Source organism: Sturnira hondurensis, unplaced genomic scaffold, assembly GCF_014824575.4.
Source record: "Sturnira hondurensis isolate 20B ecotype Veracruz unplaced genomic scaffold, ASM1482457v3 Scaffold0025406, whole genome shotgun sequence".
In the NCBI taxonomy this organism is placed as follows: Eukaryota; Metazoa; Chordata; class Mammalia; order Chiroptera; family Phyllostomidae; genus Sturnira; species Sturnira hondurensis.
This window is the reverse complement of record NW_028098037.1, coordinates 621,184-765,362: the sequence shown is the minus strand read 5'-3', so window position 1 is coordinate 765,362 and position 144,179 is coordinate 621,184. Positions and strand designations below refer to the sequence as shown.

At 39.7% G+C, this 144,179-nt stretch overlaps 3 protein-coding genes, 1 long non-coding RNA gene, 1 other non-coding gene and 1 pseudogene across 5 annotated transcripts; 4 read left to right on the top strand and 2 right to left on the bottom strand.

Moving 5' to 3' along the window:
• Positions 1 to 84,554: 84,554 nt before the first annotated feature.
• LY96 (lymphocyte antigen 96) lies at positions 84,555 to 105,489 on the bottom strand. Its single transcript, XM_037039719.1, has 5 exons — positions 104,890 to 105,489; positions 94,309 to 94,398; positions 89,714 to 89,842; positions 85,602 to 85,654; positions 84,555 to 84,683 (listed from the first exon to the last, which is right to left on the bottom strand). Exons 1-5 carry the CDS (start codon positions 104,999 to 105,001, stop codon positions 84,585 to 84,587), a joined length of 483 nt encoding a protein of 160 aa, XP_036895614.1. The 5' UTR covers positions 105,002 to 105,489; the 3' UTR covers positions 84,555 to 84,584.
• Positions 104,989 to 105,674, top strand: LOC118982586 (uncharacterized). Its single transcript, XR_005065571.1, has 2 exons — positions 104,989 to 105,071; positions 105,483 to 105,674. It is a non-coding gene; the product is annotated as an uncharacterized LOC118982586 (long non-coding RNA).
• A 1,169-nt stretch (positions 105,675 to 106,843) lies between these two features.
• Positions 106,844 to 106,977, top strand: LOC118982599 (small nucleolar RNA SNORA76). Its single transcript, XR_005065574.1, has one exon. It is a non-coding gene; the product is annotated as a small nucleolar RNA SNORA76 (small nucleolar RNA).
• Positions 106,978 to 109,772: 2,795 nt separating this feature from the next.
• On the bottom strand, positions 109,773 to 117,196 carry TMEM70 (transmembrane protein 70). The gene is made up of 3 exons (XM_037039720.1): positions 116,807 to 117,196; positions 115,460 to 115,565; positions 109,773 to 110,342 (listed from the first exon to the last, which is right to left on the bottom strand). The coding sequence occupies exons 1-3, from the start codon at positions 117,014 to 117,016 to the stop codon at positions 109,885 to 109,887; spliced, it is 774 nt and encodes a 257-aa protein (XP_036895615.1). The 5' UTR covers positions 117,017 to 117,196; the 3' UTR covers positions 109,773 to 109,884.
• A 5,420-nt stretch (positions 117,197 to 122,616) lies between these two features.
• On the top strand, positions 122,617 to 143,782 carry ELOC (elongin C). Its single transcript, XM_037039712.1, has 4 exons — positions 122,617 to 122,722; positions 134,855 to 134,908; positions 135,904 to 136,047; positions 141,964 to 143,782. The coding sequence occupies exons 2-4, from the start codon at positions 134,905 to 134,907 to the stop codon at positions 142,152 to 142,154; spliced, it is 339 nt and encodes a 112-aa protein (XP_036895607.1). The 5' UTR covers positions 122,617 to 122,722; positions 134,855 to 134,904; the 3' UTR covers positions 142,155 to 143,782.
• LOC118982598 (uncharacterized) lies at positions 141,727 to 141,819 on the top strand (annotated as a pseudogene).
• Positions 143,783 to 144,179: the final 397 nt, after the last annotated feature.

Sequence of the window (144,179 nt, the reverse complement as noted above, 5' to 3'; positions counted from 1 at the left end):
TTCTACTTCTTCTTCATTGAGTTTTGGAAGATTATATTTTTCTAGAAATTTGTCCATTTCACCTAGGTTTTCAAATTTCTTGGCATACAGTTCTTCATAGTAATTCCTTACAATCCCTTCTATTTCTGTGGTATCAGTTGTAATCTCTCCTCTTTCATTTCTGATTGTGTTTATTTGTGTCCTCTCTCTTCTTTTCTTAATGAGCCTACTTAAAGGCTTGTCTATTTTGTTTATCTTTTCAAAAAACCAACTCTTGGATTCATTGATCCTTATAATTGTGCTTTTGGTCTCTATGTCATTTAATTCTGCTCTGATCTTGGTTATTTCCTTCCTTGTACTTGCTCTGGGCTGTCTTTGTTGTTGTTCTTCGAGTTCTTGCAGGCGTCGGGTTAGGTTGTTTGTTTGAAATGTTTCTATTTTCTTTAGGTAAGCCTGTATTGCTATGAACTTCCCTCTCAGGACTGCCTTGGCCGTGTCCCATAAGTTTTGGGTTGTTGTGAGTTCATTTTCATTTGTTTCCAGAAACTTTTTGATTTCTTCCCTAATTTCAATCTTGACCCATTCGTTGTTTAATAGCATACCATTCAGTCTCCATGATTTTGGGTGTTTTGGGTTTTTTCCTTTGGGGTTGGTTTCTAATTTCAGTCCCTTGTGGTCAGAGAAAATGCTTGGTATGATTTCAATTTTCTTGAATTTGTTGAGGCTCATTTTGTGTCCTATCATGTGGTCTATCTTTGAAAATGTTCCATGTGCATTTGAAAAGAATGTGTATTTAGCTTCTTTGGGATGAAGCGCTCTATATATATCAGTCAAGTCCATTTCTTCTAGAGTGTCGTTTAATGCTGCTATATCTTTGTTGATATTTTGTTTGGAAGATCTGTCCATTTTTGACAGTGGGGTGTTAAAATCCCCTACTATAATTGTGTTGCTGTCAATATCTTTCTTGAAGTCTTCTAGGATTTTTCTTATATATTTGGGTGCTCCTATGTTGGGTGCATATATATTTATGATGTTAATGTCTTCGTGCTGGATTCTTCCCTTGAGCAATATGAAGTGACCTTCTGGGTCTCTCTTTATGGCCCTTTTTTTGAAGTCTATTTTGTCTGATATTAGAATTGCTACCCCGGCTTTTTTTTCTTGTCCATTTGCTTGGAAAATTTGTTTCCAGCCTTTCACTTTTAGTCTGTGATGGTCTTTTGTCCTGAGGTGGGTCTCCTGTAGGCAGCATATGTGTGGGTCATGCTTTCTTATCCATTCAGCTATTCTATGTCTTTTGATTGGAGCATTTAATCCATTTACATTTAAGGTTATTATTGATAGGGACTTATTCATTGCCATTTTTGTACCACAGTTCCTCTCTGTCTCTCTCTTTTCCTTCCTTTCCTTAAAGCAGCCCTTTTAGTATTTCTTGTAGAGCTGGTTTGGTGGAGGCATATTCTTTTAGACTTCTTTTGTCTTGGAAGCTCTTTATTTGGCCTTCTATCTTGATTGAGAGCCTTGCTGGGTAAAGTAGCCTTGGTTGTAGGCCTCTGGTTCTCATTACTTGAAATATTTCTTGCCATTCTCTTCTTGCTTGGAGTGTTTCCATTGAGAAGTCAGTAGCTAACCTTATTGGGGCTCCCTTGTATGTTACTTCCTTTTTCTCCCTTGCTGCCTTTAGGATTCTCTCTTTGTCTTGAAATTTTGCCATTTTAATGATGATGTGTCTTGAAGTGGGCCTCTTTGGGTTCCTCTTGAATGGGACTCTCTGTGATTCCTGGATTCGTGTAACTTTTTCTCTCATCAAATTAGGAAAATTTTCCATCATTACTCTTTCAAATAGGTTTTCTATCCCTTGTTCTTCTTCTTCTCCTTCTGGTATTCCTATTATTCGGATATTATTACGTTTCATATTATCTTGCATTTCTCTTAGTCCATCTTCATTCTTTTTGAGCCTCTTTTCCCTTTCTTGCTCTTTCTGGGAGATTCTTTCTACTGTGTCCTCCAACTCACTGATCCGATCTTCTGCCTCATCGATCCTGCTTTTCATTCCTTCTACTGTGTTCTTCAGTTCCGAAATTGTATTCTTCATATCCTCTTGTCCTTTGGTGATAGTTTCTATTTCCTTTTTCATGTTGATATAGTTTGTGGAGAGCTCATTGTAGCTCCCCTCTAGTTTCTGGTAGCTCCCCTCTAGTTTCTGGTAGCTCATTGTGAGCTCTTTGAATTTCCTGATAACTAATGCTTTGAATTCAATATCTGATAGCTGACTTGCCTCTCTTTCCTCTGACATTATTTCTGAGACTTCCACCTTTTCTTTCATTTGGGCATTGTTTCTTTGTCTTCCCATTGCTTATGAGACTCTTCTTGTTAGCTTCAGCTTCTTAAATTGATCTGTTCTGACTCCCTAAGTTTATGGTGTGAACTTTTGTGGTAGAATACTTGTGAAATTCAGTGTTGCAGTCTCCTACAGGTATCTTAATGTTCTCCGCTTCCACCTACTCCTTTCTTTGTGTGTGTGTGATCAGCTGGAGGGGGAGGCAAAATGGTTTATGACAGCAGGAGAATAGTTTATGATATTTACAGTCACAGCTGATAGAGAAGAGATAGAAGATCTTTAGGCTCTATGCAGTGTTAACTGTAATCTTCAACCCAATTTGCCACTTTTAAGAAAGGATAGACCAAAGATAAGTCTCTTATTGGGGAGGGAAGGCTTGTGAGTTGTATCTAGAAAGTAGTGAGGTTGAGGGTGGTCAGATTTTGAGGTAAGGTGAGAGTAAAGAATAGTAAATAGGTGTATCATGTGAGCCAGTAGAGTTAATCACTACAGTAATAGAATTCAGGAACCTGTAAAGTGGGCTAAGACCCGAGAGATGTGTTGTGAAGTATTTACAGTTGTATAGGAAGCAACAAGCAAACAAACAAACACACAAAAAAGAGCAAGAGAAGTGAGGAAAAAGCAGTAAGTTTGGGGTGAAAGGAAGAAGGACTAAAACAGGAAAAAAGAAAGGAGAGGAACAGAGTACTGAAAGATACAGCAACCATAAAATTTAAAAAAATATACGATTACTGAAAAAAGTTTTTAAAAAAGTTAAAAAAAAAAACCTCCTTCCTTGTTGGTTTCAAACTGTCCAATCCAGTTTTTCTGGTTTCAGCAGGACCCCTCTGTGGGCTCGGCTGTAGGCTGAGGCACACACCGGCCCACCAGCCAGGCTACCAGACGGGGGTGCGGGCACCTGCCCACCCGACAGGCTGCCTGGGTCCCACGGGATCTGGTACTGGTCCTTCCCAGTCCTGTGGCTGGGTGAGAAGCAAGTCAAGCTGCCTTCACAGGAGAACACCTCAGTCCACTTTCCAGTAAAAACTTCTCCAGAAAGCGTGCCTCTCAGCCCAGCCCAATCCCCAACCTGATTGGTTAGGACAATGCTTCTCTCAAATTTCCTGGGCTGGCAGGCTGGTGGGCTGGCGACCACAGAGATCGCAACTGAACATGGCCCCCTGTCCTTGCCACCCTCCCTGCACACCTAGGCAGACAGATCTCTGCCACCCAGCCCCTCCTAGATGGTGAGGGAGGGAGCCAGCTCTTCCAAGGACCCTGTAGCTGGCCCAATGCTCCTCTGGGTGCTGGGCTCCCTATGAGTCCTCCATGGCACTGGCCGCAGACAGAAGCCTCTACACCCCTAACAGGGTGGCAGAAGCGGCTCCGAGGCATTTTGGGCTGGCCGAGGGCAGCCAGCCCTGCCACTGCCACTTTTGTCTTTACTCACAGGTGCCGGGGTCCGATGAGTCCTCTGTGGCAGATGCCTCTGTCGCTGGGCGCAGGCGGAAGCCTCTGGGCCCCCATCGCTGCGGCAGCCATGGCTCTGAGGTCTTTATGAGCTGGCCAATGGCTGTTGGTCCCACCGCTGCTGCTTTTGACTTTACTCTGGGGTGCCTGGCTCCCGAGGGCAGCCGGTCCTGCCGCTGCCACTTTTGTCTTTACTCACAGGTGCTGGGCTCCCGGTGAGGCCTCTGTGGCAGACGCCAGTTGCTGGCCGTAGACCAGTCATGATGTTTTCAAACAAATGTGGGTGTGAACACGTATTAACACACATGCCTCTATCCTGGTTTCAAAACTTTTATGACAAAAACTAAGGGGGGTGGAAATGGGAGGGAGGTGAGGAGCACTGGGGGGGGGGGTGGGCTGGGATAGAAGTAAAAGATGGAAAACTGTACTTGAACAATTAAATAAATTTTAAAAAAACTTATGAACCCATTGAGAGATCGGAACATAAGAGACTCTGATAGAATGTTTATACCAAACAAAGAAACAAAAACAAATCAGACACCCCACTCCTACCCTGTTAGATCCAACAGCAAGGACTCTTCTGGCATAACCTGGCAGCAGCTTTTGCATAGGTAAGTCCCAAAGTGTAGTGCATAAGGCTTTCTCTGAGGAGCCATGACCATAAGCTCCCAAGTATGTGTTAAGTAAGTGATTAGCCTACCAAAGAATGTTTTCAGATAACAGACTGGTGACTTCACAATTTCAGTATCATTCACCAGACCCCTTAGCTTGCCCACATTGTCTAAAGAGGGATATGGGCATTTCCCTTTCCAAAAGAACAGGAATCAGTGCCCAGCTGAAAATCTGGGGTCCTAGTGCAGCCCAGCAAGTGGGAAAGTGTTTTCTCCTTCTAGAGCATTTGTTTTTTTCCTGGTAAACAAGCCAGGTGCAGAAACTTTACCCACCTAGGGAGTGAGAGAAAGGAAGCAGAATAATGAGGGGGACTAAAGAAGGAAATAGAATCATTAGAAAAAGTGAAAGATGGTGTCAAAATGGTTACAACTTGAAACAATCTCAGAAAAATTACAGTTTTCAAAGCACTGAAAGCCTCTCAAAGCTCTGAAAAGGCATAAACCTGGAGAAAAACAGAAAAGGCTCCTCCGCCCAGAAGTCAGAGAAGTGTGCATGTTCGTGTGAGCTCCATTGCTGGTTGAGTTTTATTTCTCTGACTGAACAGAAGCAGTTCTCCCAAGTTCCCATCAACCCCAGGAACTTCCTGCCAACATGCCTCCCAGGCTATCAGGTTGGGCTTTCCTCACACTTGCTTCTTTCTATTTGTCCCACATTCCTTTCCCTTTCACCTGAACAATGGATACACCTTCCCCAAGTTCCTGAATTGAATCTCATTTAATCTTTCAACTATGGAGAAAAAAACAAAGTCAATTAGGATCATCTCTTCAAGGTTGAGAAGCCTGAGCCACCCACCTGCTCCTGCTCATCAAAATTAAACCTGCCAAGTGCTGAGTTTCTTGAAAACGTCCCATTAAGTCATTTAGAGATGTAGCTCCTCGTATACCTAGCAAAGCATAGCCTTAATTTGAGACATAAACCTTGCCGCACTCACAGATCTTCTCCACAAATTTGTTTTCTTTATTAGAAAATAAAATAAGCTCCCTTCTGAAAAATGTTATTTTTCCATATTTTATATCATATTCCACATCTCCTTAACAAAAAGAACATTTTTAACATAACTAGCCACGTAATCTTGCTCACAGTAAAAGATTTTTTTCTTTTGAGGAATAATTGACCTAACATTATTATTTTTTTTTTAGATTTTATTTATTTATCTTTAGAGGGGAAGGGAAGGAGAGAGGGACAGAAATATCAATGTATGGTTGCCTCTCGTGTGTCCCCTGCTGGGAACTGGCCTACAATCCAGGCATGTGCCCTGACTGGGAATCAAACCACAGTTGTTTGGTTCTCAGGGGTTGCAGCTCAGGATTGAGTGTCACACGTTCAGTCCACTGAGCTACACCAGCCAGGGCTGACCTAACATTATTTTCGTTTGAGGTGTATGGACATCCATCACCATATATAGTTACAAATCTTTTTTTCTTGTGATGAGAACTTTCAAGATCCACTCTCCTACCTACTTTCAAATATGCAACATAGTAGCATTAACTATAGTCACTATGCTGTACATTACATCCTCATGATATTCATTTTATAACTGGAAATTTATAACTTTTGACCCTCTTCACAGATTTTGTACCCCTCTTTGCCTCAGGCAACCACCAATCTGTTCTCTGGGTTATTTTTTGTTTGTTTGTTTCTTACATCCCAAATATAAGTGAGATTGTATTGTTATATGTATGTGTGTGTGCGCATATGTATACATCACAATTTATTCATGCGTTCATTCATTGATGGACATTTAGGTTGCCTCCATGTCTTGGCTATTATAAATAATGCTGCATTAAACATTGGGGTGCATTTATATTTTTGAGTTGGTGGTTATATTTTCTTCAGATAAATATCCAGAATGGAATTGCTAGATTATATGGTGGTTTTCTGAGGAACCTACAGTGTTTTCCATAGAGACTATACCAATTTACACTCCCACCAAAAGTACACAAAGGTTCCCTTTTCTCCACATCCTTGCCAACACTATTTCTTTTCTTTTTGATAAAAGTCATTCTAGCAGGTGTGAGGTGACTCTCATTGTGCTTTTGATGTGCATTTCCCTAATAATTAGTGTTGAACATCTTTTCATCTGCTTGTTGACCATCTGCATGTTTTCCTTAGAAAAATTTCTGCTCAAGCAAAATATAACCAAAGACACTGAAACAGAGAACAGTGGAACAGTGACCAGAGAGGAGACGGGTGGGAATTTCAGGAGAAATAGGGGAGGGATTTAGAGGAACAAATATAAAGGATACATGGACAACAACTAAGAAGGGTGGAAATGGGAGGGAGGGGGGAGCACAGGGAGTGGGATGGGATGGGAGTAAAAGAAAGAAAACTGTACTTGAAAAATAATTAAATAAAATTTTTTAAATAAATAAATAAATAAATAAATAAAAATCTGTTCCTAACCAAAAAACAAAAAAGAAAAAGAAAAAATTCTGCTCAGATCCTCTGCCCATCTTTTATTTGGATGTTTTTTTGCTATTGAGTTGAATGGGTTCTTTATATATTTTGAATATTAACTTCTTACCAAAGAGATGATTTGCAAATATTTCTTCCCAATCAACGGGTTGCCTTTTTATTTTGTTGATGGTTTCCTTTGCTGGGCAGAAGCTTTATAGTTCCACTTGCTTATTTTTGCTTTTGTTGTTTTTGCTTTTGCTGATAAATCCAAAAATCACCAAGACTGGTGCCAAGGACCTTACCACCAGTGTTTTCTTCTTGGACTTTTATGGTTTCAAGACTTACATTCAAGTCTTCAATCCATTTTTAGTTATTTTGTGGATGGTGTAAGATGGTGTCCAGTTCCATTCCTTGCATGTGGTTGTTTGGTTTGACTTGCACCACTTATTGAAGCGAGTGTCTTTTCCCTATTTTATATTCTTGGCTTCTTTATTGTAAGTTAACTGACCATATATACTTGTGTTTGTTTCTGAACTCTCTTCTGTTCTATTGATCTATGTTCTGTTTTTATACCAATGCCACACTATTTTGATTACCATATCTCTGTAGTATAGTTGGAAATCAGAGCACAGAATGCCTCCAGCTTTGTTCTTCTTTATCAAAATTTTTTGGCTACTCAGGGTATTTTGTGGTTCCATATAAATTCTTCATACCAGTAGGATTGTTTGTTCTATTTCTGTGAAAAATGCCATTAAAATTTTAAAAATATTTTATTTATTCATTTTTAGAGAGGAGAAGGGAGGGAGAAAGAAAGGGGGAGAAACACCAATGTGTGGTTTCCTCTCACAAACCCCCAGCTGGAGACCTGGCCTGCAACCCAGGCATGTGCCCTGATGGGGAATCAAACCAGTTACCCCTTGGGTCAAAGGTCGGCACTCAATCCACTGACCCACACCAGCCAGAGCTCCATTGGAACTTTGATAGGGATTGCACTGAATCTGTAGATTGCTTTGGGTAGTATGGACATTTTAACAAAATTAATTCTTCCAATCCATGATCATGAAATATCTTTCCATTTACTTGTGTCTTCAATATATTTCACTAATATCTTATAGTTTTCAGTGTACAGATATTTTATCTCTTTGGTGATGTTTATTGCTAGGTATTTTATTCTTTTGATGCAATTGTAAGTGAAATTGTTTTCTTAATTTCTCTGATAGTTTGTTATTAGTGTATAGAAACATAACAGATTTTTCTATATTGATTTGTATCTTGCAACTTTACTGAATTTATTAGTTCTAACAGTACTTTGATGGTGTCTTTAAAGTTTTCTATATGTATTTGGTTAGTTGAAAAGATAATTTAGCTTTTTCCACAAAATAAAAGACATATTTTTCATTTTCACCAGTAACTTTCTTGATTTGGATATTTTGAGTATGTCAACAATTTCCTGCCTATTATAATGTTGATTGTTCTCAGTTAATGTTTTTTTTTAGGGGGTAGGATTTTTTTTTTAGACAGAGGGGAAGGAAAGGAGAAAGAGAGAAAGAGAGAAACATCAGTGTATGGTTGCCTCTCATGCATCCCCTAGACTGGGGACCCAGTCTAGGCACAAACCCAGGTGTGTGCCCTAGACTGGGAATCAAAATGCCAACCATTGATTCACAGGCCAGCACTCAACCACTGAGCCACACCAGCCACACCAGCCAGGGCTCAGTTAATGTTGTGATTTGATCTCTATCAACTTCAACTGTTCCACCTGACCATGGAGCATTGTCCAGCTAGAAATCTTCAGCATGAAACTTCACAAACCACTTTTAACATCTTCTCAGTCATAGCACCTTCACCATACACTGCACAAATCTTTTTTTGCATTTAAGTTGTGTTCTCACCTTTCTTGAAATAATAAAGTATAACATAACATGCCAAAAATGTTGTGTATTTTTTCATCTTCAATATTAAAATGGCTATACAAAATTTACCAGTTTTGATACTTTTTTCCATGCATTGACAGCTGATATGACAGCTGTCACAATACAATCTAGCAAAATAGTTTTGAGTAAAGTTAAAGACTACTAAGCACTACTAGAGCCATCTCATGGGGAAAAAAAGCAAACTTTTTGGCTACCCCAATAATACCATTTCATCTAAAAATAGTTACAGTTTTACTTCTTTCTTTCCAATTTGGATGCCTTTTATTTCTTCCTGTTGCCTAATTGCTTTGGGTAGGTTACACATACTATGTTTTAAAAAGAAGGGGGTATCCTTCTCTTATTCCTAATTCTAAAGAAAATATTTTTATTTTTCTCAACTGAGTATGATGTTAGCTGTGGGTTTGTGGCCTTATACGGCCTTTATTATGTTGAGGCCCATTCTCTCAATATTCACTATGTTGAAAGTTTTTATCATAAATGGATGTTGATTTTTTTTAAAGATTTTATTTATTTATCTTTTAGAGGGGAAGGGAAAGAGAGAAGGAGAGAAGTATCAATGTATGGTTGCCTCTCGTGAGTCCCCTGCTAGCAACTGGCCTGCAGCCCAGGCATGTGCCCTGACTGGAAGTTTAACCGAGATCATGTGGTTCGCAGGCCCGCATTCAATCCACTGAGCTATACCAGCCAGGGCTGGGTGTTGAATTTTTTCAAATGCTTTTCTGAATCTATTGAGATGATCATATAATTTTTAACCATCGTTTTGTTAATGTATCACATTGACTGATTTGCAGATGTTGAAGCATCTTTGTATCCCTGGAGTAAATCCTATTTATCATGGTGTATAATCCTTTTAATGTATTGTTAAATTTGGGTTGCTATTATTTTATTAGGGGTTTTGCATCTATGTTTATTAGGGATATTAGCCTGCAACTATCTTTTCTTGTGGCATCATTCCCTGGATTGGTATCAAGGTACTAGTTGGCTCATAAAGTGAGTATAGAAGTGTTCCCTCCTGTTCCATTTTTTTTAAAGACTTCGAGAAGGATTGGTATTAATTGTTCTTTGAGTGTTTGGTAAAATTTTCCAGTAAAGCCTTCTGGTCCTGAATTTTTGTTTGTTGGGAGGTTTTTGATTACTGATTCACTCTCCTTACTAACAATCAGTCTGTTCAGATTTTCTCTTTCTTCATAATTCAATCTTGGTAGGTTATATATTTCTGAGAATGTATCCCCTTCTCCTAGGCTGTCAAGTTTGTTGGCATATAAATGTTCATGGCTGTCTTTTGTGATTCATTGTATTTCAGTGGTATAAGTTGTATTGTCTCCTCTTTCATTTCTCATCTTGTGTCTTCTCTCTTTTTTTCTTGGTGAGTCTAGCTAAAGTTTTGCCAATTTTGTATATGTTTCCAAAGAACCAGCTATTCGTTTCATTAATCTTATCTATTGCCTTTTTAGTGTTTATTTTATTTATTTCTGTTTTGATCTTTGTGTGATTTTTTAAAATTCTCACCCAAGGATATATTCATTGATGTTTTTTAAAGAGAAGGGAGAGGGAGAGAGAAACATCAATGTGAGGGAGAAACATCAATCAGTTGCCTCCCGTACATACCACCCCTGAGGATCAAAACTGCAACTGAGTGGGGATTGAACCTACAACTTTTTAGTGTATGGGACAGTGCGCCAACCAACTGAGCCACCCAGCAAAGGCCTTTATGCAATCTTTTATAAGGGATGTTTTTAAGTTACTTTTAAAGATTTTAAAGGTCACTAGCATTTACAGTGCCTTAAAACAGTGCCTTTCTATCCTTCCTTCCTCAGCAAGCAGCTAGGGTTACCAGAATTAGCATTTTAATTATTTCAGGTCAAAGAGCTAGACTGTCAGCCTCTACATTACATAATTAACAGAATCGTTCATTTTACTCTTTCACTAAGAACTGCTGACTTAACAATGTCTTCTCTGGACATCTCTGTGTAATCATTTGTCTTAAAAATCCAAATCCCTGTCTGTCAATTAATCTGGAGCATAATATTAGTCTACAACCTAAGTCCTGAATAAATGCCATTATAAATTGTCCCTTACCCTGAATAAATGCCAGTATAAATTGTGCCCTTCCCAGACTGTGATTGCTAGAGTTTTTTTAAAACGCATTCTTCAAAATAAATTCCAAGTAATCATTTTGTGAAATGANACATAATTAACAGAATCGTTCATTTTACTCTTTCACTAAGAACTGCTGACTTAACAATGTCTTCTCTGGACATCTCTGTGTAATCATTTGTCTTAAAAATCCAAATCCCTGTCTGTCAATTAATCTGGAGCATAATATTAGTCTACAACCTAAGTCCTGAATAAATGCCAGTATAAATTGTGCCCTTCCCAGACTGTGATTGCTAGAGTTTTTTTAAATCGCATTCTTCAAAATAAATTCCAAGTAATCATTTTGTGAAATGAGTTCAACATTATTTATAAAGTTCTTACCGTGATTCTGAGAATTGTCATGCACTTTTCTACCTATCCATCCCATCAGGTGAGTTCAGCTTGGTTAGTTTCTCCAAAGGCAGAAACTTTGCAAGCTTCCTGCTCACTGTGGCCCTTGGCTATATGCACACATCTCAGCCCATTAAAGAAGGTACAGCCTCGCCCTGGTTGGTGTAGCTCAGTGGATTGAGCGCGGGCCTGTGAACCAGAGGATCACGGTTCGATTCCCAGTCAGGGCACATACCTGGGTTGCAGGCCGGTTCCCTGCAGGCCAACTCCCAGCAGGCGACGCACAAAAGGCAGCCATACATTGATGTTTCTCTCCCTCTCTCCTTCCCCTCTAAAGATAAATAAATAAATAAAATATTTTTTAAAAAAAAAGAAGGCACAGCCTCCCAATGTGGGTACCTTAATTCAAATTAGATGGATAAATCACAGTTTCTTTTGGTGTCACCTTCCTCATGATAAGTTAGGGATTTACTACATGAGCCCTTATTTCCATAGAGTTTAAATCTTGTATCTCTGTGACTATAACCAGGACTCCAAAGGCCATCTTGGTGATGATCAACCCAGCCTGCATTCTTAGAGGCTTGGCAGCTTCTGGAGCCCTCTATCATAACCTGCCTCATGGAGGTTTCATAACACCTGCCAGGAGCCAGAAGGAGACAGGCAACATTAGCAGTTTTACCTTCACTTTGCTAATACTGACCCTGAGCCCCAGAGAGTGACTAGCCCAAGGTATCACAGCCAGGAATAAACATGACCTTGACTCAAACTCCAACCTAGAGTTTTAAATTCCCAGTCTAGTGCCCTTCCTATTACATAATAATGTTCCTCACTGAGTTTTGCTAAACAAACATGAAATCAATAATACAGGCAGTTCTCATTCTCTACTACATGCTTCCTTGTCAATTAATCTGGATTTTATCACATGTACCTGCCATCACTGTGAGAGTTTTGACCTGGAGAGTTCATATTATTCCTCTTAAGAAATGTGACAGCCCAGCACATTGGCGTGAAGCACACACACTGCAATACCTGAGGCCCTGTGGTAAGCACTTGGTGTGCTTAAAGACTCTCCCCTCCAGGAGCCTTGGTGAGACAATGGAATGCACTTATACAAGCCATATCAGAAGGTAGAAAGCCTAGGGGAGAGGTACAGGATCCCTGACGGCTTACCTCTGGAAGGATCACAAAAAAGGTGCTACCTCCCTGAGGCTGCCATATTAAATTGCCACAACAACTGAGGCTTAAAACAGCAGGAATTTATTCTCTTGCAGTTCTGTAGGCCAAAAAGCCAAATTGGTGTCAGCAGGGCCATGCTTCTTCTTAATATCTGGAGAAGAATCCTTCATTTCCTTTTCTAGCTCCTAAGGGCTCCTGGCGTGCCCTGCTTTGTGACATCGTAACTCTAATCTCTGCCTCTGACTTCATATGGCCTTTTCCCTCATCTCTGTGTCCTCTTCTTTTCTTACAAGGACATTAGTTGTTGCATTTAGGGACCACCCTAAATCCAGGGTGATTTAACTTCAATATCATTAGCTAATTACATCTGCAAAGACCCTACTGAGATTTTTACATCAGCAACAGAGAAGAAATCTTCCAAAGAAGATTGAGGAGCAAGACATGGAAGCAGGCAAATCCTGGGCACCACAGAGGAGAGAGGCACCCAAGAGGAGCTACAAGAAACTTGGAAGGCCAATGTGTTGCTCTGCTTAGGCTGCCATGAGAAAATGCCACGCTCTAGTGGCTTAAACAATAGCCATTTATTTTCTCATAGTTCTGGAGGCTAGAAATCCAAGGATTGGTTTCCGATGAGATCTCTCTTCCTGGCCTGTGTGCACACACACAAAGAAGGCAACTCTATAGTGTCCTTTCCTCCTCTCATAAAGACACAGTCCCACAAGATTAAGATCCCACCCGTAATATATCATTTAACCTTAATTACTTCCCTAAAGGCCCTATCTCTACATACAGTTGCACTGAGTGTTAGGGCTTTAATATTTGAATTTGGAGAGACACAGTTCAGTTTGTAATAGATGATTTGGGAGCAAATCAGGATGGGTTAAGACTACCCACAAAGCCAAATAGTTTGACCTTTGTTCTGTCAGTGGTAGGAAGATGTCAGAAATCTTGAAAGTGGTTATGAAATATTTTCAAGAGAAGCACCTTTCTTTTTATTTTTCTGGTCTATAAAATAACAGTTGTTTTCTAGGAGCCCTTCCAGGCTAATAAACTGTGATCACTGGCTGCATTTTAGAAAAATAATTTCTCAGAACTTCTTGCTCTCTATAATATATAGACCATGAAGCAATTATGTCACTGAAAGACAAATAATTCTTAAGGGCCATTGTTTTTCTTCTAAAAGTGTTCATGATTAAGTACAACAGTTTTCCCACCAAAAGCACCAGGACCCTGCTAGTTTTTAGAGAATATTGTCAAACAGATATAAGATGGAATAAGATGTACCTGTGAGATAAGAGCATGAATTCTGGTGCAGCTACCTGGCACTGCAAGGAATATTTGTGACCATTTTTCCAAGCCCTTACTCCTACCCAGTTTGCAAAAAAATCTTGAACTTTTTAAATTCCCCGCTCAGTAAAATGTGAAAAGATATATAGCCCTAAATCCCTGAGGGCCAGGGTTGGCAGGCTCCTACCGCAATCCTTCATTTCCAACTTTTTTACATTGCAAATGAAGGAGTGAAGCCCAGAGATGTGCAGTGATTGCCGAGAGACCCTGCAGCAACTTATTAGAAAAGCTTGCTGGCACAGACAAGAAATAAGTTTCAGACGTCTGACTGGTGAAACATCAGAATGACTCTGACATGTAACTAACATTATTCGGTACTTGCTATGTCCCAGCCACCATCTGCAGTCAGCATTTCTCAGACACTGCTGTGCATGGGAAGCACCTGGGGAGCTTGTCAGAGTGCAGCTTCTGACTCAGGGACCTGATAGTCTGCATTTCTAACCAGCCCCCCAAGAACTGCTGATGCTGGTCTGAAGTCCACACTTTGAGTAGCAGTGTTCCAAGTTCTTTATAAATACTAACTGTTTTATTCTCCAGAATAACCCTGGTACTATTACAGAGACAGGTACTACCGTACAGGTGCTGTTAACTGCTGATGCAATGTTGCAGAGGAGGAAAGGAAAGCACAGTCAAGGGAACTGACTATGCTTACATATCTGGGGTGGGCCAGAGCCAGGATTTGTGCCCAGACAGCCAAGCTCTAGCCTGTGCTCTTCACTACAGGTGTCCCCCGCTATCTGAAAGGTGAGCGTTCACTTCTGTGAGAATTTTGGAAGCCAAAATGGAGTAAGAGAAGGAGCAATTACCATTAATTCAGATGTAACAATTCTTTAGTGTTCCCAGAAAACAACCTACCAAATCACTCGGAGTAAGACGTAAAACCTAAAGTAATGCTAACATGTAGTAAAAGTAGTGCCACTCACTACTTGGGGTGCGTGCTGCCCCTAACAGCTCACTGCAGAGCACTGAACACTGTTTTCACTTTGCACCTCTCCTCATAGTCGCAAAAATTCTCTGAGGATTTTTCCCAGTTAGTGAAAACAGGTCCTAATAAACATGTTTTGTGGCAGCAAACTGGCATAACTTGAAGTTTCAAAAGCAGAGAACACCTCTACTGTCCTTATCTTTAGTTTCTTAAAAACAACCCAAAATAATCTGCATACCTCACCTCAGCTTTTAAGGCTGAGTCCTTTGAATTGTATTTTAAGTATGTGGGTATCAGAATAATCATCATAAAAAGTAGGAAACAAAGTAGAGGAAGTGCTTGTAATATAACCTTAAATAAAAACACCGGTACACAGGACCCAGCTGAGCAACCCAGGCCCTGTGATTGCCCAGCTCCATCACTCAGGCAGGTACCACCCAACTCATGACCACAAAGCAGGAAAGGCTTTCCCTTCTCTCTTTTTGTTCCCTCCCCCAGAAACCATCTCACAGAGAACTTAACTCTTGCATCTATCCCCAGAACAAATACTTTAGAAACTGGGGATTTGATGGAACAAGTCACTGTATGTGGGAGGAAGCCAGCCTGCAGCCGCAGTGACCACAACTTTTTTCATTCGTTCAGGATGTGTTTAGTGAGAACTTGTGCCACACACCATACCAGAGGCTGGGGTTTAAAACAGACAAAAGCTCCTGCCCTCATAAGGTTACATTCTTGTTTAAAAATAAGCATGGTAAATAAGCAAGTTATGTAGTGTCTTACTAGATGATTAGGGTTATAAAAAACTACTAGAGCAGGGCAACCAGGAGTGCTGAGGTGGCAGAGCAGATTGCAATGGTGATTAGGGTCATCAGGAAGCTGATGGCATGGGGAAAAGGACTTGAAAAGAGGGAGTTAAGCACACATGTCTGGGGAAGAATATTCCAAGCAGATTGAACACCAGGTGCAAAAGCCCTAAAATAGAATAGAAACACACCTGGAATGTTTAAGGATCAGACAGGCCACCAAACTGCAGTGAATGAGACATAGAAGTGAGAGAGTAATGGGTGGCAGAAAGGGCAGACCCTGCAGGGCTGACGGGCCTTGAGAAGGGCTTTGGCTGTTCCTCTGAAGGAAATAGGGAGTCACTAAGGGTTTGGAACAGAAAAGTAACATGATCTGACTGATGTATTCAACAGCCTACTAGCCACTGTATGGAGAGTTGACTAAGGTGGGTAGAAACTTGGAGACCAGTTAAAAGGCAAATGCAATCACCCATTCAAGGGGTGTGAGTGGATCAGACTGACATGGGGACAGTGAGAGGGTGGGAAGTCCAGATACCATGATTTCTTGAAGGGTTAGATGTAGAACTGAGGGAAAGAGTGGAGTCAGGGATGCTGCCTGCACCTGGAGGAATGAGGTTGTCCTTCACTGATATGCAGAAGACTCCAAGGGAAATGGCCTTGAAAGAAAGACCTTGAGTTTACCTTCAGACATGTGAAGGTGCAAATGCAGAGACAGACACGGAATAGATGGTTGGCGATGAGTCTGGAATTCAGGGACAGATTTGGCCTGGAGGTGTATACATGGGAGGTGTGAGCACATGAAGCCATGAGACCAGGTAAGGTTGCCAAGGGAATGAGTCAAGTGGAGAAAACCACAAGATCTGAGGTCTGAACCCTGGATGGCGAATGGAAACAAAAGGAAGCAGCAAGCCTCTGAAAAGAAGTGGCCTGTAAGGTAGGAAGAAAACCAGAAAACTGTGATGTCTTAAAAGTCAAGAGAGAAAGTGTTTGCCAGAAGAGGGAGGGATTGACTCTGTCAACTCCACTCAAAGGTCACGTCAAACAAGACTGAGCACTCCGCTTTGGATTTAGCAAGGTGGAGGCCATGTATGACTTCCAGGAGTTTCAGGGGAGTAAGAAGAGGAATTTTTATCTACAGAAAGGATAGGAAAACCTCAATGACAGAAAAAAAAAATGTTTAGTGCCTGGCACAAACTTTTAGGGAGAGGAGGAGAAAGAAATGACAGGTCTTTGGCATTTAGGGGACAGATGTGTGTAAGCCAGGCAGAGATATTCTGTGCATGTGTAAGCCTTTTTCTCATGACTCAATAGGTCGTGCTGCTAACTTACTGACTTTTCATTCTCACTTCACCTCTGTCCTCCATAAAGCTTAATCTTTTAAGGGGAGAAAACAAAAATGAAAGGTCACCACCAGTGATTAAGCCATCACTCCTGTGAAACCTGCACCTAATTCATTACATGACAGAGATGCTGGCAACACTCCTTTTCAACTTGAAAGTGTTACTCTAACCATGGGTCTTTGCTTTTGACATTGTCACCACACCTTTGGAACAACAATATTGAGAAATGCACACTGTCCTTTCCCATTGTTCATTCCAAAGAGTCCAGACTTCTATGGGCAAGGCCAAGCTTGCTGTTTCTATCATCACACACTCCGTCTCCTGTAAAATCATCTCCTATCACCAGAATTCCTGCCAAGTTACCCATTTAGAACTGTCTCTTCTTTTTCACACACAGTCAGATGCAGAATGTAGAAGAGAGAATATATTTAAACCCTTCAGAAAATTTTCTTTATTTCAAAAACAGAAGATCTGCCTCGAAAATTCCTGAACAGAGCTTTCTAACTCATTAGCAATTACCAATTGCTTATCTCTCCAATTAAAACAGAAAATAAACTTATCCCTAGGAGAGGACCTACAACATTATATTTATACTGCTTATCATCTGCTTTCTTTCAACTTGATGGTAAGAACTATCTTTACTATGGCTAAAAAAGAGGAAAATTATAGTAAAGCCTCATTATTTCAGATTCTAGTATTATGAAAATAACAGTAATTCAAATTTGATTGAAGATCACTTTTGTAACCTGTTTGAGAAAAGGGGATTGCAAAAAAAATGAATAACATTAATAGTGTTCAGGAGAGATTTTTACCCACTTAAAACATAAAATACTTCAAGCATCTGTTTGTTAAAGGAGAACTATCTGCACACACTATTAGTACAGAAAAGTAGTACTTATGTGTATGAGAAATACATGTTCATGGGATCGTTCCCACTGCTTTTGTAAACTTCACAGACTTTGTTGTAATTACTGATCTACACACACACACACACACGCCCCTACAGTAAGCAGGTACATGCAAATAACTTACCAACCCAGTTTTATTTGCCAATGCTCACACCCCACCAGCAAGTAGGTTTCCCAGTTTAAAAAAGAAAATTAAATCACTGATCCTCTTTTTATAAATCACGGCCCCCTCTGTACTTTATTCTTAAATGGACTAGCCCCCAAACTGCTTTTTCATAATTACATAATTGCAATTTTAGCAGTGTAAAATTAAAATTAAAATGTCATTTCTTCTTTTATTAAGAAATCACCTACAAAAGAGGTGTGCATCTTCTTCATGCCTGCAGATTTCATCACAGAGCAGAAATGATCAGAGACCATGCCCACTAAACACAAAACACCAAGATTCGCTTACTAAACTTGAAATAAAAATCATGCTTTCTTAAAATACTATTCTTAGAGGGGCTGTATAAGCAACCTGCAGAAGATGAATGTTGAAGGCAGCTCCTCACATGGTGTACATTTAAGAAGCACATATTAAGGACCTACCAGCCCCAGACGAGCAGATGATGAAATCTGACAGATTGGCTGCCATTATCTTCTTCATCCTGGGTGTTTATCTCATGCAATCTGCTCCCACGGGGCTGAGCCATTGCCTTGTTCTAAAAACACCAACCACACACACACACACACACACACCACCTCCAATCCTGAAACTGAAGATCTCTACCCTGCAGTAAACGTTTGTTCTCTGAAGTTTCCTTAACTGAACTTTTAGGATTCATATTTACCACATGTTAAGAATGTACCAAAAGCACAAGATTCAGAAAAATTTCCTCCTTTGCTATTTACAATAGCTCAAAAACATTTGTTCAACAAATAAGTACCGAGCCCCTGCTATGTGCCAACCACTGCAGCAACCACTGAATGTATAAAGCCAACTCAGAGGCTGGTTCTCTCCTAAAGGTTGTAGATATGTATGTGAATAACAGTGTCACCAACACAAGACTAGCAGTACAGTAAGAGAAAAGAAGGCAACGTGACTCGTTCTGCCTGGGAGGCTGAGGGACACCGTGCTGCAGAGGCTATACTGAGCTGGCTTCTTAAGGATGAGGAGGAGTCACAGGAAAAGAAGGGCAGAAAGAGTGCTCCAGACACCACAAAACCCCGACATCTCTTGGGGAATCTAAAAACCAGGAGTGACCTGGATGCTGATATGTTGTGGCAACTTGTAGAGCAGAGAGCAATCCAGCAGAAAAGAATGGACCTTAAGGGTGATGTTTCCCATTCAGTGACTCAATCAAAATCCCCTCCTGGCTGGTGTAGCTCAGTGGATTGAGCACCGTCCTGTGAACCACACGATTGCGGTTTGATTCCCAGTCAGGGCACATGCCTGGGTTGCAGGCCAGTTCCCAGCAGGGAACTCACGAGAAGCAACCATACATTGACAGTTCTCTCCTTCTCTCCTTCCCTTCCCGTCTAAAGATAAATGAATAAAATCTTTTTTAAAAAATTCCCAAACGTCTTTTTTCTAAAGGCAGACTCTCATTTTCCCAGTATTTTAGTGAAAGGCAGCTATGCAGTGAGCTAGACTTTCACTTTTATGATAAAAGGAACAGACTTACTTGGTCTGCCCTGAATGAGGAAATGATGCCTAGAGGTTGTTGGAGCCACTGTGTCACCCATGAGGTGACAAAAAGTCAAAACATTAATGATGATAAAGAAGAGAAAGCTCCAGTGCCCAGCGGGCTATAGGAAACTTTCAGGAAAGGACTAAAGAAAAGCAATATCCTCAGAGGAAAACTGGGCTCCAAATGAGTCAAAGAGAAGGGAAATGCATGCTAAGGAGATGCTGAGGGCAGAAATTGTATACTGCTGCTTCCCCAGCACACAGCCTGGTGTGTAGTAGGCACACACCTCACATTTGCAAATCAATAGTGAGTGGATGGCAGATCGGAAGTCTTAAAGGAAGCCAGCAGAGAGGGGTGGCCTCTGTAAAAGCAAAGAGCCTAGCAGGATTGGGACATGGTAGGACAGCTACCTAGTCTGTCGCTTGGATAGAGTTCTCTGATCACAGCAACAAGGAAAGAAGGAAGTGTTGGCTGAAGGGAAGGGGGAAAGGCAACCTAACTGTGTGTGGTGTGTGCAGTTTCAGGCCCCAGAACCCTGAGAAAGACAGAAGTATTACTAGGAGGGAAAATCATCTGAGTTACTATATTGATCCCGGCTCTTCTGACAGGTCTGCTGGCAAAAGCAGTTCCTAAGGCCTTATAGTTTGGGAGCTCTATGTTCTTTGTGTGTGTGTGTGTGTGTGTGTGTATGAGTAAAAATAATGTTTATTTTGTTAAAGTTTTTAAATATATTTTATTGATTATGCCATTACAGTTGTCCCATTCCCCCCCTTCATTCCCCTCCACCCTGCGCACCCCTCCCCCACCATTCCCCCGCCTTTCATTCATGTCCATGTGTCACAAGTTCTTTAGATTCTGTATTTCCCATAGTATTCCTGTCTATTTTCTCCCCACCATCTATGCTACTTATTCTCTGTACCTTCTCCCCCCTTCTCCTCCTCCCACTCCCCTGTTCCTAACCCTCCATGTGATCTCCATTTCTATGGTTCTGCTCCTGATCTAGCTGTCCTCTTAGTTTGCTTTTGTTTTAGGTGTGGTTGTTAACAGCTGTGTGTTTGCTGTCCTTTCACTGTTCATATTTTTAACTCCTTCTTCTTAGATGAGTCCCTTTAACATTTTATATAATAAAGGCTTGGTGATAATGGACTCCTTGAACTTGACCTTATCTGAGAAGCATTTTATCTTCCCTTCCATTCTAAATGAAAGCTTTGCTGGAGAGAGCAATCTTGGATGTAGGTCTTTGGATTTCATGAGTTGGAATACTTCTTTCCAGCCCCTTCTTGCCTGTAAGGTCTCTTTTGAGAAATCCGCTGACAGTCTGATGGATACTCCTTTGTAAGTGACTGTCCCCTTATCTCTTGCTGCTTCTAGGATTCTCTCCTTCATTTTGGTCTTGGCTAATGTAATTATGATGTGCCTTAGTGTGATCCTCTTTGGATCCACCTTCTTTCAGACTCTTGAGCTTCCCGGACTTCCTGGAAGTCTATTTCCTTTGCCAGATTGGAGAAGTTCTCTATTATTTATTCAAATAAGTTTTCCACTTGTTGCTTTTCCTCTTCTCCTTCTGGTACCCCTACAATTTGGATGTTGTAACATTGAAAGATGTCCTGGAGGTTCCTCAGCCTCTCCTCATTTTTTTGAATTCTTGTTTCATCATTCTTTTCTGGTTGGTCGTTTTTTTCTTCCTTCTGGTCCACTCGCTTGATTTGAGTCCCAGTTTCCATCCTGTAACTATTGGTTACCTGTGCATTTTTCTTTATTTCAGTTAGTGTAGCCTTCATTCTTCATCTAATTTGTAACTAAAATCAACCAATTCTGTGAGCATCCTGATCACCAGTATTTTGAACTGTGCATCTGATACGTTGGCTATCTCTTGGTCGCTTAGAAGTATTGTCTCTGGGGCTTTGAGTTGTTCTTCTTCTTGAGCCATAATGTTTTAGTCTGTTCATGCTTGTTAAGTATGAGGGGCAAAAGCTTAGGTGTTCACTAGGGTGGGTCAACCCAGTTGCTGGGTTGTGACTGGGGGTGGGGCCAGAGAGGGAGAAATGGCATTTTTTTCAGCTCTCTCTCAGATTTTGGTCCCCTCTGCAACTTCCCACAAGCAAACCAGGCCCTTCTGGCACTGGTTCCCAGGTGGATGGGCTTGTGTACGTTCTAGGACCCTGTGGGTCTCTCCAACAAACTCTCCTGTGAGGTTGGGAGCCTCTGCTAGCACCTCAACCCCCGAAAGTTTTTCAGTAGGTGCTTTTAGGCTTTATTTCCCATTGCTAGGGCCCTGCATTGTGCAGTCTGTCTCACTGTTTGTTTTTTCACCTGGTTGATCTGTGCGTGAATGTGTGACCACGGTCAGCCAGCTGCCTTACGCCCTCACTGGGTCTGCCTGTTGCCGCCCCATACCTGGGGTCTGCCAACCACCACCTGCATGCCTGGGTTGGTCCGGCAGCCACTGCTTTTCCCTGCTGCTACCCCTCTCCACCGACCACCGATTCCACCCCTCTTACCGGTCTGGATGAATGGTCTGTTGTTGTCAGACTTTGGTACAGTTCAATTTTCTGCCCGTTTTGGTAGTGTTTTTGTTTCTAAATCTCTGTTGTCCTTAAATTTGGTTGTTCTAGGAGGTACAGTATTTCTGCCTACGCCTCCATCTTGGCCAGAATGGGAGCTCTATGTTCTTAGAGCTGTGAAAGAACACAGTCTCACCCTCAGGAGCCCATAGCTCTAATCTACGCAGGTATTCTTTAGGGGACACAGCTCATCTTATAAGGTGATGTTTATTCAGCCTGGCTCACAGAAAAGCTGAGAATGCGCCAGAATCTTTGATCATCTGATTCTTCAGGCCTGACAATACCAGAGTCTCAGAATAACCTGACTATGGCTAGATTTCATCTGTGAGGACCAATTCCAAAAGCAGGAAGGTGGGCATTGGACAAGAACTAGGCAATTTCAGGCTTCCAGGGGAAGTATTCTTGTGTGGTGCTTCCACCTCAGCAAGCTTTCTGGGTGCGGAACGATGGCCCAGCAGCTGGAGAAGGCCTCAGTTGGAGGAAACTTGCCATCTGAAAAACAGAATTCCCCTCAGAATCTCACAACCTTATCAATTTTACTGTGGCCTCAATTTCCCCATGGATAAACCCCTTCCAACACAATTTCTTCCTTTATTCCTACCTCCTTGAACGAGTTCAATAAGGAAAGTAAATCTAAGGATACCTTACATGGTCTTCCTACAAATAGAAGTGTATATAACAGAATATAAATAATATAAAATACACACACGTGTCAGAATCACACAGAGAAGGAAATAAAATTCAATCATCATTACGCTCTGAAGCCATCAGCAAGCATGTGGGCCCTGCACTGCTTCCAATATTGAGATACATTTTATAATCATTTAAATGATATTCCTAAGTTCCACTTAAGGAAGAATGACATTCTCAAATGTTAAATTTTACACATATAATTCCAAGAGTGTCTTACCAAATTAGTGGAGAGCTAATCTAATTTTCAATAGACCAAGTATATTTCCCAGTTGAAATGGCATTTAACACCTGGATCTGTATTACATACAGGCTTCCGCACACATGACCTGGTGGAAATGAAGCCCTTACAAGATATGGCACCACCTATTGACCACACACTAAAACTACGGTCTCATGGCCCATTTTAGCATGTTCAGGCTGACAGGCTCTCTGGCTGTGAGACACACCGTTTATTTCATATGAACTGATCTTTACATTTGCAGATTTAATAGAAGGAAAGTAGGGATGAAACTATAAACACAGGCAAAGTATTCTGCCTTACTCAATTCTTTTAATGTTACTTTTTACAACTCTATTACAGGAAATCTTGTTAAATACTTTTCACTCACTGACTCATTCAGTACACACTTATTGGGCACGTATATGTGCCACACTGTGCATCTGCTACAGAATTAAAATTAACAAGCCCAGCCTTGTAGGGGGACTGGGTTAAAAAGGTGGAGGGGTTAAGAAGTACAAATTAGCAGTTACAAAATAGTCGTGGGGATGTAAAGTACAGCATAGGGAACATAGCCAATTATATTGTAATAACTCTGTGTGGTGTCAGATGGGCACTACATTTAGCAAGGGGATCACTTTGTAAGCTATATAAATTTCTAATCACTAGGCTGTATATTTGAAGCTAATATAATATTGAATGTCAACTATAATTTTTTACTTTGTTTACGAAAAGACTGGCCTAGCCCCATGACCTTTTGAAGATTACAGTATTTCTTGAATCTGACTATCTCTCATCACCTCCACTGTTAACAGCTTGGTCAGAGCCACCTGGATTGTTCCAAGAGCCTCCTCACTGGTCATCCTGCTTTCATTCTTCTGCCTCCACAATCTCTTCTCAACAGAATATAGAGGGAGCCCTTTGCAACCTAAGTCAGATGACAAATCTGCTCTGCTCTAACCCCACAAAGCTTTCATCTCATCCAAAGTCAAATCCAAAGGTTTTCCTGTCTAAGAACTAGCCTTTCTTCTCTACCTCTGTCCCTCCCAACCCCCATCATCCAGCCACCCATACTGTCCTCCATGCTCCTTCTCAAACTTGAGAAGTCTCAGGGCCTTTGCACTTGCTAAGTCCCTCTGCGCGAATGCTCATCCCTCAGAGACCTGCAGACTCACTCCCTCCAGGTTTTCACTCAAACAGCCCCTCTTTACCATCTCACAAAATCACAACACCCCACCTTCCATGCTGGTTCCTTATCCTCTTCGCCTGGCTTTACTTTTCTCCACAGTACTTGTCACCTTGGGTATACTTATTTGTTTGTTCTTGTCTTCCTCAACTAGATTTTGAGCCAGGACTTTGTTTTGTTTACTGCAGAATCCCCAGAGCCTAAAATAGTATACCTTGTTTATTCATTGAATAAAATTTCACTCACTTCCCTGAGTATCTCTCTCACTGTCCAGGCTCCTGGTCCCTGAGTGCAGGGAAGGAGTCTGGTATGGGAAGCCCCACACACCTCCCTGGTCCAGGACAAATTGCTGCTCCTCTATGTGTTTAGGGCAGGTGCACTTCACTGGTGTACACGTTGCACAGTCACAAAGGGCTCCATGCTCAGAGGGTCTGCACTAGGCCTAATGCTCCATAGTCACTGACCAGGAATTCTTAATAGTTTTTTTAATATGGGGACTTGAATTTTCATCTCACACTAGACCCTATATATCATGTAGCTGGTCCTGTTTTGAGGATTTGGGGTAAGAGGTGTGTGAGTAAAATAGCTCACTGAGAACCACCAAAGGATAAAGAGTTCTCACAGGGCATGAACCTTTAGGCCAGTCATAGCCACCGGTGAGTTCGCCATGAATAAGCTAGGAAGGGGAGCTCAGCCCCTGAGGCAGATGGAGTTTTTGCTCTCAGGCTAGGACAGCCAAAGCCTCTGTGAGCAGAGGAATTGTTCCCCAGCAACTTCCTCCTCTGCGCCTTCCTCATTCCCATTGCCCCCTCCCACCAGGTCACAGCCAGGGTCATTGTCAACGAATGGCAAAAGAGAGTCACATTAACATGATAAAACTGTAAAATTAACTACTATAGAGCTTCAATTTAAAATAGTCAGGAGAGCTCCATTTCAGTGAGGAAAAGAGATGGTTTGTGGTTTTAGCCGAGGTGTTGGTGGGAGAGAAGGAAGGGTACTGAGCTCAGGAAAGAGTGAATGCAAAGTGGGGAGCAAAAAGGTAGGGAGGGAACAGAAACATCTCTGAAGATTTAGCAACTGGTTTGGCCCAGTTCAGGGAACCAAGAAATGGCTCCTTGTGCAGCCCTGGTGTCCGTGAGAGAAGACTCAGGGGACTAGCCAGAGCAGAGCGTGTTCCGCTGACCCCTGCTGGCTTGCACAGGAAATGTCCATGCTCAGTGCTGGCAAGGCCTCACAAGGCTTTTCCAGAATGATGAATATACACAATGTGAGCAAGATTCCAGGGAGTGGGGGAAGTGGTAAGATGTGGGTATGGAATATTTTCAAACCTATTTTTTAACAGAATAAATACTTCATGATCCATGTGGAAACAAAGAACAGGGCAGGTCACTTGTCCGGAGAGGGGCTAGAGTGATTTCAGGCAGCATCAACTCTTGAGACCCTGAGTACAGACTAGAGAGAAGGTTACAGTCATGGCACAGAAAAACATGAAACTCGTCTGATGTTTATATTGTTTCTCAGTTTCCTTTCCTCACCCTTCCCTGAGTGTAGGCAGTGAACGGACAAAATGACACTTTTCACATTCAAAGTAAATTCTGTAGTCATCCCTCAGCTACATTAAACATAAGGTGAAAAATAGATTTCATTTCAATGATATTCAAAGTAAATTCTCTGGACAGAATTTTGCAGACCACTGTTTAAAAACGTTTTAAGGTGGAACAGGAAAACTGATATATATAACCTTGTCTATGACACAGGAATCCATTGTCATTTCCTTCCTAAAGTTTTCTAAGAAGTTTAGAAGAATGTTATCCTTTAGTGTCTAAAAAACAGTTCCATAAATACAGATTGGTATCACCTCACTACAAAACTCAAGAAAAAAAGGCAAAAGTTTTATGCTGCTAGGACAATTTATGTTTGTTTTTGAATATTGGTGGACTAAAGAGCTACAGTTGCCAAAAATCCACCCTCTGTATCGACAGTAGAAATAGATTTTGGAAACTCTGTAACTAACACTCTTTTGAACTTCCTTTCTTGGTAAGTTGTAGTGATTATAATCACCTGGGTCCATCCCAATTCTTCTGCAGGGGCTTACCTAACAATCACACCAGTAACCAATCATTTGAACTTGTCAAGTACCCACCAGATACTCAGCAAAAGTATCAGTCAGGCTCTTTGTTATGAAAATTATACCACAGTGAGAACACAAGTACTAAACAATATGGGAATTCGGGGAGGAAAAAAGCCTGAGTTTGTTGGGTGTTTAGTGAATGAAGACAATCTTGGATTTGCTCTTGAATGATAGAGTGGATTGGGGGTGGTGGGGGTTGGTGGTAGAAAAGAGAGGAATCTGCAGTGGGGAAAATGCTCTCAGAGAAAACCCCCATAAAGACAAGAACACAGAAGACAGACGTTTGAGGCCAACTAGCGCTTTAAATATTAAACACCGTTTAACACACCAAGGTGAAGATAAACCCTGCCTTCCCATGTTTAAAAATTAAAGGCAACATCTAAAAGAGCAAAGGCAGTTCTTGTGACAGCAGAGGCCTACGGAAAGTTTGGAGTCTCACTTTTCACCAGGGTTCCCCAACCTCTGGGCCACAGACCAGTACCAGTGGGTCCTGTTAGGAACCAGACCACACGGTAGGAGGCGATCTGGAATGTAATGCACTTGAATCATCCTGAAACCATCCCCGATGCCCTGGTTCACAAAAAAATTATCTGGTGCCAAAAAGGTTGGAGACCACTGCTTTTCATACCCCTGTGAAATGGAAAGTAAGCAGGCCAGATGCAAAAATCCTGCGTGAAATGGTGATGTGATTAGCATCCTTTTAAGCAATTGTTAACCTTGGCCACTCGCATGTCTGTAAAACTCCCTGTCCAGACCACACCAGAATCATGTCAGAGTCTCCAAGGTGAGACCCAGAGGATTCCAAAGCAGACAGCTTTGTTTGTGTAACTTAGCTCAGACTCCTTGGGATAAGTAGGTTGTGATAAAGTACAATCTGGTTTCTTAATAATGATGGTTCTCAAACTTTAGGGAACATAAGATACACCTGGGTGCTTATCAAAAATGTGGATGAGCAAGGCCCATCTTCAGTATGTTGATTTAGCAGGTCTGAGTGTTGTTTAATAATCTGCATTTTAGAAAGCCCCACCCCCAGGTGATTCTCCTATGGATGAGTCTATAGTTTGTGCTGCCCTATAAATTGTCTACCAGCCACTGGTTAACTCTAATACAAGTCCATAAACTTCCATTTCAGTTTTCTAAACCATCAGTTATTGCCATCCACTTTGGAAGAACATCTGAGATGCCTCCATTTCTGTCATAATGTTCTTTCACCCCAAACTCACATGTTAAAGCCCTCATCCTCCCAATATGAAGGTGTTTAGAAGTGATTAGGTTGTGAGGCGGTCACGAGGGTGGGTCTACATGATGCACTTACCTTAGACAAGAAGACAAGTAGGTGGGGTCCTGAGGTGAGCCATGGGGCAGTGGAAGGAACAGGACCCAGGCACTCCCTCCCAACTCGTTGAGCCACAGGAGTCCCAGTCAGCTGCGCAGTGAGAAGAGATATTTTTTTCCTCTCCAATATTTTGTCATGACAATTTTATTTCAGACCAAAAGCTGAGAAAACAATGCAATGAAAACCTTTGTACCTTCCACCAATATTAAACAATTCTTGGTGTTTTGCCATTTCTGTTCATTCTTTCTTCATATGTGTGCAGATAAGAGCAATATCCTATAAAACTACAAAATTGTTATCACCTAGACTTCTGGTCAAGCTGATGGTGTAGGCAAACAGGGCACACTTCCTCACAAAACTGTCACAGGTGGGCACAGGTAACTGTTGAGGGCAAAGGGGAACTAGCCAGAACATAGCTGTAAGGAAGCAAAAGGTGTTTTACTAACTAATGCAAAGAGGCTCCGGGACACACCCGAAGAGCAGGGTGTGTTCCAGGATGTGGTGTAAGAGCAACAAGGTTAGTCAAGCAGATAGCCATCTGGACAGTTACTAGGGAGGGAAATTTTCCCCCTGTGCACAAGCTCAACTGACCAATCAAGTAAAGGAGCACGAGCCAGCCACGAGTTAACTCACCAATAATCAGTAACCCTATTGTGCCCCTGAGCCAACTGCTAACCGCCACATCTGCTTCTGTATCCAGCTTGCTTGCGCACCTCCTTAAAACCCTAAGCCTGTAAGCGTTTGGCACGACTCTCATTTGCAGCCCTTGTGGGCACCGTATCTCCGGACACTTTGGAGAGTTCACCCCTGCGCAAGTTAAACTTGGCCAATAAAGTAACATCTTTGGAACCCTGAAAGTCTCCGACATTTGTTCTCGCGGTTAGTGAATGCAACATAACCAGGTTCTTAGTGATCAGGGAAAAAACTTGAACTGAACGCCCAGAGTTTATAGCAGAGAACATGGGAGCAGGCCAACTCCAAGCAGAGATTGACCTCATGGGCTGGAGGGACTCTATTCTTATAGGGTGCATCCTTCCTGGCTAGTTTTGGCAGGCTTTTACTGTGACAAGTAGTTGTAAAGCTACTGCACATGGGGTCTCCCATGGTTTTCCCCAATTGGTCACCAGGGAAGGGGTTCCACAACATTACCTAGTTGACCCCCTGTTCTCCTGGGGTCCCCTGTACTAGGTTGGCCTTTCCCTTCACCAGAGAATTATAGGTCTCCATGTTAGAGACTGGTGAAAACAAATTATTTATTCAAGTTATACAGACTTAAGAGTCAAAATCCCAAAGTTCCTTAAAACACCCACAAACATACACAGTCCTTCTTTCTTTCTTTGCCCAGTCCAAGGTATCGTATCTCAGGAAAAGAAATAGAAAACCATGTGGTGATTCTCTGTTAAAGCTGCATGATGATTCTTCTCATGGCTGTGGGTGGGGGGCAGGTCCTCCCACTCTGGCCAAAGCCACGTGGTTCTCTCTGCTAAAGCTACATGGTGATTCTCTGTCACATGGCTGTGGGAGTCCCTATCCTGGCCAAAAGCACCTGGTTCTCTCCTCAATGGCTGCTGCATCTGCCTTTAAATCCCCGAGCTAATCTTCCTCTGCCACCCCATTTCCGACTCCTCCCATAATGGGCTACACCTGCCAGGCCTCGCATATCCTCTCAGCTTTACTGGGCTGCCACAGTGAATCTGGGCAGGTGTGGGCCCATGGCATGGAGCCAATTGTCTCCAAGCTTTCACACAGGGCTGGGGAGTTGTCTCCCAGTTACATCCTGAGTGGAAGTCACTCTCTTCTCCCTGGCTCAAAGCCTGGCCACAGTTATTTAACATATCTATGAAACCAGTTAAAGGTTATAGATATGTTAAATGACCATTCCAAAGGTTATCTGAGAAACTGTTTCTATGCAAAACAACTCAATGGCCCTGCTCTGTCTATCCCATCCCCCCAGCTGAGACTTGTGGGGTGAGGACATCCCATATTTTTTAATATTTCCTGGACATCCTGAGTTCTGGACCCCATTGCAAATTCTTCTTCGGCGGAGGGGGGGGGCCGTAGCTGCACCCTCCTACACAACCACATCAAAATAACAACTAAGCTATAGAAAACCATCCTTCAGAACCATCAGAAGTTGAGTTGAATGGAAGTCCTGCAACTGCGGAATTAAAGACTTGTAGGAGGGCAGAGATGTTGATCGGACTACCCCACACCCCTATGTGGCAAATAAAAACCATGAGTGATCTCTAAGAAGTGAAGTGTCCCAGCCCCATACCAAGTTCCCCGACCAGGGTTCTAGTGCCAGGAAGAGAAGCCACCATAAATTCTGGCTATAAAAACCAGCAGGGACTGAGGCTGTGGAAGCCAGAAACTGCTGGACCCCTGGTAGTTCCTTTTAAAGGGCCCATGCAGAGACATTCCTAGATTCACTCCCTCTGAGCTCCAGCTCGGGGGCAACAGATTGAAAGGTACCAAAGACATATGAGAGAGAACTGATTTGTCTGGCATCGGGACAAGAGGTGGGAGTGGGCAGGTAGCACTGTCCCAACAGAAATGATGACAGAAGCCACTGTCCCTTGTCTGAGCTCTCCCTACACAGAGCCACAGAGCTGGAAGGCAGGTACCATATCTGAGGCTCCATCAATCTGGCTCACACAGTTTGCCCCACCCTGATGATTTCCTGAGGCCCTGCCCCACCCAACTTTTGGGCCCACCCAAGCTGTTTCCAATGGCTTTTCCATACAAACGGTTTGTCTTGGCCCATGCTTCAGATGTTCCTAAATACTCCCAAACAAGCAGCATCTGGCTTCAGTGAGCGTGGTAACAAGCAACTTCTCATAAGTTGCCACAGGCCCAGCACTAGCAACAGCCAGCTTTAATTCACAGCTTGGCATAGCATGGGCACCTCCAAGCCCAGCACAAGTAACAGTCATCTGCAGAACACTCTGTAGCTTATGCTGTGCGACCCTGGACAGAACACAGATAGTGACTGGCCTTGGATGTGCCAATAGCAACCAAGGCTCGACAATAAGAGGAGGGTGTACACAGCCCACAAAGTGAATGCATCTCGAATACCCAGCCACTAGACTACACAGGACACCTTCTTCAGTAGGTCACTCTACAAAGTCTAGGAGATGTACCAGCTCTACCTAATCCATAGAAATGAACACAGGGAAGCTGCCAAAATGAGGAGACAAAGAAACACAGCCCAGGTGAAAGAACAGAACAGAACTCCAAAAAAAAGAATTAAATAAAATGGAGTCAAGCAAGCTACTAGATGCAGAGTTCAAAATATTGGCTTTAAAGGTGCTCAAAGAACTTAGGAGAAGAATAGACAAACTCAGAAAGAATTTCAACAGCATAAAAAGGGATATGGGAACCATAAAAAAGAACCAGTCAGAAATGAAGGATACACTAACTGAAATGAAAAACAGCTTACAGGGAATCAACAGTAGAATGGATGAAACTGAGATTCAAATCAGCGATTTGGAATATAAGGAAGCAAAAAACACCCAATCAGAACAGCAAGTAGAAAAAGAAATCCAAAAAGTGAGGACAGTGTAAGGAGCCTCTGGGACAATTTCAAGCATGCCAACATTTACATCATGGGGATGCTAGAAGGATAACAGAGAGATCAAGAAATTGAAAACCTATTTGAAAAATAATGACAGAAAACTTCCTTAACTTGGTGAAGGAAATAGATACAAGTCCAAGAAGCACAGAGAGTCCCAAACAAGATGAACCCAAAGAACCCACACCAAGACACATCATAATTAAAATGCCAAAGGTTAAAGACAAAGAAAGGAACCTAAAAGCAGCAGGATAAAAGTAGTTACCTACAAGGGAGCTACTGTAAGACTCTCAGCTGATTTCTCAAAAGAAACTTTGCAGGCTAAAAGGGATTGGCAAGAAATATTCAAAGTGATGAAAAGCAAGGGCTTACAACCAAAATTACTCTGTCCAGCAAAGGTATCATTTAGAATGGAAGGGCAGAGAAAGAGCTTCCCAGACAAAAAAAAAAGTTAGAGGAGTTGATCACTACCAAACCAGCATTATATGAACTATAAAGGGTCTCCTTTAAGAAGAAGAAGAAAAATATGAACAATAAAATGGCACTAAATATATATCTACCAACAATTGAATCTAAAAAGCAAAATAAACAAACAGAACAGAAACAGAACCATAGATACAGAGAACATTTTGATGGTTGCCTGATTGGAGGGATGGTCAGGGGGATGGGCAAAAAAAGTGAAGAGATTAAGAAGTACAAATTGATTGTTACAGAACAGTCACGGTGATGTAAGTACAGCACAAGAAATAGAGTAATCAAAGAACGTATGTGCTTGAAACATGCACATGGGCAATGGGATTTGGGAGGCATCTGGTGGAGGGAGAGCGAGAAGGAAAAACTGAGACAACTGTAATAACATAATCAATAAAATACAATTTAAATAATAATAATAAAATAACCCTGGATGTTGTGGCTCAGTGGACCGAGTGCCAGCCTGCAAACCAAAAGGTTGCTGGTTCAATTCCCAGTCAGGGCACATGCCTGAGGTTCAGGCCAAGTCCCCAGTAGGGAACATGCAAGAGGCAACCACACATTGGTGTTTCTCTCCCTCCCTTCCCCTCTCTCTAAAATAATAAAACCTTTAAAAATAATAAAAAATAAATAAGGACAGTCCAGAGCTCTTTCTCTATCTGCAAGATGGTCTCACATGAGGAACCGAATCTGCCAGCACCTTGATCTTGGACTTCTTAGTCTACCGAACAGTAATAAGTAAATGTCTGTTATTCAAGCTACCCATCTATGGTATTTTCTTACAGCAGCCCGTGATGACCAAGACAGGTGTTGCAGTTTGAAACTGAGGCCATAGGAGATCCAAGGTGGTGGGGAGTAAGTGGAAGCTATACTCACCTCCTCCCAGGACCAATCTAAAATTCGAACTAAATTGTAGAGAAATCATCAAGAATAACACTAGTTGGACAGAAGCAATATAACCATGGACAGACAAAAAAAATCACTTCACCACAATGTGAGTGCTAAGAAATGTGGAGGAGTTGCAAGAGGGCTGGCTGGGCTCCCACAGGTGGTACCTGAAGTTCTGGAGGGATATTTTATTGGCCAGGGTGTTCCCATTGAGAAGTGTGAGGTCTAAATCCCAACTTTGGCTATCCAGCTTTCAGCACAAAAGCCATAAAGAAACTGAGAAAATATCCAGCTGTGAAAAGCAGTAGGGTTTATGTCCCCCAGGGAGAGATAGCTGGAGACACAGAGAAGCTCTTAAAGGGCCAATGCACAAAATTTTGTTTGCAGCCACTTACCCTGGGCTTCAGCAGAGGGAGGACAGAGGGGACCAGAGATGCTTGAGGAGAGTCTGGGGCAGGTGACTCTGGGGAGAGAACTGAAGGAACAGCTACCAGGATCCCGGTGCTGAGTCATGCCCCATACTGCAGAAGCCATACTTCCTAGGAAAAGCAATCCTCTCCAAGTGGCATCAGCCTAATGGGGAAACAATAGTCCTACCCACAGGAATTACTCCACTCCACTCTGTGGTGCTTCTTACTGCTGATTACAGATTGATTCAATTAATGGCTGATCAGTTTAATAGCTGATTAGTTAAACATCTAAGGAGGCAAATACAAAGAAGCAGCCAAAATGAGAAAATAAAGAAACAGACTCCAAATGAAAGAAAAAGAGAATTCTCCAGAAAAATAATTCATAAAATGGAGTCAAGAAATTTTTCAGATAGTGAGTTTAGACTAATAATTTTAAAAATACTCAACAGCATGAAAAAAAGACATATAAACAATAAAAAAATGACCAGCCAGAAATATAGAGTACAATATCTGAGATAACTAATACACTGAAAGAAATAAACAGTAGGTTATATGAGGCAGAGAATAGAATTAGCATTTTGGAAGACAATATAAAAAAATACCCAGGTAGAGCTGCAAAAGAAAAAAGGAATTTTTTTTAAATGAGGAAAGCTTAAGAAACATTTTGAACAACATGAAACTTACCAACACTAGCATCATAGGAATACCAGAAGAAGAAGACAGTGAGCAAAGGATTGAGATCTTATTTGAAAAAATAATGACCCAAAACTTCCCTAATTTTGGTGAAGAAAAAAATCACACAAGTAAGTCTAGAAAGCTGAGAGTCCCAAACAAGTGGGACCCAAAGAGATCTACATGGAGACACATCATAATTAAAATGAGAAGGCTCAAAGACAAGGAGAGAATCCTAAAAACCGTAAGAGAAATGCAGGTAGCTACCTACAAGGGAGCACAAATTATCCTGGCATCTAATTTCTTAACAGAAATATTTCAGGCCAGAAGGAAATGGCATGAAATATTCAAGGTGATGAAAAGCAAGGACCTACAACCAAGGCTACTCCACCCAGCAAGGCAATCATTTAAAATTGAAGGAGAAATAAAGACCTTCCCAGACAAGAACAAGCTAATGGAGTCTGTTAACACCAAACCAGTACTGCAACAAATATCAAAGGGCTTGCCTTAAGAAGAAGAAGAAAAAGAGAAAGGAAAAAAAAAAGAGGAAAACAGTCTAACAATAAAATGGCATTGCATATCTATCTATCAATAATCACCTGAAATGTAAATGGCTTAAATGCTCCAATCAAAAGGCATAGTGTAGCTGAATGGATATGAAAACAAGACCCATATATATATTGTCTCAATCAAGACACCCATCTCAAATCAAAAGATACACACACATTAAAAATAAAGAAATGGAAAAAGATATTTCAGGCAAATGGAAAGGAAAAGAAAAACTGGAATAGCAGTACTTAACCAACAAAATAGACTTTAAAATCAAGGCTAGAGGGGCTTGTTGTTTTTATAGTGCTTGTTTCCTTTTTTGTCTGTCCTTCACTAATGTCCTACTCCTCACAGCAGTGGCCTTGATAGCAGCAAAGGCCCCCATGACTGTTCACCTCCTGCACCCCATGCTTCACCCAAATGATATAGGACGCCGCTGGTCTCACAGGCCTCACCTCCCAGGTGAACCATGAAAAACACATCTGTAAGAAGCAGCAACTCAGCGGCACAAAGCCGACAGAAGAACTTTTGATTGGGAGAAGATTCAGATTCCTACTACTTATTTTTAGGCCTGTTCTGAAGAGATGAAAACAAAGATATAAAATACGTAATCCTATCTATCTCTGACAAAATCAGTTCAGATCCTGGTGTTGGCATTCACTGGCATTCACTTTGAGCAATTGCTCAATACAGGAATTGGAAATTTCTTGGATCACAAAAATAAACATAATCAACATACCCACTGACTATTAGAACTTATATTCTACTAGAGGTGAGAAACAAACAAAAGAAAAGCAAGGCATTATTCCAAGAAATCCAGAGTGAAAGAAAAAGCAAAGTGAGACAAAAATGAAGGATGGCGAACAAAACCAAGGCGGTGTGTTGCCAGGCTGACCATGGTGCCTCGAACAGCAGAGCTTACTGCATTTTCAGATGCGGTACCTGAGAGACCATATACTGCACCTCAGAACAGTGCACTACAGGCAGAGAAGCAACTATAAAGCCTTCAAGCAGTCTTGTAACAAAGTGGCTCCTGAGATCTCACATACAAGGTGATCTCCTCTGAAGGGCAGGAGAGAGTTGACAAAACTCCAGAACGGACATCAAACAACACCTTGATCCCAGTTCTAATTCAAATTTACCTTTTATGTTGCATGAGAGTAGGTGGAAGCTGTGAACACCAGGATACCTGCTGGAAGAGGAAACTCGCCAACCAAGGAACCATCAACAGATAACAACAGAAGAAGGTGAAGGAGGGAGCAGAAGCCACACCAACTCAACCCAGGCCCTCTCTGGAAATACAACTAAATAGTGGACAAATTACCCAGAACAAACAACGGAACAAGAGCAAGAGAGAGTCCTCAAAACCTTGTACACAATGAAGAACCAGCTTCAACACAACCTGCCCACACCTGTACAACAGAATACAAGAGGTGGTAGACAGAGTGACCCTCAGTTAACCAGCTGGTGGGAAGGACCCACCAAAGAAAGATCCAACAATAATCAAAACCCAAAGACATACACAGAGCCAAAATAAACAACAGCCTAAGACCAGTGAGCTCAGGAGATCAAGGAGATAGCACCACTGAATCTCACAGGTCTCCTACCATAGAAGTTCACACCTTAATCCAGGGAGTCAGAACACAACAATTTAAGAAGAGGCTAACAAGAAGAGTATCACAAACAATGGGAAAACAAAGAAACATCCCCAAATAAAAGGAAAGGAGAAAGTATCAGACAAAATGCTAGATAAAATGGAGGTAAATCAACTATCAGATATTGAATTCAAAGCAATGGTTATCAGGATGGTCAATGAACTCACAATTACCAAAAACTACAGGGAAACTGCAATGAACTCACTGCAAACTATATCAACATGAAAAAGGAAATGGAAACTATCAACAAGGGCCAAGAGGAAATGAAGAATACAATTTCCGAAATGAAGAACACAGTAGAAAGAATCAAAAGCAGGCTAGATGAAGCAAAATATTGGATCAGCGAGTTAGAGGACAATGTAGGAAAAAACACCCAGAAAGATCAAGAAAAGGAAAACAGGCTCAGAAAGGATGAAAACAGGTTAAGGGAAAAGCAGGAAAACATGAAATGAAATACTAGCCATATAATAGGAATACCAGAAGGAGAAGAACAAGAGCAAGAGATTGAAAACCTGTTTGAAAAAGTAATGATGAAAAATTTCCCTAATTTGATGAGAGAAAAAGTCACACAAATCCAGGAAACACAGAAAGTCCCTATCAAGAGGAACCCAAAGAGGCCCCCTTCAAGACACATCATCATTAAAATGGTAAAATTCCATAACAAAGAGAGAATCTTAAAGGCAGAAAAAAAGAAATAGGAAGTAACATACAAGGGAGCCCCAATAAGGTTAGCAGCTGGCTTCTCAAAGGAAATGCTCCAAGCCAGAAGGGAATGGCAAGAAATATTCCAAGTAATCAAAACCAGAGACCTGCAATCAACACTACTTTACCCAGCAAGGCTCTCAATCAAGATGGAAGGCCAAATAAGGAGCTTCCCAGACAAAAGAAGCCTCAAAGAATATACCTCCTTCAAACCATCTCTGCAGGAAATGCTAAAGGGTTTACTTTAAGAATAGTAAGAAAAACATCAAAAGAGAGAGGAACACAGATATTAAAAAATGGCAATGAATAAGTACATATTAATAATAACCTTAAATGTAAATGGATTTAATTCCCCCATCAAAAGATGAAAAATAGCAAAATGGATAAGAAAACATAACCCACACATATGCTGCCTACAAGAGACCCACCTCAGGACAAAAGACATACACAGACTAAAAGTAAAGGGCTTGAAACAAATTTTTGAAGCAAACAGACAGAAAAATAAAGCCAGGTAGCAATACGCATATCAGACAAAATAGACTTCAAAAAGAGAACCATAAAAAGAGACCCAGAAGGTCACTTCATAATACTCAAGAAAAGAATCCATTAACAAGACATATATGTTGTAAATATATATGAATCCAACATAGGAGTACCCAAATACACAAAGAAAATCTTAGAAGACTTCAAGAAAGATATTGACAGCAACACAATTATAGTAGGGGATTTTAACACCCCGCTGTCAAAAATGGATAGGTCTTCCAAAGAAAACGTTAACAAGGATATGGAGGCATTGAACAACGTCCTAGTTCAGATGGACTTAACTGATACTTATAGAACCGATCATCCCAAAGAAGCTAAAAACACATTCTATTCAAATGCACATGGAACATTTTCAAACACAGACCACATGATAGGACACAAAAGAAGCCTCAACAAATTTTAAAAAATTGAAATCATATCAAACATTTTCTCTGATCACAAGGGACTGAAACTAGAAACCAACCTCAAGGGGGAAAAAACCCAAAACACTCATTCATGGAGATTGAATAGCATGCTACCAAACAATGAATGGGTCAAGAATGAGATTAGAGAAGAAATCAAAAAGTTTCTGGAAACATGAAAATGAACTCACAACAATCCAAAACTTATGGGACACAGTGAAGGCAGTCCTGAGAGGAAAGTTCATAGCAATACAGGCCTATCTAAAAAAAATACAAACATGCAAATAATCAACCTAACCCTATGCCTACAAGAACTCGAGGAACAACAACAAAGACAGCCCAGAGCAAGGAGAAGGAAGGAAATAACCAAGATCAGGGGAGAATTAAATGACATAGAGACTAAAGCACAATTTTAAGGATCAATTAATCCAGGAGCTGGTTTTTTGAAAAGATAAACAAAATCGACAAGCCTTTAAGCAAACTCATCAAGAAAAGAGAGGGAGGACCCAAATGAACAAAATCAGAAATGAAAGAGGAGAGATTATGAGTCATACCGCAGAAATACAAAGGATTGTGAGAAATTAACATGAAGAACTGTACACCAAAAAATTTTAAAACCAGGTGAAATGGACAAATTTCTACAAATATATAATCTTCCAAAACTCAATGAAAAAGAAGTAGAAAGCCTGAACAGACCAATAACAGTAGGTGAAATTGAAACAGTAATCAAAAAACTCCCAACACAGAAAAGCCTTGGACCAGATGGTTTCACAGGAGAATTCTACAAAGCATTTAAGGAGTAGCTAACCCCTAATCTTCACAGACTATTCCCAAACATGCAAAATAATGGAAGACTCCCAAACTCTTTATGAAGCCAACATTATCCTAATCCCAAAACTAGGTAAAGACACAACAAAGAAAGAAAACTTAAGGCCAATATTGCTGATGAACATAGACACTAAAAACCTCAAAAAATGTTGGTGAATTATATCCAACAATACATTAAAAAGATCATACACCATGGCCAAGTGAGATTCATCCCAGGGATGCAAGGATGGTTCAGTATTTGCAAATCAGTAAATGTAATATATCACATAAACAAAACCAAAGACAAAAATTACATGATCATACCAATAGATGCGGAAAAAGCATTTGATATGGTATAATACCCATTTATGATTTAAAAAACTCAGCAAAGTGGGAATACAGGGACCATTCATCAGCATAATAAAGGCCATATATGAGACACCTACAGCCAACATCATACTCAATGGGCAAAAACTAAAAGCTTTTCTACTAAGATTGGGAACAAGACAAGGTTGTCCACTTTCACCACTTCTATTCAATATAGTATTGGAAGTTTTAGCCACAGCAATCAGACAAGAAAAGGAAATAAAAGGCATCCAAATAGGAAACGAGGAAACAAAACTGTCATTGTTTGCAAATGACATGGTAGTGTACACAAAAAATCCTACAGACTCCACCAAAAACCTACTTGACCTAATAAATGAATTCAGCAAAACAGCAGGATACAAAGTCATTATCTAGAAATCAAAGGCATTTTGAATACCAACAATAAAACAGCAGAAGCAGAAATCAAGAAAAAAATCCCATTCAATATAGCAAAAATAAAAATAAAATACCTAGGAATAAACCTAACCAAGGAGGTAAAAACCTATATGCAGAAAACCACACAACACTGAAGAAAGAAATCAAGGAAGACACAAACAAATGGAAACAAATACCGTGTTCATGGATTGGCAGAATTAATACCATCAAAATGTCCATACTACCCAAAGCAATTTACAGATTCAATGCAATACCTATTAAAGGACCAATGGCATGTTTCACAGACATAGAACAAACACTTCAAATTTTTTTATGCAACCCTAAACAACCCCAAATATGAGCTGCAATTTTGAGACACAAGAGCAAAGTATGAGGGATCACAATACCTGATACCAAACTGTATTACAAGGCCACTGTAATCAAAACAGCCTGGTACTGGCATAAAAACAGGCACATAGACCAATGGAACAGAACAGAGGGCCTATAAATAAACCCAAGTCTCTACAGTCAATTAATATTTGACAAAGGGGGCAGCAATATAGAATGGAGTAATGATAGCCTCTTCAACAAATGGTGTTGGGAGAACTGGACTGCTATGTGCAAAAAAATGAAATTTGAGCACCAACTTACACCATATACCAAAATTAATTCAAGGTGGATAAAAGATTTAAGTATAAGCTGTGACACCATTAAAGTCCTAGAAGAGAACATTGGCAGGAAAATCTCAGATATTTCACACAGCAACATTTTTACTGACATGTGCCCTAGAGCAAGGGACATAAAGGAAAGAATAAACAAATGGGATCTCATCAAAATTAAAAGCTTCTGCATGGCTAAGGAAAACAGTATTAAAATAAAAAGAGAACCAACAGTATGGGAAAACATACTTGCCAATGATACCTCAGACAAGGGTTTAATCTCCAAAATATACAAAACACTTACACGACTCCCCTCCAAGAAGACAAGCAACCCAATTAAAAAGTGGGCCAAGGACTTGAACAGACATTTCTCTGGTAAAGACATTCAGAGGATGCAGAGACACATGAAAAGATGCTTAATATTGCTAACTATCAGAGAGATGCAAATTAAAACCACAATGAGATACCACTTTACACCAGTCAGAATGGCCATCATAAACAAAGCAACAACAAGTGCTGGAGAGGTTGTGGAGAAAAGGGGACCCTAGTTCACTGTTGGTGGGATGGCAGACTGGCACAACCACTATGGAAAACAGAATGGAATTTTCTGAGAAAACTGAAAATGGATCTGCCTTTTGACCCAGCAATTCCACTGCTAGGATTGTATCCTAAGAACCCTGAAACAGCAATCCAAAAGAACCTATGCACTCCAATGTTCATAGCAGCACAATTTATAATAGCCAAGTGCCGGAAGCAACCTAGATGCCCATCAGTAAATGAATGGACCCAAAAACTATGGTACATTTACACAATGGAATTCTATGCAGCAGAAAGAAAGAAGGAGCTCCTACCCTTTGCAACAACATGGATGGAACTGGAAAGCATTATGCTGAGTGAAATAAGCCAGGCAGTGAAAGAGAAATACCATATGATCCCACCTTTAACAGGAAGCTAAACAACAAAACAAACAAGCAAGCAAAATATAACCAAAGACACTGAAATAGGGAACAGACTGACAGTGTTTAGAGGGGAGAGGGGAGAGAATTTCAAGGGCAAAGGGGAAGGGTTTACAGGAACAAATATAAAGGACACATGGACAAAGACTGAGGCAGTTGGAAATGGAAGGGAGGTAGGGAGCACTGGGGTGGTGGGATTGAATGGGAGTAAAAGGCCATTTTCTCCCATTGAATGGGAGAAAACTGTATTTGAACAACAAAATTAATATGCTTTAAAATTCGAATAAATAAATAAAATACCCATGACATATTTCACAGTTATAGAACTAACATTTCAAAAATTTATATAGAACCATGAATGACCCAGAATAGCTGCAACAACTTTGAAAAAGAAGAGCAAAGCAGGAGGGATCACAATACCTGATATTAAATTGTATTACAAAGCCACTATAATCAAAACAGCCTGATACTGGCATAAAAACAGGCACATAGAGCAGTGGAACAGAACAGAGAGCCCAGAAATAAATCCAAGTCTCTACAGTCGATTAATATTTGACAAAGGGAGATTAATCATAAAATGGAGTAAAAATAGCTTCTTCAGCAAATGGTGTTGGGATATCTGGACAGCTAAACTTGATCACCAACTTACACCATACACAAAGATAAATTCAAAGTGGATAAAATTTAAATATACGTCATGACACCTTAAAAGGCCTAGAAGAAAACACTGACAGGAATGTCTCAGACATTCCACACAGCAACATCTTCATAGATATGTCCCCTAAGGCAAAGAACATAAAGGAAAGAATAAACAAATGAGACCTCAAATTAAAAAGCTTCTGCATAGCTAAAGAAAACAGCATTAAAATGAAAAGAGAGTCAACTGTATGGGAAAATATATTTGCCAATGACACCTCAGAAAAGGGCTTGATCTCCAAAATATATAAAGAACTCACACAACTGAACTCCAGGAAGACAAAAACCCAATGACAAAATGAGCAAAAGACTTGAATAGATACTTCTCCAAGAAGGACATACAGAGGGCTCAGAGACACATGAAAAGATGCTCAGCATTACTAGCCATAAGAGAGATGCAAATTAAAACCACAATGAGATACCACTTCAAACCCATCAGAATGGCCAACATAAACAAATCAACAAACAAGTATTGGAGAGGATGCAGAGAAAAGGGAACCCTAGTGCACTGTTGGTGGGAATGCAGACTGGTGCAGCCCCTGTGGAAAACAGTATGAACTTTCCTCAGAAAACTAAAAATGCAACTGCCTTTTGACCCAGCAACTCCACTGCTAGGATTACATCCTAAGAACCTTGAAACACCAATCCAAAAGAACCTACACACCCCAATGTTCATAGCAGCACAATTTACAATAGCCATGTGCCAGAAGCAACCTAAGTGCCAATCAACAAATGAGTGGATAAAAAAACTATGGTACATTTGCACAATGGAATCCCATGACTCAGCAGAAAGAGCTTATACCCTTTGCAACAACATGGATGGAACTGGAGAGCATTATGCTAAGTGAAGTAAGCCAGGCAGTGAGGGACAAGTACCATATGATCTCACCTTTAACTGGAACATAATCAACAAAAGAAAAAAGCAAATGAAATGTAACCAGAGTCATTGAAAATAAGAATAATCTAACAATAGCCAGAGGGGAAGGGGGAGGGTACAGAGGGGAGAAGGGTTTTCAGGAACTACTATAAAGGACACATAGACAAAACCAGTGAGGAGGGTGGAAACAGGGGATGGAGGTGGGTTTGGAGGGGGTGGGTGGAGGGGTGGGGAGAAAATACAGACAGTGTAATTGAACAACAATAAAATATTTTTTTAAAAAACACCAAGGCTAAAGTAAGAGACAAAGAGGGGTACTACATAATGATAAAAGGAACAATCCAACAAGAGGATATAACCCTAGTAAACATTTACACACCAAACATAGGAGCACGTAAATACATTAAACAAATCTTGATGGACATAAAATAATAAACTGAAAGAAATACAGTAATAGTAGGGGCTTTTAAGACCTCATTGACTTGAATAGATAGATCTTCCAGGCAGAAAATCAACAAGGACACAGCAGCCTTAAATGACACACTACAACAAATGAATTTCATTGATATCTTCAGAGCATTTCACCCCAAACAGCAGAATATACACAGTTTTCAAGGGCACATGGAATGTTTTCTAGAATAGACCACATGTTGTGACACAAAACAACTGTAAATAAATTTAACAAGATTGAAATCATATCGAGCATCTTCTCTGACCAGAATGGTCTGAAATAGAAATCAATCAAAGAAACACTGAAAAACACACAAAGACATGGAATCTAAGTAACATGTTATTAAACAGTGAGTGGGTCAACAACGAGATCAAGAAGAAATAAAAAGACACCTTGAAGACCCAGTCAGAAACAAAGCCTACATTAAATCAAAAAAAGAACAATATACAGTGAAACAATAGTAGAATGGATGAAGCCAAGAATCAAATAAATGACTTGGAACATAAGGAAGCAAAAAGCAACCAGGCAGAACAAGAAGAAGAAAAAAGAATCCAAAAAATGGTATAGTAGAAACAGCTTCTGGGACAACTTTAAGAGGTCCAACTTTCACTTCATAGGGGTGCTGAAGGAAAAAGAGAAAGAGCAAGAAATTGAAAATCTATCTGAAAAAAAACTGTGAAAGAAAACTTCCTTGATTTGGTGAAGGAAAGAGACATGCAAGTCCAGGAAGCACAGAGAGTCCCAATTATGATGGATGGCAAGAGGCCCACTCCACTAAGACACAGCATTTTTAAAAGCCAAAGGTTAAAGATAAAGATACACTCTTAAAAGGAAGAGAAAAGTAGTTGATTGCCAGAATGTTACCAGATGGGAGGAGAGAAGGGAAGAATGGATCAAGAGGTGAGGAGATTAAGAAGCACAAATAGGTGGTTACAGAATAGCTATGAGAATGTAAAGTACAGTATATACATGGAGTAGCAAAAGAACTTATACACATGACCCATGGACATCAACAATGGTGTGGGGACTGTCTAAGGGAGTAGGGGGCACTTGGTGGAGGGGGACCAAGAAAGAAAAATCAGGACAATTATAATAGCAAAATCAATAAAATATAATTTAAAAAAGAAAATACTTTGAGCTGTGGCTGGCATAGCTCAGTGGATTGAGCACAGGCCTGTGAACCAGAGGATTGCGGTGTGATTGCCAGTCAGGGCACATGCCTGGGTTGCAGGCCAGTTCCCAGCAGGGGACTCATGAGAGGCAACCATACATTGATATTTCTCTCCCTCTTTCCTTCCCTTCCCCTCTAAAGATAAATAAATAAAATATTTTTTAAAAAAGAAAATACTTTGAAAGAAATAAAAATGAGAATAAAAAAATCCAAAATCTGTGGGACACTGGAAAGAAATTCAGAGCATTATAGGCCTATAAAAATAATCTTTAAAAAAAAAAAAAACAAGGAAAGCTCAAATAAACAATCAAACTTCACACTTGAAGAAACTTGAAAGCCCAAGGTGAGTAAAAGGAAGAAAATAATAAAGATTAGAGCAGAAATAAATGAAATAGAGTCTAAAAAAGGATACAAAAGATTAATGAATCTAAAAGCTGGTTTTTGAAGAGATTTTAAAAAAATGGCAAACCTGTAGCCATACTGATCAAGAAAAAAAGAGAAAGGACCCAAACAAATAAAATCAGATATGAAAGAGGAGAAATAGCAACTGACACCAAAGAAACACAAAATATTGTAAGGAAATATTATGAACAATATATGCCAAGAAACCAGATGACCAGGACAAAATGGATAAATACCTAGAAACATATAGTCTTCCAAAAATAAATCAGGAAGAATAGAGAATATGAATAGACAGACTACACCTCATGAAACTGAAGCAATAATAAAAAAAAATAACTACCAACAAACAAATGCCCTGGACCAGATGGCTTCACAGATGAATTTTACCAAACATTCTGAGAAGAAATAACACCTCTTCTTCTGAAGCTATTACATAAAATTCAGATGAGACAAGGCTCCCAAACTCATTTTACAAGGCCAGCATTATACTAATTCCAAAACCAGATAAAGGTACTACAAAGAATGTAGACCAATATCCCTCATGAATATAGATGCTAAAATCTCCAACAAAACATCTTCAAACCAAGAACAACAATGCAACAAAAAGATCATACACAATAATCAAGTGGGATTTATTCTAGGAATGCAAGATTGATACAACATTTGCAAGTCAATAATTTGATTCACCACATTAACTGAATGAAGGATGAAAACATGATCATGTCAATAGATACAGAAAAAGCATTTGAAAAATCCAGCACCATTTATTATCAATACTCTCTGCAATGAGAGAATAGAGGGAACATACCTAAACATAATAAAGGCCATCTATGAGAAGCCTACTGCCAGCATCACACTCAATGACCAAAAACTACAAGTGTTCCTCTTAAGGTTGGGATCAAGACAGGGATGTCTGCTTTTACTCTTATTCAACATAGTACTGGAAGTCCTAGCCAATCAGACAAGAAGAAGAGATAAAAGGCATCCAAAATGGAAAGAAAGAAGTAAAACTGTCATCATTTACTAATAACATGATACTGTACATGGAGAACCCTAAAGTTTCTACTTAGAAACTACTGGAACTGATAAATGAATTCAGCAAAGTAGCAGGATACAAGTTAATATCCAGAAATCAGTGGCATTTTTATATACCAAAGACAAACTAACAGAAATGGAACTGCAGGAAATAATCTTATTCACAATTGCTTTAAAAAGAATTAAATACCTAGGAAAAAGACTAACCAAGGATGTAAATGACCTGAACACAGAAAATTATAGGACACTGAAGAAAGAAATTGAAGAAGATACAAATAAATGGAAGCACATACTGTGTTCCTGTATAGGAAGAATAACATTGTTAAAATGCCCGTACTACCCAAAGCAATCAATTGATTCAATGCAATTTCTATCAAGATTCCAATGATGTATTTCACAGAACTCAAACAAATATTTCAAAAATTTATATGGAATCACAAAAGGCCTGCCTAGCAACAGCAATCCTGAGAAAGAAGAACAAGGTTGGAGTAGTCAGGCTACCTAATATCAAACTACACTACAAGGCCATATTAATAAAAAAATCTGGTATTGGTATAAAAAGACACATAGATCAATAGAACAAAATGGAAAGCCCAGAAATAAATGTGCACACTTATAGTCAATTAATATTTAACATACGAAGTAAACACAGACAGTGGCTAATGATAGCTTATTTAATAAATGTTGATGGGAAAATTGGACAGATACACGTAAAAAAATGAAACTAGACCACCTTCTTACACCACACACAAGTATAAATTCAAATTGGATCAAATACTTAAATGTTAGACCAGAAACCATAAAAATCCTAGAAGAAAACAAAGGCAGCAAAATCTTGGATAATGCTCATGGAAATATTTTATTGGATATATCTCCCCAGGCACGGGAAACAAAAGAAAAAAAAGCAAATGGGACTATATCAAACTAAAGAACTTCACACAGCAAAGGAAAACATCAAAGAAATAAAAATAGAACACACAGAATGGGAGAACATATTCACCAATATATCTGATAAGGGGTTAATATCCAAAATGTACAAAGTACTTACAAAACTCAACACTAAAAAACAAATAACCCAATTAAAAGATGGGCAAAGGACTTCAACAGACACTTCTCCAAAGAGGACATATGAAAAGATGCTCAACATCACTAATTATCTGGAGTTCCAGCCAAGATGGAGGCATAGGTAGAAACCCTTTGCTTCCTTGCACAACCAAAGGGAAGATAACAACCAATCTAAAATCAATAAACAACCAGAACTGCCAGAAAATCAAACTGCATGGAACTCCAACAGCCAAGGAATTAAACAGTCTACCAGACCAACCAGACTGATGCGCCAAGACAAAGAAATATGGCCCAAATGAAAGAACAGAGCAAAACGCCAGGAAGAGAGCTAAGCCATAAGGAGATAGCCAACCTATCTGATGGAGAATTCAAAGCCCTGGTAATCAAAATGCTCACAGAACTAATTGAACTGGGCCACAAAATGAAAGAGCAAATGAAGGATACCTGAAGTGAAATAAAGCAAAATATTCAGGGAACCAACAGTGACAGGAAGGAAACCTGGGCTCAGATCAACGATTTGGAACAAAAGAAAGAAATAATCATCCCATTGGAACAAAACGAAGAAACAAGAACTCAAAAAAATGAAAAGAAGCTTAGGAAACTCTGGGACAACTTTAAACATTTCAATATCCAAATAATAGGGTTGCCAGAGCAAGAGCAAGAAATTAAAAACTTATTTGAAGAAATAATAAAGAAAAATTTCTAAATCTAGTGAAGGAAATATACTTGCAGGAAGTCCAGGAAGCCCCAGGAGTCCCAAAGAAGTTGAACTCAAAGAAGAACACACCAAGGCATATCATAATTACATTAGCCAAGATTAAAATGAAGGAGAGAATTCTAGAAGCAGCAAGAGATAAGGGGACAGTCACCTACAAAGGAGTTCCCATCAGACTGTCAGCTGATTCCTCAAAAGAGACTTTATAGGCAAGAAGGGGCTAGAAAGAAGAATTCCAAGTCATGAAATCCAAAGACCTACATCCAAGAGTGCTCTATCCAGCAGAGATTTCATTTAGAATGGAAGGGAAGATAAAATGCTTCTCAGATAAGGTCAAGTTCAAGGAGTTCATCATCACCAAGCCCTTATTATATGAAATGTCAAAGGGACTTATCTAAGAAAAAGAAGATAAAAAATATGAACGGCGAAAGGACAGCAAACTCACAGTTATTAACAACTGCACTTAAAACAAAAGCAAACTAAGAGGACAGCTAGATCTGGAGCAGAACCATAGAAATGGAGATCACATGGAGGGTTAGCAACAGGGAAGCAGGAGGAAGAGAAGAGGGGAGAAGGTACAGAGAATAAGTAGCGTAGATGGTAGGTAGAAAAAAGGGGGGAAGGCAGGAATACTATTGGAAATACAGAATCTAAAGAATTTGTGACACATGGACATGAACGAAATGGGGGGTGGTGGTGGGCGTGGGCTAAAAGCAGCAAGAGGAAGGGAGAGAGCTATCTACAGAGGAGTGCCCACAAGGTTATCGACTGATTTCTCAAAAGAAAACTTGCAGGCAACAAGGGGCTGGAAAGAAGTATTCAAAGTCATGAAAGGCAAGGACCTACATCCAAGAATACTCTACCCAACAAAGCTATCATTTAGAATGGAAGTGCAGATAAAGTACTTCCCAGATAAGGTCAAGTTAAAGGAGTTCATCATCACCATGCCCTTATTATAGGAAATGCTAAACAGACCTATCTAAGAAATTTAAGATCAAAAACTATGAATGGTAAAATGACAACAAACTCACAACTATTAACAAATGAACCTAAAAAAAAAGAACAACAATTGTGGGGGCAACTTTGCCTGCAAAGTCCCCCCGTACACCATGGATGAAAGCGAAACTAAGACATGATCTGCTTGGGGAGGAGAGGTGGCCAATCTCTCAGAGGAGAAAAGCTAAGAGCCCGTTCCTCAACGGCTTTTATTGGGTTGTAATACACAGGAATACAGGCAGTAAGGATCAAGCAGTAGATAACATTTCAAAGAAATCTGAGGGCTTAGTCTCAGTCAGTATCTGTCAGGTAAAGGGGTTGCAAAAACTTTGGGAGATATACTCATTTCCTGCTCAAATCCTTATCATATGAATGAAAGCACTCTTAGCAAAGCAGGCCTCACAGGACTTTAGGAACTCTTTCTTATGCCCGATCACCCGGATCCCGCTCTAGCCAGCAAAGGGCTGCACTGCCTCCCCCATCATTGGTTTTCAGGCTTAAGTGGATTAGAGCCAGGAAGTGCTTCTCCCAGAGGACATGGGGACTTGGGCTATGTCAGAATAGTCGAGGGACAAGGGTCCATCACTCCCTCTTTGTTGCAGCCCCCCCAGTCCTTCCATGATGGCCTCCCAAGTGATCGTGTCTGGCTTAGGTTGCCCCCCTCTGAAGGGTCATACCCATCTTAGACTAACCAACCAAGCTTTGGGGACAGGGGATGAAGCAGAGACAAGCTTTGTCTCCTTAGTGGCTCACAGCCGGAGGTCGCTCACTCAGCCTTAGCCATGGGGGGCTGTTACAACTCCTGAAACCAGGCAGAGTGGTTCCCAACAAACAATGAAGATAAAAACTAAGCAAGCAACTAGAACAGGAACAGGATCAGAGAAATGGACATCACATGGAGGGTTCTAAGTGGGGAGGGGAAGGAATAGGGAGGAAAAGTTACAGGGAATAAGAAGCATAATTGGTAGGCATAAAGTACACAGAGAGAGGTAAAAAATGCTTTAGGAAACAGAGAATTCAAAGAACTTATATGTATAACCCATGGACTTGAACTAACCAGGGAGAATGCTGGAGAGTTGGGGGGTGCAGCGTGGAGGGGAGATAGAGGAAGAAAAATTGAAAAAACTGTAAGAGCACAATCAATAAATTATACTTTAAAAACACCAATAATCAACAGAGAAATGCACATTAAATCAGCAATGAGATACCATTTCACACCTGTCAAAATGGCTATCATCAATAAATCAGCAAATAACAAATGCTGGTGAGGATATGGAGAAAGGGGAATCCTTTTTCACTGTTGGTGAGAATGCAGATTATTGGTGCAGCTACTGTGTTAAGCAGTATGGAGACACCTCAAAAAATTAAAAATAGATCTGCCTTTTGATCCAATGATCCCACTTCTGGGGATATATCCAAAGGAACCCAAGGCACTCATTTGAAGGAACATGAACACACCCACTGTGTCCAGTGCTGCATGATTTACAATCACCAAGATATGGAAGCAGCCCAAATGTCCATCAGTAGTTGAGTGGCTAAAACAACTATGGGACATTTACACAATGGAATTCTACTAGGTTATAAAAAAGAAGAAAATTTTACCGGTTGTGACAGTATGGATGGACCTGGAGAACATTATGCTAAGTGAAATAAGCCAGTCAGAGAAAGACAAATACCATACTATTTCTCTCATATGTGGAATCTAATGAATGGACTGAACTAACTAGCAAAACAGAGACAGACTCATAGACAGAGAACAGATGATAGCTATGTTGGGGGTTGGTTAGGGGGCAGAGGGATTGAGCAAAAAGGAAAAAGGACTCACCGACATGGTAACAGTGTGGTGATTGCTGGGGGCAAGATGGTATAAGGGGACTAAATGGTAATGGGGGAAAATACAATGAAGATTAAATTAAAAAAAAAAACAACTGAGTCCATTGGAGCTTCTATGAAAACAGCCTGAACACATTTGTTCCCCTGTGTCTTTCCTTTCCCATCACAATAAATCTTACAGCAGAGGAAACTCACTGAGCCTGAGCAAACAGGTTTTAGTTAAAATGTGAATCACCTTGGCTCTCAGCCTCATTCGTAACTGGAACTAAATCTGGCCATTTTTGTTCAACTTTGCTTTGTAAATACAACAGGTGGGAACCCTAGATTTTAACAGATGGGAGAGCAGATTACATCCAACTGTGGTAGGTGCCGTGGTTCATTGGAAGCAGCAGTGATGGATCTGGGGTGGAGACAGGCCTTTGTGTAGGGTGCAGTGAGCAAAAGACGCCTGTACTGTCACATTCTTCCAACAAAGACCCCATTCAGCTACCTCATGTCAGGCTCCAGAGACACAGCACTGAGCAGCACCAGCCATGTTTTCTCTGCATTCCAGCAGGGAGAGATGGCAGGTACCTCAGAAAGGCAATAAGAGCTGGAAAAGAATAATAGGAAGGTAGGGAATGGCTACTTTAGGTGGCCAAGTGAAATCTCACTGTGAGAGTGACATTTAAGCAGAGACTTTCACGTCAACAGGGACCCGGGCATTTAGAGATCCAGGAGAAGAGCGAGAGATGCAAATCTCTGAAATGGAAATAGCTTGTCTTGTCTGAGGAACCGTCCAGAGTGCCTAAAACCGCTGAACAATAGGGAGGAGGCGTTGCCAAAGTGAACTTGATCCTGAGCAGCAGAGGCGTAACTATTGCTACAATGGCAGAAAACCACTCAACAATTAGCACTCTAGATAACAAAGCCCGGTTTTGACACCACCAGGCTCCTCCTTCCCCACTGACACAGTGGGAGGCTGGCGGATCCTCTGCACAATCCCTCCCCTTCAGTTCTAGAAGCCTGAAATAAGAGCAAAGAGGTGGACTCAATATTCTAGCTTTGAAGACAGACAACCAAGATTTTAGTTTCTCTTCCACGCTTTAGCTGGCCAGTTATTTAAACAACCTGAACCCTGTTTTCAACAGCTGGTAAATGGGGATAATGTGAATACGTTACTCGTAGGGTTGTTATGGGCATTATATGAGGATATATTAAATTATTTACTATAGCTGCTGGCACATATAAATGTTATTCTAATCTAAGAAGCTTCTTTTCACTTCTCTTAAGGCATTGATACAAGTTAAATAGGAAATCTCTCTGGAGTAGTCACACTGTAAGTTATTAGCCATTTATTCTCTAGTGCGAATGAGTCTGTGATTGTGTTCTCCAAAGCCCCACAAAGGTGAATTTGAGAGACAGAGGAAGTCTAGATTTCAGAGGAACCAAACGGAAGAGGAGCAACTGGATAGGGGAAGGGGAATATAGCCTCTAAAATCTTCTTAGGGTTCAATTCTTTGAAAATTAATAAATGGAAAGAATCTAGCCTTTATTCTGTTTTTCCTGTACAAACTGCATTTGAGGATAGCCAAATGCTGATGGGAAATATTTATTTTTATAAGAAGTATTCTAGCTAAGCCACAAAAAGCAATGATATAATTGAAATATAACCACTCAGCAACGTCTAACGAGCTGACGGGTTGAGGTGAGATCAAGGGATGTCCACTGAGAACAGAGCATTCTGTGTCTCCTGATGAAGTGCACACAGCACCACCAATGAGGCATTTCCACTCTAAACTCAAGCCCACATCTTCAGAGCTAACAGTTTTATGGAACAGAGGAACATAGTAAATGTCACAGGGAAGCACTCAACAAAATCCAGACTATGAGAAACTCTTCAATAAATCATCCAATTTCTTGCACAAATTGCAAGGAAAAATAAAGAACATAATGGGAAATCTGTAGATTAAAAAAAGAATTTGAGAGGGACCCCAAACAATTGTAACATATGGACCTATCCAAAGATATTGATTCAAACAAACCAGATATAAAATGAAAAGCTTATGATAAAAATCAGTGATACTTGACTGGAAATTTGATAATGTAAAGGAAATGCTGCTAAATTTTCAGGCGTAATAATGGTATTCTGGTTACTTATTAAAGACTCCTTATCTTTAATAAATAAATGAGGTCTGTCCAGAAGGTATCCAGCCATCTAATATGAAAAAGAAACATTTAGTAAAGAAGGTACAAGAAAAGTGTATCCTATGTATGATGATGCCTCAGTCCCCTTCAGAGGAGGCACGTTGGCACCTCACACAGTTCTCCCAATCCCCACCGGCTGGCCTGTCATATTTTCCTGAATCTCATCAATGGTCTACAATTTTCTCCCTTTCAAGGATGATTTTAGTTTGGGGAAAAGCCAGAAGCCCCAGAATGCCAAATCTGGGCTGTAGGGGGACTGACTCACTCGGGTAATTTGCTGTTGCATCAAAAAATTCTGCGTGAGATGCGCTGCATGAGAAAGTGCATGGTCATGATGAAACTGCCAATCACCAGTTGCCCATAGTTGTGGTCTTCTGAATCATCCAAATAGTTTCCACTGAGGAATGTTCAAACTTAACATAAAATTTGATTCAGGTTCATTGCTCTACTCACTCAGTCATTCTGAATGCAACAGGTACATGGTACATGTGCTCATTCACGGGTGTCTACCACTGCCACGAACTAGTAGAGTGAAGTTGCCATTGTTCACACATGTGCATTCCAGTCCACTCTCCTTGTTACATCAATGCTGGGAAAACCATTCTTGTTATATTAACAATTGCTGGATTTTTCCAGTCAGACCTCATTGTATAAAATAAAACTTACCATGTTAACTACTATTAAGTGCACAGTTCAGGGATATTAATTACATTCAGAATGTTGTCCAACCACCACCACTATCTATTTCTAAAATTTTTTTATCACCACAAACAGAAACTCTTTTTAAAATATATTTTATTGATTATGCTATTACAGTTTTCCCAAATTTTTCCCCTTTATTGTCCCTCCACCCTGCACCCCCAGACCTTCAGCATTCCCCCCTTAGTTTGTGTCTGTGGGTTGTACATATAAGTTCTTTCCTTCTGTTTTTTATGCCTACCTTAACCTCTCCCCGTCTGTTTTATGCCTACAAATTATGCTTCTTATTCCATGTATCTTTCTCCCATTCTTCCCCTCCCCCCCCAACTGAAAACCCTCCATATGATCTCTATTTCTGTGATTTTTTAAAATATTTTATTTATTTATCTTTCGAGGGGAAGGGAAGGAGAGAGGGAGAGAAACATCAATGTATGGTTGCCTTTCATGCATCCCCTGCTGGGAGTTGGCCTGCAGGGAACTGGCCTGCAACCCAGGCATGTGCCCTGACTGGGAATCAAACCGCCATCGTCTGGTTCGCAGGTCCGCGCTCAATCCACTGAGCTACACCAGCCAGGGGTCTATTTCTGTGATTTTTTTCCTGTTTTAGTTGTTTAGTTTGTTTTCATTTTTTTAGGTTCATTTGTTTATACTTGTGAGTTTGTTGTCATTTTACTGTTCATAGTTTTTTAAATATATATTTTATTGATTATGCTATTATAGTTGTTCTATTTTCCCCCATTCATTCCCCTCTGCCCAGCATACCCCCTCCCATCCACATTCCCCCTTTTTAGTACATGTCTTTCTGTCCTACATATGAGTTCTCTGGCTTCTACATTTCCCATACTATTCTTGCCTTCCCCCTGTCTATTTTCTGCCCACCATTTATGCTACTTATTCTCTGTACCTTTCACCCCTCTCTCCTCCTCCCACTCCCCTGTTGCTAACCCTCCATGTGATCTCTATTTCTGTGGTTCTATTTCTATTCTAGTTGCTTGCTTAGTTTGTTTTTGCTTTAGGTGTGGTTGTTAATAATCGTGAGTTTGCTGTCATTTTACTGTTCATATTTTTTACCTTCGTTTTCTTAGATAAGTCCCTTTAACATTTCATAAAATAAGGGCTTGGTGATGATGAACTCCTTTAACTTGACCTTATCTGAGAAGAACTGTATCTGCCCTTCCATTTTAAATGAAAGCTTTGCTGGATAGAGCAATCTTGGTTGTAGGTCTTTGGATTTCATGACTTCAAATACTTCTTTACAGCCCCTCATTGCCTGCAAGGTCTCTTTTGAGAAATCAGCTGATGGTCTTATGGGAACTCTTTGTAGGTAACTCTCTCCTTTCTCTTGCTGCTTCTAGAATTCTCTCTTTATCTTAATCTTGAGTAACTCAATGATGATGTGCCTTGGTGTGTTCCTCCTTGGGTCCCATTTCTTTGGGACTCTGAGCTTCCTGGACTTCCTGGAAGTCTGTTTCCTTCAGCAGACTGGGGAAGTTTTCCTTCATTATTTGTTCAAATAAATTTTCAACTTCTTGCTCTTCCTCTTCTCCTTCTCACACCCCAATGATTCTGATGTTAGAGCATTTAAACTTGTCCCAGAGTTTCCTAAGCCTCTCCTCATTATTTTTGAATTCTTGTTTCTTCATTATGTTCCAGTTGGATGTTAATTTTTTTCCGTCTGCTCCAGATCATTGATTTGAGCCCTGGTTTACTTGGCTTCACTGTTGGTTCCCTGTTGTAGAGTAAGTGGAAGCAGTCTGGCTTCTTCACCCAGGTAGCTAAGGGAAGCAATGTTCTCATAGCCTTGAGACTGGGTCCGATAAATTGTTCCCATAACATGAGGTGAGTTCGAATGCACAGAATTATGTTATGTTACGTAATGTTCTGGCAGTTTTCCGGCTTTCTTCCCCTCTAGTACTCAAACAGGTAGGGACTCCCTGATGGGAGTGATGATGATGAGAGATGCACAGGGGGACATGAGACACACAGAAGGACATGACATAGCTTGCAGCATGCATGGTTTGCCCACCTGTGAATAAAGACATGCCAGATATCCCAATGGATCTGTGAATATTTTTCCATCTGCATGAATACTGTGAACCTGCCTGAGCTTGAAGGGTGGTAACACACTTGTATATTTTCCTTTATTTCACTTCATGTAGCCTTCATTTCTTCCTTCATTTTGGAACCCAGCTCAATAATTCTGTGAACATTCTGATTAGCAGCGTTTTGAACTCTGCATCAGATTGGCTGTCTATGTCTTCATGGCTTAGCTTTTCTCTGGCATTTTAATCTGTTCTTTCATTGGGGCCATATTTCTTTATCTCAGAGCACCTATTAAGTTGTAAGGGGCCTTAGATATTCACCATGAAAGTGTGACCTTCTTTGCTGAATTGTGGTGCTGTCTGTAGGAGAGGGGTCAGAGATGGAATAATGCAGCTTGCTTGCTCTGCTCTGACCCACTAGCTAGCCCCACTTTCCAATGAACTGGAGAGTTCATTGTGAGATTGGGAGGTTTTCCCATCTTGGCAGCACCCCCACAGTAGTTTACAGCTGGCTTTGAGACTTTTTAAAAAATATATTTTATTGATTATGCTATTATAGTTGTCCCATTTCCTCCCCCTTCATTCCCCTCTACCCTGAACACCCAGTTTCCCCACATTCCCCCACTTTAGTTCATGTCCATGTGTCTTAAGTTCTTTGGCTTCTACATTTCCCATACTATTCTTGCCTCCCCCCTATCTACTTTCTACCTACTGTCTATGCTACTTATTCTCTGTACCTTCTTCCCCTTTCTCCTCCTCCCACTCCCCTGTTGCTAACCTCCATGTGGTCTCCATTTCTGTGGTTCTGTTCCTGGTCTAGTTGTTTGTTAGTTTGTTTCTGTTTTTGTTTTAGGTGTGGTTATTTTTTAATCTATTTTAATGATTATGCAATTACAGTTGTCCCATTCCCCTCTTCACTCCCCTCCACCCTGCACACCCCTCCCCCACCATTCCCCCCCTTTTGTTCATGTCCATGTGTCACAAGTTCTTTAGATTCTATATTTCCCCTACTATTCTTGCCCTCCCCCTATCTATTTTCTACCTACCGTCTATGCTACTTATTCTCTGTACCTTCTCCCCTCTTCTCCTCCTCCAACTCCCCTGTTGCTAACCCTCCATGTGGTCCCCATTTCTATGGTTCTGCTCCCAATCTAGCTGAGCTCTTAGTTTGCTTTTGTTTTAAGTGCAGTTGTTAATAACTGGGAGTTTGCTGTCCTTTCACTGTTCATATTTTTTATCTTCTTTTTCTTAGATAAGTCCCTTTAACATTTCATATAATAAGGGCTTGGTGATGATGAACTCCTTGAATTTCATCTTATCCGAGAAGCACTTTATCTGCCCTTCCATTCTAAATGAAAGCTTTGCTGGATAGAGCAATCTTGGTTGTAGGTCTTTGGATTTCATGACTTGGAATACTTCTTTCCAGCCCCTTCTTAGCTATAAAGTCTCTTTTGAGAAATCTGCTGATAGTCTGATGGGCACTCCTTTGTAGGTGTCAGTCCCCTTATCTCTGGCTGCTTCTAGGATTCTCTCCTTCATTTTCATCTTGGCTAATGTAATTATGATGTGCCTTGGTGTGTTCCTTCTTGGGTCCACCTTCTTTGGGACTCTCTGAGCTTCCTGGACTTCCTGGAAGTCTATTTCCTTTGCCAGACTGGGGAAATTCTTCTTTATTATTTGTTCAAATAAGTTTTCCACTCGTGACTGTTCCTCTTCCCCTTCCGGTACCCCTATAATTTGGATGTTGGAATGTTTGAAGATGTCCTGGAGGTTCCTAAGCCTCTCCTCATTGTTTTGAATTCTTGTTTCTTCCTTCTTTTCTGTCTGATTGTTTCTTTCTTCCTTCTGGTTTACTGCCTTGATGTGAGTCCCAGTTTCCCTTCCATCACTATTGGTTTCCTGTGCATTTCCCTTCATTTTAATCAGTTTAGCCTTCATATGTTCCTCTAATTTGTGGCTAAAATCAACCAATTCTGTGAGCATCCTGATCACCAGTATTTTGAACTGTGCATTTAAAAGGTTGGCTATTTCTTGGTCACTTAGAATTATAGGCTCTAGGGCTTTGAGCTGTTCTTGAGTCATAATGTTTTGGTCTGTTCGCACTTGTTATGTATGAGGAGCAGAGCCTTAGGTGTTCACCAGGGCCAGGCAACTCAGGCGCTGGGTTGTGACGCTGTATGTGGGGGCGGGGTCAGAGAGGGAAGAAAAGTGGCGCTTTGCTCCACTCCACTCTCTCTGATTTCTGTCCCCTCTCTGGCATCCCACAAGCAAATTGGGCCCCTCTGGTGCTGTTTCCTGGGTGTGTGGGCCCGTGTACTCTCCAGGGGTGTCTCCAAGGAACTCTCTGTGAGCCTGGGAGTCTCTCCCGGCCCCTCGACCCCAAGAAAGTCTTTCCAGTTGGTGCTTTTAGGCTCTAATTCCCATCACTGGGGCCCTAGCCTAAGTGGTCTGTCTCACTGTTTGCTCCTTTGCTTGGTTTATCTGTGCTGGAATGTGTGACTGCAGTCAGCCAGCTGCCCTGTGCCCTCACTGGGTCTGCCCATTGCCACCCCACGCCTGGGATCCACCAACCGCCTCCACCTTCGCTCATGGGTTGGTCGAATCAAATGATCTTTCCAGCCTGACCCTACTCTGCAGCTGACTCCACCCCTCTTACCGGTCTGGCTGAATGGTTCATTGTTGTCGGACTTCCTTACAGTGCAGTTTTCACTGCTTTGGCTGCATTTTTGTTTCTAAAACTTTGCTGTCTTTAAATTTAGTTGTGGGAGGGGGCACAGTGTTTCCACCTATGCCTCCATCTTGGCCAGAAGTATAGGTGTGGTTATTAATAGCTGTGAATTTACTGTCCTTTCAGTGTTCATATTTTTTAACTCCTTTTTCTTAGATAAGTCCCTTTAACATTTCATATAATAAGGGCTTGGTGATGATGAACTCCTTGAATTTCATCTTATCTGAGAAGCACTTTATCTGCCCTTCCATTCTAAATGAAAGCTTTGCTGGATAGAGCAATCTTGGCTGTAGGTCTTTGGATTTCATGAATTGGAATATTTCTTTCCAGCCCCTTCTTGCCTGTAATGTCTCTTTTGAGAAATCTGCTGACAGTCTGATGGGAACTCTTTGTAGGAGACTGTCCCCATATCTCTTGCTGCTTCTAGAATTCTCTCCTTCATTTTAATCTTGGCTAATGTAATTATGATGTGCCTTGGTGTGCATTCCTCCTTGGGTCCACCTTCTTTGGAACTCTCTGAGCTTCCTGGATTTCCTGGAAGTCTATTTCCTTTGCCAGACTGGGGAAGTTCTCCTTTATTATTTGTTCAAATAAGTTTTCCAGTTGTTGGGTACCATTTCTCATACCTCTCTAATTCAGATATTGGAACGTTTAAAGATGTCCTAGAGGTTCCTAAGCCTCTCCTCATTTTTTTTTTTTTTTGAATTCTTGTTTCTTCATTTTTTTCTGTTTTCTTCATTCTTTTCTTTGGTTCTTTCTTTCTTCCTTCTGGTCCACTGATTTGAGTTCTAGTTTCCTTTCCATCACTATTGGTTCCCTGTGCACTTTGCTTCATTTCACTAAGTGTAGCCTTCATTTTTGTCANTCTTTGGGACTCTCTGAGCTTCCTGGACTTCCTGGAAGTCTATTTCCTTTGCCAGACTGGGGAAATTCTTCTTTATTATTTGTTCAAATAAGTTTTCCACTCGTGACTGTTCCTCTTCCCCTTCTGGTACCCCTATAATTTGGATGTTGGAATGTTTGAAGATGTCCTGGAGGTTCCTAAGCCTCTCCTCATTGTTTTGAATTCTTGTTTCTTCCTTCTTTTCTGTCTGATTGTTTCTTTCTTCCTTCTGGTTTACTGCCTTGATGTGAGTCCCAGTTTCCCTTCCATTACTATTGGTTTCCTGTGCATTTCCCTTCATTTTAATCAGTTTAGCCTTCATATGTTCCTCTAATTTGTGGCTAAAATCAACCAATTCTGTGAGCATCCTGATCACCAGTATTTTGAACTGTGCATTTAAAAGGTTGGCTATTTCTTGGTCACTTAGAATTATAGGCTCTGGGGCTTTGAACTGTTCTTGAGTCATAATGTTTTGGTCTGTTCGCACTTGTTATGTATGAGGAGCAGAGCCTTAGGTGTTCACCAGGGCAGGGCAACCCAGTCTCTGGGCTGTGACACTATATGTGAGTGTGGGGTCAGAGAGGGAGCAGTGGCGTTTGTTCTGCTCTCAGATTTTGGTCCCCTCTGCTGCTTCCCACAAGCAATTTGGGCCCTTCTCGTGCTGGTTCCCAGGTGGGTGGGCTTGTGTACATTCTAGGACCCTGTGGGTCTCTCCGATGAATTCTCCTGTAAGGCTAAGAGCCTCTCCTGGCACCTCAACCCCTGAAAGTTCTTCTAATTGGTGCTTTTAGGCTTTATTCCAGGTTCTGGGGCCCTGGGTTGTGCTGTCTGTCTCACTGCCCGTTTTCACCTGGTTTATCAGCATGCGAAAGTGGAACTGTGGTCAACCAGCCATGTTGCACACCTCACTGGATCTGCTTGTTGCCACTCCATGTCTGGGCTCTGCTAGCCACTGCCTGGGCACCTGGGGTCTGCCAACCACCGCCTGTGTGCCCTGGTTGCCAGCCACCACTTTGTCCTGCCATGACCCCTCTCTGCCAGTCACCGACTCTGCCCCTATTACTGGTCTGGATGAATGGTTGTTGGACTTCCGTACAGTTTGATTTTCTGTCAGTTCTGGTTGTTTTTTGTTTCTAAATTTTTGTTGTCCTTAATTTTGATTTTGTGGTGAGGCACAGTGTGTCTACCTACACCTCCATCTTGGCCAGAAGTCTGGCTTTGAGTCTTTAGTTTCCAGTTCAGTCAGCCCTACCTTTGCCTGCCCAGTCTGCTTAGTCAATGCAAGTCCTCTTGGCCAGCCCCATCTCACCCAGGCAATCTGCCACCTTGCCACACGTCCTCTCCACTCAGCTGCCTGTCTCCATCCTTCCACCGATCTGGATAAATGTTTCTTTAACCCCTTGGTTGTCAGAGTTCCATGCAGTTTGATTTTCTGGCAGTTATGGTTGTTTATTGTTTTTAGATTGGTTGTTATCCTTCTTTTGGTTGGGTGAAGAAGTGAAGCATTTCTGCCTATGCCCACATCCTGGCCAGAACTGCCACAAACAGAAACTCTTAAACAATAAACATTAAACAATGGTTCTCTCTCATCACTCCCCCAGTCTCTAGTAACTTCTGTCCTACTTTCTGTCTCTATAAATTTGACAACTTTTGGTACCTCATGTAAGTGAAATACTAAACCTGGCCAGTGGCGGGGGTGGGGGGGTGGGGGCGGCGGTGGAGGGAGTGGTTCCTACCACTCGCTGCCTACCAGGCAACTTTTTAAAGACAAAGTTTGGTGGAAAAGAAAGGAATCTTTTATTTAGTGGCAAGTTTCTGCCTAAAATATCTGGGTAAAAAAAGTGAGGGGAAATGAAAAGTCAGCAAAAATAGCCACTTAAATATTTGTCATTACAACTACTATGTATGTTCAAGAACTGAAAATAACACAATAATAAAAATCTGTTCATAGTGCTAACTTATCACCAAGGTCTTTGTAAAAGTGGCAAATGTCTGACTCAAAGCCCTTTTCCTCTAAGACACCCATAGAAAAATTACCCCATCATCCTCTGCCAGCTCAATTCAAGTTGCACCAGGAACCTCTTTTCCCACCCAAAAGTGGCATAAACATAGGTGGCTTAGTTTGTCTCTAGTCACTCTCCAGCTTCAGGCATCTTTTGGAGTCTGTGCCCCCAGGCTTCTGTTTACTAGCCACTGTTAACATGCCCTCCTCCCAGAGGAGAGGAAAGAAACAACTGACTTTCTGCTTTCCAGTGCACTCCGTTTCAAAAGTCCTCTCCCAGAATCACATGTGCATCAGAAGGCTGTGAGAATGCCCAGTTTTCCAACCAATGAGGGCCAGCATCGGCCATGTTTGCCTTTTCCTCTTTTCAGCCACCATATTCAAAGGGGGGCAAAGTCTCCAGTCACACATGTGCAGCTCAGTCCCCTTCCCCATTTCATAGGGGTGTGTCCCCTCATCACAAAAGCATGCAATATTTATCCCTTTGTGTCTACCTTATTTCACTTAGCATAATATCTTAAGGCTCACTTACATTATATAATGTATTAGAACTTAATTCCTCTTCATAGTTAAGTAATATTTTATTGTGTGTGTATACCACATTTTGTTGATCCACTATTCTGTTGTAACTTTTACTATCTATTAAAAATTTATTTAAAAATCAAAAAAAACTTAATTGCTCTGGCTGGTGTGGCTCAGTGACTTGATGCCAGCCGGCCAACCAAAAAGTTGCTGGTTCAATTCCTGGTCAGGGCACTTGCCTGGGTTGGGGGCCAGGTCCCCACTTGGGGGTGAGTGAGAGGCAACTGTTCAATGTTTCTCTCCCTCTCTTTCTTCCTCCCTTCCTCCCTCTCTAAAATTAAATGAAATCTTTTTTAAAAAGAAACAAAAGCCTTGATTGACGTGTGTGAGTACACATCTGCTAAGTGGCAAAAACAATTAAAGGCATGTCTATGCTCCTTCCTCTAACTTATACTGATTCTCAGAATTATTGTTTTTAATACTGCTATTAACTTTTATTAGCTATTATCAGTGAATATTTCTAGATCACATGATTTTTCATTTTGTGCAAGCCCAAATATATGAAAATCTGGGTTTTACCAAAAAATAAATAATAAAGCATTCAGGCCAAGATTCTTTTCCTGCCGTAACCAAAAGGATAACTAACAACCAATTAAAAAAAAAAAACAGAACCGCCAGAAAATCAAACTGCATGGAACTCCAACAACCAAGGAGTTAAAGAAATATTCATCTAGACTGGTAGGAGGGGTGAAAATGGGCAGCTGGGCACAAGGACAGCTCAGGCAAGGAGGGGCTGGCTGACTAGGAAACTACAGATTCAAAATCTCTAGCTGTAAAACCCTGCAGGGTTTGCAAAAGCTGGAGAAACTCTTAATCTCACAGGAGAGTTCATTATAAAGTAGGGCTAAAGCAGCGCAAGCAAGCCCCATTGTTCCCTCTCTGACCCCTTTCTCACAACACAGAAGAGAGGGTTGCCCAGCCCTAGTGAATAATACATAAGATTCCTCCTCCTTACAACATAACAGGTGCACCAAGACAAAGAAATATGGCCCAAATGAAGGAGCAGGTCGAAAACTCCAGAAATAGAGCTAAGCCACGAAGAGATAGCCAAACTGGCACAGAGTTCAAAACACTGGTAATCAGGATGGTCACAGAATTGATTGAGCTGGGTTGAAAAATGAAGGAAGAAATGAAGGCTACATAAAGTGAAATAAAGAAAAATATACAGGGAACCAACAGTGAAGGGAAAGAAACTGGGGCTCAAATCAACAATTTCAAACAAAAGAAAGAAATAAACATTCCGCTGGAACATAAAGAAGGAACAAGAATTTAAAAAATGAGAGAAGAAGCTCAGGAAAGTCTGAGACAACTTCAAGCACTCTATCATCTGAATCATGGGGATTCCAGAGGAGAAGAGGAAGAGCATGAAGTTGAAAACTTACTTGAACAAATAATGAAGGAAAACTTCCCCAATCTGCTGAAGGAAACAGACTTCCAGGAAGTCCAGGAAGCTCAGAGAGTCCCAAAGAAGTTGGACCCAAAGAATACACCAAGGTACATCATCATTAAGTTACTCAAGATTAAAGATAAAGAGAGAATCCTAAAAGCAACAAGAGAAAGGAGACAGTTACCTACAAAGGAGTTCCCATCAGACTATCAGTTGATTTCTCAAAAGAAACCTTGCAGGCAAGAAGGGGCTGTAAAGAAGTATTTGAAGTCATAAAAGGCAAGGACCTACATCCAAGATTACTCTATCCAGCAAAGCTATTGTTTAGAATGGAAAGACAGATACAGTGCTTCTCAGATAAGGTCAAGTTAAAGGAGTTCATCATCACCAAGCCCTTATTATATGAAATGCTAAATGGACTTATCTAAGAAATTGAAGATCAAAAACTATGAACAGTAAAATGACAACAAACTCACAACTATCAACAAATGAGCCTCAAAAACAAAAACTAAGCAAACAACTAGAACAGGAACAGAGATCACATGGACTGTTATCAGCAGGTAGGGGGAGAGTGGGGGGGGGAAGGTAAAGGGAATAAGAAGCATAATTGGTAGGCATAAAATAGACAAGGAGAGGTTAAGAACAGTATAGGAAATAGAGAAGCCAAAGAACTTGTATGAACAACCCCCATGGACATGAACTAAGGAGGGGGGAAATGCTAGAGGTGGGGTAATGCTGGAGGATGGGGGGTGCAGGGCGAAGGGGAGATAAAGAGAGAAAAAATGGGGTAAGTGTAATAGCACAATCAATAAAATATACTTAAAAATAAATGGTAAGGCAAGATTTTGAGATTCTTTATTTTGTAAAAGGTCTGACAAGATTTGATTTCTTTCAAAAACAAACTCTTTAAGTTCTCTTAAAATATGATTTAACTTATGAAAAATTAGAATACAGAGGATATGAGCAAGGACAAAGAAGTGAGAGGATTGGGTGTTGGAAGAAGAATGAGTGATTTAATTTGGCAGGAATGTACAGTATATGCTAGGAAGTGCTGGAGGTAAACCTGGAAAGTTAATTTTATTATAATTATTTATACCTAAAACTCACATATGTCTGTGCCTTACTAGGCTGCATCTGCTTAGTCTCGGAAGCACCTAATCAAGATAAATCCAATATAGTACACACACAAATTCAATAAAGAATGTATCAAAGAATAACATAAAAGTTTTTAAAGTGCTTTATTATTATCACTTAGGTATTATAAAGGGCACATATCTTCATTAAAAAGCTCAAAAGATTTTAAAATGTTTACCCCTTTATAGCCACTACACAGATCAAAATACAGAGCATAGCCAGCACCCCAAAAGGCTACTTGAGACCTTCAAAAGGCTTCTTAATGGCCTCCCTATAAACCACACTATTCTGACATCCACACAGATTAGATTTCCCCTTTGTTCTGGAACTTCATATAAATGGAATCATATGGTTGCACTGTTCTGTGTCTTACTTCTTTCACTCACTTGTGTGACTGTGAGAACTGTCTATGCTGTTGTTATCAACAGTTTCTTTCTATTGCCATGTAGTACTCCATTGCGTAAATATGTATATGGAAGCAGACTAAATCATATACATGCACCATAGGGTATTCCTTTATTCAGCTACTGAGGAGTGTTTGGATTATTTACAGATTGGGACTATTATAAAGTTGGAATGAACATTCTTTGGCATGTAGTTTGGTGAACTAAACATTGATTCCTCTTAGGCATATACCCAGTACAACTTCTGGGTTATAAATTACACATGGTGGTTAGCTTGAACCTCTCCTAACAATTTACACTACCACCAGAAGCATAGGAGAGGGCCAAGTGCTCCACACCTGCTCCCAACATTAGTCATTGTCAGTCTTTTTCATTTTAACCACTGTGGGGGTAGAATCGGTAAGGGAGATATAGTGATTTCTCATCCTGGTTTAATTTTGCATTTTCCTGAAGATGCAGATCAGGTTTTTATGTTCTTTTTTTGCCATTGAGTTGATTCCTTTTGTGAAGTGCCTGCTCATGGAATGTAGATTTTACCCATGATTTTCTAAAGAAACTAAGGCTATACTAAATAACATAAAGTAAACCCTTACCTCTGTATATCCCCCCTGAAATGTCTTTTCTTTCTTCTCAGAGTGGTAGCTTCATTTTTTTCCTCTCTCCCATCTTCTCATAAAAAATAAAAGGAAACGTGAAATCTTCTCAATTTCTCCTTCTTACACTCTCACTAAAAAGTCCTTCAGTCCTCCTCTGGAAGGTAATGGCTAATCAAACCTTATTCAGCAAAACAAAAACTTGGTCCATACCCATTGAGTCATAAACTTGCTGGCTAGGGAACCCCAGCACCTGTCACTCAGCCAGGTCCTTAATCTACTAGACTATAAATTTCTCCCTTCAAACTCAAATTATCTTGATTATCAGTTAACTCACTTGTTTAATTTCTATCTATTCTCAGTGGGAAAAAGTTCTCAGTCAGTTTTGTTCACTGTTGACTTTCGGGTGCCTAGAAAGAGTGCCTGGCACATAATAGGTACTCAACAAACATTTGTTGAACAAATGAAAGAAAGATTGAAAAGAAAGTATGGAGTACACTGTAATAGCCTACTCAACATCAAAAGCCCTCTATTGGAAGTCACCCCAATTTCCGACTGAGTATCCACATCTGCCCAGTGGGGCCCATGTCCTTCCTGCCAGAAAACCCAGCTCTACCCTGACACTCACAGTCACTCTGGTGGCACACACTCCCTAATCTAAACTTCATAATCCTATTTTCCAGCCATAGTTACTGTAACCCAATCTCTGCCAGTGAGACTGAGGGCAACACTTAACTGAGGAATTCTAGAGAAGAGATTTTCTTACTCTTCTGAGAGACTTTCTGGAAAACATCTCCTCTCCCCACTGCATACTACCACCTCAGATGTAGACAAGGAGGCAGGTAGCCCAGGGTTTGTCAGCCGCTATCTTGTAATGTCATCCTTACAATGAAGATGACACAATAGCAGGTAGAAAAAGAGGAATCTGGGTCTTTGGTGACATCACTGAGCCAGTGTATCAGATCAACCCTGAAGCCTGCCCTGCTAGTAATATTTACATAAATCAATAAATCCACTCTATTATTTAAGCCAATCTGAGTAGGATTTTGCATTACTTAGAAATGAACACTTTCTGATACAGCAAGGCAAGGTCATTCATTCTAGGTAAGAGGAGCTGTGAGAGCAAAGGTAGAGAGGACAGAAACAGTGTGAGCCTTTAGGAACTGCAGGGAGCTCAGTGTCTGCTCGTAGACTAGGAGGAGGGCACAGAAGCACTGAGGCTGAAGATGCAGTCAGGAGTCAGGATATGAAATTACCTTATTTTTAGGACTTTAAGACACACCAGACCATAAGACACACCCAGGTTTTAGAGGAGGAAAATAGAAAAAGAATTTTTGAAGCAAAAAATCTGGCAAAATATTTAATAAACTGTGACACCACTCCACCACTGCTCCCCCCCCCACAACAGCGAGCCAGGTAAGCTACATTCAGACTATAAGACACGCCCCCATTTTCCTCCCAAATTTGAGAGGGAATGGTGTGTCTTATAGTCTGAAAAAAATATGGTAAATGTGTGCATATAGTCAACAATATTGTACTAAATCTGCACAGTCACAGATGGTTATTAGACTCAGTGTGGTGACTGTAGTGTATGTTTTTTTAAATTAAGGGACTAAATGTTTTTTTAAAATTTTATTCATTTATTTATTTTGTTTTAAAGAGGGGGGAGGGAGGGAGAAAGAGAGGAAGGGAAACACCAATGTATGAGAGATGCATCAACATACTTCAGTCAGTTGACTCTCACATGCCCCCAATGAGGGACCCAGCTACAACCCAGACATCTGCCCCTGACCCAGAATCCAACCAATGACCTTTTAATTCTCAGTCCAGTGCTCAGTCTACTGAGCCAGATCAGCCAGGGCCATGTTGTGAGGTTTAAAAATGGTGAATCACCATATTAACACCTGAAACTAATATAATATTGCATTCCAACTATACTTTAGAAAACATATTGGTAATGGAACTGGGGGGGCAAAGCAATTGTTATTTTAGACAGGTTGCTAGAGGATTACACACAGGTGAGACTAAAGACTGCGAAATTTGTTAAATCAGGGAAGAAACTGCAAACCTGAATAAAGAGAGTGAGAAATGGGATGTAGATTAGATACCAAACATTAAGAAACAGAGATTTCAGAAGACTGGATCCACATGGTTAAGTCACCTATTAGATGTAAGGAAGAAAGGAGAGGGAGGAGTTGAGGCTGATGCTTTGAGTTCCTGACAGTCAGTAGCATCTTTGGCTAAAATAAGGAATGCAGATTGAATTCCATTTGAACTCAACACAGATCGATGTGTTGAGTTTCAGGGGCTGTAGAATAAATGTACAAGTGTTGTTTGGCAAGTACAATCATGTCCCGCGTGGTGCTTTTACATTTTTTAAAATCAGTTGCCAACACTTTGTAATTAATTTTTTGTGGGTGAAAATCCAAATTTACCTCTTCTCTTGAAAAATCAGAAGATCTGAACTCATAGGCCAAGTATTCCCATATGGTAAATTTAAATTTGCATATGCCTTCTTAGTCACCATAAACTCATGCCTCCCTATTACTTTATACCCAGCCTGCTCTGGCCCCTGAGGAACCTGAATTTGCAATCCCTTAAATTGATTTAGTTGATGCCCTGGAAGTAAGTACCACCCCACAAATCAAGTTCCCATCACTCCCACGCACCTGCACTTCTAGTAATTTCTAGAGCCCCTGCCACCACCAAACTCTCTGATCACCATGCTCCACTGCCTACTGCACCACTCTCCCCTTTTTCTGTAGTTGGGCTTTCTGCTGTAACCCTCTCCCAGAAGGAGTGCCTAGTTTCCAGATAAAGATATGTTCTATAAGCTCTGAGCTCCCATCCACCACTTTCCCTTCCTTTGTCTTTTTAGCCCTCCTTCCTTCCACTACCAGAGTGGGAGGTTTCTATCACAATAAAAAAGGGTCAGAAACAGGTCAGCCTGGTCAGAGCAAGTAGGGATAAATTCTAGGGTACAGCATAGGGGTACATCCGTTTACTCAGGGCTACCACCAGCTTTTTAACTGCAATTGTAATGAAGTAGTTTTGTCATGCTTCTACTTTATTTTCCTGGCCCCTGTTATCTGCCACCTCCACCACACCCATCCCTGAAGCTCACATACACAGATACACACACTCAAATGGTATCCTCCTACTAGACAAAATTACCCATCCACCAAAATCTTCTCCTCCAAAACAACTTCATCTCACCAACCATATTACCAAATATTTCCTTTTTTCTTTTTCTTTTCTTTCATCACTTTTGCACACTCAACCTCTCTAAATAGCTATATAAATAAACTTTAATCAGCCCTGGCTGGTGTAGCTCAGTGGACTGAGCACAGGCCTGTGAACCAGAGGATCGCGGTTCGATTCCCAGTCAGGGCACGTACCTGGGTTGCGGGCCAGTTCTCAGCAGGGGATGCAGTTCCCAGCAGGGGGCACACGAGAGGCAACCATACATTGGTATTTCTCTCCCTCTCTCCTTCCCTTCCCCTCTAAAGATAAATAAAACAAAAAATCTTTAAAAAAATAAATAAACTTTAATCAGATAGTACTTGAACTTGAAAACTCAGTAACTTGAATTGAGAAGTGAGTAAAATTGATCCCCACTAAGGATTTTGGCAATGTGAGAGAGAAGCTTTTTACACTAGATGATTAATAGGAAATATTTCTGCATTGGAATATCTACAGTCAAATGCATTTGTGAGAAGCCACTGAACAATGCATCAGCAGGCTGCTCTCTGTGATACCCAAGTCATACCAGAGCAAAACGACTGAGTCCCAGTTGCTTCATTTGTACTGATTCTGAGTTATCTTCACACATAGACGCCTGGTATGTACCTTTTGTCTGAAAGCATGCTATTCTCATTAGGCCATATCAGGCCTGCTCAGGAACGCTAAAGAAATAGAAGCTCTTCACTTCCGTTGCCTTGAATTATTGCTTCCTCTCTTGGCTTGCAGAATTATAATTGGGTCTTATACAGGAAAATGTGTCTTCCGCACATTGGTCACATATTTCCTTATGTTTAGAACAGCTCCCTCTTCTTTTCTCTATTACAATAATATCTTGTAGGTCTTATGTATTTTTTAAAGGGCATTGCTAACAATTATTTTTGGTGGTTATGGTTTGGTGAAGTAATTGTAATATGATTTAGCTTCATTAGCAACAAGAAAACAGCAATATTAAAATAATATTGAAAATAGTAATATTTTAACCACCACCACCCTCACATATTTTTTCAGATAGCTTTATTTAGTGTGTCTTTATTAAATATATTTTAATTTTATGCTATTATCATTTAATAGGTGATAAGCAAAACATCTGTACTTGGTGGTGGTGGTTGGTGTGGTTGTGTGATTATGGGTGAGTTGGGCATCATTAACACCATCTTAATTAAACTAATTAATTTATCAATACACATTAATCCTTACTGACTGCTAAAACTCTTAGATATTTCTGTAAATAGAAATTTAAAATACCACCTATGAGCTTTTTCTATACTGCCAAGCAATTAACTAAATTCTTGGAGGACATGGACCCAGTTGCCCAGGGTCCATGGGCAACAAATATAACAAATTTAACTCAATTCTGAATTATCTACCTAGAGATGGCATCAGAGTCCACAGATTAAGGGCCCAGTCCCCCAGGACTGCCCCCACTTCAGATGCCAATTGCAATGCAGGTGGTCCTGACCTGTGCTCCTGACCAACTGCCAAAAAACCTGAAGTTCCCGTAACCCCTTCCTTGGGTTCAATTAATTATTTAGGATGGCTCACAGAACTCAGGAAATGAGTTTTCTTACTACATGACCAGTCTATTACAAAGAATATTAAAGAATACTAATCAACAGCCATGAGATACATGAGGCAGGGTGACAAAGGAGCTTCTGTCCCAGTGGAGTTGAGGGAGCTGTACATGGTTACAGTCTCATTCACCAATCTGGGAACTCTCCAAAATCCAGTCCCTTTGGGTTTTTATGGAGGCTTCATTACATAGGCATGATTGATTGAATCGTTAGCCTTTAGTGATCGCTTCAATCTTCAGCCCCTCTCCCTTTCCCAGAAGTGAGGTGGTGGGGCTCAAAGTTCCAGTCTAACCACATGGCTGGCTTGCCTCACAACCAGCCCTCATCCTCAGTGGCTTTTCAAAAGTCACCTCACTAACAGAAACTCAAGTGTGGTTGAAAGGGGTTTGTTTTGAAAATCAAGACATTGTTATAGCTCTTATCACTTAAGAAATTCCAAGGGTTTTAGGAGCTCTGTGTCAGAAAAGGGGATGAAAATCAAATCTATATTTCTTATTATAAACCACAATATCATACCATCCCTCCATATTCTACAGAGAGAATGTAACCTTTAACACTTTGCTTCCCAACTCCTGTGGAAAGCTCAGGTGTGAGAAACTGCATTCAGGTAGAATTCCACAAATGTCCTTATTCAAGCATTACTCTAGAGTCTACTCCTTGTCAAGCAGGTTCTGACTGTGCTGCCCAACTTGGACCTTATTGCCTTGAGGCAATAAGTCTACATGTTAAGCTGTTAGTGCACCTCAAGGGATGTTCACAGAACTGGTCACACCAAATCTCAAAACAAGGAATACTGTATTTGAAAATGTGTATAATCTCAAAAGTCATCAAAGATATTTAAACAGTATGATGACTGTTTTTGCATACCAGATTAGCAAGGATTTTTTAAAGGATAATAAAAATATTTCTAGCCAACCACCAGTGCTTTCGTCTAGCTGGACAGTCAAGTGTGAGTTAGGGAAACCAAGACGTCATTAGAGACCCAATATATTAATTCATATACTCAACAAATACATACAGTGGTGGGCAAAGTATGTTTACAGTTGTGACAATATGAAACACAGAGTTTATTCTTCTGTTATTTCTTAATTAATTATTGTATTATTTATTAGCACTATTATTATTAACCTACTTTTGTTCACCCTTGTATTAAGGTCCTACTATGTACCAGGCACCGGGATAGATGGTAAGGATACAATGGTGAGTAAAACTACATATGGTCCCTGCTTTTTTTTTTTAAGATTTTATTTATTTGTCTTTAGAGAGGAAGGGAAGGAGAGAAGGAGAAAAATATCAATGTATGGTTGCTTCTTGTGAGTCTCCTGCTGGGAACTGGCCTGCAACCCAGGCATGTGGCCTGACTGGGAATCGAACCGCAATCGTGTGTTTCGCAGGCCCACGCTCAATCCACTGAGCTACACCAGCCAGGCCTGGTCCCTGCTTTTATAGAGATTACAATGTAGTGAGCTAGATAGATATCAATCAAGTAATCACACTAATTAATGTAGCATTGAAATCTGGGTTAGGTGTTTTGCCACAGAGACCACTAGGTACCCTTATACCCATTCACTCCATCTATAATAACAGATCTTCAGGTTCATTGCCAGGTATCTGGAAGCCAAAATAAAGGCTACTTTTTTCAACCCCCTTTATAGCAAGCTGTGGACATGGGAACAAATTCTGATCAGTGAGAAAAGAGTAAAAGTAGCAAGTGCAATTCCTGTCTTGCCCTTAAAAGGGATGGGTATGCCCTCCTTTTTTCCACCTCCTTCCCACAGGCTGGAGTGTGAGTGCAGTGAAGAGTCACCCCAGAGCATGCTGGTAAGGACAACAGCCTACAGATATCAAGGAAACAAGGTAGGGAGATTCCAGGCTCCCAACATCACAGAGCCTCCAGACAAGCCCTGGGATGCTTAGGCATGCAGTGTATTGTGAGAAAAAAATAAACTATCTTATTACAGCGAATAGAGTTTTTGTTATAGTGCCAGATCTATGTTCTAACTAATACATACTCTAAAAAGAACATAGCTCTATGAGAAGACACAGTAAAGGCTCATGACCCGTGCTGGGAAGGGGGTGGGCTTATCTGAGGAGTTGAGGCTAGAGCTCAGGTTGATGGAAGAGCGGCTCTAACCAGGCTAGATGGTGAGGTGGGTAGGAGTGACCTGGAAGAATCTTGTTTAAAGAGCTGAAATAAAGCCACAGTAGCTGTAGAGATAGAGAAAGGAGTGTAAGGGTAGCAGTGAGAGCTGATGCTCATTTTGAAGGGCTCGAAGGGTATATTAAAGATGTGGATCTTTATTCTACAAAAAGCAGGAAATCATTAAAATGATTTGAGCAGGCAAATGAGGTAATCAGATTGGTGTTTCAAATACATTTCCCTAGTATGAAAGAGGGTTAGGGTTTGTGTTTGGATACATTTGCAGTACTTGAGAGAGAATGTTTGTGCCTTTTCCCAGTGTGGCACCCCTGTGAGCTCCAGGACACAGCCAAGAAGACTAGTTATTCATGGCGACACTGTTTGTAGTGGAGAACATGAACAAGCTACAACTGCTTGAATAAGTTTCACAAACATTATGTTGATCAAAAAGAACACAGAAGTAAAAGAATGCATACCGTATAATTCCATTGATATAGTTCTAAACCAGTAAAATTGTAGTTTTGGGGCTCACAAGCCAGTGTACAACCTGAGGCAGGGAAGTGTTTTCTGTTTGCATCTCTGCATCAAGCCCAGGGCCAGCATGCACAGAGATTTTGAATGAATGAAGAATCGCGTCTTGTCTGGATACAGTTATTAGGGAACAGAGATCATCAGACAGTACCCCTCTGAGACAGCACTCCTATGAGACAGCCAACATGAGAAAAGGAAGAGCTAGTGATCAGGACAGTGCAGCGTGTGTGGGGAAGGATCAAAGCAGATAGAGAGCATGGTTGGGGGGCATCAGAAACTAAGGTGCTCGCAGACTTCCGTTGCTTTATAATTCTTTTGCCAAGGAAAATTAAGGATGACCCTTTCTTATATATATTTTATTGATTATACCATTACAGTTGTCCCATTTCCCCCTCTTCATTCCCCTCCACCCTGCACACCCCTCCCCACACATCTCCTCCTTTAGTTCATGTCCATGTGTCATAAGTTCTTTAGCTTCTACATTTCCCACACTACTCTTGCCTTCCCCCTGTCTATTTTCTCCCCACTGTCTATGCTACTTATTCTCTGTACCTTCTCCCCTTTCTCCTCCTCCCACTCCACTGTTGTTAACACTCCATGTGATCTCCATTTCTATGGTTCCGCTCCTGATCTAGCTGTCTGCGTACTTTGTCTTTGTTTTAGGTGTGGTTGTTAATAACTGTGAGTTTGCTGTCCTTTCACTGTTCATATTTTTATCTTCTTTTTCTTAGATAAGTCCCTTTAACATTTCATAAAATAAGGGCTTGGTGATGATGAACTCCTTTAACTTGACCTTATCTGAGAAGCACTGTATCTGCCCTTACATTCTAAATGAAAGCTTTGCTGGATAAAGCAATCTTGGATGAAGGTCTTTGGATTTCATGACTTGAAATACTTCTTTCCAGCCCCTTCTTGCCTGCAAGGTCTCTTTTGAGAAATCTGCTGACAGTCTGATTAATTCTCCTTTGTACGTGACTGTCCCCTTATCTCTTGCTGCTTCTAGGATTCTCTCCTTCATTTTAATCTTGGCTAATGTAATGATGATGTGCCTTGGTGTGTTCCTTCTTGGGTCCACCTTCTTTGGGACTCTCTTAGTTTCCTGGACTTCCTGGAAGTCTATTGCCTTTGCCAGATTGGGGAAGTTCTCTTTTATTGTTTGTTCAAATAAGTTTTCCACTTGTTGTTGTTCTTCTTCCCCTTCTGGTACCCCCTATGATTCGGATGTTGGAACGTTTAAAGATGTTCTTGTTTACAGAGAATTGTAGATTATTAAAGTGAGGTTCCTAAGCCTCTCCTCACTTTTCTGAATTCTTATTTCTTCATTCTCTTCTGTTTTGTCATTTCTTTCTTCCTTCTGGTCCACTCCATTGATTTAAGTCCCAGTTTTCTTCCTATCACTATTGGTTCCCTGTGCATTTCCTTCATTTCACTTAGTGTAGCCTTCATATGTTCATCTAATTTGTGACTAAAATCAACCAGTTCTGTGAGCATCCTGATCACCAGTATTTTGAACTGTGCATCTGATAGGTTGGCTATCTCTTGGTCGCTTGAAAGTGTTGGCTCTGGAGCTTTGATCTGTTCTGTTTGAGCCATAATGTTTTGATCTGTTCCCACCTGTTACATATGAGGGGCGGGGCCTTAGGCGTTCACCGGGGTGGGGGGGCAACCCCATTTCTGGGTTGTGATGCTGTATGTGGGGACAAAGCAGAGAGGGAGCAATGGTGCTTGTTCAGCTCTCTCTCAGATTTCAGTCCCCTCTGCTGCTTCCCACAAGCAAATTGTGCCCTCCTTGTGCTGTCTCCCATGTGGGTGGGCTTGTGTACATTCTAGGACCCCGTGGGTCTCTCCAACGAACTTTCTTGTGAGGCTGGGAACCTCTCCCAGCACCTCAACCCCCCAAAATTTTTCTAATTGGTGCTTTTAGGCTTTATTTCTCATCACTGGAGCCCTGGTTTGCATGGTCTGCCTCACTGCCCTTTTTTTTGCCTAGTTTATCTGCACTTGAATGTGTGTCCATGGTCAGCCAACCACCTTGTGTGCCTCCCTGGGTTGGGTCTGCCCATTTCCTCCCTGTGTGCACATTTGCCAACCACCACCTCTTCCTGCTGAGACCCATCTCCACTGGCCGCCGACTCCGCCCCTCTTACCAGTCTTCATAAATGGTTTGTTGTTTTCAGACTTCAATACAGTTTAGTTTTTTGTCTGTTCTGATTGTGTGTTTGTTTCTAAATCTTTTTTGTCCTTAAGTTTGGTTGTGCAAGAGGGTACAGTATTTCCACCTATGCCTTCATCTTTGCTGGAAGTCCAGGATGACCATTTTTTTAATTTGGAAAAATTATCCCATTTAAATATTTATGAATTTACCACGTTAACTTACTTTTAATGAAAGAAGAAATGACTTCTGTCTCATATGTTCCAGGTAACTTGTATTCAGTGGATTGTCAAGTTGAAGGAGTCTTATTGTATTCCTAATAATCTACTATTCTCTGTAAACAAAAATTTACTTTATAATAGGATGTAAAACTTCCGCCAAGATGGAGGCATAGGTAGAAACACTGTGCCTTCTCCCACAACCAAGTTTGAACATAACAAAAGTTTAGTAAACAAAAACACAGCCAAAGAACAGAAAATTGAACTACACGGAAGTCCGACAACAACTAACTGTTCAACCTGACCAGTAAGAGGGGCGGAGCCAGCAGTGGAGCAGGGGTCCAGCAGGAAAGATCCCCCAACCCAGGCACGCAGGCAGCGGGGGTAGCAGCGGGGTAGCAGCACGGACCCAGTGAGGGTGTGGGGCAGACTGACCGCGGTCGCACATTCGTGCACAGTGAGATGGACCGCACAAGCCCCGTCGGGCGAACCCGGTGGTGGAGGGCTCACTGCAGTCGCACGTTTACGTGCAGTGAGATGAAACACGTGGGCCCGGTGACAGTGGCAGCTGCAGCAGCAGCAGCGGAGGCAGCAGACGAAACCGCCATTGCTCCTCTCTGACCCACCCCCACGTACAGCATCACAACCCAGGAACTGAGTTGCCCTGCTCTGGTGAACACCTAGGGCTCCAATCCTGATCCTGATACATAACAGGCAGGAACAGGCCAAAAGATGGCTCAAGAAGATCTCAAAGCCCCAGAACCGATAACACTAAGCGACCAAGAAATAGCCAGCCTATCAGATGCACAGTTCAAAACACTGGTGATCAGGATGCTCACAGAACTGGTTGATTATCGTCACAAATTAGAGGAACATATGAAGGCTAAACTAATTGAAATGAAGGGAAATGCACAGGAAACCAATAGTGATGGAAAGGAAACTGGGACTCAAATCAATGGAATGGACCAGAAGGAAGAACAAAACATCCAACCAGAAAAGAATGAAGAAATGAGAATTCAAAAACATGAGGAGAGGCTTAGGAACCTCCAGGACATCTTTAAACGTTCCAACATCCGGATTATAGGGGTACCAGAAGGGGGAAAGAAACAGCCACGAGTGGAAAACTTATTTGAACAAATAATAAAGGAGAACTTCCCCAGTCTGGCAAAGGAAATAGACTTCCAGGAAATCCAGGAAGCTCAGAGAGTCCCAAAGAAGTTGGACCCAAGAAGGAACACACCAAGGCACATCATAATTACATTAGCCAAGACTAAAATGAAGGAGAGAATCCTAGAAGCAGCAAGGGATAAGGGGACAGTCACCTACAAAGGAGTACCCATCAGACTGTCAGCGGATTTCTCAAAAGAGACCTTACAGGCAAGAAGGGGCTGGAAAGAAGTATTCCAAGTCATGAAATCCAAAGACCTACAGCCAAGATTGCTTTATCCAGCAAAACTTTCATTTAGAATGGAAGGACAGATAAAGTGCTTCTCAGATAAGGTCAAGTTCAAGGAGTTCATCATCACCAAGCCCTTATTATATGAAATGTCAAAGGGACTTATCTAAGAAAAAGAAGATGAAAAATGTTAACAGTGAAAGGACAGCAAACTCACAGTTATTAACAACCACACCTAAAACAAAAGCAAACCAAGAGGACAGCTAGATCAGGAGTGGAACCATAGAAATGAAGAACGCATGGAGGGTTAGCAATAGGGGAGTGGGAGGAGGAGAGGTGGGGGAGAAGGTACAGAAAATAGCATAGACAGTAGGTAGAAAATAGATAAGGGGGAGGGCAAGAATAGTAGGGGAAATATAGAATCCAAAGAACTTGAGACTCGTGGATATAAACTAAGGCGGGGGAGAATGGTGGGGGAGGGGGGGTGTGAGTGGAGGGGAATGAAGCGGGGGAATAGAACAACTGTAATGGTATAATCAATAAAATATATATATTAAAATAAAAAATAAAATAAAAGGCAATTCTACAATCAAAAAATAAAATAAAATAGGATGTAAAGGTTTGGGTTCATCTCTAATCTTTGATTCACATTACACAACCTCTCTAACTAAGCAGCAAGAGCATATAACATCCAAGATAAAAATTAGAAAATAAATAATTCTTTGAGAGGGAAGTCCTACTTTAGGTTTTCTATTTCATCGCACCATGTTCATGAGAGTTGATCCAGTCCAAACCTTCTGTGTGGCAGAGGGGGACAAGTAAAGCCCAAGGTTGGATCAGTGGTAGTTTCAGGTCTGGGACCAATGTTCCTTGGCTTCCAGTGAAAAACCAACCGTGAAGTGAGTGCTCTGGACACCAGGACTAGTCCAGTGATAGAGAACTCTGCCCACCTGGGCACTGCCCAGTCATGCTCTGAAGCCCACCTATGGCTGATGGGACAGTCCAGACACTGGGGAATGACATGTGGAGCTGTCATGGCAGTGGAAGCAGCAGTGATTGGTGACAGTCAAAGGCACTGACCTAAAGAAAAGGCTTATAATATAGGCCACAACCTGATTTTCATTCTAAAGCACTGAAAATTTCCATCTTTGAATAATTTAGTGAGGAAATAAATCATGGAAAGGGAAGGGCAGGGTGGAGAAATAGCATTTGTAGTACCCCTACCCCATTCTAAGTCTCTCGTCTTACCTAAGTGCTAGACTTAGGTAAGTACACCTAACATGTTGGTATACTTACCTAAGAACATGTTGGTGCTTTTGTATGAAAGAGCAGAACTTTGAGTTAGTCGACATACCAAAATCTGTTTCTTTGACTAAAAGGTATACCAGTGCCCCTTTCTTTTTTCAAATTAATTTTAGAATTTTATTTATAGATCATTTTAAATATTTCAATAACTTCAAACTTAAACAGTTTCAAATTTACAGAAAACTGCAAGAATAATTAAACTCTCATCTACCTAGATTAACCAATTTTTAACAGTTTGCTACAATTGCTTTCTAATTCTTACTCTCTATATATGTGTATATGTGAACACATATAAAATATATTTATATGCATATATTTTATTTATTCTAAAATATTCAAGAGTAGATTTTATACACCATGCCCCTTTACCCCTTATAAACAAGGATATTCTCTTACCTAACCACAGTACAGTTATTAAATTTGAGACATTTGATGAGAAATTTTAATATAATCTATAGTCCACATTTCATCTCATTAATTGACCTAATTATTTCCTTAATAAGCAGTTTTTGTCTGGGCCAGGATCCAATCCAGGATCACTTTAGTATACTGGTTAGCACTATATTCTACATCTATATTATAATCTATACTATAGATTCTATAGAAAAATTAGTTACTAAATTACAGTATAGCCAAACAATAGAAATTTATGCAGCCATTTTAAAAATGAGATATATCTCTATGTACTGACTTGGAAGTATTTCCCAAATTCAAATTAAAAACAATATATAGTAACTTCATATTTAAAAATGTACATTTACTATAAAATAGTATATATAGTATGATATACATGTGACACACAAGTCTGAAAATTCACACACCAAGCTGTTAGTTTGGGGGGACCCATACCGAGAAAGGAACAAAAGGGGAATGTCACTCGTGGTTCTATGCACTAGTGCACTGGGTCAGATCGTTACAGCGAAATGCACTATCTTTTATTTAAGAGGCAAAGATTTTTTTTAAATTAAGAAGAATTTCTAATTTTATTTTATTTTCATTTTTTACTTTTTAAATTATATTTCATTGTTTATACTATTACAGTTGTCCCAATTTTCCCCTCTTTGCTCCCCTCCACCCAGCTCCCTCAAGTGATCACCACACCATTGTCCCATGGGTCATGCGTATGTTTTCTTTGGCTACTCTATTCCCCATGCTGTACTTTACATCCCCATGACTGATAATTTCTAATTTTAAAAAGAAAAAAAGAATTTTAAATTGCAGAACTGACCCACAGACCCTTCTACATGTTGTTTTTTCAAACTTGTCAACACCCTTTGAATAATTATTTCAAATTAAAAATAGCAAAATACATCATCTAAAATTTTCCAATTGTGTTGATCTTAAAGTATTATCAGGGTAGGTTTATGTTAATGTAGCTCTGTGGGGGGACTTGCAAGATTGACCTGAACCTTCTGGCCTCAAGGGACCAATCTAAGATAGAAGAGCCATGTCCTCAGTGTCCCCTGGCTTTTATGAATCTGGGCCTTCTGGCTCATTTAAAAGTTGACCACCTCAGCTCTCTATGCAAAACAGCAATCTATGTCAATCTCTTAGCCTCAGCTGCTCAGGGCCACACAAGTAAACCACTATGATCATGATTTTTTTCTTTCCTTCCTTCTTTCTTTTTTTTTAAACACTTTTAAATATTTTATTGTTTAGGCTATTACAGTTGTCCCACTTTTCCTCCTTTTACCCCCATCCACCCCGCCCACCCCACACTTCCATAGTCAATCCCCTCATTACTGTCCATGTCCAAGGGTCCTTGTTCAACTAATCCCTTCACTTTCCTTGAAGCAGACTCCCTCCCACCCCTCCCCCTTATAGCTGTCAGCCTGTTCCCTGATTCTGTGCCTCTGGTTCTCTTTTGCTCTTTTCTTAATTCCTAAAAAAATCAGTGTGAGGGGCCCTGGCTGGTGTGGCTCAGTGGATTGAGTGCAGGCCTGCAAACCAGACAATCGCGGTTCGATTCCCAGCAGGGGCACGTGCCTGGGTTGTGGGCCAGTTCCCAGCGGGGGAAGCACGGGAGGCAACCATACATTGGTATTTCTCTCTCTCTCTCCTTCCTTTCCTCTCTAAAAATAAATAAAATCTTTTAAAAAAATCAGTGTGAGGGAACCGACCATTTCCACAATCCACAGGGTTTTCCATAATGCTTATGATGCTGCTGAAAACTAATCAGAATAAAAAATTGCTATTTTTAGGATTGCTTTAAATTATGTTTGTAGATCGAGGAGAAATTTCTAAAAACAATTATATTTACTCACTAGAGCGGAGACAAGAACTAAAAAGAACAAAGTATGTGAGTTTAAAATAACTTCAGAAAAATAGCATAATGTAATAGCTGCAAATTACTTCATAACTTTACAAATGACATTTACTCTTCCATGGACAACAAGGAAATCACCGGGAACAATTCTTATAAGGCTCAATCAAGAAATCATTAAAAGATGAAATCAAATATTTAAACAGGGCAGGTAGAAACTGAACGGAGAAATACGAGATCTTGAAATAGTTCAGTAGGGGAAAGTTCTGCTCCGTAAACTTTTGTTTTCTTAATAGTGGGGCATAGGGGATGAATTGAAATCTGAGATTCACTCAGCCAGTTAGGTTACTATAAAATACAGTGAAGTAATTTAAAGAGCAATTATGCTAAAGCCCTAAAACAACTCAAAGAGAAAGAACACAAGGTCGATAGCTAAGGAATATTTTTACAAGTCATTAACTGTTTATGAACAATTAAAGTACAGTAATAAGAATTAAAAGTGATGCTGATGTTTATAAAATTGTCTTTTTTTAATAGGTGTATTTTTTTAAGATTTTATTTCTTTATTTTTAGAGAGAGGGAAAGAGAGGGAGAGAAACATTCGATGTGTGGGAGATACATGGATCAGTTGCTTCTTACACATCTTCAACTGGGGACCTGGCCCACAACCCAGGCATGTGCCCCAACTGAGAATTAAACTGGCAGCCTTTTGGTTTGCAGGCTCACCCTCAATCCATTGAGTCACACCACCCAGGGCTATGAAGTTGTGTTTAAGTAGGGTTGTTAATCTAGTTCTCAGATACAGTCAGGAGTCAGTTTGGACCATTCAGACCACGGCAAGATATAAGGTTCCTGGGTCCTCGAGGCCCCACAGCAGTCCTAGATGGGACAGATGTGAGCTGCTATCTGATTTAAGTCACTGTACATAGGTCTTTGTCCCAAGAGCCAAAGTTGTATCCAAACTAATGCTGATGAAGTCTGATTGAGCTGAAAGAAAATTGAGGGGCTTTCGTTTCATTGTTTTGTTTTTTACCATCAAAACTGAAGATAATGCGCCCTGGCTGGTGTAGCTCAGTGGATTGAGTGCGGGCCTGCGAACCACACGATCCCGGTTCGATTCCTAGTCAGGGCACATGCCTGGGTTGCAGGACAGTTCCCAGCAGGGGACTCATGAGAGGCAACCATACATTGATATTTCTCTCCTTCCCTTCCCCTCTAAAGATAAATAAAATAAAATCTTTAAAAAAAAACTGAAGATAATGCTCTCAGAATGTGGTGATCTCATCAAGATACTACAGCCTAGTAAGCTGGCCTTCCTCTAGGACGCCTCTGCAAAGTCATCACCCACACTGTAAGAAAGCACTGTCAATAAAATCAGGGTGGCTCTTCAGCATCCATAAGTCAAACTAAAAGACAGCAAATGAGATAATATATATAAATGTGTGTGTGCATGTATGTTATAAATGCCTCACTTTTCCTTTAAAATTAGCTCCTTCTTCATCCTAAGCCTGGTTCCCCTTATGGTGATGAGACAGATGATTGTCAGCAGAAATGGAGTCAACATCCCCCCTCATTTACATACAGTGAGACAGTCAAGGAATTTTAATCCTTTGCTGCAGTCTGATTGAGCCAGCTTTACTCATGTGCCCAACATGGACCAGTAAAATCCCCTGGGATTTTACACCACACTGGCTGATCTAGCCCATCAGAATTGACCCCTGGAGCTGGAGATGTGGCATATATCAAAACAAAATCAGGAAACAGGAAGTGTCTGGTGACCCATCCCACAACTCTTGAACTTCCTTGGAGTTTAAGGGTTCAAAAGCAGTGGAATGGGTTATCAGATACAAAGTACATAAAAATATATGAAGCATATCAAGTATTTACAGCAATTATGTAAAAAGCTCAAGCTACCTTTTCATCCAAGGGAAGATCTTAAAGATTTGTGGAGGGTGTTTTGGAGAAAGCTGTGCTGTGAGCCTCATCTCCAAACCCCACCCCTTGAGGGGTGAAACAGGTGGGTAAGGACCTTCACACCTACCTCAACCCGAGAGAGGGGAGATTCCACAGGGCTTAATATGTGACCATTTGGGAGGCACACAGTTGGAATTCATGCTTGGGAAATTTAGAGGGCTCTCTGTTGATGACATCAAATCCCAGATGAGCCCTGACTGGTGTGGCTCATTGGACTGAGTGCCAGCCTGCACTCCAAGGGGTCACTGGTTTGATTCCCAGTCAGAACACATGCCTGGGTTGCAGGCTAGGTCCCCAGTAGGGGGCACCTGAGAGGCAACCACACATTGATGTTTCTTGCCCTCTTTTTCTCCCTCCCTTCCCCTCTAAAAAATGAATAAAATCTTTTTTAAAAATTACAGATGAGCTGCACATTGCTAGATTTCAAGATCAACACTTAGTCTTCATCTTATTTAACTTAGCGTAAAACAGTTGAAACAGTTTCTTCACCTGCTTCCAATAGACCAATATTCCAGGTTTTCCTCCAGCTTCCATGGCCACTCCTCTCCTGCTGGTTCCTCTTAAATCCCCAACCTCTTGGTGACAAAAGTAGTCCAGGATTCAGTCCTTAGCCCTCCCATTTTCTCTACCTACACTCCTTCTCTCTGTACTTGGACAGTTTCCCAATGTTTATCTCCAGCCCAAAACTCTCTCCTGAACTTCAGACTCATTTATCCACTGCCCTTGCAAAATCTCCACTTAAATGTCTAATATACATCTCAAAATCAATCTCCCCAAACAATAAATAAGAATTAAAAGTGATGTCCGATGTTTGTAAAATTGTCTTTTTTAAGATGTATTTTTTTTAAATTTTATTTATTTATCTTTAGAGGGGAAGGGAGGAGAGAAGGAGAGAAATATCAATGTACGGTTGCCTCTCGTGAGTCCCCTGCAGGGAACTGGCCTGCAACCCAGGCATGTGCCCTGACTGGGAATCGAACCACGATCGTGTGGTTTGCAGGCCCGCGCTCAATCCACTGAGCTACACCAGCCAGGGCTTTAAGATGTATTTTAAAAACCAGTTTCTTCCTGACTTCCTTGTCTCAAATCTCAGCAACTCCAACCTTCCATTTGCTCAAGCAAAAAAAAAAAATTGGAATCATCCTTGATTCCTCACTTTGTTCCATATCTTCCATATCCTACATCCAACCCAGTTGGATGTAAAATATATTCAGCACAGATCACTTCTCACCATCTCCTCCATTATCTTTTACCTGGATTTCTTCAAAACCCTCCCAAATTTCTCTTTCCTTTTCTACCCAGATTCCTGCAAAAAGTTTCTTTCTTTTTCCCCTTGCCCAAGCAGATGGTTGCCAGCATAAGCCTTTTAAAAATGCAAGCTGTCGTTCTCCTGCATGGAACCTTCCTGTGGCTTTCCATCTCATTCAGAGCAATAGCTAAAGTCCTAACAATATCCTATCAAACCTTACAGCACATGCCCACCCACCCGCAACACACACACTGCTCTGACCTTATGTCCCTCACTCATTTCCCTTGAACAGTTCCCTGTTCCTCCTCAAATACACCAGACATGCTCTGACCCCAGGACCTTGAAACAAACTGCTCTCCCAACACGCAATATCTTTGGTCCCAGAAAGCCACATGGCTTTGCTCACTTAACTCATTTAAATATCCCCTTATCAAGAAGGCCTTTCCTAACCACCCTATTTAAAACAACCATCATCACCTTCTCCCATTCTCTACTCTCTTATCTTGCTATATTGCTTTTCATATCATATAGCATGTTTGCTTCTAAAGTACTCTACCATTTACTTGAGTTTTTTTCAGTCTCTTCCTATAAAAATATAAGCTTCATAAAAGCAGGAATTTTTTATATTGGTTGTTATATTCTGCATATCTGGCATCTAGAACAGGGTCTGACATAAAGCAGATAGTAAATATTAGTAGTATGATTACATGAATATTTTGCTTTCTATAATTTTGTATTGTTGGATATTTTTCAAGAAGGAAATGCTCATTTATCCATTCGACAAATATGGATTCAGTACAAATCCAAGCCAGTTTCTGTACTGGGTGCTGGGTCAAGAGTGCTGAGCAAAACTCGACTACGCTGCCTGGGTTCATGGAGCTTAGTCCAGTCAATAATTGAAATAACGACAAAATGAGTGCTGAGTACTATAAGGAAGGGACATGGGTCTACAAAAGCACATCTGCAAAGAAAGTTGGCCCTACCTGGGTGAGATAGAGGTGGGTGGAGAAAAAGGGTCTGGGGGACCGAGAAAGCCACAGGAGGCTGGCAGCAAGGCTCTGTGTTATATAACTTCTCTATGATTTTCCTCAGGACGGCCTCCTCCCTATATCAAAGTGTATGAAGTGAACCCCACACTACCTGTTGATAATCCCCTAAGTAGCACCAGAGCCAAGAAACAGCCACATGCATTACAGAGGCAAAGAGGTGAGTGTGGCATAGAGTGGAGGAGCAGAGTTGAGGCAGAGAGAACTGTGTGGCAAAGGTTCTGGAATGGGAGGGACAATGGCACATTCTAGAACACAGACAGCAAGGAGAAGGTGATGAGAGAAGCAACTGGAGAGGGAAAGGATGGGCAAGGCCTGGCAGGCCCTCACAAAGATTCCAACTTTATCCCAAAATGAATCAAAAGCCCCAGGAAGAGCCTTGTTAGTTTTTGTTTTATTTTGTTCCATTTGCCTTGTGGTAACATGACTAGACCTGTATTTCGAAAGCCGTATTGATACTGCCTTTGTGAAGAATACATTACCTGAGGTACCTGACCAGGTGCGGGAAGATCAGTCAGGAGGAAACACAGGTAACCTGCCCCAGAGGAGAGGCAGGACATGGAGAAAAGTCAACCAGTGGGAGAGATTTCATTACCTGTGTGTCATGGGCAGACTTGTCCTCCCCAAATTCCTATGCTGCAGTCCTAGGTCCCAGTGCCTAGAATGTGACTGGATTTGGAGACAGGATCTTTAGAGAGGTGTCTAAGGTGGTAAAGATGGGCCCTAATCTAATATGACTGCTGTCCTTATGAGAAGAGGAGATTAGGACAAAGACTCACATAGACCATGTGAAGACACAGGGAGAAGGTTATCTATAATCTAAAGAGAGAGGCCTCAGAAGGAACCAAATCCACCCGTTCTGGTTTCAGATTCTTGGCCTCTTCCAGAACTGTGAGAAAATACATTTCTACTGTTCAGGCCACCCACTGCATGATATTTGTTATGGCAGCCTTAGCAAACTAACACACTGTGCAAAAAGAAAAAAAGATTAAGTGAAGAATGAAATCTTTGAATAATAAAAATATATTCGATTTATCCTAATTGATATAAGGATGGTGTATGATGGTGAAATTCAAACAAAAGAGCATTTCTTCAGTATTCCCGGCGATGGCTTCCACAACAACTCTGTATCGTCCCTAAAATGAGGGATAAGAAACACAAGTAATATAAAATGTTAGATGCTTCTATTTTGTAAGACTTCTAAAAGCATTTTTCTTACTAGGAAGAAATCATTTAAATCGGATTGGTCATCATTTCCTCAGTTTTTTAATGAGATGAAATTTTGTATGCCTAAATTCAGCAAACATTTATTTCCTAATTATGAGCATGTTTAAGGATTTTTTGAGACTAACCTATGAGATTTCCAAACATTAGATGTAAATTGTAAACAAAATCAGTTAAGAATATGCATTGTTAAAATTTATTTTTAAATAGTCATCAAAAGTGAAACGTGCAAAATTTCATTGCTAAGTATCTAATGCAAACATCTAAAGTCACATGGTTATTACTCATGGAGACAGTTACAGCATTCTAGGCAGCAGGTGTACAATGCATTCGCCTCAAAATCATTCAATATATTGATGATGAACATTTGCATTACTTTTTAGCCATGTATGTTACAGAAGAAACATGAAATGAAACTGAACTTTCTTTCGTGTAACTTTGTTATTTTTCTACATTCTTTAGAACAGGAGTCGCCAACCTCTGGGCCACAAACCAGTATGTGTCCGAGCCTGTCAGGAAATGGACTGTGCAGCAGGAGGTGAGCTTGAATGCAATGCTCTTGAATCATCCTGAAACCATTTCCCACCAACCCCCCGCTCCATGGAAAAATTGTCTTCCATGAAGCCGGTCCCTGATACCAAAAAGTTCAGGGACCACTGCTTTAGAAGGAAATAGAAAAATATCCCAAACCAAATAAAAGTAGCAAAAAAATCTTGACTATCTTAATTTTGAGTCACATTTTTTAAGAGTTGCAAATTGCTTATTCAAATTCTTCACATATCTGTTACCACCAAAGATTAAGAATGTAGAAAAGGACTCTTGGACAGTACCTTAGAGAATAGTATCCCCTTGAAGGAGAATGGCACTGATGTGTTTACAGTCTCTGCAAACAAAACACAAAAACGTCTTGGTCATCACTAAGTGACTTCTTTTTTGGTAGGATGGTTGCACCTTTGACACTTTACTACTGGCAGCTGCAGTCCCAAAGAAAATTATAAAGAAATAATAGGTCTTACACCCTGGCTCCCATTGTCCTGAGACTCTGCTGCCACCACAAGCTTCTCTCAGGACTAGCATTAGGGGATGCAAACTTTAAGGCCCTGAAGTGAATAAGTGGTGCACAGGCAAGTGCTAATATGCTTCATCCCCAGTTATATATATGCATATTTAATATTGCTGCTCCTTTAGCAGAGTATAGTAGAGAAGGAAAGTTATTTTAAAAGTAGATATGTATGCTACTTACTAATTTAATTCTCAAACTTTAAAGGATCAATATTTCTTAGATCGAAATGTCCTGAGCTCTGAGCCTATATAATTGGCTTCCAGATGGACATGTTTATTTGAACCCTCCAAAATTACCTGCATTTCAACATGCCCAAATCATAACTCATTATGTTTAAATATACACTTTTGAACACATCATTTCAAATAATGGCACTTCTATCCATCCTGTCACTGACCTTCAAGAGGTTCTTGATTTACCTAATCTTTGCCTGCCACGTCAGTTCAGTGAGCATGTCTCTCCTGTCCTGTCTCCCAATATGCTCTCCCGGTCTCCTCCCCTTGACTCCAAGTCCACCATCTTTGTTCATCCCTCATGGCCTCTCACTGTCTCCCAGCTGCTCTTCTTTCCACCCAAGTATCCTGCCAGCCAATCCCCTCCGCCTTCCATATGGACACTAGCTATCTGCAGAAATGGACATCTCGGTGGGGCAGCCTTATCCACTGATGACAAGCCGCAGACCAATGTTTTGCACATGGCTTACATGCCTGCTCCTGCCCCCCTGTTCTGGGCTCATCTTCAGCAATTTCCCACAAGCACATCCTGTTCCAGTTACAAAAAAAAAAAAGCTACTCTCCAAATAAGCCACATCCTCTCCTGGCTAGATGTGTCTGCCTACACTCTTTCTTCTCCAGGGAACATCTTTCCTCCTTGCTCTCTTACTCAAGACCCAAACAAAATACTCTCTGAAGCTTTATCTGAGTTTTTCTATCACAGTAAATTGATAACTACATACATAGTTAAAACTAAGAGCATATAAATTTGATTAGCTTTTATGACATTTTGTTGTCGTTTTTGTTCCCATGACTATCTTTCCCAGAACAGAGAGACCCAAAGATGGAGACCCTATCATGCAGTTTGGGATCACAAGGGTCTAAATCATGACCTGCTCAAATTAGGTTCAACAGATGTTTGTAGAAGGGAAGAAGGGAGGGAAAGAAGAAGCAGGCAGGCTGGGTTCAGTCTGACACATGTGAGATCTCTAGAAAGTGAAACTTCAAAAATTCAAATAAAATGTCAATATAATCCCAAGAGTATGTGAAATCTTTGTGAAACAATTGTTTTAAAAAACCGTAATCTGCCCTGGGTGGTGTAGCTCAATGGATTGAGTGCGGGCCTGCAAACCAGAGGATCGTGGTTCGATTCCCAATCAGGGCACATGCCTGGGTTGCAGGCCAGTTCCCAGCGGGGGACCCACGAGAGGCAACCATACATTGATATTCTCTCCCTCTCTCCTTCCCTTCCCCTCTAGGGATAAATAAATAAAATCTTAAAACAAACAAACAACAACAACAAAAAACAGTAATCTTCCAAGAGGATTTGCTTCTGAAGAGAAAGCATGGCACAGTAGAGGAGTAGGCCTTAAGAGTCCAGAGGCTGCTCAGGTACTAGTCCTCTGAATGACCTTGGGCACAGTTCTGAACCACTCAGTCATCAGTTTCCTCACTTGTAAAAATGGCAGAACCATAAAATCAGGAACAAAGAAAGGAATCAACATGAATATTTATTATTTAATAACATCATTCTTAAATTCGTACTGAGCACTATTTTATACACATGCTCTAATTAATCCTCGAAGCCATGTAAAATCAGTTTCACTGTGCCCATTTTACAGATGAGGAAAATGAGGTGACTGTGACCCAAGGTCAGACTGCTAGTAGGTGGGAAAGCTGGGACACTGACTCAGGTCTGTGAAACTCTGAGCCCAGATTCACCAGCAAAGCCAGCTCTATGACTCGTATGTGATTGGGAGTGGCAGATAAAGTAGAGATATGGACAGATGATTGGCTGGGAAACACACAGCAAGCACACTGATTTACTTAAAAACTATTTTCTTTTTTAAAGATTTTATTTATTATTTTAGGGAGAGAAGAAGGGAAGGAGAAAGAGAGGGAGAGAAATGATAGGTTGCTTCTTGCATGCCCTGGCCAGGGACCTAGCCTGAAACCCAGGAGTGTGCCCCAACCATGAATAGAAACAGTGAAGTTTGGGTTTGTGGGATGACACCAAACCTACTGAACCACACCAGTCAGGGCAAAAAACTATTTTCTTAGAGACTGCTAGCAGTTGTACAATCATATAATCAAACTGATGTCCCTTTCAAAGTAAGTATAAGCCCTTTCTGTTATAAATTTTTATATTACTCTAATCCCATTAATTCCCTATGATTATTTTTCATTTTCGGTGCCACCTATATCTAGTGTATGCTATGTTGCTAAATTTAACATGCATGTAAACTATCTGAAACCATTTTTTAAAACAAGGTGGGTATAGGTTAATGATAAATAATTATATGGGAAAATATTCCATTTTGATAGTAATAAAAATGTTAATAAAACAATTAAGTATAAGTTATTTCTAATAAAGTTTTTTAAAAACTTCTTATCCTTTTAAACAATAATACCCAATGTTAACAAGACAGAGATTAATCTACTATACTTACACTTTGTTGGTGGCACAATATATAAATTGATATGATCCTTTAGAAAAGCAATTTGGTCTTATGTGAATAAAAGCACAGTTTTACTAAAACTATTTAAGCTTAGAAATCTCTCTGGGAGCTATATAATTCCTTCTTCTAAATATGGGAATATTCAAATCTAAAATGTGAGAAAAATTACATAAAGAAATATATTAATTATAATATTATTTATAACAGTACAAATACCAGAAGGATGCTAATGTCCAATAAGAGAACGGTTAAATGAACCAGGACATAACACACTAAGGGAGAGCTTTCACTGTAAAATATTCATACCTGATTTTTAAAAAGATTTTATTTATTTTTCTTTTTAGACAGAGGGGGAGGGAGAAAGAGAGACAGAAGCATCAATGTGTGGTTGCCCCTCACATGGCACCCACTGGGAACCCCACCTGCAACCCAGGCATGTGCCCTGACTGGGAATCGAACCAGCAACCCTCTGGTTCACAGCCCACACTCAATCCACTGAGTTACACCAGCCAGGGCCATACTCTGATTTTTGAATCACATGGACATGGTTATCTAGCCAAAAAATTAAATAAATTGTTTTAATTGTAGTCAAGTATATGTACAACTGCATAAATAATGTGCATAAAAGAAAATACTCCAAAATGACTTTAGAAATTCGGTGACTTCTTTATTGTTTATACTTTCTAATTTTGGTAATGTGACAGCGTGATATTTATAACCTTTTAAACTATTTAAACTATTTACTAGTTTGAAAATTATTAAGAAAAAATTCATGAGTTTTCAATAAGTGACCTTAAGATCTTAAACTTTAAAATTTTATGATTCTGTGAAAAATTCCAGGGTGGATAAAAAAGGAGAAAGACATGGAAGAAACCAATGTAGCGCATAGTAAAATCTAGTGAGTTTCTATGAGAAATATAAGTGTAATGTTTAGAAAAAACAGATCTATAACCAAGGATAAATATACAATATTAATCTGAACAAGGTAAAAATTTTAATAGCCCTTCAAACACACTCAAGTGTCATCTTAATAATAACTCAGTAACATAGTGGTAAAATGTCATTTAAACTGCCAAAAGTAAAAACTTTGAATGGAAATAAAGAATTATTATCGGAAAAGAAACTTCACATTTTCCATGTATTTACTTTCTATAACATTCTCATAAAGTATTATATTCTAGCCTGAGAGCAATAAATTACATGCTTACCTCCTTTCAGAGCTCTACAAAAAGAATATGCATCATCAGATCCTCGGCAAATAACTTCATTGCGCATTGGGAACTCCAAGGTGTTAAAAGATAAATACAGATTGAAATACAATTTTTTAATGTCTTTTCCTTAAAAAGAAAAAACATACCATTAGTCTCTCATATAAGAAATTATTTTATAAATAATAATGAACATTTATTATATGCATAAAATGTGCCCTGTGCTTTTCCAACATTATTTCATTCAATGATCACAACTACTCATATGCGAGTATTGTGATCCTAGTTCTGGAGTTGAAGAAACTGAAGTTTTGAGAGGGTAACTAGTAGACTGTAAACATAAAAGAATACTCCATCATAAGAATTACGTACTATGACTAAAAATAGAGGGACCTAGTTTTTTAAAAACTATCAAATGAAGATATAAAATTTTTTGTTCTTGTTGTAGTTTGGCTAGAAAGTTCAAGGAAAGAAAAGAAATTGATGATAATCAACTCATGCCCACTTTTTAGTAGCTTTGATGACAAATTTTTTTGAGAACAAAATTAAACCTTTTTTAATATAATTCTATAAATAACCGATTATTTCTTTTTTTCATATTTTATTTACTTCTTTTTAGAGAGAAGAGAAGGTAAAGAAAAAGAGTGGGAGAGAAACATCAATGTGTGGTTTCTTCTCATGTGTCCCCTACTGGGGACTGGCCTGCAACCCAGGCATGTGCCCTGACTGGGAATCGAACCCGCAACCCTTTGCTTCACAGGCCCATGCTCAATCCACTGAGCTACACCAGCCAGGGCCAAAATTAAACTTTTTGATTAAAACTTGGGTGATGAGCTATTTACTATAGCTTCATGATCACCCTATTCCCAATTAACATGAAAAAACTCAGTAAACAATGTATTTGGCTCAATTCTTATAAGTTACTCAGTTTGCCCAAGGAGAAAGCATGTACAATCTTTTTTATCATGAAAATAATTGACTATAACCACCACCTCATTTAAAATATTTTCCCAGTAAGGTCACTGTAGCTCACTGTGTAGCCATAATTAAAGGAAAAGTTTCGTATCTTTAACTTGAACTTGGCTGTGTGTAACAGAACTCTCAACTCCTTCCTTAAAACTTTCCATTTGGTGTTGCCACCACTCTTTTCCCCTAGTCCTTCAAGCTCTCTGACTCCTCCTCACTTTGTTCATTTACTCCTCTTTATTAAGGTTCTATCCTCAGTTCTCCTCAATAGCATTTATTCTGCACAGTCTCTCTGGCTTTAAGTGCCACATAGGATGCTAACTCCCAAAATTTGGCATCCCCAAAGATGCCATCTTCAGTCTCAAACTCCCTCCTGAGCACTGTCTCATATATGCATTCAATATCTCTATTCAGATGGTGCTCATTAGCTCACCCTACAGATCCTAAATTGATTTCCTCATCTTTATCCACAAATCAGCACAAGAATTCCCAACCCCAGTAAATTTTACTAGTCTTCATTTCATCCTCATTTCCATGGTCTTAATACAGGCCCTCATTACTCTGAGCCCAAAGGAGCACAAAACTCCCTAATTTGTCTCCAGTTGTCTACTTACAGGGTAAAGTATAAAGAACATAACAGGGTCAAACAGTGGTTCATGGTCCATTCCACAGACTTTAGCCTGAACCTCTCAAAAACCATAGATGTGAGCAGAAGTTGAAGAGGTGTTTTTATGAGAAATTCCTTAGACATGGGAATCAGCAGTACTGCTGTGGTGTCCGAAGACAAGGTAGGACAGGGACCTTCTTCCATTTGTACATGGAATACAGTATGTTCCTGGTCTTCAATGACTCCCAGAAAGTGCTGTTTACATCTTGAGAAGCTTCTTGCCCTTGGGCACCACTGTGGTCATGTCAGCCACATGAAAAGTGGTTAATGTGAGGTACCACTCGGGTGGTTCAGCAGGCCAGGGATATACATGTGCATGTTGGGATGAGAAATAAGAAACTGGTGGCTGCTGTGTGAGAAGACTGTTGTTTTTTTTTAGATTTTATTTATTTTTAGAGAGAGGAGGGGAGGGAGAAAGAGAGGGAGAGAAACATCAATGTGTGGTTGCCACATGAGTGCCCCCTACTGGAGATCTGGCCCACAACCCAGGCACATATTCTGACTAGGAATTGAACTTGCTATCCTCTGGTTTGCAGTCCATCGCTCAATCCACTAAGCCACACCAGCCAGGTCAGAGAACACTGTTTTTGACCTCACTTAAGAAAACTCCAGGAACTACCAGAAATAATTTTCAAGGAGACTTACGGTCCAGCTTTGTTTGTCCATCAGTTAGTGGTATACGAGTAATTTACTAGCAAGGTTATAAAGTCTCAAAGTAAATAATTTCCATTTCCAACCTATTTTTGATTCAGTTCGTACTTATTTATAGCTCTTACTGAACAGAAGTAGAGATACCACATAAAAATAAGTTGATTTTTATAATGTGGCCCCACACTTTACACAGAAATTCTAGCATATTCTAGGTAAACTCATGTCATAATTACAGAACTCTATATAAATATAACTGAATAATTATTTTTAGTAAATTAACATAGTATGATACAAATGTCATACTTAGTAAATGATTAAGTTATCTGTGGTGGCCACAGAGGTGTGCTACTCAAACTTTCCTTCCCAAGAACCTGCTGGAATAAAAGTAGTTGACAGACAGCCGGAGCTGTTGCACCTTTGTATCCTTCTCACCCAGAGGCCAGCGCCCTGCATGTTGCTCCTCTAATGAATGAGCACTGCTGAGGACACTAGAGCCAGCCTATTCCTTCCTGCCTGTCATGGGACACTTGTGATAGGCAATCTCTATTCTAAGGCTCCCCATTGACCTGGCTGAAAGGATCTCAGGGATGCATTTTGGTCTGATGACAATATTACCAAATTCTCCTTCTTTCCTTCCTTCCCTCTCTCATTTCAAAAGCCTCAGATCTATACCTCAGTCCAAACCCCCTCCTTGCCTACTTGGGCCTCCTCTTCCTTTCATTGTTCACCAGTATTTCTCCAGATAAATCTATTATATGTGTAATTCCTTCTCCACATCTGCTTTTCAGAGAACCCTGAGTGATAGCATATTGTATTATTATTACTTGGGTCTGAAAGGATACAACTTGCTACCTGTGGGTAAGGACAAGGGGTTTGCATGAAAATTAGGTCATTCATAATGTCAATAATCAGTTCTGCCAAACATCTAGGGGTAAAGCACACCACATAGGCCAGAAAACAAAACCTAAGAGAGAGAAATTGTAGAGCCTCAGCCAGGCAAAATTTTAGAAAAAAAATTACTTTCTAACCTTGGCAGATAAATTGTTGATTGTTCTTCGCTCTGCACTATCATCAAGCATCACCACAGTCACTTCACTTACCACACCATGTTTTTCAAAGGTCTGCCCCTCCAACTGCACTGAGAAATTCTTGAAGGTCAAGAGAATGTCTTATTTATCAATGAATAATTGGCATCAATCACAATACTTAAAATATACTATGCATTTTTCAAGAATAAATGAATGCAGTAACAAAGTACCCAAACACAGGTTGAACAATTAAATTCAGAAATATTAAAACACGAGTTTTGTCTATTATTTCTGGGTTCTCAGCTACCTCTTTTCTTGTAAAATGGAAAACTAAGATCGAGGGGAAATCTTTATTTAAACTTACTTATGTGAAAGCACTTTATAAAATATATGCTCCAAATATAAGCTATACTATAAATGATGATGAAAACAATAATGGTAATGCAGATGATGAGAGCTGAACTTTTCTGGGATCCTAGGGTTTACATACAACAAAGCTAACTGGTATGAGAATAAAAGTTTTATGTGTTTTCCCAAACACTCAGGTCCAGCCCAATGCTACCATCACCCAACTAAAACCAAGGGGAAGAAAAACAATACAACACAAAATAAAAAACGTTACTGTTTTTATCCCCAAATCATCATTTTTAAGATGATTTTTAGAAAAACATGTCCTGCCTTGCTTATACACAGATCTTGAACTAGTGGAAACCCAACTTTACTTATCATCTGAATAGATAATGGCTGGCAAAGTATATACCTATCAGATTGTTAGAAGTCTCAAATTATTCCCACTTTACCCCCATGCCATTATGTAGCCCCCTCCCCATTAGTGTAAGCCTAGTGACTTGCTTCTAACAAATAGGTCAAGCAAAGTTGATGGAGTGACTCTTCCATGACTAAGCTACATAAGATGGTGACTTCTATCTTGTTAGCTGACTGTCCCCTTTGCTGGCTTTGATGAAGCAACAAGCTAAGTTGAAAAGGCCCATATTGCAAGGAACTGAGAGCTGGCCAACAGCCAGACAGGAACTGAATACTGTCAACAATCACATAAGAACTGAAGTGGATCCTTCCCTGTTTGAGCCTTCAGAAGAGACCCCAGTCCTGGCGGACAGCTTGATTGCAACCTGTGGGAGATCCTGAAACAGATACAGCGAAGCCATGCCTAGACTACTCACACACAAAGACTTTGAATACATGTACATTTGGAACACAATTATTTGTCATTGATATTTTTTGAACCTTTTAAATGATCTACAAAAACAAAAGTTCGAACTTACTTGGAATGAAGGAAATATGCAAATATCCATGGCTTCCCTTCAATGTTATACAGGGTTCAGGCATTACTGAAATAGCATATTCCGTGTTATCTAAATGGAATAAAGATACTGTCAATAAATTACTCCCAGTGAGTACAGTATTTGGAAATTCAGCCTCCAAATGATGCCTTTAGCATTAAAATTGTATAATGAGAAAAACCGAGGGTGGTTAAAAATATCTCCCTCTGCTGAGGAATATCAGCAGGATGGCAGAGCAGGAAGTCCGAGATCCTTCTTCCCCCCACATCCAAATTCAGCAACAATTCATGAATAAATTCTCTTTGTGAGAAGTCAGAAACTAATTGACAGTATCCTAAGTTCCAGAAGAAATCAGATCCAGACTTATTAAAGTTGGTAGGAGATTTATGATGCCCTCCTGAAAGAGACCCTGTCCCTGGCACAGCAAAGTCAGAAAAAAAATCCCCTAACCTCCAGTCTGACTCAGGAAGGAAGATGTTGGTTCATGCATCCAAACCCCCAAATTTTCCAAGGGGGATCCCCAAAGGACTGAAGAAATAAAAAGTCAGGACAGATCTTCAACTAGTATGAACACTACATGAGTAATTAAAGTTTCCCAACAAAGAAAAGCCCAGGACCAGATGACTTCGCAGGTGAATTCTACTAAACACTTAAATAAAAATTAGCACCAATATTTCTCAAACTCTTCAAAAAAACTGAAAAGGAAGAAGTACTTCCCAACTCATTTCATGAGCCCAGAATTATACTGATACCAAAGGCAGACAAAGACACCACAAGAAAATAAAGCTATTGACCAATATCCCAGATAAATATAGATGCAAAAATCAACAAAATACTAGCAAGCTCAATTCAACAACACATTAAAAGGATTATGGTCACATGGGATGTATTCCTCTGATCCAAGAATGTTTAAAAAAATCAATCAATGTGATACACCACATTAACAGAGTGAAGGATGAAAATTACATGATCATCTCCCAGCACTCATTTGTGATAAAAATGTCCAACAAAGTTGGAATAGAGAGAACATACCTCAATGTGAAATAGACCATATATGACAAACCCACAGCCAACATCATACTCAATAGGAAAAACTACAAGTACTCCCCTTAAGATTGGGAACAAGGCAGGAATGTCTGTCTTCACCTCTCTCTTTTTTTTAAAGATTTTATTTATTTATCTTCAGAGGGGAAGGGAAGGAGAGAGGGAGAGAAATATCAATGTATGGTTGCCTCTCATGTGTCCCCTGCTGGGAACTGGCCTGCAACCCAGGCATGTGCCCTGACTGGGAATCGATCCTCGATACTCTGGTTCGCAGGCCCACACTCAATCCACTGAGCTATACCAGCCAGGGCTCTGTCTTCACCTCTCTTATTCAACATATTACTGGAAGTCCTAGCCACAGCAATGAGATGAGAAGAAATAAAAACAGAAAACTGTACTTGAACAACAATTAAATTTTTAAAATTTTTTAAAAAGAAGAAGTAAAAAGCAACCAAATTGGAAAGAAAGAAGTAAAATTATCATCATTTGCAGATGACATGATAGTGTATACAGAGAACCCTAAAGATTCCACCAAAAAAACTAGTTGCACTTTATATGCCAATAATAGAGGTCAGAAAAGGAAATTAAGAAAAAATCCCAGCCCTGACTGGTATGGCTCAGTTCATTGGGCATTGTCCTGCAAAGAAAAAGGTCTCTGGTTCTATTCCCAGTTGGGGCATTTGTCCGGGTTGTGGGTTGGGTTTCTGGGTGGGGTGTGTATGAGAAGCAAATGATCAATGTTTTCTCTTACATCGATGTTTCTCTCCCTTTCTTTCTCCTTCCATTCCCCTCTCTCTAAAAATACGTGGGTAAAGAAAACAATCCCATTCAAAATTGCTTCAAAAAGAATAAAATACCTAGGAATAAACTTAACCAAGAATGTAAAAGACTAGTACTTGAAAAATTATAAGACACTGAAGAAAGAAACAGAAGAAGATAAAATAAGTAGAAGCATCAGTAGGAAAAATCCTTAAAATGCCATACTTTCAAAAGCAATCTGCAGATTCAATACAATTCCAATCAAGATACCAATGGTGTATGTCAAAGAACTAAGACAAGTATTCCAAAAATTTATATGGAACCACAAAAATCCTGTATAATACTTATCTTGAGAAAGAAGAAAAAAGTTGGAGGAATCATGCTACCTAATATCAAACTACACTACAAGGCCATAGTAATCAAAAGAACATGGTACTGGCATAAAAACAGACACAATGGAACAGAAGAGAGAGCCCAGAAACAAACCCACACCTTTACAGTCAATTAATATTTGACAAAGGAGGCAAAATCTATGGGCTAGATGGGCTAAAAATGAAACTAGACCAATTCTTACATTACACACAAGAATAAGCTCAGAATGGATTAAAGGCTTAAATGTTAGATTTGAAACCATAAAAAATCCTAGAAGAAAACATAGGCAGTAAAATCTTGGGCACTTCTCATAGCAACATATTTTCTGATGTATCTCCTAAGGCCAGAGAAACAAAAGAAAAAATAAACAAACAGGATTATAGCAAACTAAAAAGTGCTTGCACAGCAAAAGAAATCATCAACAAAATAAAAAGATAACCCACTGAATGGGAGAACGTATTTGCTGAAACATCTAATAAGGAACTAATATCCAAAATTCATAAAGAACATTTAAAACTCCCCCCCCAAAAAATACAGTCCAATTAAAGAATGAGCAAAGGACCTGAATACACACTTCCCCCAAGAGGACATACAGATGGCCAAAAGACATATGAAAAAATGCTCAACTTCAATAGCAAATGCAAATTAAAACCTGAATGAGATATCACCCCAAACCTCTCAGAATGGCCATCATCAATAAATCAGCAAATAAGTGTTGGCAAAGATGTGGAGAAAGGGAACCCTCACGCACTGTTGGTAGAAATACAGATTGGCACAACCACTGTGGAAAGCAGTATGGAATTACCTCAAAAAATTAAAAAGGGAACTGCTCTTTTGGCCCAGCAACTCTTCTTCTGGGAATTTATCCAAAGAAAACTGAAACACTAATTTGAAAGAATATATGCTCCCCTATGTTCACTGCAGTGTTATTTACAATCAGCAAGATATGGAAGCAGCTCAAGTGTCCATGAGTAGAAGAGTAGACAAAACAGCTACGGTGCATTTACAGAATAGAATATTACCCACTCGTAAAAAGGAAAAAAAATTACCCTTTGCAACAGCATAGATGGACCTAGAGAACATTATGCTAAATAAAATAAGACAGTCAGAGAAAGACAAATACCATGTGATTTCACTCATATGTGGAATCTAATGAACAAACTGAACTAACAAGCAAAACAGAGACAGACTCATAGATAGAGAGCAGGCTGACAGCTCTGAGGGTGGGGGAAGGCTGCGTGGTGGAGGAATTGAGCAAAAAGGAAAAAAGAAAGAAGAACTCATGGACATGGACAAGAGTGGCGATAGCAGGAGGGAGGAGGATGGGTGAAGGTGGAAGACAATATAGGGAGAATAAGTGATAATGAAAAAAATACAATAAGAGAAATAAAAATTACCCTGACCAGTGTAGCTCGGTTGGTTGGGCAGTATCACCCAAAGCAAAAGGTTACTGGTTGGATTCCCAGTTAGGGCACATGCCTTGGTTGTGGTTCGGTTCCCGGTCTAAATGCATTCAGGAGGCAACTGATCAATGATTCTTTCCCACATAGCTGTTTCTCTCCTTCTCTTTCTCCCTCCCTTCCCTTCTCTCTAGAGATAAATAAATAAATAAAATAAATATATGATTAAAATAAAAATAACCCTCTCAAAATTACATGATCATCTCAACAAATGTAGAAAAAGCATATGACAAAATTCAACACTCTGTTTTGGTAAAAACTCTCAACAAACTAGGATTAGAGGAAATGGCCTCAACATAATAAAGGCCATAACTAAATATCATACTCAAGATTAAAAAACTGAAACGTTTTCCTCTAAGATCAGCAATAAGCCAAGGATACCTACTCTCAACATAGTACCGAAAGTCCTAGTTGGATCAATCAGTCAAGAAAAAATAAATAAAAGGCATCTAAATCAGAAAGGAAGAAGTATAATTTTCCTGTTTGCAGACAACATAATTCTATAGAGAGAAAAACCTTAAGATTCTGTTTTTAAAAAAAGAACTGTTACAACTAACCAACAAGTTTAATAAAATTGCAGGACAAAGAATCAACTTAGAAAAATTAGTTGCATTTCTATATGCTAACAATGAGCTACCTGAAAGGAAAATTAAAAAAACAATCCCATTTACAATAACACCAAAAGAGTAAAATACCTAGGATTAAACATAACTAAGGAGGTGAAAAACTTGTATCCTGAAAATTATAGAACATTGATGAAAGAAATTAAATAAGACACAAATGGAAAGACATTTTCTGTTGACTAGAAGACTCAGTATTGTATAAATTCCATATTACTCAAAGCAATCTACAAATTCAATACATTCCTTATCAAAATCTCAATGGCATTTTTAGAGAAATATTTTTTAAATATTTTATTTATTTATCTTTAGAGGGGAAGGGAAGGAGAGAGGAAGAGAAACATCAATGTATGGTTGCTTCTTGTGCATCCCCTGCTGGAAACTAGCCCTGCTGGGAACTGGCCCCTGCCGGGAACTGGCCTGCAACCCAGGCGTGTGCCCTGACTGGGAATCAAACCGTGATCGTCTGGTTCACAGGCCCATGCTCAATCCACTGAGCTACACCAGCCAGGGCTAGAGAAATATTTTTTAAAAACTCTAAAATTCATATGGAACCACAAATGACCACTAAGGGCAAAATTAATCCTGAGAAAGAGAAAAAAAATCTAGAGGCCTTACACTTCCTGACTTCAAACTATATTACAAAGCTACAGTAATCAAAACAATATGGTGTAGTACAGATAGGCATATAAACCAATGGCATTGATCTCAGAAATAAAAACCATGCATATATTGTCAAGCAGATTTTGACAGGGAGCCAAGAATGCACAATGAAGGGAGAATAGCCTCTTCAACAAATGGTGCTGGGAAAACTGGATGTCCACATGCAAAACAATGAAACTGGATCCTTAACTTACACCATACACAAAAATCAATTCAAATGCATTAAAGGCCTAAATGTAAGGTTCAAAACTGTAAAAATCATAAAAGAAAACTTACAGGGAAAGCTTGAAGACATTAATCTTGACAATGCTTTTATGACTATGACACCAAAAGCATAGGCAGCAAAAACATAAACAAGTGGGATTACATCAAATTAAAAACTCTTGAGGGATTCCATCCAAGATGGAGGTGTATCTACCTCCATCTTCGCTTATCTACCTACCTACTTACATAAGCAGTTTCCTTGCACAGACAAAGGAAGGATAACAACCAATTTTAAAACAAAAAGCAACCAGAACTGCCAGAAAATCAAACTGTATGGAAATTGGACAACCAAGGAGTTAAAGAAGAAACATCCATCCAGACTGGTAAGAGGGGTAGAGATGGGCAGGTGGGGTGGAAAGGACATGCAGCAAGGCAGTTGGCAGACCAGGCAGATGAAATGGTGACTGGCAGACTGGGCAGTCTCACATTTACGTGCAAATAAATTGGTAGGAACAACTGTGGAATGAGACAGATTGCATACCACAGGGTTCCAACGTGGAGGAAAAGAGCCTCAAAACCTCTGGCTGTAAAAACCTGTGGGAGTTGTGGTGGTGGGAGGAACTCCCAGTCTCACAGAAGTGTTCATTGTGGGCCTCAGAGGATCCTAGAACATACACAAGCCCACCCATCCAGGAATCAGTTCCAGAAGGGCACAGTCTGCTGATAGGTAGTGGGGGAAGTGACTGAAAGCAGGTTGAGAGCCAAACAAGAGGCACTGTTCCCTCTCTGAACACTCCCCCACATACAGCACAACACAACAACGTAGGTTGTCCAGCCCAGTGAACCCTAAGGCTCTGCCTCTTACAACATAACAGGTAGGCCAAGACAAAGAAATATGGCCCAAGTGAAAGAACAGATCAAAGCTCCAGAAAAAGAACTAAGCAATGAGGAGATAGCCAATGTATCAGATGCAGAGTTTAAAACATTGATAATCAGGATGCTAACAGAATTGGTTGAATATGGTCACAAATTAGAGGAAAAAAAGAAGGGTATGAAAAGTGAAATAAAAAAATGTACAGGGAACCAACAATGGTGGTAAGGAAACCGAGATTCAAATCAATGGTCTGGTGCAGAAGAAAGAAATAAACATTCAGCTGGAACAGAATGAAGAAACAAGAATTCAAAAAAATGAGGAGAACCTTAGGAACCCCTGGGACAACTTTAAACATTCCAACATTCAAATCATAGAGGTACCAGAAAGACAAAAGGACAAGCAAGAAATTGAAAACTTACTTGAAAAACAATGAAAGAGAACTTCCCCAGTGCAGTGAAGGAAATAGACACACAAGTCCAAGAAGCACAATCTGAAAGAAATTGGACCCAAGACACACCAAGACACAGCATAATTAAATTGCCCAAGAGTAAAGATAAGGAAAGAATCTTAAAAGTAGCAAGAGAAAAGGAGACAGTTATCTACAAAGGAGTTCTCATAAGACTATCGGCTCATTTCTCAGAAGAAACATTGCAGGCAAGAATGGGCTGGAAAGAAGTATTCAAAGCCATGGAAAGCAAAGACTACATCCAAGATTACTCTCTCCAGCAAACCTATCATTTAGAATGGGAGGGCAGATAAAGTGCTTCCCAGATAAGGCCAAGTAAAAGGAGTTCATCATCACCAAGCCCTTATTATATGAAATGTTCAAGGGACTTATATAAGAAAAAGAAGAAGATGAAAACTATGAAGTGCTCTGTCTGGTGTAGCTCAGTAGACTGAACGCGGGCCTGTGAACCAGAGGATTGCAGTTCAATTCCCAGTCAGAGCACATGCCCGGGTTGCAGGCCAGTTCCCAGTAGTGGACCCATGAGAGGCAACCATACATTGATATTTCTCTCCCTCTTTCCTTCCCTTCCCCTCTAAGGATAAATAAATAAAATCTTTTAAAAAAAACTGTGAAGAGTAAAACTACAACAAAGTCACAACTATCAACAACTGAACCTCAAAAAAAATAAAAATAAAAACAAACTAAGTAAACAACTAGACCAGGAACAGAACCTCAGAAGTGGAGATCACATAAAGAGTTATCAGTGGGGAGGAGGTAAGGGGAGAATGTGGAAAAAGATACAGGGAATAAGAAGCATAATTGGCAGGTACAAAATAAAGAGGGAGAGCTTAAAAGTAGTATAGGAAATGGAGAAGCCAAAGAATTTATATCTATGACCCGTGGACATGGACTGGGGGAGGGGAATGCTGGAGGGAGGAGGGTGCAGGGTAGAGGGGTGTAAAGGGGAGAAAGAAAATGGGACAACTATGATGGCACAATCAATAAAATATACTTAAATAAAATGGAGTGTAAGGTGGTCTGTTAGGGTACCAATCCACCTACTTCTTAGATAGCTGACCATCTGAATGAAGTGCCCATAAAGATTCAAAAAATAAAAATAAAAACACTTGCACAACAAAAGAAACAATCAACAGAGTGAAAAGTTAACCTATGAAATTGGAGGAATTATTCGCAAATCGTATATCTGACAAAAGGTTAATATCCAAAATATATAAGGAATTCCAACAATTCAATGGTAAAAAAACAAAAACAAAAACAAAACCTCATAAGCTGTTTTAAAATGGGATAAGGACTTGAGTGGCCATTTCTCCAAGGAAGAGATGCAAGTGACCAACAGGTGTATAAAGAAATGCTCAAAATCACTAAGCATCAGGGTGATGCAAATCGAAACCACGATGAGATATCACCTACCTCTCAGGATGGTTATTATTATTTTTAAAAAGTGTTGGCAAGGATGTGGAAAATTGGAACACTAATATACTGTTATTCAGAACGCAAAAATGGTGCAACCGATTATAGAAAACAGTTTAGAGATCCCAACAAAAAAGTGAACTGCCACCCACTTCTGAGTAATTATCCAAAAGAATTAAAATAAGGATCTCAAAGAGATACTAGTACTCCCATGTTCATTTCAACATTATTCATAATACCAAGGTATAGAAACAACCTAACCATCCATTGATAGATGAATAGATAAAGCAAAGGTGGTACATACACACAGTGAAATACTATAAAGTATTTCAAGTATTTCAGCCTTTAAAATGGAAAGAAATTTTAAAATTTGCTACACATGAACGAATCTTAAGGACACTATGCTAAAGAAAATAAGTTATATAAGAACACATACAATATGATTCCACTTATCCACAGTATCTAAAATAATCAAATTCATAGAATCAGAGTGAAATGTACACCAAAAGGTTGCAGGTTCAATCCCCTTCCTCTCTCTCTCAAATCAATTTTTTAAAAAAACATATCCTTAGATAAGGATTTAAAAAAATAGTGTAATGGTGGTGGCCAGGGGCTATGAGGAGGGGAAATGAAGAGTCACTCAACAGGTATAAAGTGTCAGTCAAGCACAAAAAAGGAGTAAGCTGTAGGAATCTGCTGTGAGACAATGTATCTATTGTCAACAATAATGTACTGTACATTTAAAATTTTAAGAGAGTACATATCATGTAAAATGCTCTTGCTACAGTAAAGTAAAATTTAAAATGTTAGACAAGTAAAAAAAATCTCCCCATAATGTAAATAGATTAGTGTTTTAATGTCTTTACGTTGTTAAGGTGGAGGTTGAAGGTATTTAATTACTTTGAGCTATGTGTGAGGGGAAAAACATTCCCCAAGGCATATTTTTATAAAATTACCTCTTCCATTTTGGGACTTTTTAACTGGTGTGGATTCTCTGAGGCGAAGAAGGGAGGGCCATGGAGTTGGGGGTGGCGGCTGGCAGGCTTGTTGTACCAGACACACAGGCTTGTTGTATCGCTTGCCTGTCAGTCCGGCCACCCATGGGGCAGCAGGGAGGGACCATGGGATATCTCAGCATTAGAGTGAAAGAGGTAAGATCCTCCCACAAAAATCAAAAGACAAATCAAATCATTGTTACTAAGGTGCTTAAAAAACTAATTATAATATGAAGTGTTGCTAATAAAGGTCCTCTGAAACTTACCACAGAGAAGGTAGCATAATCAACATGTGGGGCGAGTGGACTGACAGGCCTTCTTGGAAGCGGGCAAGGGTACTGATCTTGTAGAACAAAGAAAGTCCAGAGCCAAGTTGAGAGGGAATTCAGCTGTTTTAACACCTGTCAGTTATGTTAATTCCCCGGAGGTAACTTTACCTTAGCATTTGCCGGAGTGTTTCTTACGATACTCAATGCACATTCAAAAATCAAATAAAATAAATAGGTTTCTTCATTGCAAAACTTCTCAGACCTCAATGTACACTTGTAATTTTCCCCAAAATGATTAAACCATAAAATGCCCTTTTGCAAAAGAATCTCAAAGAACTAACATTTGGGGAAGACTCCCTTTCTACCTTTCTGATATCACCAGTGGGCAAAAAAGCCATCCAACCAACCCATGGTGAGCAATGAAGTAGAAAGCACCAAAGAAAAAGTGATGAAGTCCTGAAGCAGTGCTTTCAGAGAAGGGAAAGGGGGGGTGGGGGGAGCAGTGATCCGAGCTGTTAATAGCATTAGGGTATGGATGATTTTTTAAATAAGTAATAAAGACTGTTTCTATGTGGATCTGTGCTAAAATTTTTATTTCACAGTGATTCTTGTAAAATAGGCTCTAAAATCACTTTCATTTTACAGATTAAAAAGATGGGGCACAGAGAGGCTAAGTATTTTGCTCAAGATCATACAGCCAGTAAATGATCCAACCAGGCTTACATCCATTTTATTAGCATTGAGTACCTGTTATATGCCAATACTATACTAAAAAAAAGTAATAATAATACAGCTTAGAGCAGCAATTTTCAACCTTTTTCATCCCATGGCACAAATGAACTACTAAAATTCTGTGGCACATCAAAAAATATATTTTTGACCTAAAAAATAGGTAGAATTTTTATTCATTCATACCAGTAGGAAGGCTATTGCTGTGTTGGCTGTTATCATTTTCTTATTTGACAACATAAGGGAAAAGAGGTCAGTGCCCCTGAGTAGTCAGGTATTGCTCTAACGTTTTAAAAATTCTTGTGGCACACTGTTTGAAAATCACTGGCTTAGAGCAATAATTAATTCCAGGAATCAGCTAGGACCGTTTGTGCTTCTCATCCCTCTGGGCTGAGGCAAAGCTCAGAAGCAGACAGTTCTGCCCAAACTGGGAGGAATGGCTCAAGGTCGGGAAAGCTGACCACAGGAAACAACAAAAGCACTTGCAGATTAAGTACAACAGTTTAGAGAATGGTGAGGTCTGCGAAGGATCAAGAAAAGCCATACAAGGAAGTCACCAGCAATCACTCTTGCTGCTAGCAGCAGCTGGATAGTACGATCATTTCCTGTGTCTCCACCACAGCAAAGCGAGGTTCTTGTGAAAACGCAGCCTTGAAATAGTTGACGTTACAACTGTTTGTTGCTGGTACACTTACCGCAGGAGGAATACCAAACACTCGCATCAGAGGAGTTGCAGATCCAGTGTTGCTCCCCAGGTTCAGTAAATGTGGAAGAAAACAGGGTGGAAAAGAGCGTAAGTGGGAACATGATTTAATATCTCCAAGGCTTCACAAATACAAGGAGAATCAGTAACTCATCATCATCCTCTTCCTTTCCAGTAAGTAGAAAAAAAAATTGAGCTTAGTTATTAGTCACATGACTTCCTAGTTCCAATTCAACTATGTTCCTCTTTATTGTCCGTGCGCGCGTATGTGTGTGTGTGAGAGAGAGAGAGATCGAGATCTGAGCTCTCCCTGTAATGGTAGAGAAGAAAATGATTCAGAATGTACTCTTTTCCAATACTTGATGCAAATGAGAGCACGGAGCTTTAGAAACAAAACATGGTATTTTCCCAGTCAACAATAACAAAACCAGCCAGTAGGTCTCCTTTAGGATCTCAACAGATGGCACCCCTTCCCATCTGCATAGCTATTCCCCCACACAGGTTCTTTAGACAATTTCTCGTGCCTTAGAGTGCTGAGTGTATAGATCTGAACTGAATAGTCACATGCAAACTATTTCTGCTCAGTAACAGGTTCAGCCATGGGGCAGAGCCAGGCTGGAGGAGACCCTAAACGGGGATCTCAGAACTATAGGACACTACCTGTAGTTCTGCTTTGGGGGCTGGGATGCCACCAGGCTTGAGAGTGCATTTCCTTAAGCGAACTGCAGCTCCAGGAAGTATTTTGAGCTGTATTAATAAAATGGTCACTATCTCGTGTGTCGCATCTGTTTCATTTCAAAACTCTTATTCAATTCTAGAAAACAGTTGATCCTTTAGGTAGGTTCTTTGCTACTTGAAATCATAGCATACTATTTGGGATTACAATAGCATGTGGAGTTGGGGCATAAAAATCCACAAGTTTAGAGGAAAATACGCACATGTTGGTAAAAGTTTTCACTAAAGAACTTTATGACTTTCCCATTTTTTAAAGGCAAAGCCCCCCTGGGGCTGAGGACATGGGGAGTTGTTCAATGGGTATTATGCGTCAGGTTTGCAAGATTTTAAAAAATGTTCTAGAGATGTTAGAGATGCAACATAAATATAATTAGCACTACACTGAACTGTCCTAAACTGCACACTTAAAATTGGTTAACATGGTAAATTTGTTTTGTTTTCTTTTGACCATAATTTAAAAATGTGTTTTAAAACTGAGGGGAAACAAAAGAGGAAAAGCCCGTGGTGGTTTTGAAATACTATTTCCACTAAAAGGAACGAAGACTAGAGAAATTGTTGCTTCTAGGTCTGGGGAAGAAAATGTACATGATGAGCCTGAAACACCTTATCATCTTCGATAACCAATTTGAAGACAGTCCGATTGACTAAAAATGGGTTTCCTATTGCCACTGTAACAAATAACCACAAATATAGTGACTCAAAACAAGGCAAATGCATTCTCTTACAGCTCTGGAAGTCAGAGGTCTGCAACCAGTTACCCTGTGCTAAAGTCATGGTGTCTGCAGAGTTGGTTCCTTCTGGAGATTAGCGGAAGAATCTGTTTCTTCGAGTTTCTCAGGTTTGAACACTTTGGTTCCAAGGCTGGCACTCAATCCACTGAGCCACACCAGCCAGGGCTAAGGGGCAATTTTTTACATAACAATCGATAATACAAACAACATAATCTATGAATTAGTCTTCTCTAAAATAATCAAACTCCAACTGACAAAGTTTCAAGTTCAACCACCAATTTATGTGAAATACAGAATATAGAGAAACATGTTGAATTACACCTTGGGAATACAATCAGAAAATCTACACCATGAAAATGGATAAAGGGCAAAATCAGTTTCTTCAACAGATAGTTTGCAAGGCGGAAAAAATAAGTAAAAAAAATGGAAGAAGCCACAATTTTAAGTGTTAAAAGACATATCAATAATTGCTGATTAAGCACGCTGCCTTTGAGTCCCCGCTGCACCAGCGTGTGGTGCCTGCGGGGGGTCAGGCTGCAGCACCAAAGAAGGAGCTTAGTGTAACTGGAGCCAACTGCTCCTCGGCTGCTGCCTTTTTAACCTGAAAGACATGGTGGGGGGTGGGAGGGGGGGATTGGTGATTAAGGTGTAAACTTTACTTAGGTCTTAATCCAAGCAAAATGTGTTTTTAAAGGCAAAACCCCACTTTTTAAAGGAACCCCCCGGGGGGATTATAAAACAATTGGATATTTGAACAGACTATTTGATAACGCTGGGGGAGGTGGTTTAGGTATTATAATGGTATAGTAGTTATATCTTTTAAGTCCTTATCTTACAGAGTTACAAAATTCAGTATTTAAGGTTATGATGTCTGAGATGCTCCCAAGTAAAAGCAGAGGGCAAGTGGCTGGAGTCTAGCTGAAATAATATTAACCATAAATTGGTCATGTTGGTTCCTTGTAGTCTCATAATTGGGACGGTCTGAAATTCTCAAAGCAACAAAAGTACAGAGTATTACGAAAAAAATTAGAATACCATTTTAACAATTGTTTCCAAACTAAGGTTATCATTTATACCTAATGGCCGTTTTGTTACCTTTGTTCCCAAAGCTGCACTCTTTCAGTATAATTAAATCTACATTGAGGAAAAGAGTTAGCACATTTTGTGGTCCAAGGGTATATTTATTATCTGATGTAACCCAGGTGCCAGGTAGGATCACCCTACCCTTTAAGAATCAAAGAAAACTGATTCAATGCCCTTCACATTGACAGTGGGGAACTCATCACCTTCTCAGTCTTTCCAAGATCACTCTGCCTGGGGATGGCCCAAGTTGTTCCTGCTGATTTCAGTGAAGAATCACCATGTTACCCCTCTGCATGCTGATCCTTTCGAGGAAATCATCTTTCTCACTCAATTTTTTAAGCTTTTTTCTTTTCCCTAAACCACCAAGTTGTTTGTCTATTCTGATACTAAAATAGGTTTTTTCATTCCATTATATAGGTGACAAAATGGTTAACACGAATAGAGGACATTTAAAGAAATGTAAAATGTACTCAAAACAAATGATGAACATGAACCTCAACTGAAAACTTTACAATGTTAACAATACTGGGTTTTTCTAGAACTAGGAATGTTTTCTTGCTTCCACTCTCCGGTATTTTATTTATTTATTTAAGATTTTATTTCTAGACAAAGGAGGAAGGAGAAAGAGACAGAAATATCAATGTGTGGTTGCCTCACACACCCCTAAGACCTGCTCCACAACCCAAGCATGTGCCCTGACTGGGAATCAGAGACCTTGTGGTTCACAGGCTCAGCGCTCAATCCACTCAGCCAAACCAGCCAGGGCCCTCTCCAGTATTTTATAATGAACAATTTGATGATGTAATAATTTTTCTAGACAGATAATAAATCACATTAACTGCTAAGACAGCAACAGGTATGTATCTAGGTAATGTAGGACAGAACAGGCAGGAAGAGATGCAGCCGGAGGATAGAGATGGCACCAGCTTGTTCATCTTTCTGAGACCCGGAGCCTGTTCTCTGAGAAGGCAGGCTCTGGATCTCAGAAAGATGAGCACTTTCCTTCCTTAAACCGTAAGCTTCCAGCAGCTTCAGACTTGAAATGATCTTCCCTATGAAATAATGATGGCCCTGCTGCTTCCCCATCAACCTCCCCCACACAGAGGCAAGCCACCATTAGATTTACCTCCGAGGCAGGCAATAAGACTTTAGGCAGCTTCATACAGTCTGGCTGTTTTGTTCTTAACTCTGACTTGGAAACTAGCACAGTACTTAGCACACTCCAGCACTTACTAAGTATCTACAGATCTAAATAGCATGGTTTGAGGTCTTTTGATCATAGCTGAAAATCATTTATGGGAATGAATTTTTATTTTAAATCAGAGGTAAAAATCTTAAAATGCCAATATTTAATGAATTAGCATATCCCTGCCTAAGTTGCTCCTTAGTTAGTGTAGACCCAATACACCAAGGTTGTAGGTTCTATTCCCAGTCAGGGAACATACAAGAATCAACCAATGAACCCATAGATCAGTGGAACAGCAAATTGATATTTCTTTTTAAAAAGATTGCTACTTTATAAAATGTACCATCCATCTATTCAGTACATGTGACTTTCCTGCCGATGGTGCACCAAGGGAAGAGTGTATGAGGAACAAATGGGACCACATGAGACAGCACTACTTAGGTCACCATTTCCCCCAAAGCTGACCACACTTGACTGCACATGGACAGTCTTACTATGGGCATCCCGGCCAGAAAACATAGGCAATAAGCTATGTACTGGACCAAAGGGAGATTAACACTACTTTCCAGAATTTATAAATTTTTAGAGTTTTAATGTGAGAAAAGATAATATCTGTAATATACTCAGAAAAATGCAGACCCTGGCTGGTGTGGCTTAGTGGGTTGAGTGCTGGCCTATGAACTGAGTGGTCACTGGTCTGATTCCCAGTCAGAGCACATGCCTGGGTTGTGGGCCAGGTCCCCAGTTGGGGGCATGCAAGAGGTAAATGATTAATGTATCTCTCACATATTGCTGTCTCTCTCCCTCTCTGTCTCTCTCCCTTCCCCTCCCTCTAAAAGTAAATAAATAAAATCTTTTAAAAAATAAAAATCCAAATGCAAAGGAAAAATAACTTCCCCTATTTTCTTGACATCTGATCTCCAAACAAAGGAAAAATAACTACCCCTTCCGTGTCTGACATCTGATCCCCAGCTGAAAGCAACCACTCTTGATTCAATTACCTATGCATTTGCCAACATGTACATGTATTTTCACACCTTTTAAAAACCACAAATGGTGTAATATTATACTCTTTGTTTTCACATAGCTTGTTATTATAAAGGAATATAATTCTCTGAAAATTAATTAAAAGTTGTCTGCTACAGTTTGAAATTATTTTTAATAGTCCATCACTAACAGAAAACAAAAAAGACAATTTTATTACACTGGAAAACTAAATCACATTTAAGCACAAATATAAAAAACAGTAGACTCATTTCTCATCTTTAAGCTGCTTCTTTTCACTGATTTCTTCCATATCAAAAGTGAACGGTTTGTCATAACCCATAAGATGGTCATAGTCTTTGGGATTTGGAAAAAGACTTGGATTAACTAACAGTGACTTTGTTTTAGCATAAAATGTGGTAAATACATGTGCACTATTAGGAATCTTCACGTCACTCTGATGAAACACTGTACTTGTTTCTGAAAGCACAACATTGTAAGTAATGGCTTTATAAGTGTCTGTTGTGGCCTCATGGTACAACCGAATGACATAGCCTTTCGTAACAAAGTGAAGCAGGACTGGAGTGATCACTGTAAAGCTTCCTATGATGCCATAGAATAAGATTTGCAAAGGCAGACTTCCAAATACAATATTATTTTGTGCCAAAATGTATGGTAGAAATGCAAGGCTGATCACGCTTGTAGAATAAGAGAAACATTTCACACCTAAATGGGGGAAAAAAGGGGGAGATAATTAATACTTTTCAGAATCAATCTATTCAATTAATTTTCCACCTTTCTTCTTACTATATCATCATTAAAACTGTAACAAACACAAAACACGTACAAATGTTATAACATCCCACGCTGTTTTAAGCACTTTAGATATTTTGAAATCTATAAAAATCCATGAAATCTATAGAAAACACTATAACATAGGTGCAAAATTATTATCATGAGGTAATTTAAGAGACGTAAAAAATGAGGCACTTGCTCAATGTCATAGAGTTACTGAGGGGCAGTGCTGGGATTCAAATCCAGGCCATGTGACTTGAGTCCAGGCTGTTGGACATTCCAATGCACTGTCTTTCCAAATGGGAAATTGCTTTAGGGTTAATTGGCCTCTACCTCAGTTCCACAATAAGAAATTTAATATTACTCTAATGTCCTTATGAATACTATAAAAATCAATTCAGTCAGACAATTATCAAGTAAAACTGTATTAATAAGCACTTCCACATCTCTAATAGAAAATCTTCAAATTTGGGCTAACTTTATCAAGCCAAATGCCCAGGATTAAAACAAAAAATTACCAAACAAAAAAAAAAATAAAAATAAAAACACCAGTGGGTAAGAAATATATGGAAAAAGTATTCAACTTATATTAGAAAGATTCAAAAGCAATGACTTCTGAACTGTTTACTTAAAATTGTTAAAGTGGTAAATTTTGTTATGCGTTTTACTACAATAAGTAAATAAATGACTTTAAATGTAAATTTCTTAGTTTGCATGTATACTTTCAACATGATCCCAAGAAAAATATCATCTGTTTAGAAAGTAGACAAGTTGAGATCTTAGACAAATTGATTATAAAATTAGTTTGGAAAAACAAAAGCAGCATAAATAAGGAAGGGGTATTAGATACTAAAATATAAAGCTATAATTAAAATAGCATGGCCCTGGCTGGTGTAGCTCAGTGGACTGAGCGCGGGCCTGTGAACCACAAGATCGCAGTTCGGTTCCCAGTCAGGGCACATGCCTGGGTTGCAGGCCAATGTCCGGTTCCCGGCAGGGGATGTGTGAAAGGCAACCATACATTGATATTTCTCTCTTTCTCTCTCTCTTTCTCTCTCTCTCTCTCTCTCTCTCTCTCTCTCTCTCTCCTTCCCTTCCTTTCTAAGATAAATAAATAAATCTTTAAAAACAAAAGTTTAAAAAATAAAATAAGAGAAAATAGCATGGTACTGGAGCATAACAAAGCAGACAGATCAATAGAACAAAATGAATAATCTAGAAATAAACCTCATCATATATGGATATTTAGTATAGGGTAAACATTAATCTAAATAAGTAGGCAAAAGTGGTGTTGGAACAACTAGATAGCCACACAGAAAAACATAAAATTCAATTCATCCCTCATACCATATAACAGGAAAATTCCAAATAATTGAGAGATTGAAATGTAAAAAATAAAATCTGAGGTGTGAGAACATCCATAAAGTCCTTTATAATCTGAGAATGACTCAAAAACTGAAGCATTGAGGGGGAAAGACTGATAAGTCTGATTTAAAATGTACATAGATATGAATACCATAAACAAAGTAAAGAGACAAATGAAAAAAATATTTGCAATTTATATCGGAGTTAATATTCCCAATATATAAAAGGTTTCTAGCATATCAGAAGAAAAAAACCAAAAGCACGCCCTGGCTGGTGTAGCTCAGTGGATTGAGCTCGGGCCTGTGAACCACATGATCGCGGTTCGATTCCCAGTCAGGGCACATGCCTGGGTTGCAGGCCAGTTCCCAGCAGGGGACTCATAAGAGGCAACCATATATTGATATTTCCTTCTCTCCTTCCCTTCCTCTCTAAAGATAAATAAATAGAATTTAAAAAAAAACAAAAACACTGTACACAAACATGCAAGAAATATAAGCAGACAGTTCATTGAAACAAAAACGCACATGGTCCTTAAACAGATCAATTGATGCTAAACCTCAATCATATAAAACATGTAATAAAAACCACAATGAGATACAATTTTCCCCAAACCAGCAAAACCCAGAAGTTTAACAACATACTCTACTGGTGAGGCCATAACAAAGCAAACACTCTCACTTCTGCCAAGAGGGAGGCATAGGTGGAAACTCCATGCCTTCTCCCACAACCAAGTTTGAATACAACAAAGGTTTAGTAAACAAAGACACAGCCAAAGAAGAGAAAACAACTATACGGAAGTCCGACAACAATGAACCGTTCAACCGCACCGGTAAGAGGGGCGGAGCCAGCAGCAGAGCAGGTTAGGGCAGGAAGGATCCCAAGACTCAGGAGACCCAGGCAGCCGGGGTAGCAGCTCGGACCCAGTGAGGGTGTGGGGCAGGCTGAGCACGGTCACACATTCAAGCACGAAATCAGCAGAGGTGTGAGCAGTGAGACGGATCCCGCAGGCCCCAGCGGCGAACCGCACAGGCCCCAGTGGCAAACCCAGTGAGGGTGCGGGGCAGGCTGACCAAGGTTGCACATTCGCACAGAACAGGGCGCCCCCACCCCCCAGGCGGGAGGAGGCAGAGGGGACCGCCAATGTTTTCCTTTGGCCCCGCCCCCACATACAGGGTCACAACCCAGCGACAGGGTTGCCTGGCCCTGGTGAACTCCTAGGGCTCTGCTCCTCAGACATAACAGGCACGAACAGCCCAAAAGGTGGCTCAAGAAGAACTCAAAGTCCCAGAGCTGATAACTCTAAGTGACCAAGAAATAGCGAACCTCTCAGATGCAAAGTTAAAAACACTGGTGATCAGGATGCTCACAGAACTGGTAGATTATAGTCACAAATTAGAGGAACATATGAAGGCTAAACTAATTGAAATGAAGGGAAAGGCACAGGAAACCAATAGTGATGAAAAGGGGCTGGGACTCAAATCAATGGAGTGGACCAGAAGGAAGAACGAAAACATCCAACCAGAAAAGAATGAAGAAACAAGAATTCAAAAAAATGAGGAGAGGCTTAGGAACCTCCAGGACATCTTTAAACGTTCCAACATCCGGATTATAGGGGTACCAGAAGGGGGAAAGAAACAGCCACGAGTGGAAAACTTATTTGAACAAATAATAAAGGAGAACTTCCCCAGTCTGGCAAAGGAAATAGACTTCCAGGAAATCCAGGAAGCTCAGAGAGTCCCAAAGAAGTTGGACCCAAGAAGGAACACACCAAGGCACATCATAATTACATTAGCCAAGACTAAAATGAAGGAGAGAATCCTAGAAGCAGCAAGGGATAAGGGGACAGTCACCTACAAAGGAGTACCCATCAGACTGTCAGCGGATTTCTCAAAAGAGACCTTACAGGCAAGAAGGGGCTGGAAAGAAGTATTCCAAGTCATGAAATCCAAAGACCTACAGCCAAGATTGCTTTATCCAGCAAAACTTTCATTTAGAATGGAAGGACAGATAAAGTGCTTCTCAGATAAGGTCAAGTTCAAGGAGTTCATCATCACCAAGCCCTTATTATATGAAATGTTAAAGGGACTTATATAAGAAAAAGAAGATGAAAAATATGAACAGTGAAAGGACAGCAAACTCACAGTTATCGACAAGCACACCTAAAACAAAAGCAAACCAAGAGGACAGCTAGATCAGGAGTGGAACCATAGAAATGAAGAATACATGGAGGGTTAGCAACAGGGGAGTGGGAGGAGGAGAAGGGGGGAGAAGGTACAGAAAACAGCATAGACAGTAGATAGAAAATAGATAGGGGGGAGGGCAAGAATAGTAGGGGAAATACAGAATCTAAAGAACTTGAGACACGTGGTCATAAACTAAAAGGGGGGAGTGGTGGGGGAGGGGGTGTGCAGAGTGGAGGGGAATGAAGGGGGGAACAGAACAACAACTCTAATGGTATAATCAATAAAATATATTTTTTAAAAAAAGCAAACACTCACACACTGATGTTGGTGGAGGGCTTATCTTGCTTCAGTAATTTAAAATTAATTAATCAGTAGCCCCAGCGAGATGTTCATTTCTTTTTTTTTTTTTTTAGATTTTATTTATTTATCTTTAGAGAAGAAGGGAAGGAGAAAAGGAGAGAAATATCAATGTATGGTTGCCTGTCGTGAGCCCCCTGCTGGGAATTGGCCTGCAACCCAGGCATGTGCCCTGACTGGGAATCGAACCAAAAACTTGTGGTTCACAGGCCCGAGCTCAATCCACTGAGCTACACCACCCAGGGCTCAAAATTGATTATTAATTTGACTTCACAATGTCACTCCATAGTGATGATAATCAGCCTTTGTTCCTAAAAAGTTTTAAGTAGCTAAAACTGTACTTTAAATATACTCTATTTTAATGTCACACACTTGAGAACTTACAGATTTCCGGAGTAAATTTTAAATAATTGGTTGATAACAGCATGATCAAAAACAAATACACATGTGGGTGCTGAACTCTTATAGTGAACTTGGTTATAAAATAATCCCAATAGTTCAGGCTACATTTTTTAAAGATTATAATGAGATACTTAAATTCTCTCAATCTTCCTTACTAAATTGTTTCATACTAAAACCTAAATCATGATCTAAGGAAAGAGCTTTAAACTTGTAGCAATTTGGTACTGTCTTTTCCTTCTCCATAACTTTCTACTACCTGGAAAAGCCATTAAAAAACATATTTGTTGAAAGATGACCTGAAAAAAATGTAAAAGAAAGTATAGCATGCTCATTTTAACTGCCAAATTTTTAAAGTATATAAATGTCTTTTCTCCAAAAATAACTAATCTTCAGAGGTATTCTTCAATTTTTTCTCTGTATATTCAAACATTATACAAATACACACTTTTTGTTGTATTTTGTTGTTAAACATCCCAAGAGTTGACTAAATGAAGGAAGCTTTAACACCCAGGCATAAGGTCACGAAGTCATAATAGACTTCAAAAATCTATTTTAAAACTAAAAATGCAAAGGTCTCAAACTTTAAATCTTTTATCAAAAGCACAAGAAAAAAATTATAATCTAATTTTTCCTTGTGTCTTGCAATTAAGAAGTGCTAAAGTAATAACACAAGCTAAAAGCATTTTCATTTTTTAACAATTAAAAGAAAAAAAGAAATCAGCCTCATCTCTGATTACCCACCAAATACTGTTCGGGCCAGATTCCCAGTATAAATCAGCCTTTCATCTTCTGATTTTTCAACTTGTGTACGTAAGCCTTGAACACATCTTTCCCAACGAAGAGGTATCTATTGAAAGAAACCATTATATGTACATAATAAATTGCATTTAGACCAACTTTTACATTATAAAAATTAAGATAATGAATAGAGAACTTCTCACATGAGGTGATTTAAGGAATTCTTCCCAATAATCTGCAGAGCTAAAGAAATCAAACTGGCTAATAGAATGTCTTTCCTTAATATTAGTCATAATTAGACACATACTGAGTTGCAGTTTGAACACCTAGGTTTGTGTTCCTGCTCCAAGCTTTTTAAATAGTGTGACCTTGAGCACAAAAAACGTTTACTGGAATAGTTTCTTCTATCAAAATGTTAATGAGAATATCACTCTCATTTCATTATCAAAGATTTACATGCACTTGCTCTTCAAAAACTAATCTTAACATGATGTAAGCAAAACACTAAAAAATCAAATTGTGTAAAGTCCAGACCATTTTTAACACTTCTAAAATATACTATGGCTAGTACAGTACAAAAAAAAAATAAGAGCAACTTCTTTCTCTGAAGGCCTTATATCCATCCTCTTTCATCCCTTGTTCCCATTACGAAAAATATTTTACTTGAAATCCAACATCAAATTTCACGGGACCAAGAGTCCCCAAACGTCTGAAAATAAATTTTACAGCATATACACCTCATAAAATATGCCTAATTATTTTTTTGCTGAAATATTAAATTCGAATTCCTAAGTTTGGGATTTCCTCCATGTTTCAATCCTGGTATCTAACAAGACAGAATTAGAAGACAGTTTATTGAGATTAAAATGAGAAAATTAACGTCTCCATCCCCTTTGTCCAGGGAGCAAAAGAATTCCTAAATATAGAACCACCCAATAAAAAGTATAACTCAGGTTATCCAAGTTCTTAATTCGGGATCAGGTGGTGCGTACACTTCTGCTGCAAATTAACTCTCCCCAGCTTCTGCTAAAGAGCAGGAGAAAATACCGGTAAGTCTCCACAAATCCGCTTTATTTATTGCAACACCCTGTAAACTGCCTGGTACCACCCAGAGAATAACCACTTCCTAACAGATGATCCTAGACTCGCCGCTGCCGCGCCCCACGGGACCACGGGCTGTTCCCCAGGCAAGGCCTGTTACTCCCGCCAATCCCGCAGAGGGCTCATTCCGCACTAGAGCCCACCGCAGGCGTGGGGAGAAACTCCCGAAGAGCCCGGCCTCCGCAGGTCGGACGCTACTACGTCCACCACCCACCCTTACTCGGGGCCCGCAGCCCTCCAAAGGCCGACCTGCAAAGGCACGGGACGCTGGAAAAGCGGCACGGCTCCCCGCAGCCCAGCCCTCTGGCAGCCGACCCGCCCCGAGGAAGTGTTGCAGGAAGCTGCCCGAGAGACAGACGACCTGGGGCCTCGGAGCGCGGCGGCCACCCACAACACCGTCCTCTTTGTGCCCAGGTGCGGTCCAGCCGCCAGCAGGCCGCCAGACGCCAGAAGCAACATTCCGCACGAGAGAAGTGGTCACGGCTCTGCGGGAGCCGCCTGAAACCCTTAAAGGGTTTTTCAAACCCTTAAAGCCAACCGGGCTAAATCGCACACGCCCTGCACCCTAAGGGCCACCGGGCTGGATTGGTCGCCACACGTGCACGGAATATGCGGCCCGCCGGCAACCTTCACGCCGGTTGCTTGAGTTCCCTGTCGGCGTAGATTTCGCAATCCGCTAAAAGCCCAGCCCTCGCGTGGGGTTTGCGGGTCCCGTAGTCTGGCGCTCCGCTGACAGTGTGGAAGGAATCAGGGGATAGCCATACGCGAAGGACAAACCCTGAAAGCCAGGGTTAAATCTTTCTCATGGGCATCATTGTCTAGGCCCAAACGACTATTTTCTTTGCGGAAAATGATTCTAGCCTGTTGGCACCGAGGAATAATACTTTATACGATTTAAACAGAAATTAATGACAACTTAATGCAACCTATGGGTTGACAGAAAATAAATGGAACTTGTTCACAGAACGTTGATACTTGTTAAATTTGTCTTGGGGAATCACTCACATCCATATACACTCGTTCACCTCTTGTTAAAGTGGGATTAAGCATCTATCGTCAGGACTAAGAAGCAGAACATATAAAAATACTAGATATAATCGGCAATCCACAGTGCTCACATAGTGGAGAAAACACCAATTAATAATCTAAAATATAACACTGTAATATAATTAAAATATAGCAATTCACAAAATGCTACAGAAACCCATGATTAATTTGACCTTAAAATGTCTAAAGACCTCGTATTCATCTTAGTCTTGAAGAATGAGCACCTAAATGGTAAAATCATTTTTGTTTACTCTTTGAGAACTGTTTTTGACTAAACATGTTACTTGCATCAGAGAAGAACAGTAAAATAATATCACCTTAGCAACTCCAAATCCTGTCTGCTTTCTTCTGGGTACCTAGAAGGATCAAATTATACTACTACTCACACTGAACCTTTTCTGTTTGTGTAGTGTTTTTGTTTAATTATTGTTAAAAAATAAACTGAAGCATACTAATAATTTTGAGTTTATTTGAGCAAAAAATTATTCAAATCAGGCAGTACCAAACTGGAAATGGTTAAGAGGGCTCAACTGATGGGAGCTAAAGTGCAAGGTTTTTTATAAAGAAGATATACAGGCAAAGCAAAGAAACTGTTTTATTAGCTATAACTTAAGTGGTTGCACTATTTGTGAAAACCTAGTTGGCTGTTTAGTATCGGTTGTTCTTATCCTTGAGGTATTTGTAGGAATTGATTCTGGCTTAGGTTTTGGTTTGCTTACTAAGTTACCAAGTATCCAAGTCATCTCAGTCGTTTTAATGGCCTTCTCATTTGATTATATCAACAATATGCTGAGAAAACCTGCATTTTTATCTTCTGTTAAGCTTAGTTTCCTCCTACAAATACAGTCAGCAAATAAAAATAAAATAATTTGGTCTACTCAGGTTTCTAAATAGCTAAAATGAAATCACGTCTTGGGGACAAATGAAAACTGTGCTATAAAATTATAGGGAATTACTATGCATCGTTAAGTAGATTTCCCAAATCTAGTACTTTAGAGACATTTGTTGAATGTAAACTACTTAAATGGGGTTTTAAAATGATACCAAGGTTGTTTAAAAATTAAGCTTTGGCCCTGGCTGGTGTAGCTCAGTGGATTGAGCATGGGCCTGTGAACCAGAGGATGTGGTTCAATTCCCAGTCAGGGCACATGCCTGGGTTGCAGGCCGGTTCCCTGCAGGCCAACTCCCAGTAGGGGATGCATGAAAGGCAACCATACATTGATGTTTCTCTCCCTCTCTCCTTCCCCGCTAAAGATAAATAAATAAATAAAATCTTAAAAAAAAATTAAGCTTTGATTCTTTGTTGATATCACCTCAGAGATTCCCTTTAAAAATGGAGGATGATAGAAAAACTGAAAATGGGTGCTGCTTATAGACTGTATGGCCCTTATTACTGTATGTAATCTTTATTTCCTCCCCATTCACCAATCCCTTTCCATCCTTTAAGGTGACTGTAAAGGGCAGAATGGCATAATGGGGGGGGGGAATATTTTGGTAAAGTTATTGCTAAGAGCCATAAAAACTTCCTTATATATTACTGGTTTAAGGCATATACTGGGAGAATCTCTCTAGAAAAAATTTGTCAACAAATTGTCAAGATTTTTTAAATGTTCATATTCTAAAGAAATAATCAGAAACATGGTTGAAGATGTCTTCAGAGATACTAAACTCAGCATTACTTAAAATGATTTAGAAATGGAAATAAGGTAAACAGCCAACATTAGGGAAACACTTAAGTGAATCATGGTACATTTAAGCAATGCAATTCTATACATTTAAAATTATCCTTGTGGAAACCTATGCACCCCAATATTCATAGCAACACAATTTATAATAGCCAAGTGTTTGAAGCGACCTTGTCCATCAGTAAATGAATGGATCAAAAAACTATGGTACATTTAGTGGAATTCTATGCCGCAGAAAGAAAGAAGGTGCTCCTACCCTTTGCAACCGCATGGATGGAACTGGAAAGCATTATGTTGAGTGAAACAAGCCAGGCAGTGAAAGACAAATACCACATGAATCTCAGCTTTAACAGGAACATAATCATTTTCTTTTTTTTAAAAGATTTTATTTATTTGTCTTTTAGAGAGGAAGGGAAGGAGAGAAGGAGAGAAATATCAATGTATGGTTGCTTCTTATGAGTCCGCTGCTGGGAACTGGCCTGCAACCCAGGCATGTGGACTGACTGGGAATCGAACCGTGATCGTGTGGTTCGCAGGCCCGCGCTCAATCCACTGAGCTACACCAGCCAGGCCAGGAACATAATCAATAAAACAAATAAACAAGCAAAATATAACCAAAGGCACTGAAATAGAGAATAGGCTGATGGTGACCAGATGGGAGAGAGGGAATTTCAAGGGGAAGGGTTTACAGGAACAAATAAAAAGGACACATAACAAAAACTAAGAGGAGGTGGAAATGGGAGGTGGGGAGCACTGGGGGGTGGGCTGGGATGGGAGTATAAGACAGAAAACTGTACTTGAACAACAATTAAAATAAATTTTTTAAAAATTTAAAGTGATAAGACACAGAATATAAAACATTAAAAAATTATGCTTGTGGAGATTTTGGTTACAGAAGTTTGAGTTTTTGAGATTTGTCATGTTGGAAAGTAAACAGTATGCAGAACCATATATATAGTGTGTTACATGCTGTTGAGGCAACTCTGACTCCTGGCAATCACATGAATAAGTAATATCCACAATGCCCTGTCCTCAGCAGCCCTGCTCAGGTCCTGTAGACACATGCCTATGGCTCCTTTTATGGAATCAATCCATTTCATATTTGGTCTTCCTCTTTTCCTGCTGCGTTCTACTTTTCCCAGCATTATTATCTTTTTCAAAGAACCATATCTTCTCCTGATGGACCCAAATTAAGACAGCTTCAGTTTTGTCCATTGCCTCCAGCAATGTTTCAGGCTTAATTTTTTTCTAATACACACTTGTTCCTCTTTTTGGCAACTCTGGATATCCAGAAATCTCCTTCAACACCATATTTCAAATGAAACAATTTTTTCCCTATCAGCCATCTTCACTGTCCAACTTCGAATCTAAACATAGGAGACTATGAGGGTGTGGATGGTCTTAGCCTTGGTCTCTAATCACACATCTTTGCTAGCAGCAATCTTGCAAAATGCTTCCATTGCTGCCCTTTCAAGTCTTACCTTGTCTTGCTTTCTTGATTACAGTCTCCATTTGAATTGATGAGAGAACCAAGGTAAATCTTTAACAATTTCAATGTTTTTGTTGTCTGTGTTAAAGTTATGTATTTTTTCTGCAGTCTTTTATTTTATTTTTTTGTCTCCTTGATGTTCAAATGCAGCCCAGCTTTGGCGCTTTCTTTTTCACTATTATCAAATGTCATTTGAAATAGTTGCTAACTTTCTACCAGTAAGATGGTGTCGTCTGTCAACAACACAGGCAACACATCAGAACAATCAAGTGCATGATCTGTGTAAAAGGTCATGGGAAAAAACAAACTCATCTGCAATTGCTGCATTTTTATAATAAACATTTATATTGGTTACATAAATAATATTTTAATATAACTTTGCACAAAAGAAAAAAGTCTTACCCTAGATTCTAACCTTAAGTCTGGCATTAGCTAGCTTCAGTATCCTCACCTCTAAAATTTTATCATTCTCTAGATTACTATCATCCTTTATAGGGTGATAATGTAGCGAGCAAAAAAGGGCAAGATAGGAGAGAAAAAGACACTTCAGAAGAAGAAAAAGTCTGAAAATGGGCCCACAGCCTCCTCTTCTCATGCCATTGCGTCTCCTCCCCTCCAAACTCTTACTCCCATTACAACCAAAAAAGTTTAACAGCTTTTTCAAAGACTTTGATAAGTTAACCCAGGAAAGTCTTTCGGTAAAAAGCAATACAGCTTATCTGCCAAATCAACTAAAAATGTCTTCCAGGCAAAAGTCATTAATCAGGTCCACAAGCTTTGGATCGTCAGTATCTGTTTCCCTTTACGGTGCAATAGTGCTTAGTTGAGTAACTTGCGATGGTGAGCTTTTTGGCCTTACTTTTCTTGCGTGCAAAAGTCCTGTAAAAAGGGTGAATATTTAGCTCTTTCAGCCTACCCGGAAGGGTACCTGATATTAACCACAAAAAAAGCAAGAAAAAAGGATAGGTGGGTAGAGAGACAGCAAGAGAGGGTGCGGGGGAAGAGGGGGCGTGGAATAACAGATGGTCTCAGAATTAAGTACTAGCTGCAGAGGCCGGAATTTCTGTGATCTCTGAATCCAAAACAGCTGAGCAACCCCAGGAATGGGAGGAGACGGAGGGGTGGGGCAATTTTCGGAAAACACTGGACGGTACCGGGAAGAGAGGAAATGAGGCCTGCCGATTGCGCGAGCAGTTGAGAAGCTTTTCCAATACACACTGCAACTTCTTACAACAAGAATGTTGCTTCCTAAAAAACACGATTTTATTAGCATGGAAACCGCACTCCCACCTTTCGATCTTTCTTCTGCAGAGAATCTCCAGCATCCAGGCGTACCCGTAAAAGGGAGGCAGGAACAACTTCTAAAATCGCCCAAATCCTAAAAGCAAGCGTGACAAACTACAAGTCCCAGGATGCACTACTGCTCGACCAAACCCGCCGGACCGGCCGGAAAACTACAAACCCCAGAGTGTAGTGCGGCCTTCCCCGCCCCCCCACAACACACACACACACACACACACACACACACACACACACGCACACACACACGCGCGCGCGCGAGCCTCTCTCTGACGATATCGTCCGTAAGGAGACTGGATCAGGGTCGGCGCTGCATACTGGGACTCAGAAGACCTAGTATCCCATTGGTTGAGATTTGCGAGTGATTGCTGAGCCCCGACGCTGGCCTGAGGTAGTGTGGCATTGAAAGAAGGGGGCGCTGTGCACTTCCTGTGGACGGAAGTGGGCGACGCTCTTTCAGTGCATCTCTGCTTTACCAGATACTAATCTCCCGCGTGTGGTGGAAAGCGTCGTAACCCGGCGGAAGTAATTCCTCCAACTGCCCCGGAAGCAACGGCGGCAGGCTTCTGGGGTGGGGGGGGCGGCCCTGGAGTGGGGGCTGTGGTGGTGTGCGGGGACCTGGTGCAGTGGCTGCAGTGCTAACCGGTGAGTCTCGGGTTTGGGTAGGAACGGAGCTCTGGGACCTCATGGAGGACGACAGGGGCTCGTACGGGGCGCGCTCGTTTCCCCACTGCCCACTTTTTCCCATTTGGGCGGGGAAGGAACGGAAGCTCCCAACCTCCTGGGGCCTCCTCTGCCTCTGGTTTGGGGGAGGGGAGAAGAGAACGGCCGGACCTTTCTCGGCGCCGTTCAGTGGGCTAAGAAACGTGTGGAAGGAGGGACGGCGGCGGCGGGGAGACTGGGCCATCTGTGGGCTGAGCACGCGGAGGGTGGAGTTAGGACATGGCAGCTCTGTGGCTTTTTATTTTTGCTTTCCTCACATGCACTAAGATTCGTTCTCTTCTTAGAGGCAGTTCCTAGTCCTAATACAGGGCTCTCGCTCTTTCCAGCTGCTGGACCCCGAGTTTACCTTGTGGGCAACCATCTGGTCCATCTCTGGCCGACTTGGTGGTTTCAGGTGGTCGCGCATCTACCTCCCAGGCTTACCTGAAGGGTATCTAGTGCCAAGTACTGTGGTCCCTGAGTTTCTCTTATGAAACGAAAATCTCTTTAATAACCTATAGCTGTGGAGTTTGGGTCATTAATTGTTAGTATTTCTACTCTACATCGCCTTCAGTGTAGAAAACAACTGACATCCTTTAGAGTTTTAAAAGCTCATTTTCAGACTGCCAAATTTGCTTTTTGATTCACCTGTAGTTTTCTGTTTAGTGGACCAAAATGATAAATCTCTAACCTCTTTTACATCACAGTTTACAGTGGATTCATTCATTCTGGAAATACAATGGCAAGGATACTGCTGTGGTCCCAGTCATCATGGATGTTATTGTTTATTGCCAGTGATTTGGGCTTCAAACTTCGTTTTTAAATGACTCTTCTTTTCTCCTTATTTACGAGGCTTATTACCTGCCATTCCAAAATATGTATCTATAAGCATATAAAAATTTAAAGTTAAGGACACCAATTTCATTACTTTATGGTAATTTTGTAATAAGGCAGTAATTTGTAGTCAGAGGTTATGCAGGCTTGTATATCAAATTCTAAAGTAATATTTATGTCTTATAAAACGCTGTTTGGAGTTTTGGGGGATAGATTTTTCCCCCCAAAGTACTAGAAAATAATCTGAAAAATCTTTGCAGTTACACTAATGTGTTAATACATTTTAGCTAACCTGTGCTTAACATTTACACTTTCTGAGATCAAAAAAGCCCATCCAGCCCTGGCTGGTGTAGCTCAGTGGATTGAGCATGGGCCAGTGAACCAAACAACCGCTGTTGGATTCCCAGTTAGGGCACATGCCTGGGTTGCAGGCCAGTTCCCAGCAGGGAATGCACCAGAATCAACCATACATTGATATTTCTCTCCCTCTCTCCTTCCCTTTCCTTCTAAAGATAAATAAGTAAAATTAAAAAAAAAAATTTAAAGCCCATCCATTGATGCCTGAAATTTAAAGCCTTGGTTATTAAAAAAAACAATGGCCCCATTCATTACAGAAATATTTATTGAGCATCCACTATATGCCACTATATAGTCCTGCCCTCTTGGAGCTTGAGGAAAGAGAGGATATGTAGAAAGTATGCAAATAACAGTTTCAGGTGGTGATGAATGTGAAGAAAATACAGCGAGATTAGAGTTAGATTAAGTCAGAGTGAGTAGGTTGGGGCTGTCTAATTTTGATTGATATGTGAACAGAGAAGATCTACCTCTCTGAGGAGTTGATGTTTTGCCTGAAGACCAAAATGATTTGGAAAATGTGCGGGAAGGAATTTTAGATAGCATTAACTGCAAATGCAACCTTACAGGAGGAATGAACCTGACCTATTATAATTCTAAGGACACCAGTGTAGCTAGTGCATAGTGAAGGAAGAGTGATGGGAGATGATTTCAGGGTGATTTGACAAGGTCTAAATGAGATGGACCTCGATATTCTTTTTTTTTTTTTGTCTGTAATGAGAAGCCATTAGAGGATTTTGTGCATAGGAGCGACAACTAATTTGTGCTCTTGATAACTAGTTTCTGGGTGGAGAATAGACCAAGCTGGAGAAAAGTGGGGAAACCAGCTCCTTAGGAGGCTCAATTATAGCCCAGTTGGGAAATGGTAGTGTTGAGTTGTAAGTTAGTGAGAAGTGGTTTGATTTAGAATGTAATTTTAAGATGGAGCCAAATGGGTCTTACTTTCATGCCTGGGCCTAAAACAGGCAACAAAAAGCTTTTTTTTTTTTGAGAAATCGATTGTTTTGCAGGAGCACCTGGATGAACTGAAATTAGGAAGGCTGGCAAGGGTGCACTGGTTTCTGAGGAATAAATCAGGAGCTCTTTAAGGGATGTAATGAGTTTGATAACTAGTATACAGTTCAGAGTATGAGCAGTAGCCAAGTTGGATTTGCACTACTGTTTCTCGGGGGATATGTCTGGCTAAAGAGATAACCTGGGAGTCAAACTTTATAAGTGATATTTTAAATCTTTGGACTGGAGGACATTAAGTATAGAGTATTAATGGAGAAGAGGGAGGTGACTGGGAGCACTCTGGTCAGAAGAGCAAAAGGTGATGGAAGCAGAAAAGTGTAACGTCAGTAATACTAAGAGTAGGAAACTTCAGGAAGGAGGCAGTAAAGTCTACTGTGAAACCCTGCTCTGAATAAGAGGAGGATTAAAAATTGATCATATGACCAAGTAAAGTAGTTGAAATTCAGTAAGAGCCCTTTGAATGAACGGGTGGGCCAAAAATTATCAAAGTGGGTTAAGGAGAAATGAATGATAGTGATATTACAGCATTTTTATGAGTTGTTGGGGATAATGGCAAGAAAATCTTTGAATAAATGTCCTTATGTGGGAAGGTTGGCCTTGGATAGAAGGATAGTTTCTACTTTACTTTTGAAACAGGTGGGTAGAAAGTATATGGTATCTAGGGGAGGGAGACCCAAAAAACTAGAATTATCTTCTGGAGGGTGGGTCCCTTGAAGGCTTTCCCACTAGGTGAGTGTTCTGGGAACCCATCTATAATCAGTATGCCAACTGGCATTGTTGNAAATCTTTGAATAAATGTCCTTATGTGGGAAGGTTGGCCTTGGATAGAAGGATAGTTTCTACTTTACTTTTGAAACAGGTGGGTAGAAAGTATATGGTATCTAGGGGAGGGAGACCCAAAAAACTAGAATTATCTTCTGGAGGGTGGGTCCCTTGAAGACTTTCCCGCTAGGTGAGTGTTCTGGGAACCCATCTATAATCAGTATGCCAACTGGCATTGTTGCAAGAGGCTGTGTTCCACTTCAGTGAATTTTTTTTGAAGACTCACGCTTTTTGTCCACTTCATGACAGATGATTTACAAGCACACCTGCCTAAACTGCTGAGTGTTCAGCATGACCCTCAGGCCCCACCCTCCCAGTTCACCCAGTGTCACCCCAAACGAATTTTTTGTTTCTTGAATGAAAAAAAGGTCCCCAAAGGGAAACAGTTTTTGCTGATGTGGTAGAGGTGAAACAAAAAGTGGCAGAAGCTCTAAAAGGCATCAAAATCCAAAGTTCAAAAAATTGTTTTGAGCAGTAGGAAGACTTGATAGGTGTGTTGCATCAAATGGAGAGTACTTTGAAAGTAACTGAAGTTTAAAAGTGTAAGAAGACATTCACAGTTTTTTATAATTAAATTCCAGGGGTGGGTTCGGTTCTCCATCTTACATGCAGGTAAGATGAAAGAGGAAAGGTAAGGCTTAGTGATTGTTTCCATTTTCTTGATGAAGAAGTGGTCAGGGCAGGGAAGAGACGGGTATTGGAGGTTTCGAAGAAGCTGTAAATGTTCTCAGAGTTAGGCAAGCCAATTTGCTAGGAGGATTCAAGTGCTTATTTAAAGGGTATGAGCATGAAATGAAAATTAAAATCAGCCAATATGGCTGTGTCTTTTCTCCACCTATATTCAGTTCTTGAGGCCTGAGCTAGGCAGAGAATTGGGTTTGGCAGTGTTGGAATTTGGGTGGGTACATTAGATAGGGCAGGGAGGTAGGGGATTTAAGGACAATGAGACATGGGTGAGGCCAATACTGGTGAACTCTTTAACAGAGTGTTAAACAAATAAATATAATTATCTTCCATTCCAAAAAATATAGTGTGTGTAAATATATATAAACTTCCAGTTGAGGTGCCAGTTTCGTTACCTTATGATAATTTTGTAATATACTTAGGCAATGGTTTGTAATCAGAACTTACAATCAGCCTTATATATCAAGTTCTAAAGTTGTATTAGTTTGTCTTGTAAAAGGCTTGTTTTCAGGGGCTTTTGTATATTTTTCAGTACTAGAAAATCTGCAAAATCTTTGCAGTTACATTGATAATGTCTTAATCCATTTTAACTGACTTGCTCTAAATGTTTATTTTTTTATATTTATTTTTAGCCCAGTATTTCAAAAGTTCTTTTAAGTCATTTTATAATGTAAGAATCTGTACTTAAGCATACATTATGTAGTGGGACTATTTCCTCATACTTTTTAACCAAACAAAGGAGTTTGGAGATCATTGTCTAAGGGAGATTATATAGTTTACAGGGGTGAGATATACTCAGTAGGAACATAACACGGGAGCTGGAAAGCTCTGTGCTGTATGGGAGCGGCTCTTTTTAATAAAGATGGGAAATTGGGAGTTCCAGGCATTTGTTGTAGAGGGAGGATGAATTACTGATGAGTTCAGTCATGAAATGGTAGAGTTGGGAGGAACTTAGGACACAATTTAGGCCCCCTCCCTTTTTGTGGGGGTGGAATTTAGAAGGTGAAGAAAGAAGTCTCATCACCTAACCTGTTTGAGTCTCAAGATAGAAGTGTAAAGATAACTGAGTGAGTTGTAGGAAATATGAAATTCCAGAAATCATGTATAGGAGGACATATTTTATACACTTATTTTATAACTAACAATTTATGTGGTATATGAAGAATTGTGAGACTGATGTTTTGGTTATAATTTCATAATGTTTCTATGCCCTAGAGGTCTTTAAAATGTAATTGTTTTAAGAATTAGAATTCAGCCCTGGCTGGTGTAGCTCAGTGGATTGAGCACAGGCTGCGAATCAAAGGGTTCAATTCCCAGTCAAGGTACATGCCTAGGTTGCGAGCCAGGTCCCCAGGTCCCCAGTGGGGGCCATGTGAAAGGCAACCACACACTGGTGTTTCTCTCCCTCTCTTTCTCCTCCCCACCCCCTCTCTAAAAATAAATAAATAAATAAAATATTTTTTTAAAGAGGAAAATACCTAGAATATAGAAAAAGAATGGCTGATCCTGATATATGCCTTTTAAAAAAAGAATGAGAATTCAGACTTAATTCTGTTGTGAAAGGTGGAATACTGTCCCCTTTCTTAGGCACTTCCTTCCCCCAATATAACCTATAATATTTTAGTAAATTTAAATAGATGTTTCTGAGAAAGAACAGTTTTTATTGTAGTTATCTGAAAGTTTCGGTTTGTTAAAGACCATAATCAAGGAAAAATATGAAAAGAATCAACCTCCGTCAAAAGCATGGTGCCATTGAATAACTATTTTGTTGGAAAGCTGAGGAAAATATATGTGGAAGGTACATTATTCTATGAACTTTATTCTGTTAACATTACCACATAATCACCATTGTCTGCTAGATGTGTGCGTCACAAAGAAAGAACCTTCCTGCCTTGGAAAACTTACAACTACCAGTAATTGTTGACAGATTGATCTAAAAAGACATACTTATAAGGCGGCTGTGAAACATTAGTTAATGGTGGATGAAACTATGAATTGTACAGTAGAAGAAAACACGAGAAAGGATACTGTTTGGTAAGAGTATTAATACTAAGATCATTTACCTAAGAAATATAGAAGCATTGTTATGAGTTGAATGGCCAGAATGAGAATTTTTAAACTCATCCTCAGATACATGAAATCAGTGACACTGTAACCACATGCTAGGCAGGATATTTTTATGTCTTTTTGTAGATTGGAATTGTGTCCTGATTTCTATCAATTTCTTTTATGTGGCCAAAGCCTCTTTAAATAGCCTGAACATTAGTTAATATTTGGTCAATGTAATTTACTTTGTTTTCCAATTAACCATATTATATGTAGTTAATTATCATCAGGCTGACTAACCATCATTCCCTTCATTTTTGGCTTGGTTCTGCATGTTTATTTGTTGCTTTTGAAAAATAAGCTTTAAATCATAGTTTCCTAGTTATTTACACTTTTGAACATGTGTTTTTATGCATTTATTTATCTGCAGGAAACATTAATAGGCAAGAAGTCACATTTTACATAATAGCTTCAAACTGTATGTGTCATTCTAAACTGCTTTTTAAAAAATGAAATTTTCTCGGTGACTGCCAGATGGGAGGGAGTTGGGGGGTTGGGTGAAAAGGTGAAGGGATTAAGAAGTACAGATTGGTTATTATAGTCATAGGGATCTAAAATACAGCATAGGGAATATAGTCAATAATAGTCTAATATTAAACTATGTATGGTGTCATTTAGGTACAAGTTATATCAGAATGATCACTTAATAAGTTACATAGTGTCTAATCACTGGGTTATACCCCTGAAAATAATATATGTCAGCCGTAATTGAAAATGAAAATAATTTAAAAAATGAACACTTTATCTTGGCATGTGGAAGTAAAGTACAGCATAGGGAATATAGTTAATAATAATGTAATAATTCTGTATGGTGCCAGGTGGGTACTAGAAATATTGGGGGTAGGGAGAACTCTTTGTCAAGTATATGATTATCTAACCACTATGCTGTACAACTGAAACTTTTACAAAATAATGTTAAATGTAGACTGTAATTGAAAATTAAAATTAAGGAAAAAAAGGGTTAGCCCTGGCTGGTGTAGCTCAGTTGATTGAATGTTGTCCTATGAACCGAAAGGTCGGGTTTGATTGCCAGTCAGGGTACACACCTAGGTTGAGGTTTCTGTCCCATCCCATTCAGGGTATGTATGAGACAACCAATCAGTGTTTCTCTCCCTTTCTCTCTCTCCCTCATTTCTCCAATCAATAAGCATGTCCTCAAGTGAGGTTAAAAAATAAAATAAATTTTAAGAGTATATTTAATCGATTATACTATTAAAGTTGTCCCAGTTTTTCCCACTTTGCGCCCCTCTGCCAGGTGCCCCTATTCCCTCCAGCAATCCCCTCCCTTACTGGTCATGTCCAGGGGTCATGCATATGTATTCTTGGGCTACTCCATTTTCTATACAGTTCTTCACATCATTCTGTCTATTATGTAGCTACCAATTTGTGTTTTGTAATCCCTGTACCTTTTCTCCCATTCTCCCCCTTTCCCCTTCCCAGCTGATAACCCTTCAAATGATCTCTAAGATTCTGTTCCTGTTCTGTTTGTTTGTTTAGTTTTTTAGATTCAGTTGTCGATAGTTGTGAATTTGTTCTACTTTCATGTTCATAGTTTTGATCTTATATAGTTCCCTTTAGCATTTCATATAATAATGGCTTGGTGATGATGAACTCATTTAGTTTTACCTTGTCTGGGAAGCAGTTTATCTGTCCTTCTGTTCTAAGTGATAGCATTGCTGGATAGAGTAGTCTAGGTTGTAAGTCCTTGCTTTCCATGACTTTGAGTACTTCTTGCCAGTCCCTTCTAGCCTTCAAAGTATCTTTTAAGAAATCAGCTGAGAGTCTTAAGGGAACTCCTTTGTAGGTAAGTCTCTGCTTTTCTCTTGCTGCTTTTAAGGCTTTCTCTTTAAACTTTGGCATTTTACTTATGATGTATCTTGTTGTGGTCCTCTTTTGGTTCAACTTGTTTGGGTTTCTCTGACCTTCTTGGACATGTACGTTTATTTCCTTCACCAAATTAGGAACATTTTCTTTCTTTTTTTTTTTTTTTTAAGTTTTCAATTTCTTGCTTTTCCTTTTCTGGCATGCCAATGGTTCGGGTGTTGGTACATTTTGGAGACATCCCAGAGGCTCCCTATTCTATCTTTGTTTTGTTTTGTTTTGTTTTAATTATTTTCTCTTTGCTGTTCTGATTGAATGCTTTTTTCTTTCTTATGTTCCAGATTGTTGATTTGATTCTTGGCTTCAAACCCCCCCCGCCCGACTCGTGGTTCCCTGTAGATTTTCCTTTATTTCACTTAATGCAACCTGTATTTCTGCCTGGGTCTTTTTTATGCTGTTGCAATACACAGTGAGTTTCTGGAGTGTCCTGATAAGCAGTGTTTTGAACTGTTACTTGTCTCCATTTTGTTTAGTTTTTATTCTGGAGCTTTGTTCTGTTCTTTCATTTGGTCCATATTTCTTTGTCTTCTCATTTTGGCAGCCTCCCTGTGTTTGTTTCTGTGTATCAGGTGGGGCTCCTTTAACTCCATCTTAGTAGTGTGGACTGTGGTACAAAAGTTACCCATCTGGATGAATGTGGCTTCTTTTAAATCCTTGGCGGTTGGACTTCCATATATACTCATTTTCTGACAAATCTGGGTGATACTTGTTTTGTAGTCTAGTTGTAATTTTTGCTGAAGTTGGGTATGGAGGTGAAGTGTGGTTACCTATGTCTTCATCTTGACCCAGATCTTAATTCAGCTTCTTTTTCAATTTTTTTCAAGCTGGCCTTCAGTCGGTTTAAACAACTTAGTTTAAAATTGTTCTCAGTGTTGCTCTGGCCGGTGTGACTCAGCTGGTTGGAGCATTGTCCTATAAATAGAAGGGTGGTGGGCTCAATTCTTGGTCAGGACACATAGCTGGGTTGCAGTTTCAGTACCTGGTTGGGGCACTCAAGCAGTACTGGAACTTATGCAGTGACACCTAACTCCATCAAGCCATTTTAACAGCAAATTTCTTTGAGTCCATGGCTTAATGACTCCAGAGTAATTATAGACCAACCTGCAATTCTACAGGCTACAGGAAAAAGTAAAATAAAATTTTATTTTGGTATTTATATGTCAGCAAGTATGGATTTAACCTTTCCCTTTTCACTGCCTCATATTCACAAGTACAGATATACTATTTTTTATTTAGCTTACTCCTTAATTGTTGAAACTTTTAAGGTATTTTCAGTTTTTCACTTATATGCATACTATTGTAAAGAACCTACTTGCCTTTGCACATGATGCCAGAGTTTCTCTAAAGTAGATAACAAGAGTTGGTCTCCTGACAATTCTGCTGCTGCCTTCCCAAACTGTTGTGCCTTTTATTTGGTATCACCCATTTCCTCTTCCCTTCAACACTGATTCTTAGCAAGTATGAATATTTGTTTGCATTTTACTGATTACAATTGAGACCAGGCATTTCCTTTATAGGTCTATGAGCCATTTGTATTTTTTTCATCTATTTTTCCAGAGTGGTATTTTTATATTTGATACTTCAATCTGCAGTGTATTTGTGAGTAATATGAAACATCTAACATTTTTTTCTTAGTAAATATGCAATGTAAAAAGAAAGATATAAAGAATGGATTTATTTGCAGTTGTTGCTATAATCTGTTTAAATAATCTGAACAAATTAACTAAAATCTTGGAACTATTAAGAGAGTTCAGCAAAGATGGAGGGATGCAAGGTAAACTTACTGAATTTTGAAAGCTTTTTTTAAAACTCCAGCAATAACCTTTCAGAAAGTATAATGGGAAAACAGATCCCATTTATAATAAAAACTGGATCCAAAAGTAGACCTAACAAGAAATATGTAATAACAAAAAGGAAATTGCCCAGTAGTATAGTAAAACATGTTTATAATGTTATTGTAACTAAAAATGGGGATATTTGTCAGGTGTAAACAGGTTGATGGAACAAAATATAGTCTAAAAATCCATGTAGCAGTATAGTATATGAAAATTTCAAATCAGAAATAGGAAAGGCTGTTCAAAGATCTTTTCAGCGTTCAATGATACTAGATTCAAAACTGATTTCAGTGTAGGACCTAGGCTTACCTAGAATTTGTTACCCAAAAAATTTAAAAACCTTGAAAGACTAATGTTTATATATAATACTTTAAGGGTACAGTGAGATCTTAGTCAAGCCTCTGTTTACACTTTGTCTTCTGCCTGAACCTGTTCTCAGACCACACTCCTCGAGCATGTGCTTTTACCTGCCTGATTCACATTTCTAGAATTCAGCTCAGTTATGAAATAGATGCTCAGATGTTCGAACAGATTTTTGCCACCTCAAACTTAGATTTTTATAGGTAATTTGTGGGTTAAGTCGAAATTTAATCGTATTTCAGATATTTTTAGCTTCTACCTCAGATTTAGTATTTGTTCTTAATTCTTGCTGTTGATAAACTCTTTCTTTGTTAGTGATGGGAATGTTCCCCCTCCCTCTTTAACCCTTGTGTAAATGGTGGAATTGATTTACTGTATTAAGAAGTCCATGGAGAAACTGTTGCTACCCAAAGGGCTTCTATGATTTGACTTTGCATAGTTGCCTAGCTACTGCTAGTTAAGTAAACATTCTAGATATTTTGCTCTGAAAATTTTTCAGACAGAAAAGTTGGCACTTGAAAGTCTCGTTCTTCTGGCTTTTCTAGCATTTTTGTCCTGTTTGGTTTTGTTTGTGTTTTAAAAGAATGATTGCAAAGCAGTATGGACAGAAGAAAGTAATTACTGATGAATTTTTAATTGCCTACCGTTATTATCATAAGATGACATAGTACAGTTTTTAAATTTTAGACAAGGTTCTAAGGAAATATATCAACAGCTCTCAGCACTTGTGGATAAGAAGTTTCAACTGGAGCCAGAATTTTTTAACCTTGGCAGTATGGAAATGGAAGGAGATTTGGGCTATAAAACATACCTACCTAGATTTAAATCCTGGAGCTGCCGCATAAGCTGTAGAAGCCTTGAGCAAATAGCAACCTCTGAGTGTTTCTTCATCTTTAAAATGGGAGCAGCCCTAGTTGGTGTGGCTCGGTGGATTGAGTACTGGGCTTGCTGCCTACGAACGGGTTGCTGGTTTGATTCCTAGTCAGGGCACATGCCTGGGTTGTAGGCCAGGTTCCAGGTTGGGGCTTGAGGAATGCAAATGCAAAAGGCAACAAACTGATGTTTCTCTGCCTTTTTTTCTACCCCTTTTCCCCTTCCTCTAAAAATAAGTAAATGAAATTTTAAAAATTGGTACAGTAATTTCCTTATGAAAATGTCATTGTAAAATGAGATAATGTGTATGAGGCATTTAAGTCAATGTTTACCACTTACAAGGCCCTCAAATTTTTGGTAATAATGTGTTGCCACTGCTGCCGTAACCCCACATTACAAATGATACTTTAAATATCTCTCAGTGCTAGCAGTTGTACTAGACTAATAAATTTGATTCTGCTCCCACTACACTATGTGGAACGAGTCATTCATCTTTTTTGTTTTTTAAGGTGAGAGATGGCATAGGTTATCTCCAAGTTCCTTTCTTGCTCTAAAATGTGGTTCATTTTATTGACCCTTCCCTTAAGGAGAGAATTAAAATATTGGTCAGGAATTTCTTACAGAAAAGGATAACGAGGGTATACTGTTTTCCTCATAATGGCATAAAAATAATATTGGTATTAATAAAATCCTCCTTTGAAAAAATGGTTAAATACAAATTACTGAAAACAAGAACACTTTTCATTTAGCAATTACCTTATTTTTTAAATTTAAGATTTCTTTAAAAATTACACATTTTTACCACTTTACTGTTAAATTTCAGAACTTTGGTAGTGTATGTATACAGAAGGGATGAAACAATAAAATGTGTTGTAGATGGTACTCATTTACATAGGAAGAGCGCAGGCTTTTTTTTCATTCTCATGAAAGTTACTTCATGTCCTTGTGTTTATCAAGTTGTCATTTGTTCAGCAAATATTTGTTTTAGTGTCTACCAGTATCAGGTTGAACAGTGTATATAGGAAAATGATTAAGGCCAAGGATCTCTTCAGGTTCAGTCTAGATCCCAATAAAAAGCATCTGTATTTTTAAGTTATTGTCACAATAGTTACCTTGAAGGAAAATAAACCAGTAAATCTGTATTTCAACTTTATTGTCTCAGGTGTTCAGAAACTTGACACTGTTTATTGCAGTGGCTTGGAACTTCTTTCTTGAGAGAGAAAGACAGACTTGTAACACAAGGACATACCAAATAATAGTGAAAACATGTTATTTCAGTGTTAATCTTAATATAGCATTGTTATATTTTCAGGAAACTGCTAAACTTCCTGTGGAAGCGAAGTAGAATTTCATAAGAGCATAATGGGTAAGTTTCATAAAAAAATAATGGGTAAGTATTTCAACTAGTAGAAGCTGGTTTTTCTTCTGAAAGGTAGACCTTCGATGTCAGTGAATGCAAGTTAGAAAATGGTCAGAGTAGACTGAAAGTAGTTGTTGAAATCAACAGCTTATGTTTACTGTGTGTTCTTGGGGTCAGATTAGTAACATGTTGTACCAGATAAAACTTATGATTACTAGTGAATAAATTGTACCTTAGGATATTAGAAACTTTCCTAACAGACATATAAAATGTCTACCTTGCAAAAAATAACTAAGCCCTCTCTAGGGCTCCCTAAATTTGTAGAATAAGCCATAAGAAACTTTCCTTCAGATATTAGTAACCATAAATGTTAAAATGCTGTCTGTACAGTATTGTAGAAGTTAAACCTGTGAGAAAGATCTTAAAGGGATATACAGAAACATATACTCCCCCAGAAAGTTAAATTGAGCTAACCGAAGGCAGCATGACAGCAGTGGATGAGCTGGTAGCAAGTGACATCTAGGCACTCTGTCTCCTTACCTATACTTTCCATTTTTAAAGCCTGACATTTGTCTGTGTTCATTACTTTCATTTGTGGAGTAATTTAAGCAATATATTATTTTCATAATCTTTTTTATGGATCAAGAGTAAATTCCTAAGTAAAGGAAGCCCTAACATTTACAATTGTACTTGTCAGAAGTTGAGCTTATATGGTATAGTCTTCAAGTTTGAGTGTGCTGCTGTAGTCAGAAAAATATTGTTAGTAATACTTCCTTGAAAAATGCTGGTAAATTTTCATTTAAGGTACAATCCTCGAATGTAAACTTTACTCTGACACTGGAAAATGTATAGAGAATAATAAATAAGAAGTCTAAAAACTAAAATCTTGGTCGGTGTTACCTTCCAGAAATCTTTCTGATGTGAATTCTTCAAACCTTGGTAAACCTGTTTATTGTCAATAAATTTTGTGATTCAAAAATCATTTTACTATTTTACTTTAGATGGAGAAGAGAAAACCTATGGTGGCTGTGAAGGCCCTGATGCCATGTATGTCAAATTGATATCTTCAGATGGTCATGAATTTATTGTAAAGAGGGAACATGCACTAACATCAGGAACAATAAAAGCCATGTTGAGTGGCCCAGGTAGGAAAGATTTCTTTATTTTCTCTTCATTTATCCTCACTTTCAGTGTTTGATGAATGTATTTTTAAGTTGAATTAAGTGACTTAAGACATTTAAAGGAGACAGTAAATATTTGAATATTGCATGATTATGTTGCATTGGGAAAAAGTTGGTTTCTGCCCATATTCAATTTATAGCTATTTACCTTAGTTTCAATAAAACCAAATTGGTTAATTTGTAATAGGAAGGATCATTTCCCTAGGTTAGTTTCCATGGCCACCTTCTTCAACACAGGACTCTGTTGATTTGTGCTCCTACTTCTAAAGTTTATCTGTACCAATTACCACCTCCCAAATGTCTACTCTTAAAATTTTCTTCGAGGTAATTTTTTTTTACCTCAAGAAAGAAAATTTCTGAGGGTTGGAATTTCTGGAACAAGTGGTAATTTCTATGTTTAACTTTTAGACGAAATGTCAAACTTTGCACAGTGGCTGAACCATTTTACATTCCTACCACCAATGTATGAGGGTTCCTCATGTGGTTTTCTCTCCACATCCTTTATTTGCAGTTGTTTTATTCCAGGCATTTTAATGGGTATGAAGTGGTATCTCATTGTGGTTTTGATTATCGTTTCCCTAATGACTAGTGATGTTGAATATATCTTCATGTGCTTGCTGGCTATTTGTGTATCCTCTGGAGAAATGTCTCTTCGAGTCCACTTTTTAATTGTCTTTTTCCTTGTTGAGTTGTAATAGTTCTTTATAAATTCTGGACACCAGATTTTTATCAGATACATGAAATGCTTATATTTTCTCCCATTCTGTGGGTTGTCATTTAATAGTGTGTTTTAATGAATAAAAGTTTTTATGTGATAAAGCCCAGTTTATCTTTTACCCCTTTTGTTGTTTGTGGGGTTTTTTTGAGTCCTGTCAAAGTCTATTGCGAAATCCAATGTCATGAAGATTTACCCCTATGTTTTCTTACAAGAGTTCAGTCATTTTAGCTCTTATATTTAGGTCTTTGATTTTAAGTTAATTTTTGAATGAGTATTCTTTTACATGTGGACATACCACTACCATGTGTTGAAGACACCATTCTTTACCCCACTGAATGGTCATATTGTTCAGGTTTTGACATTGAGAAGTGTGAGGCTTCCAACTTTTTTTCCCAAGGTTGTTCTGGCTTTTTGGTGTTTCTTGCAGTTCCTTTTCTACATTTTTTGCTATGGAAATTTTAAAACATACATGGAAATAGAATAATACGCCTCCATGTACATAGCATGAGTAGTTATCAATAGTTTGCCAATCTTGTTTGATCTGTTCTCACTTTTTAAAGAATATTTCAAGCAAATCTCTGACATTGTCATTTCATTTACAAAATTTTAATAGTCCCCCTATATTCTCCCTTTTTTACAGACCAGCAGTTTTACAAAGAAACAAGTACATTAATACAATGTCAACATTCTGATTACGCTTAATGTTTCATCTTGTAAACTCATAATTAGAACTCCAGAGGCTTGATTATTAGCTGGTTCATTTTACTAGGCAATAATACTTCATAATAGGTATTATTGTATTCTGTTGTAACACATCTTTTAGCAATGTCAAGATTGATTAGTGAACCAGGGTTATCAAGCTCATTCATCCATTAACAGTGCTTCAGTTAGACTTTCATATAATGGTTTTAGCATTCATTGTGATTTCCACTGAGATATACTTCATTTGGAGTTATAAAACACTGATTTTATAAATGCATTCTTTCTTTTGTACTTATTAGACTTTTTCTTTAAAAAGACTATTTGGTTACCATGAAATACAGTCTGTACAGGAAAAAAAAATGATTTTTTTTCCCCTTTACAAAGAGCCCTGATGTATTCTACTGGGATCTTAGGAACCCACGTCTGGGTGCTAGCAGGACTGACTTCTTGCTCCTAGGTTGAATCATTTTCTTCTGGACAGAACTAGGGTGTACTTCAGGGGAGAAATTATGGGCATGCCAAAAATTTTAGCTAAAAATTAAAATTAAAGGATTTTTGCTTTTTTGTAAGCTTGTTCTCCTTTAATTTAAAAATAGCTTTAGTCATCCTGTACATCAAAAAGTTACAGATTCGATCCCCCATCAGGGCACATACAGGTGGCAGATTTGATTCCCGGTCAAGGAATATATGGGAGGCAACTGATCAGTGAATGTCTTCTGTTTGTCTCTTTGTCCTTCTGTCTCTTCCCCTTTCTTTCCCCCCACCCACCCCTGTCTCTAAAATTAAAGAGTATATCCTCAAGTTAAGATGTAAAAATAAAAAATAAAAATCAGAGCTTTTTATCTTAAAGATCAAACTTTCAGCCCAAAACTGATTTTTTGCATAAGGAGGAATGAAGTACTAATACATGCTACATTGTGGATGCACCTTTAAAACATTACAATAAATGAAAGAAGCCATCCACAAAAGGCAGCAAGTTTATGATTCCATATGTATGAAATATCCAGAACAGTTAAATCCGTAGAGGTAGAAATTAGATTGGTATAATAGAAAGTGCAGGTTCGGGGTAGAGAAATGGGGAGTAATTGCTAAGGGGCACAGGGTTTTATTTAGGGGTGATAAGATATTTCAGAACAAGATAGGTGGAATGGCTATACAACATTGTGAAATGTACACTTCAATATGGTGATATGAATTTCACCTCAAAAAGAAAACATGTTTGTCCAGTCAAGATGGAGGCGTAGGTGCACACACCTTGCCTTCAAGTACAACTATAGCGAAGTATACAACTAGATTACAAAACAGATGTCACCCAGAATTGTAGGAAAGTCAAGCTGTATGGAAGTCCAACAACCCAAGATTTAAAGAAGCCACATACGTCCTGATGGTAGGAGGAGCAAAGACCTGGAGAGGTGCCATGAGGTGGAGAGGTCCGGAGATAGGAAGCAGCAGTCCGACATCCATGTGTGGTGGATAAAAACCAGGAGGTATACCTCAAGAGCAAGGGATTCTCAGCCGCAGTCCAGATCACACACAGCCCAGGGTTCTGTCTCCAGGAAGACAAATCCCCATAACTTCTGGCTGTAAAAAACAGTGGGGGTTGGGGTAGTGGAAGAAACTGCAGGATCCTCAGACTCCTCCTAAAGGGCCCGCAACGGACTTGGGACTCATGCAGACCTACCCTCTCAGGGAGTCAGCAACAGCTGGAAGGGCACCAGTGACCTAGGGGGAGAAAGCGAAGTGACTGGCAACAGGGCAAGTACTGGGAGAAAGCTTCCTCCTGCACAAAACTCCAGAGGCCAGATAGCAGCATTGTCCCCTCTCCAAGCCCTCTCCCACAAAGCAACAGAGTGGTGACATGGGTTGCTCGCCCTAAGGCTCTGGCCCACATAACTTAACAAGTGTGCTTTTCTACAATAGGCCTCACTACTAACACAGGGAGTCAAAGTGGCGCTACCTAAATCACAGAAACACAGGGAGGCTGCCAAAATGAGGAGACAAAAAAAGATAGTCCAAATGAAAGAACAGAACAAAACTCCAGAGAAAGACCTAAATGCAGTCTAGCAGATACAGGGTTCAAAACACTGCTTATCAAGATGCTCCAGAAACTCACTGTTATACTGCAACAGCATAAAAAAGACCCAGGCAGCAATACAGGTTGCATTAAGTGGACAAAAGGGTAATCTATAGGGAACCAAGAATGGAGGGGATGAAGCCGAGAATCAAATCAACAATCTGGAACACAAGGAAGGGAAAAAAGCATTTGATCAGAACAACAGGAAGAAACAAGAATTTTTTAAAAAAATGATAGGCTTAGGAACCTCTGGGACATTTTTAAACATGCCAACAATCCAAATCATAGGGGTGCTAGGAGAACAGGAAGAACAAGAAACAAAACTTATTTCAAAAAATAATGAAAGAAAACTTCCCTAATTTGGTGAAGGAAATAAACATACAAGTCCAGGAAGGACAGAGAATTCCAAGCAAGTTGAACTCAAAGAGGACCACACCAAGACACATCATAATTAAAATGCCAAAACTCGAAAATAAAGAGAGAATCTTAAAAGCAGCAAGAGAAAAGCAGGGGCTTACCTACAAAGGAAGTTCCCTTAAGACTCTCAGCGGATTTCTCAAAAGAGACCTTACAGGCTTGAAGGGACTAGCAAGAAGTACTCAAAGTCATGAAAAGCAAGGACCTACAACCTAGATTACTCTATCCAGCAATGCTATCATTTAGAATGGAAGGACAGATAAGTTGCTTCCCAGACAAGGTAAAACTAAAGGAGTTCATCACCAAGTCATTATTATATGAAATGCTAAAGAGAACTATATAACAAGAGGATGAAAACTATGAACATAAAAATTGCAGCAAACTCACAACTATCAATAATTGAGTTCAAATAATGAAGCAAAGAAGCAGAACAGGAACAGAATCATACATATGGAAATCATTTGGAGTGTTACTAGTTTCGAGGGGGAAGGACCCAAGGATCAAGAAGCACAAATTGGTAGGTGCAAAATACAGGCATGTTACGAAGCAAATAGGAAATGGGGAAGCCAGAGAGCTTACATTCATGTCCCATGGACATGAACTAAGGTGGGTAATGCTGAAAGAAATGTGGGTACTGGATGGAGGGGGACAAAGGGGGACAAATTGGGGCTTTAATGGCATAATCAATAAAATATATTTTTTAAAAACCTAATGTTTAGTTTGAAACACTTAATAAGTACCTGTTGCTAATATTTCATATATATGTTCAAAAAAGAAATTTTCAGTATTGGCAAACCAAAAGTTACCTTATTGCTGTGAATTATTTGCTGAATCCTGCTCTTCTTTTCCCCCACCCCACCCCACCTCCCAACCAATACAATCATTTGAAAACTTTTAAAATACTACATTCTCAGAAAGTATATGTTTCTGCCCTTTATATTCAGGCCGTGCTAGTGCTTGACTGCTAAGAAAATATTTTATTACTATAACAACAGCTAAATAATAAAACCTTTATATAGATAAAGAAATGCTGAGAGATTACTAGAAATTGTTTATGAAGTGTTAACTAAATAAAGGGAAGTCGCTGATATGATCTCATTAACATAAAAACTAAAGGGGGAAACAGTACATTTACTCCTGAAAGGGTTTTTAAAATAAATAGTATTTCACTTCTTATTTTTACATGGCAATCCAGTATAGCACAGGGCTCTTGATGGTCCATGAAAACTTGATTCCTACTCACATTTGAATAATCCTGCCATCAAGATATTTAGGAAAAGGTCCTTAAGTATTCAAAGTTTGGGAGAGGATTAGAATTTTTAAAATTCAGTCTTGATGAATCTCAAGTGTTACCTTAATAAAGATTTTTTTGTATGTTTATACGCTGATATTTTATTTGATGCTATTTGGGTTTGTTTGTTGTTGTTTTTTTTCATGTTGTAATAGTTTGCTATGGTTTACATAACAAAGAGCCAGGGACCGGGTAATTTAAACAACAGAAATTTATTTTCTTGTGGTCCTGAAGGATAGAAATTCTAGATCATGGTTCCAGCAGGGTTGGATTCTCTTGAGGCTTGTCTCCTAGATGGCCATCTTCTCCTTATGTCTTTGCATTGTCTTCCCTCTGCTTGTGTCTGTGACCTAATCTCTTATAAGGAGACCAGTCATCAAATTAGGGCTCATGCTAATAATCCTGTTTTGCCTTAATAGCTCTTTAAGACCCCATCTCCATGTTCACTTTGGCAGTACGTATACTAAAATTGGAATGATAGCATGGCCCCTGTGCAAGAATGACATGCAAATTTGTGAAGTATTTCATATTTAAAATGCTTCCTGAACAGGAAAAAAACAAAACACCCCATCTCCAAATAATCACACCCTGAAATACTGGGGGGTTGGGACTTCAACATAAGAATTTCAGAGGAACACAATTCAGCCCATAACGAACATACCTTTTTTTCTTTTATAGGTCAGTTTGCTGAGAATGAAACTAATGAAGTCAATTTTAGAGAGATTCCCTCACATGTGCTATCAAAAGTATGCATGTATTTTACTTACAAGGTTCGCTACACTAACAGCTCCACGGAGATTCCTGAATTCCCAATTGCACCTGAAATTGCACTGGAACTGCTGATGGCTGCGAACTTCCTAGATTGTTAAATAAAATAAGTTATAATAAACTGTTAACTTTTTTCAGTATTTAATACCTGTAGTTCAGTTAGAATTTTTTTCATATATAGCATGTTGCCTGTGCGCAATTGAACTTTAAAGTTCATTGCAAAGCAGATTATCGTCTCTTCTTTTGCATAGCAGAGTTGAAATTTGTTTGCTACATCAACAAGTTAAGGACATTTTCACAAATTGAGAAATAAACAAATATGCCACTTTGTAGGTAGTTTTTGCCTTATTCTTTGGATGTGATTTTTAAATTAGAGCAATGATGATATAATAAATGCTGAAATTTAGTCATAAATGGACAATATTCTACAGGTAAATATTGGGGCTATGTATTTTTATGTTTTTAGTGTTTTTTTAAAACCTATTCTGACCTTATAGCTGTCATTAGCATTACTAGAATTATGCAAATAATTACATTATAAACAAGTTTATAACTTAGCCAAATATTGATTTTTATAACTGTCAAAGACATAAGAGTTGACATTTCTTATGTGTCTTTTGATAAACTGCAGTATTGTTTAAGTATCTTGTCCTTTTGTTTTATTGCTACAATTTAAGAACTTTATTTAAAAGCAATTTTGGATGATTCCTAGGTACGGCTTTTGGAGCAGTGGCTTTTTGAACTATAGTCACATGGGCAGTAAGTAAACTAGATGACCTTGATTTTATGTGTACTGTGCATTTTGGCCAATCCAAAGTACTGTACTTTCATTGACTATAAAGCTTCTTTTGCAATATTCATCCTTCTTATCTAGTCCCTTGTGATTATACTTCTGGTTATTTAAATGTTTTAGAAGACCAGGAATGTTACCCAGATCTTAAAAGCTAATCTTTTTCGAACTATTCCAGTCTTCCTGCATCCAACTGAAATGTTTTAAAATATGACAAACATGTGAAGAGATGTAGTGAAAGTCTTACAGAGCACTTTGATTTAGTATATTAATTACATTCTGTTAATTAAAATGTGTTCCAATAAATATGCCCAACATCTCTGGGTCTTCTACTAAAATATAAAGAGGCCATTCAGCTTTTATACTAAGCAGATAAAAATATTCAATAACTATTACAGAATCTCTGCTTAGGCATGGGAAAAGAGCACTGTAGTTTGGTATATTATTGTTTCTTAGTAAATCAAAGCTGTCATTAAGGTCTATAACTTTTTAGCTTTAGTTCTTCAAGACTAGTTTAATATGGACCAGTGTTTCTGGAATTGCAAAAACCATACGCAACCAAATTCTATAAATAATTTCCCTCTTAGAAGACTTAACATTGTACTTTCCAGCTTATTGAAAACAATTAAATATATATGTTAATTGCATATATTTTGGTAACTTCTTAAGACATACTGGTACATAGTTTAGTAGAAGATTATCAAGTGCAAGAATTATATTCTGGAATTGGTGACAATTCCAATTATAAACCTAAATAATGATCTTAAAGGTTAAGGAGATAGCTCGAACCAAGTTTAACTTTGACCAATTTTAGTAGGTTACTTTTTATGTTAGATACACAAGTAACCTTAAGTTAAAATATTGAAAAAGGACTGAAGGATTAGGAAAAGTTGTATATCTTGTGGCAAATGATACTTGCATGTTAATAAAGGCTCTGTTGACCGAAAGGTTTGATGAACACTTGGTGTTTGATCTCTTTAGCCTTAATTTTCTCTTTTTTCTGAGGATTCGTGAGACTATTTGCTTCTGAATATCTTACCATATGATTGAATACTAGGGATTTTTATTTGGTTGATTTAAGAGATAAGTTTATATAGCATCGAAACTTGGTAATGAAATTTCTGACACTTGGAAATTAGATAACTTTTTAAGTTATGTGCAGGTCTCCTTGATACTTTTTTTCTGCACGAAAATATTACTACAAAACCCTTTGTTTTATTCAGTTAACATTTCATTTTTGTAATGTCTACATTATTTTAAATTTTCTAGATTGTTTATCTTTTATGAAATTGATTGCAAGTCTCCTTTTAAAGAACCTTGTTTATACTAAGAAACA

Excerpts from the sequence above, each read along its gene's own strand:
- TMEM70 (XM_037039720.1), bottom strand. The coding sequence starts at position 117,016 with ATGTTGCTTCTGGCGTCTGGCGGCCTGCTGGCGGCTGGACCGCACCTG. Across the intron at positions 115,566-116,806 it reads AGCGTCCCGTGCCTTTGCAG|ATACCTCTTCGTTGGGAAAG; the intron begins GTCGGCCTTTGG and ends TTCTTTCAATAG. Across the intron at positions 110,343-115,459 it reads TCTGGCCCGAACAGTATTTG|GTGTGAAATGTTTCTCTTAT; the intron begins GTGGGTAATCAG and ends TCCCCCATTTAG.
- LY96 (XM_037039719.1), bottom strand. The coding sequence starts at position 105,001 with ATGTTCCCACTTACGCTCTTTTCCACCCTGTTTTCTTCCACATTTACT. Across the intron at positions 89,843-94,308 it reads GCATATTTCCTTCATTCCAA|GAAAAGACATTAAAAAATTG; the intron begins GTAAGTTCGAAC and ends TTTCTTTTTAAG. Across the intron at positions 84,684-85,601 it reads AGGGGATACTATTCTCTAAG|GGACGATACAGAGTTGTTGT; the intron begins GTACTGTCCAAG and ends CCCTCATTTTAG.
- ELOC (XM_037039712.1), top strand. Across the intron at positions 136,048-141,963 it reads AGCCATGTTGAGTGGCCCAG|GTCAGTTTGCTGAGAATGAA; the intron begins GTAGGAAAGATT and ends TTTCTTTTATAG.